Genomic DNA, 142,940 nt, shown 5'->3' on the forward strand with positions numbered 1-142,940 from the left:
ACTTAAAGTTAGTCGCAACTTAACAAGTATGATTCGATATTTATGAATCAATACAAAGACAGGTTCTTTTAAACAACTCAAGCTAATAAATTAACAACACACTGTGCTGTGTTAGCTGTTCTTGCTCATTGCCTGCTGTGTTTGACGTGACATAAAGGTACAGTCTGTTATGCTAAAGAAAACTGCATTGGGACTTTCAAATAATATACAATATAATGGAGGTTTGCATGAAACTGTATCTGACCTGGTCATGCTGGGTTTGGAAATATTTGGAAATTTAAGAGTGTTTCTGAATCAGTGTTATCATGAGTAAAAAAAAAAAAAAGGAAAGAAAAGAAAAAAGGAAGTTTAATGCTTCTCTTTCGTGAAAAAAGTGAACCGTGGCATTTCAGGACGAGACTTGGGGGAAATTCTTTAATTTTATTTCATGCTTGTAAGCTCACTTGAATTTGTGTCATCCATCAGTAAAACAAAACAGACTGGCTTCTCTTTCCTGAAAAAAGTGAGATTTGTGCCATCTCAGAGGCTCCTGGACACTTGGGAAAAATTTTTATGTTACAAAAACATGACATTTTAAAATATAGAAACCAGGTTGATTATTGCTACTCAACAGTAACCGGGGGTGGAGCTTAGCAAACCTGTCAGAGGCCTTTAGAATGTTTTTCTTTCAAATGAATGTTGTCATAGCATTAGTACAAGAAAACATTTTGCAGGGTGCAGGCAGAATTTACACACACTTGCAGTGGATTACAGTGGAGAAAAAGAGAAGACAGAAAAGGAAGAAAAGATTATTTTTTAAGGTAAGAACCGCCGGGCAAGTGACTGTTGCTAAAGTGGAAATTTAAAGGTGACATGCAGTGTCCACATTAATGTTATGTTTAACTTTTCTAAACACAGTGTGGACCTGTACATTTGTTGCTCTTCTAAGGTATCTTCTTGCTGCACAGTGTGAAATGCTTTTAAGAGTAGAATTGGATATTTTGTGCATGTAATTTTGCATGATGGTTACAAAAGAGAAGTTGAATTATATATATACACCACTTCAGTAAGTCTTTGCATTGCAATGGTGTATTATCTTACTGGATTATTAATAGTTTTTACTGAAGTAAATAAATTCTGCTTTGACTGCTTTCTTACAGCCCATTCTTACACCAACCATGTATGAAAATGTTCCAAGCTAACTACTAAAATCTAAGAAAGAGGAAAGAAAATGTTTGAATTTTAGGATCTGGTATCTTTTGTTGTTTAGCTAGGGAAACTATGCGTCTGTGTGTGTGTGTGTGTGTGTGTGTGTGTGTGTGTGTGTGTGTGTGTGTGTGTGTGTGTGTGTGTGTGTGTGTGTGTGTGTGTGTGTGTTTTAATTTTATTTCATGCTTAAAAGCACACTTAAATTTATGTTGTCCATCAGTTAGAAAAAAAGAATATTTGTTATCTTACAAAAACATGACATTTTAAAATATAGAAACCAGGTTGATTATTGCTGCTCAACAGTAACCGGGGTGGAGCTTAGCAAATGTGTCAGAGGCCTTTAGAATGTTTTTCGTTCAAATGAATGTTGTCATAGCATTAACAGGAAACATTTTGCAGGGTGCTGACAGATTTTACACACACTTGCAGTGGATTACAGTGGAGAAAAAGAGAAGACAGAAAAGGAAGAACAGATCATTTTCTAAGGTAAGCATCACTGGGCAAGTGACAGTCGCTAAAGTGGAAATTTTAAGGGTATATGTCCATGTTAATGTTTAACTTTTCTAAACACAGTGTGGACCTGTACATGTGTTGCTCTTCTAAGTTACTTGTTTGCTGAACAGTGTGAAATGTTATTAACATGTAAAAAAACAACAACAACAATCATTTATTATTGAAGCTGCACCCAGTAAATATAATATCACTCATCAATCTTCTCACTTACTGCTTTAGTTTGATAGTTAGTTGGACACAGTATTTCATTTTTCCCATTTGGACTTTATTTTGTTTTCTGAACTTTTTCCAAGTGTTTCAATAAACAGCTCACCTGTCACATCTACAGACCGTGACATTTGAGTACATTTCACGGCCTGTTAAGAAGTTTAATTAGGATCTGGACTTCTTCCGGGTTCTGATTTTGAGTGTCCAGCCTCACCTACACATATCAATACATAAAACACTGGTTAGACCTCATAGTCAAAGCCAATACAGACATTGGAAGAACTGATGCAATGCAGGCACCAAAAACAAAGTAACCTGGACAATATTGTGGAGAATGATGTACTTGAACCTTACCTAATACACAGTGTTGGGGAGTTACTGAATATATGTACCGGAATTACGTATTTAAAATACAAAATATGAGTATCTGTATTGCGTTACAGTTACCACATAAACATAGGTGATAATTAGAATACAGTTACTTTGCTGAAATAAATAAATTACACAGTGGTCTTTTCCTGTTTCATATGTTAGGCTATCTCCTCTCTAATTTTGGTAATTCCACACACTGCCGGAAACTCAAACAAAACATGCCTGCTGTTGTGTTCTCCATGCCTATCTCATTCTCTCATTCCCTTTTATTTTGTAATATGAATGGCCATGGCCCAAATCCTCATCAGTAGGAAAAGCTGTAAAACTTATGAACGTAAAATTAAAAGTTAATGTTTATTCCTATCTTCACATTTTCCAAACCTGTCCTGTGGTCTGGGTTGGAGTGTTTGCCAGGGGAATTTTGGCCCCAGGCCCTATGTTTGACACCCCTGCTCTACTCTAGCTGGTTTAGGCTCTGTCATGTGCCCATAACAGTCTTTACCCTATTACTACCACTGCTATTATTATTGTTGTTATCGATATTATCGTCATCATCATTGTTACTAACACCGAAACGGCTCAAACTTTAATTTTCCTGTAACAAAGTTTAGCACGACAGCCGGAAAATTACTGGTATATTCTGGTTACGTCACGGCAATGTCTTTTTTTTTTTTTACCGTAACTTGTCTTTTTTCCCCCTTTTGTTTCACTGTGTATCATGATTCCAGATATGGCTGATTACATTTTTGACAATAGAGAGATCATAACAGTGTTGGGTACGTTGTTGTCTGTATATGTTTTTTATTCATTCATATTGTTTAACAAATATATATAACTCAATAACGATAAAATATGAAGAATTCCTGTTAATTACGGTAATGAGCGGAAATGACGTCGGATTCGCAGCTGTATAAGGACGTGGTTAGTTCCGGTGAAAAGTGGTTTTCGCTGCTTTAAGGCAGTCGATTTTAGAGAAGGATAAATCATGTTTTAACTAACGGTTGTATAAATTTTAGGATTAGATGAATTCATTTATTGATACCATGAGAACTTTTCCCCTCTGGAGGTTCTGCGCTGTAAGGCCTTCTCCCGCGGTCGAGCTCACCATCGACTGAAGACACAATGCAGGCCTAGCTAGCATTTAAGGTTAACTAGCGGAAGCTAATCGGATTGGCAGCAGACTGCAGTGGGATTTAAACCTCGGACGAAGCCTGTGTTTCCAAGCTGTCCTAACATCAAATCCGGTATGTTCCAAGTCCCTCTAAATTCACCCTTTGTTCTGGGCACCTTGAGAATGATTTAACCCCGCTTGCTTGGTTAAGATGCTTTTAAAGCACCATATTGTAAAAAAGTGGCTGCGTTAGCATGTTAGCATTAGCGAGTTAAGTAACGTTGCCTTGTTGATTTGATCTTAAGTCTCTTACTTTAGCAGGAAAATTAACTACCAGAAATATGAGGGATTTTAGTTTTTTTTAGTAGCGGTATGGAGATGTGTCATCGGTGGCTTGAACACAGCAGTTGTCTATAAAGTTCAGTCATGAGTGGTAAACTGTAGCTAAAGAATTTGGTTGAGCCGATCCGTCGAAGATATCCACCCTCCACCCTTAGCAGGGCAGTTCGAGGGGTTTTTGTTGTAACAAAGGGTCGACTGAAAAACGAGTGAGGGGTCAGATTTTTTTTAGGAGGTAAATGCAGCATTGAAAACTAGCTTCAAAACACGGGGACGAGTCGTGCAGTTTATTAATCGAGATTGCAGTAGAAGTGGGTCTGTGTAAGAGCCTGACAATAGGTTTGTATTAAATACAGGTTTTCGTTTGCAAGACCAGTAGCTTAATTTAAGTGACAAAAACTTCCGATATCAAAGAACAGATCACTACTGCCGGGCGGTGTGTTTGTCATGTTCTCCGTGTTGTCGCTGCCTGTTAACGCTGTTATGAAACTTTTCCGTAAGCACGTCCTTCCTTTAATGTTGTCACTATGCTTGCTTGCTGTTTCGTTTCTTTTGTCAGTTTACCTAAACCAGCTTACTGACTGACACAGAAACACTCACAGCTCGCAGTTATTTACAGTGAAATTCACTCTCAAGTTCCAGGTAGCGTTACCTACAGTTAGATAAGCAACACCCATGACTATATAAACTTAAATTAACACAAGGGTATTCATTTTTTTCCCTCTCCACTAGGAAGATGATCTCGGACGTTATTTAAAAGCAGATCTGAAGCTATTATATCGGATAATTTAGGCTTAAATCTTTACAATAATGTTTCTTCTATAAAATAAAGGAATTTTTTGGAAAGTTTTTAATAGAACACAATAACTTGAATCAGAATACCGTATTAATCCCTGAGGAAATTATGTGGTTACCGTTGCTCCAAGAAAATAAGAACAGTAACAGACTGAACTAAATTATATAAGATACAACTTACTTTTTAATTTCCTGTATCTTTTATTTGTAATTTATTTTATTATGTGAAATAGCTCTAATGTATACAAATAGCTCAATTAATAAAATTGGGCAAGTCAGAATATAGATTTGGCCATTGCTACTGCTTTTACAGGTCCATCCATAAATTTAAAAAAAATGAAAAAAAATGATTTATTTATTTTTTTTAATTTTTGGCGTATTCCCTTAAAAGTAAATGAAAATCAGAATTTGCTAAATTTAACTAAAGGTTTCACCACTAGGGCGCAGTGTTTTACCAGAAAGTTTTAATGTAGTTGTCCCCATATTAATAACAGTATTTGCCCTAAGTGGTGAAGTAGATTTGTTATAGGGCTTTTTCTCTCTCTCCTTTTTTAAAATCACTGGTTTCTTGTTTTTTTTTTTTTTTTTTTTTTTTTTTTTTCACTTAAGATTTTTGTTTTATTTTTATTTCTGGTGAGTAGCAGCAGATTCCCCAATTTTAATTACTTTATCAGACAAGTCCCCACCCTCCCGCTTCAACATGACTTTTACCAGGTGAGTTTCACCACTCTGTTAGTGCGGGGTTTTTGTGCATCATATTTTAGCTTTTGGGAAGTCTTTCATCAGCTGATTGTGCTGACAGTTCTACTGGCAGAGGTGAGGCCTGTAATCCTGGAGGAGCTACTGAGGAAACAATGGGTGTTTCAGAGCTGTCGCTGTTCTAGCACTGATGTTGGGACAACATACTGTTGTCCCAACATCTCATCATAACTGATTAAGATAGTGATTGGAGCTTGGTGTGCTTCGCGGAGCATTGCAGCAACAAAGTGACACACTCATACTTCCTGGACCACTGTGAGACTGTATCTGACTTCAGGATGTTTCGAGTCGATGGTGACATTAACCTGAGAGGCAGGAAGAAATATAGAGGAATGGAAAAGTTGTATGATTCCGGACCCGTTACTCCAGGATATTATTTCTGTGGCCTGAATATTGAACTGGCAGCTGCAAAATCCATCTATATTACTTGCTGAAGGAATTCATCATTGCTGTTGCTGTCTGAATCCAGTTTCGGTCAACATACTTTTCGGATTCTTCTATCAGCTGGAACAGGTCACGTAAATGGCTGTGGTTACTGAATGGATCCTGACTACCTTCTTCACCTCTTACTGGACATGCAGCTGAGCACTTCTGGCTCCATTCCCAGAAGGACAGATACAGAAAACCACCTCATACAGTAATAGCTGCTTTCATTTTAGTGTTTTTTTTTTTTTTTTTTTTAACTTTTTGTTTTGTTTTGCTTTTGTTTTGTTTTGTGCAAAACAAATGACAAATGCAAAACAAGTGTCAGTTCTATATTTGTTCTCCCTTGAAAATTGTCTTTTTCCAGCCATAAAAGGATGATGGGGTATTGTCATAATGCTGCTAGACAGCATAGATACAAGTTTGTGAATGTGAAAACTCAAGAACATGGCAGTGTACGATTTTAAATTCATGCCATAGGTGAGTTTACTGAAAATCTCAGGCAAGTTCGAATCTCGGTGACATTGACTTCAAGGTTAAGGTCAGAGGTAAATTTTTTCCTGACTTGTGAATGTGGTAACTCAAGAAGTCGTATTGACAGACCAAAACAAAGGGCAGTTAAAATCCAAAGAACAACTTTGAATGACCTTCAAGAAGCCTGGAGAACTATTCCTGAAGGCTACTTAAAATCGCAAGAAGCTAGGCTAAGAGTTCTGGTTGTGCTGAGGAATAAATGTGGTCCTTCCAAATACTGACTGACTTATTTTTGTTTTATATGCTTTATTTCTATTTATGTTTGTATATGCTTCATTAAATTACTGCATCTATTTCCATTTTCCTACCAAAATATAAAGAAATGAGGTTTGGCTGTAGACGTTTACACAGTACAATAATGTATCACAGTAAGATACACAATTGTATTTGTTTGGGTTGGGGGTTTTTTTGTTTTGTTTTTTTATGCCATGGGGCTAACACTCTTCAATTTCTTTACAGCTATGAGTTCCCAGCTGCAGGTGTTCTCCCCTCCGTCAATCTCCTCCAGTGCCTTTTGCCGTGTCAAAAAGCTCAAGGTGGAAAGCAACGTTTGGGATGTGTCCACCACTGAGGCTTACGGCTCCATAGCGGGCCAATCCGCATACACATTCACCCCAGCCATGGCTGTGCCGCCATTTGCGCCATCTCTGGTCTTCCCCCCTGCAGCGCCCGGCTCCAGGGGTCAAGTGGTGGTGCGAGCAGCTGATAGCACCGGCAGTCTTCCTCGTGGATCCAGTCGACGCGTCACTGAGCAGGCTGCATCCTCTTCTTACGCTCACGAGACATCCTCTGAAACTAGGGGGCACAGGCACGGGCAGAAGAGAAAGATGGAGGCGGCCAGCGACGGTAGCGGAAGCGGATGTGGAAGCGTCCAGATATTAGAAGAGCTCTCAGCTCCTGCGGCAACTTACTCCACGCGTACAGGCGGCGGTGGAGGCGGGGGCACAGGCCAGTCCATACCTCACTCGGCTCCAACCACAAAGAGCAGCAGCTCCAATGGTGAAGGGGATTATCAGCTTGTGCAGCATGAGATCCTCTGCTCCGTGTCCACCAGCTATGAAGTGCTGGAGTTCCTGGGGAGGGGCACATTTGGACAAGTGGCTAAGTGCTGGAAGAGGGGAACCAATGAGATTGTAGCGATCAAGATTCTGAAAAACCACCCTTCATATGCTCGGCAGGGCCAAATTGAGGTAAGTAGACAGGATTTTGTTCGATGTACCAGTTTCTTCTAAAAGTTTACGCTATAAAAATGTGATCATGTAATGCTGTGTATGGCATCTTGCCTACAGAAGTGCACTGGTTGCTGTTCTTTACATTTAATTGAAATGTGGCTCATTTGTAGCTTTTTAAGAGCAAAATGAAACCTGTAACTACTGTTATATTTTTCCCATATACACAGTCAAATTGCTGTTCACTACACTTGCATTACCTTCATAGAGGTGTACTAGCATTTGTCTTTCTCATCATATTTGGTTATTTTTCTCCTTTGCTGATAGGTGGGCATTCTGAACCGACTGAGTGCAGAGAACGCAGATGAGTACAACTTTGTGCGTTCGTACGAATGCTTCCAACACAAGGGTCACACCTGCTTGGTTTTCGAGATGCTTGAACAGAACTTGTACGACTTTCTCAAGCAGAGCAAGTTCAGCCCGCTTCCCCTACGGCACATCCGCCCCATTCTGCAGCAGGTTGGCAAACAGTGAATGTAGTGCAGGGAAAAAAGTTTATTCTCATAGTTCACCTGGTCTAACTCTTATGTGTATATGTTTTTAGGTGGCTACAGCACTAATGAAACTGAAGAGCCTGGGTTTAATTCATGCAGACTTGAAGCCTGAAAACATTATGTTGGTGGACCCCATTAGACAGCCCTACAGGGTGAAGGTCATTGACTTCGGCTCTGCAAGTCATGTGTCCAAAGCAGTGTGCTCAACCTACTTACAGTCTCGTTACTACAGGTAAGTGGAGTGTTTAAGTGCCTCTTACTTTCCAGTGTTATGCATAAGAGTTGTGTTAATGTGACTAAGTTGTGTAGCCCAGTTCTGTCCCCACATTAATCATGTATAAATCTCGTCTTTGTTGTTTAGAGCTCCGGAGATCATTTTGGGGCTGCCCTTCTGTGAGGCCATTGACATGTGGTCTCTAGGGTGTGTGATTGCTGAGCTGTTTCTGGGTTGGCCTTTGTACCCTGGAGCCTCTGAGTACGACCAGGTCAGTCATGTTAATGGTCCCAAAGACTTACAAATGAGTAAAAACAGTGCTCAAAGAAAGACTAGGAAAGACTTGCCACATTTGATAAAGGTCGCATTTTGCTTTAAGCCAAGCAAGTAAGCAAGACTACATGATTGTGCCACCACCCTGCTTTGTAAGAGAAATGGCATTTAGTTTTTCTCACATCAGATTGAGTGCTTTATATGCTATTTGGCAAATTATAATTGGCCTTTTAACCAAGAGAGGCTTCTAAAATGCCATGCTGCTCTAAATCCAGGTATATGTATTTTTATAAATACTCTTAACTACACAGTACTTGAAACATCTCAGTTCTGCAGTGATTGTTTAATCTGAATATTTTCTTCTGTCTCCAGATCCGTTACATTTCCCAGACTCAAGGCCTACCTGCCGAGTATCTTCTGAGTGCCGGCACAAAGACTAGCCGCTTCTTCAATCGAGGCCCTGACTCCAGCTACCCACTCTGGAGGCTTAAGGTTAATATTACCTTTATCTTTTTGACTAAGCTGCAAAGAGACTTGCTCGTTTTGATTTGGTTCCCTCATTTTGGTTGTCCCCATTCAACTGATTTAATGTTTGTAAATGGACATGCATAAATGGATATTGTGCTTCCTTTTTTTTTTTTTTAGACCCCATCAGAACATGAAATGGAGATGGGCATCAAATCCAAGGAGGCTAGAAAGTACATCTTTAACTGTCTGGATGACATGATGCAGGTATATCGCAATAAGTGCATAATCCAGGAAATGGCATTAAATATGCCATGTAGTGATTGACTAAACAGGTTTTTCCTTTTTTTTTCCTTCCCTTCTTATCATGAACGTACCAGGTCAACCTTTCCTCTCACTTGGAGGGAACTGACATGTTGGCTGAGAAAGCTGACAGGAGAGAGTTTATAGACCTCCTAAAGCGAATGCTTCGTCTGGATGCTGACAAAAGGATCACACCTACAAAAACTCTGGGTCACCCCTTTGTCACGATGAGCCACCTCATGGATTATCCCCATAGCTCCCAGTAAGTGTGTGTAGTAAGATGGAAGAGTTATTTTTCTATTTACATGCATTTGCTGATGCAATGGTATTAATTCCTCTCCAGTGTGAAGTCGTGCTTCCAGAATATGGAGATCTGCAAGCGCCGGAGCTCCTATGAAAGCAGCAAATCCCTCTACTCAACCAATGCAGTCCCCAGTGCTGCAGCGGGCAACCTCACCGTGACCTTCAGTAGCCAACTAAACCAGCATAACCAGGTATGATGCTAAATTTTTACCCTTATATCAAGCTGTAGTCTTCACTGGTATTAATGGGCTTTGTTGTTTTAACAGGTGCCTTCGGCAGCGGGTGCGGTGCCTTTGCTGAACTACCAGCCAGCTTTGTACCAGCAGGCGACCATCAACATTCCCGGGCTGACTCAACAGAGTGTCCCGATCCCAACGCGTCCTGCTGGGCTGTGTAGCCAGACAGAACCCTTCCAGCAGACACTAATCGTCTGTCCACCCTCCACTATCCAAGGTAAGTCATAAAGTTGAATACAAGCATTCACTTTGATTTCAGTATTAAAGGTATGAATCCTCTGTGCTGGTTTGTGTCGGGCTCTGTACCAACACAGGCTCTGTTTTTTGTAATTTGTTGCCATCTACAACAATATTTGAAAAATCTAGCTGTACAAGTATTCCAACACTGGGGTATCCAGATTGAGGTGTTTCTGTGCTTCTACTTGTTTAAATGAAACTGTGATTTTCCTCCCCTTAATCCTTTATTGAGATGTTTGTGGTCGTTTGTTTTACAGGGCTACAGTCATCCAGTAAGAGTTCCAGTTTCCCTGTGAGGGTGGAGAACTCTGTACCCATAGTACCTCAGAACCAGTCTACGCAGTCCTTGCAGATACAGCCAAGTATGCTGACACAGGTAAGAGTTTGGAAGGTGCAGCGTTTGAGGGAATTTTTTTTTTTTTTTTTTTTTTTTTTTTTTTTTTTTTTAAATTTATGAATTTTCTGTTAAGAGACACAGCATCTTGTTTTTTGAACTATTTCTCTTCCCCAGTTATTTTGAGTGAGTTTGATTTGGCTTTACAGTGGTGATGTTATGACTGTTTGTTTGTGTTTTTTAAAAAGGGTTGTGTGTCACTGTTTGCAACTTTTACCTGGGCAGGCAGAAAGAAGTGCCGCTGCTTTGTGACTGATTCGCTCACTTTTCACTGTGTTTAATTTGTAATTCTATGCTTCTGTGCCGTGAATGGATTCAGTCTTTATTGTGACCATTCGAGTGACAGCTGTGCATTCTGAATGGGTCCAACACTGAACATAGATGGAGGTTAAATTCACATTTCCTGGAGGAAGAGATGAGGTTAAGTTGTAACTCTCTCTATTATCTGATACAACTTTAACGTTCATACATCTTTTTTTTTTTTTTTAAATGTATTAATGCTTTTGGAATAATCTGTCATTCAATAATTTCAGCTCAGGGGTTACTGAAAAAAATCTGGGAACATCCCTGTGTTACTAGCACCAGTTTGTGGAGCACTGATGCCTTGTTTTGCTCCTTTGTGGATATACTGAGTGCATCTAAAAATTCTCCCTGCTTTTGTTGGTCTTACTGCCAGGATTAAGGCAGATCAGGTTCTTCAAAGGAATTTAGGGCATAAGATGTTAGCTACTTACACATGAGTGTTGAAATAAGTCGAGGGCCTGGGCTTTACTGTATCTTCTGTTTGTTTTTCTTTTTCTGTTGACTGTGTGTCTCCACTTGAATTTGCTTTCAGAGCTGCCTGGATCACCACTCTTGGCCAGGCCTCTTATTCCCAGTCTTTTTATGTGGGAGAAAGGCCACATGTGTAGTGAGACTCATCTGGCTCCAAAAGCTGGTTAATTGCTGTTTGCTAAAATGAGGAATAATTGCTGCACTCTGCAGAGGCCAGGTCTCCAGATGGCCAGCGGTGCCAGTGTGCATCTCTTGTGCAGCTGGGTGTATCTGCTCTGCCTGTTTTTATTTTAAAAAGAAAAAATCTGTATCAGTCTTGAAGGGCGCTACTTTTCGTCATAACTTAACACTGCCCCTCCCTCCTCCAGGGTTCCTGCACACCCCTGATGGTGGCCACCCTGCACCCACCCCCAGCAGGCCTAGCCCCGCAGTATTCTCTGCCCCTTGGGCTGGGCACTGGGGTGGGTCGGCCTACCCTCCTGGAACACACAGCCACAGTGCTGGTAAAGCAACGATGACATTCCCGAAGAAAGACATGCACATGCACACTCCCTTTACCACTAACAATGCCATCTCTCTCCTGCCCCGCTCTCCCTTTTTTTTTCTTTTTTGTTTTGTTTGCAAGTGTTCCGCTCCCTCTCTGCCACACTCTGCCATCTTTGTTTTACACATCGTATTTCAGCATCGTTCCTCTTCACATGTGGATTTGTCACCTTTCATAATTATGGTTGTTTGATGCAAATTTTTGTAGGAAAATCAAACGGTTTTTGTGTGTGTGTTCTGGCATCACATTTTATATTACGTTATTTTATAAACCCCCCTCCACAGTGCAAAATTGACCAAATTTACACTGCGTTTTTACTCATAAGGACATGCTCGCCCCACACCATTCACACAGTTTCATTCCCCAGTCTTTCCCCATAGGTCTGCTGAGGGCATGGAGCGCATGTGTTGCTGAGTTGGTCTGCGCTTTGCTTGCAGCTTCTCTTGTCATGTCCTTCCTTGGTTTCAGCAGAGGGGGCTGCAGCAACAAAGTCTTCTAAACTGTCCTGACAGCCTGTCTGACTCTGACACACACTTTTTCTTTTTTTTTCTTTGTTTGTTTTTTGTTTCAGCCCCAGAACATGTGGCATGCCTTTTCCCAAGACATATCATCAGCAGACTGTTTAGCAGCAGGGAACTAAACTAATCTCTTAAGTGTTTCTTCTTTAACAGGCACCATGGTTCTGTCTACTTGTCTTTATACCTGATCTGACAGTTTACGGTGCTTCATTGTTTGTGCTTTGCATGATTATCATCTTGTGGATTTGTTGCAGGGCAATGTTATAATTAAGGAATGGCTTGGGAAAGGTTGCTCGCTTATCTAGCTTTGCGCTTTTGCCTGTAGAAGAGAGTGGCCATTGGCTTGCCTCTTTGTATTCAGTCTTTGGAATTTATATGTCCGCATGGCTCAGCTTGTCTGGCCCATTCCAGCAATCAGATAATTTGTTTTCATCCATACACAATTTGTCTTCCATATTACATGTACTCAAGTGTTGGCTGTTGTGTTTTTTGTTGTTTTTTGTTTTTTCTCAGCAGGCCTGGCCCACTGGTACCCAGCAGATCCTCATACCATCATCATGGCAGCAGGTCCCAGGCGTGGCCATCCACGGCTCTGCCCATCAGTCAAATGTCACCGAATCACCTGTGGAAACGATTCACTCAGATGCTGCCACGCAACAGGGACACAGCTGGCGGTGGGTCAACCAACAACTGTTAAAGATGCATGTAGACAGGCTGACTGATGGGTTTCTCAAATGTAAAGCTGAATCATTTTAAATGTTATTTCTTTCAGGTTAAATGAGCATAAAAATAATGAAATTGTTTAAATATTAAATAACTTTTTATAGCTTTTCATAACTAGTATCTGAAATGCTATGTTATTGTTATTTCATACACAAACACTTTGCCCTCCAATTAACTCATTTCAGATAAGTTAATAAGACACTGCAAATCTTTTTGGGGTTTAGTTTAGTTGAGTAGCAAGACTAGAACTGGTTAATTTCATACTACATGAGAAATACTGTTTTGAAAGGTAAAGTAAAATGGGAAATATGAAGGCTAAACTAGTCTGACCTTTGACCTTGTAGGAGCATTACCAAAACTCAGCAAGAGAGGAAGAAGGTGAAAGCCAGACGCGGAGAGAACAGAAACAGGTTGGTACAGCTCGGCTCTTTAAATCCAGTTTGATTTTGAGAGTCATGGTTGGGGTTTAAGCTACCATACCGAGGGAGAGATGGCTAAAGGGCCTGTTAGGGTTGCCACACTGGTTCTGTCACTTGCAATCAGTGACAGCACCCTTTAAACCTGCGCTGAGGGCACGGCATCCACTGCAGTATTCTGCTAAATGATACGTGTTGCCACTCGGACAAAAAGCATTCGTATGGGAGTAAAAACTAGTTGAAACTAGAAGCAAAGAAAATGGCTTTATTTTTACATTTTTATTTAAAAATTTCTTTGTTGTACCACAGCTGAAATCACTTCTGCATGATGGGTTGAACACACAGTCACTGGTTGGTGGTGGTGGTGTTTTTCTTTCCCGTAGGGGTGTATCTACTGCATCAGTGGTCAGTAGTGGCGTGACTCCACCCAGCTCCAGCGCAGCCTTGTCACAGCCGATCGTTATCTCGGACACGCCGAGCCCAGCGGTCAGCATCATTACGATTCACAGCGACACAGACACGGAGGATGAGCATAAGTTCCACCCTGCTAGGTGAGAATAAGATGCTCCTTCTCCACTGAACACAGTGGTGTGGTGTTTCTTTCTCAGATCACTTTCATTCCTAAGCTGAAATTTCAGAATGTCAAGGTAAATGAGAGAAATGCAAAGCAAGGCTTCTTTGAGCTCATAGACAGCACTGGGACCCAATTCATTTAGAATGAAAGCTGGTGACGTACTCGTTTGCCTGATATGACCCGGGAAATTATACTTACTTCCTCCACAGTGTTGGACTGAGCCAGCGCACCAACGTTATCAGCTGTGTGACCGTACACGACTCGGACTCCTCTACCGCCAGCCCCCTGACTCCCCTTCCACGCACTCTTAACCCAACAAGCACTATGTCATCTCGCCAGGCCAAGTCTCTGGCAGTAGTGGCACCTTCAGTCAAAACACAGGCATCTGAGAGAGGAGCAGAGTCCCGAGGACGCTTGGAGACTGGTGAGTCACCCGTGTGCTGCTGTAGTTTTAGCAGTGTATTTAAGCGAAGTGTGAAAGCTGCATAATTAAGTATGTCTTACTACTTTGAATCCTCAGTGAATTACATCAAGCCCAAGAGATCCTCTAACAGACAGCCGTGCAGTTCAGGGGAAAGCGTGGAGCGCCATGGACTGGTGCCAAGCCAGTCGCACCCTTTAAACCTCAGCCAGGTGAGGCTTGTTTTATCTTATTGGTTTCACATTAAGTAATTAATTTGTGTTAATGGGACATTCTTTTGTGAGAATTTGTGAAAAATGATTGAGTGAAAAGGTCAGGAGCTGTCATAAGTTATGACATTAGCACCTTTTACCAGCAAAGATGCATATTAAGAATCCTTTTCTTCCAAGGATTCTTAATATCCTGTTATTAAAGGCCCACGTGTATTTACTGCCCTCTGCTGGGGGAAACGTGTATTGAAACTTTTTGGGCAGAAGCCCTTGATAGGACCTTTTTCGGTGAGGTTTGCATTTGTACCATATGCAGCGATTGGACAGCTAATGTACTGAACATCTAAAATTATCAAATTTTAGCATTAGTTTTGCTTTATATGCACATTATGTCAAGCACCAGGAGTTTCCCCTTGGTTTTTTCCTTAAACTCCAGCTATTATTTTTATAACACAATTAGGGCTGCAACTGTTGATTATTTTAGTAATTGAATTATTCCATCAATTGAGTAATCAGAATTACTTTTGTAAATAAAAAAAATATTAAATTAACAATTCATTTTAGAAATTGTAACAATTAGACCCACCCACTCAGACTATGTTAACAGGTCATCTGCACACACATGCATTTATTTTAACTTCTGTAGCTGTTCAGATTTTTCACTGTGCAAAACAAAGTGCGGTAGATGGGAGCAACTCCAGTTTGCTTTTCTTCATGTTGGAGCAAGTTCAGTAGGTGGTTTGACAGGTGCTTTTTCCCATAAAGGTTTTGTGGCAGTTACAGCAACGTTTTTTATAATTGAGTTACTCGATGAATAATTGCAGCCCTTTTAATAAGCCCAAAGCTGTCTGTCAAATCCAAGGGGAGCGGTGTAGGTAACATTCAAGCGTGCATCTTCATCTGTTGTCTGGCAGTTGTATTAATTAAAAAAAAAAAGAAAAGAAAAAAGGGAGGGGTAAAACAAGTGTGTGTGTGTGTGTCCCATTTGGCACAAGAAACTGACAATAAACAAGATGTAGATGCAGACTATAATCTTCTTGCATGTTGTACCCAGCGTCTGATTGACTGTATGTATTTATTTTCAAAGGTTCAGACAGTAGTTTCTTCATCTCAGGAGCGTTCGGGACTCTCCCACAGCGACTCATTGTTACGTCGCCAGCAGACGTTCCCCCCGGCCGTCTCGGCCTCTCACTACAGCTTCCCCGAGGTGGCAGCCCTGGCGTCTGGCTCGGCTGCTGCTGCCGCCGCCCCCAGCCTATATACCTACCCGGCCTCCACTGCCCTCTCCTCAGCCTCTCAGGCCACGGAGCAGCTGCTGGGCCGTGGTCACGGCACCCACGGACACTCCCCCTCCGCTTATGCAGCAACGTACACCTCATCCTCCTCCAGGAGAGACTCGGCCAGTCGCAAGGATTCGGTGAGCAGCCTGCTGCACGGCCTCCCTGCAGCCTACCAGCATCAGTTCGCCACTGGTTCTCCTTATGTTAGTGTGACACCCCGAACAGAGGTTTACAGTGCCTACCAGCTAAGCCCTAGGCGCCTTGCGCAGTATCCATATTTGTAGGAAATCTCGCACAGAGAATTTGGGGGGGTCACTTCCCCATATGATATCACAAAGGGACATTTTAAACTGTAGAGTAACTGTTGGTCACTTATTGTTTGCTGCTTTGAACTACAAGACAGCATTTCACCTCTAGCACATTTATATGCTCTTACGGACTCGTAGTGTTATTGAAATGATCCTCTGTATTATTTATGTATCTTTTTTTTTTTTTTTTTTTCCTTTTAAATTGTTTATGGTCCACATTTTATCCCCATTGTATCCTGATGTATTAATATGGTGTTGTTGAAACATATTTTACAGCTGTTTTATCTCGAGGTTATCTGTGAAGAGAGATTTTACTCCTGTCACAAGCTGCAACGAAACTTGATGAGCTTCAAGACGCTGACTTGCCAGACTGGTGAAGCTGACAGTTTTTAGTTTTAATTGTTTTTTTTTTTCCTCTTGTTCCTTCCTGTGAGCCTTAATACAAAGTTTTCACACTAATCCACTGAGGCCCTGTGTTTTTAGTGACATAATAATGACTGTACCTTACTTATGTTTGTTTACTCATATATGTCTTCTGTTTATTAAATTAAGTTTTAATGTCTGTGCGAGGTAGGAAGAGCGAGGTCCACGAAGATGTGGATTAAAAGAAGAGATACGGTGAAAACTGATGGATACGTGTTAATTTAAGTGCACATGTGATAGTCTGTTAATGTAGTGACAGTGTTTTTTAGCCAGGATTGATTATCCTTATGCAATAGAATCTCTTTAAAAACAAAAACAAAACGACGACAACAAAAAAACTACAATAACTGAGTGCTGAATGTATTTATGAAATTCAGAGTGGGATGCCCAGTCTGAGAAATGATGTGAAAAACTGTTTTTAAGTTGTAAGAGTGGGGGAAATCAAATGTCCTTGAAATAAATATTTTTAAAAAAAACCTCACGAGGGGGGGGGGAGATGAAATGCAAATTTCACCCAAAATTCTCACGCCTCTCCATAACAGAGGAGATTTTTTTAAAGTCCTGTTTTGTCCCTGTGACACTCTGAAACTGCTTGCTAGGAAGTTGTAACAAACTTGCACACTGTGCTACATAAGGACTGACTGATTAAATGTATGCAAACTGTCTCGGTTTAGCATTCTCATGAATTATCCCGTGTCTCAAAGAGAGATCTTTATACTGCTATGTCTCGCCCCACAGTCAAGACGGAGGTGCTGCTCTCCTTTACATGTACAGCTTACTTCGGCTCAGAAAGGTTTTCTATACTAAAGTTTGGAGAAGAGCAGTCACTGTGTTTTTGAATTTTTAAAGGAGGTGAATCTTTGGTTTCTTTGGATTATCAGCTTTTTTAAGTAATTCCTTTCCCCTTGTTTGCATCGGTTTTGTGTTGTAATGTCTGTGTTTCATCCTAACATAGTATAGTAAAGAGGCTGTTTGTTAGATCTAATTCAGGGACAAAGGTTTCAGCTAAGTAATCCAATTTCATTGTTTTCCAATAAAATAACCTCAAATTCACAGCGACTTGTTTCCTCATTCAATTCCTTTTTTTTCCCCCTCCTACCTACGTGTATCTTAATTCCTCCGAAACTGAAACTACTGAGAAGAAATTCATATTAACTTGACAAACTGGTAAAATGATCAGTGAATTCTTTCCCCATGTGTAAGTCTTATAGGTCTGGATTGTTATTAGTAAGGAGCTGACATGAGTGGAGACAAAGGGGAGATGAGAGCTTTAATTTTAGCAGGAAGCTCACAAGTAGTGTGACCTGTACAGGTGTGAAAGAATGCAGTATAGAGGGGTGACACATTTTTACGATGGTTAATGGTTTAAAGTTTTTATACGATTTTGAAACATGGTAAAATATGTGCAGAGATAGCTGACTCTCGGCATCGATAAACACATCAGTTCAGAGTACAGTAGAGACGGGCTTGAATGTAAACATCTGTGTTAGCTTAAAACACTTAAGTGCACCCTCAGTCTACAGAGGCCATGTGCTGTAATGACAGGAAAAATTCCTTATCAAGTCTGTTTATTGTACACTAAACCATTTATTTAGGGTTTTTCTATCGACAGCAAGGCTTCAAAATCCTGCTGCTGGCAAAACTATTTTCATCATTCAAGTATTGGAAACAAACTCCTACAGGGATTCGCTCCAGCACTCAGCTTTTTCAAATAAAGACTTAAGATTTTTCTTTTTAAATCCACCTCTTAACCACTCAAACAAGTACTCATTACTTAATGTACACAAACTTTTATTTCTTTTTCAATTTTCTAATTGCTTGTTAGATTTTCTTAAGCCCGCTTTGTCCTAGTTCCATTTTACATTTTCTGTAAAGCACCTTGCCAGCAAAGCAGTTTAGCACTCTGTCCTTTAAAGTGCACCGACCACAATTTAAAGAAGTCAGCATTTCATCTGTAAAGTCTAATAATGCTCATATTTGATTTACAAATGTATAAATAAAAATTGTCAATGTAAAAGTTCCATAGTTATAATTTATAATCTTACAGAGAGTCAGGGAGTATTAGATTATATCCAGGGCTGCACATAAGTGGTCCGCAGGTGCGCATTCGCTGTCAAAATAAAAGACGCGCACCAGATAAGAAGTTGCACCGCGCGTTTGCGTACATAAGGTTTTCTGGAGCACAGACATTTGTTTAGAACTCTTAAAGATGTCGAAGAAGCAAGCTCCTTTAAGCAATTACTTTGGTGTTCCAGGAGTCCGAACCGCAAAAGAAGCGCGTATTCTCGGAAAAGTGGTTGCAGGAGGTGAGCTGACTTCAAACAAATGATGAACGCACAGAGATGTGGTGCAGAATATGCCGTGAAAATCCCACTCTAGCGGACAAATACAGTGCCTTTAATATGTACGCAAACCCGCGTTGCAACTTCTTATCTGGTGCGCGTCTTTTATTTTGACAGCGAATGCGCACCTGCGGACCACTTATGTGCACCCCTGATTATATCCTTTAAAAACTTTTGAAACATAGTAAAATATGTGCAGAGATAGCTGGCTCTCGGTGTCGATAACCACATCAGTTTAGAGTACAGTAGAGACGCAAAGAAAACAATGAGCGCTGGATACTTTTGAACATTTATTAAACGGTTCCCATAATTGAAAACTGAACATATTCTCCTTCAGTTCCAAACACTTTATTCACAGATGATGTTCATTAACATGTTTGTATCACAGGCGGCTATTTACATAGTAGACAGTTTGCACTTCACTGTATTTGTTACATAATTTATGTAAATACATCTTATTTCTAAGGTTAGAATCCTTCATTTTTGTGATTCTTAAAACAGGACAAAATTAACAAACATGACAAAGTTTTCTTAAAAATGTATAAAACAGGCTAAGTGATAAAAAAGTTTAAACACAACATACATAAATAATAAAATACTTTTCAATATAAAATAAACTGCATTATTAAATCGTACTTTAAATCATCTTCGTTGTTCAGATAAACACAGTGCTGATCTGATTTTTTTGTTGTTTTCTTATTTGTTGTTGCTGATATAAAATAACAAAAAGGTTCACAGTCACAACTTTAAATGGAGGCAGATTCAGTGCCTTCCAAATCACAGTCAAGTTCACACAAAGTCAAGTCGCACGGAAGACTTTCAGGCCTTCACTCTTCACAAGACGCAAACTCTCACTGAAGCCCTGTGTCCATTACGTGGAGCTCAGATCATGCAAACTTTACGGTCTTGCACACTTCAGTCCACGATTAAACAACATGTAAGAGGTTCAAGTCCTGCTGTTAATTTCTCAGCCGTCTGCTCTGCAGAGGCATGCAGCTGAAAACCCTCAGGAGTGTGGACTTCAAACTAGAGTGCCTCAAACCAGAGTGCTGTGAAACGGGTCTAAAAGGAAAGAGGAGAAATTTTATTTATTGAGATCTCCAAGTAAGATAGAGACTACAATTTCTCTAAAAATAAAAATTAAAAAAAAACAGAGGAACTGGACCGCAGTTCTGAAGCTTATACTTACAGCGAGTGCTCAATGAGTAGAGACTTTGGGTCTTTCAAATCCTCCATTGAATGGTTCTCATTCTGATTTTGCTCCTCAGAAATCTGGTCCCAGATTTCCGTGTTGACCCAAAGAGCCCCTGGCAAAGTCAGGCTGGCTCTGGTGCAGGTAATCCAACGGCAGAGAGGGCAGGAGACGGTGTAGATGACACCCTCCAGCTTGGACATTCTCTCCAGACAAGGGGCGCAGAAGGTGTGGTTGCAGTGGAGGACCCGCGGGATCCTGTTGCTGCGTGAATACTCGTAGCAGCACACGCAGCACTCGAGCTCCTCGGCGGTGACCATGTTCATATCAGATATGCAGAATAAGCAATGCGTCGAAGGGTGCTTTTCATTAACCAGAGGCCTGCGATACAGAAAAAACACATAATAGGTGAGTGGAGGGGAAGAAATAGACACAATATCAAATATTCACAAATGTAAAACTGAAATGTGAAGAAATTCTGTTTTTCTTTTAACAGGTGCTCAGTGACAAAATCATCTAAGAATCATTAGAAATACTTACTTGCTTGTTTGCTGCTGAGAGTTGCGTCTCTGAGTGCAGAACGAGGTGTACTATGCCCGTTTGGCTGGTTGAACGCTTTTTAAAGCCCTCCCTAATCACGAGGCCGTGTCATTTCCAAGGAAGTCTTGCCCTCAGGTAAATAATATTCTGTGGAACTTCACTCTATGGAAAGGGTGTGCGGGCAGGCAAATCCACGTATCTTTCATAGCTCGTTTTATTAACCATTTGTTGACTATTAAAACTTAACGAGGACCTAAATTTGACTTCTTTTTTTTTTAAACAGAAAATAAACTTGAGTTTTGTTGAACCTTTAAGCTATTTTTATCTGTGCAGCAGATAAAAACAGTGTATGATGTTGTCACAGAATGGACTTCCGCCTATGTATTATTTTTATAGGCTAAACCCTCAAAAAACTTTACATGGAAGTCATGTTTTTCACTCTACAAACTTTAAGCTCTTCATAAGCACTTACTTCCAATTTTTAAAAAAAAGAAAACCTGACACTCATGTTTGTTTATGGTGGCAGCAAAACCGAAGCACTCAGGGGAAAACACAACAGGCACGTCCCACAGAAAGACACCAGGTAGTTGCAAAAACCCAGAAGCTTCTGGCTGTGAGGCGACAGCGCTGACCACTGAACCACCGCGTAATCATTAAGCAAATAGAGATATTATTATTAAATGCCCCACTGAGCAGGGAAATTTATTTGCATTTACTATGAAAACAGAGACAATGCCACACAAGATTAATTGAAGCATGGTAATTTGGGCATTTGCTGTATAATCACACAAACGCACTCATCATAATCATCGTTATCATCATCATGTTGGTCTTATTTTGAGATGGCGCCAAGAAAAGAGCAACGGACAAGAGAATCTTCTGCTTTCAGAGTTTTCTTCCTGTGGAAGCATTAGATGCAGTACAGTAGAACCAGCTTTTACTAAATGCAATGCACAACAGTAAATCATCAGCAACTGCGTGAGCCAGCACCACTAACACGACCGCGTGTTTGACTGCACAGCCCTAAGAAAAAACACTAGGTGTTTTCCTCAGAACCACGACAGACAAGCTGGACACTTCTATAAATAAAAGAGAACAAAAACACAAAGAGGAAAAAATGATTAAAAAAAAAAAGAAATATAAGGAATATACAGAAACAAAAAAAATTGGTTCTCTGCATGGGTCTCCTCATTTAATCCTATGTAGATTGCTGCTATACTGATTGGCTAAGCCAAATTAAAAGAAGGTCCTTGTCTCCGTTTATTTTTGTGCAGACACCGCTTGGCTCATGGGTTGACTGGAGAGACCGTCTGCACTAGCATCTAACTCTGACCGCGTAGCTTTAGCTGCTTCACAGGATCAAAGGCCAACTTTTGTTTTCTTCATGCTCTCTGCCTGCATATATGAATAGAAATCAAGGCTGGAGTTATGTCTACTCTGTCAGTCAGTGACGCATCACCGGTGCTGAATCTCAGACAGTCAGATAAACTGATAAGTACTAACAAGCATGAGCTTTCTTTTATCACATCCATTTTCATATAAGTGCACATATAGTTTTGCGGCTATACGCTTGTTTATCATATAGTGTTTGATTATTAAAAGTTACTGATCTTACACTATCCACAGAATCTGCCTTTTATACTTCCCTGGATGGGAATTAATCGATTCATCATTATTCATTTTGGCCAGAGACTCATTTTGCAAGTCCTTATTATCATGTCCAACCTTTACTAAATTATACTGATGTATTCTCGGCATGTAACCCAGCACTGTAGCCTGGCAGGCTTTGACCAGTATACCAGGAATGCATTCAAACCCATTCATAGGAAACAGAAAGCAGAAGACGTAACACCCCTGACACACAAACTGGAAAGGATAACTATTACTTTGAGGTTTTTCCGAGGCAATGGATGATGCGAAACTTGACTTGTATTTATTTGGTCTCTTCATGTCACTCTAAAAAATAAAATAAAAAGTCTTGGAGCTGGATCAAATCATCTCTTCATCCCCTGAGGATTTTATTTCCTCTAATGAATTAGCAGGAAACAATGCAGATGGGAATGCTTTCTAAAGAAGTGATTGGCAGAGGCAAACAATTTAGAATTAACAAACAAGTTTTCCAGTTATGCAACGTTCATTTTCACAAAGGAAATCAATGTCTGCTGTGAAGTCTGCAACAAAATGACCCACAGAGCTACACTCTCCCACAACCCATGAGCCAAGTTTGTTTCTAGAAGTGATATAAACCACAGAAGCACAGAGTAGATCACAACCGTTTTAATAAACCCCTCCAGTCTCCCCGGCCCCGGCTCTACAGCCACTCCCGTCCATCCCCCACCTCCTCCTCCTCCCCTCAGTCCTTCCTGGCTAGGTGGGCTTTGAGTTTTTGTCTTCCAAAGTCCATGTTGGTAGTGGTAGTAGTGGTGGTGGTGGAGGTTGTGGTTGTGGAGGGGTTTGATCAGGAATGAACATCCCTCCCCACCCCACGTAGTGTGTTTGTAGAATGTCGAGTCCACTAGTTGGCTCACCTGCAGGGGGAGGGGAGCGCTGCCCTAAAACACCGGCTCCTCTCACTCCTGCGCTATGCTCCTCAGCACGTACTTCACTGTGTAGGCAAATGCTGCAAAGCCTACAATCACAAAGAGGTTGGCTAGAGCCCCACCTAGTAGTCCATGGTTACGATTGGCCTGCTGCTGGCCAGGAGCGGGGTTGGCACCCCCTAGTGGGGCAGGACCACCGTTGAGGGCTGGGAGGCCATAGTGGGCTTGCTGGGGGTCTCCATCAGGCACCACATCAGGTAAGGGGAGAGGCTGTGTACGGGCATTAAGCTCCTCCTGGGCCTTCTGTTTCTGCTTCATCTCCTGGCAGAAAGGAGGAGGAGAAGATTGGGATGGAATCAGTCGCTGATGAACGTCCCCCCTCCCCAAACCCCAAAAAAGCCCTTATACTTACATCAACTACATCAGGAAACAGCTCACAGAATACTTTGTCTTTGAGGTTGAAAGCCAGGCTTTGGGCTGATAGCTGTCTTTTCTGGGAAAAAAAAAAGAAAAAGGACATGAAATACCTGAGACATAACAGGTCATTTATGTCATTATGTTGCAAATAGGATAGTCTGTTTTAATTACTGTGTAATCAGAGGTCTCAATGCTGCCAAGAGTGGGTCCTTTTTCCACCATGAAGCTGAGCAAACCCGTGAGGATCGTCGAGACGGACCATGCTGGGTTCCACGTATCCGGGTGGAAGTCTGTGATGGACAAACATAACCTGTGGAGAAACCGGAACATTTATGACCAAGTTCTAAAAATGCAGCCTAAATCATTTTCAAAGCTGTAACGCTTAAATTAACTGAGCAATAAGAAGCTACAGTCCTACCTTGTGTTGCACTTAAATCTCCCGTTTGGCGTTATCATGTAGATACTTGGTGGTTTAAAAGGGAATTCTCTGGGAAATATAAGTTTTCCATGGTAATATCCACCTATAAATTAGACATGACATAAATAAATATATGTTATACAACACTGTGATACATCGAAAGCAAAAGCAAAAAAACCCAAAAGGGGTTTGTCATCCTGTATGAAGCTAACCTGAGAAAGACTCACCTGACTCACCATTGAGGTGATGTCATCAGTTATTAGCTCCTCTAAACTCACACATTAACACAAGTTTTTTTTCTAGTGTTTAGTATTTCTTACCTTCATATGGGGTTTTCTCAGGACCTCTGACTACATAGTGCCTGAAAAAGAGGAACAAAAAAAGTGAATCACTTATTTCAGATTTGACTAAACAAGTCATCTCTAGACTTGCTGGCATGGCCCAGAATCAAACTCTGTTTTTCCTCAAATATTTTTTAAAATTTAGATCTTTCACAGGTTCTCATCCTGTGATCTAAGATCTAAATTTAAATTTTTTTTAAAAAATCCAACATTCTCAGGACCTCCGTTTATATCCAGACCAGAGCGTGCACACTACCCAGTAAGTGTACAAACTCAAAACTTAAAATGTTGAATTTTCTGCTCTAGCTACACATGTTAAAGACAAGCAAAGTTGCTGGAGAACATCAAGATTGAGAAGAAAATCTGCCCTCTGTTTGTGTACATAAGTGATATATTAACCATTTTAAAAACATTTTGAGCTATTCCATCTAGGAACAGCATCAAATAACTGACCAGAAGAAAACTAAAATACTGTAGAAAGAAGTAGCTCACTGCTTCCATTTAATTATCAAAAAACAGATGTGCACAATTTACAATCTATATTTAAGATTCCTTTTGTTCCGCACGCTTTACCCTCCTTTAGTATCACCGGAATAAAGTCTGAGGTCATTTATTGTCTTTGGGCACATCCTGCATTTACTGCCTTACACAGGAAGCCAACTCGTTTCGGAGTAAGCATTAAAACAATGAATCATGAATCATTAACAACTTAAGACCCACCGACAGTACAAAGACACGCCTTTTCAGTTATAAATAATAACAGTATCATTAAAGCAATATGAACCGACGGTCGATGATGTACTACTATTAAAAAACATTAAAGTCCCACTGTTTCAGGTGTGCTATTACCTACTACAGAAATAAATTACACTACTGTATAACCCCTCATTTCTTTATATTTTTCAGATGCAGTGATTTATTGAAACATATGCAAATGTACATCCTTTCAGGATCGTTCCCCGTCTCCAAAGACATGATTTCCAGATACTTGCTTAACTGTGATTTTCAGGCCTGCTTCCTCATTTATCCTCCACTTGTCCATTTTTTCTCAAATATTTTTAACAACACACTGCACACTACGCTGAGATATGCCAATAGCTCTCTGGAAATCCTCATGTTGGTAATTAAAATAAAATACTACTTATTTTACAGATTCAAATAAAACAAATGACGTGTTTTTTTGTGACAGGCTGCTACTCACAAAGCACCTAAGATACGATTTAAAGTGCCTACTTTGCCAAGTTGTCTGTTCTGCAATGAATCTTTGTAGAGCTTTCAACATAACCTACACTAGTGGCCAACACCGCTGCCGGCATTCATGCTCGAATGCACACAGTGGCAGCTGCTGGCAATGGCAGCCACAAGGTAATTACGTGTTAATTAGTGTGCCTGTGTTTCATACATGATGCAAGATACAAAAGAAACAAACTGCTGGGACTTTTCCCCCTCCTAGGTCCCTTACTTGTTGTTGTCTTTTTTGTTTTATTTTTTGAGCCAAATTTATTTTTGCCTCACGTTTCTACCTCTCCGCACCTTCCCTCACATCAATTCCAACAGTTTTGTCTCCCACCTGGAATTTGCTGACGTTTGTGAATCCTTATATTGAGGCTACTCTTATTACTCCTTATATGAGGTGGTGATTTTTATTCTCTCACTGTTCCATTCAAAAAATACAGTGAAAAAATACACAGGAGGGCTCAACAATGCACATTAATTGCAAGCTGCATTAACTCCTTTTATGCTTGAATGAGTATAGATCAGTGGTAAGTGGTGTAACACAAAGGCAAACTGAAGAAAACAAAGAACAAGAACTGGACTGAAAATAAGTGAAAAAGCAACGAGTGTCCAAAGATTTTAAGATGTTCAAAAAGTCTTGAGAACTACTCCTCCAGACCACTTTAAAAATTATAATAAAGTCTGGCTCCTTGGAAGCAAAATATAAAAACTGAGAGGTGAATTAAGAGTTTTGCACAGTACTGCACTGTTCACTGAGGGCATGTTGAATCAACACACACGTGTCTAAATAATTACAATAAAAATATCACAAATTAGGAAGGTTAGTTGTACCACAAATGAAATCAGGAAGGTTCTATAATTTCTATAAGGTTTTTTTTTTTCTTTTAAGAGTTAAACACACTACTCAGGGCCATGTCATATTCCAGCGCGTATTATGACTTTATTTGAAACCATTAATTTCTTTAATAAACATCCATTCAAGAAATGCTAATCAAATTATATGGCTAATATTTAGCTAAGTGTTAAAAGTGCTCAATTACATATTTCTTTCATTATTTAAATGTCACGTATTCAGAACATTTTTGGTCAATCTTATTTTTTCTCCACTATCTATGTGTCTTTTTTGTACTGGTCTAGATTTTTAAGACATCTCCCAATACAAGGAAAACCTGTTTATTGTTTTACAGGAAACGATACCCGATCATCATTAGGATAGTGTGTGGGATATTCAACAAGCCATCCTGTAAGGTGTGTCATACAATTTGTACAGTGTCACGATTCATATGGGTTTCCTTCTACTGCAGAAATAGAGCTAACAATGTTATCATTCAAATCTAAGCCTGTATTTGCCACTATTGAGGTGCAGTAGTGTGTAGTCTTTACTCATCACTCATTTCTATACATTTTCCTTCTAAAAATATAAATATTTCCAAGGAACCAGTCTTTCTGACGTGACCAAAGTGGTCTTGACAGAATAGTTCTACAGGCGTGTTTTTAAATCTTTGAACATTGGTTGCTTTTTCACTCACTTTCACTTTTGCTTTCTTGTTTGTTAAGTTACTGAACACTGTCCTAGGATTCATTCCAGTAGAAAAAGGGATGACTCAGTATTGTGTACACACATAAGAGACAACGGTTCAAAGTGACTTTGTTATTAGCAGCCTGTTGGAAAAACACATATTCTGTTCCCGCTTCTTTAGTTGGCTCTGCCAAAAAATATTTTTTTTAAATCCCAAACTGGTAGTATTTTCTGTAGAAGCCTGTTGCAACAATGATGATTTCTTCCAATTTCTTAGGTCAAATACACAAAAAACAACAACAACATAATTTAAAAGTCATAAAAATAGTAGTTTTGCACCATGTCCTTCAAGAAGCACAGAGAACTATTCCTAAAGAAAAAGAAAACACACAAAAGCTTGCCTAAGAATTCAAGACATAATGACTTTCAGCATTTCAACTCAGAACTGTGCAAACTTTTGCCTTGTATACTGTATTTCCATTTATGTTTGCACATGTTTCAAAAATTGCTGCACCGGTGTCACTTTTTTAGCAAAATATAAAGAACTGAGGACGGGCTCCAGACTTTTACACAGCACTGTACATTTTTTTAAAGCTCTGAAAACAGAATTAAAACTGCATCCACTGCTAAATACAAGTGAATCTGTTCATCTTGGAAACTACGATTCAATTTTGTTGGTGTAAAACAGCAGCCTGATTTTACACATTAAATGTTTAGTTTATTATTTTTCTACAGAATATACACAGGTTTTAAACTTTGCCGATGGCCCTAAACACCCTTCCCTGGCCGGACATCAAGAGTCAAAAAGTCCCAATATTTCCTGACTGATGAGGAACTTACCATTCTAGGATGTTGGAGGGAAGGGGCTCTGCACAAATGTAAGGCACGGGGTCTTTCTTTATCCTGAGGTAATCCTGCTTAAGTCTCTGCGTGGCTGTAGTTGGAGCTCTTTTGTTCCCGTTGTTGTTCATCTGATGATTGAGAGAACATGAACAGTGAGAAAACAAAAACAGTGAATTGCATAAATCTGGTTTTACACTGACATCACTGTCCAGATGTATTCCTTTACATTAGGAAATCAAAGCATATCCTGTTTTACTATGGATCTGAACTTTGGACTGCATAGATTTGAATGATTGAATGAATGAAGGAAGAACTCTGAATGAATCATTCTGACTAGTGGAAAGCTTTAACCCTAATATGCCTGTGAAAGGTAACTGCAGCTTCAACTAGAGCAGATCAAAAAACTTTGCCTACAGTGCATCCAGCACTGTCAGCTGACCTATTAAATATTTAATAAACTCTTAAACATATCACTGCAAATATTATTTATATAGTACATTTCATTACACGTAGGTTAAATGTGCTTGCCACAAAGGATAAAAATATTTTTTAAAAACTATGTAGCTCTACAATCTCTTAAGGCAATAAAAACAACATAAGAGAGATAATGGTAAATGGCCTGTATTTGTATAGCGCTTTAGATAAGTTAACAGTCACACACACACACAAAGTTATAGAATAAAGCGGCTCCAAGTTTGGTTTTGAATGTAGACACAGTTGGACCTGACATCAGGTCAGTGGGAAGGTTGTTCCAAAGAAGAGAACCATTATAACAAAACGTACCCTCAGCAAACTTTCATCTCATTCTGGTAACAGTTTACAGACTTGCACCTGATGACCTGAGAGGTCTAGTTAGGTTATAGACCTAACTAGACCTCTCAGAGTCAGAGATGTACTGGGGGTCAAACCACTGAGTGCTTTAGGAACAAACAGAAGGATTTTAAAGGCATTTCTGTATTGCAGTGGCAGCCAATTAATTTCGAACAAGCTGAAGTTATCCAGCTGATGATTTGGATAATCTTGCAAATACACCATTAACCTGGCTGATATGAATGGATGGACCATTTCCCAGTTGAGATAAGAATTTTTTTTCATATGGTTATACTGTTAGAAAGTTGCATATGCAGTTGTGTTGGCCTTATTAGTATGATTATTAATGCTAAGACCACTGTTCAAAATAATGCCAAGGTTCCTAACATGTTCAATGTGTTTCAACTAGAGTGATATCGGGTTGAATAGTCTAACAGTGTGTTAATTTACAACAACAACAAAAGCAGAGAAGGGCAGTAAAATCTCACACTGAACAACACGTAACCAGTACAGGCTTCTGTTTATTTATTAGCAAATGCTAACGCTAACTGGAGAAACAGGCAGAAATAGCTCAATTTTGGCTGCAGAGTGAAGTTTAAATATCAAGTGATGACTTCCCCTCTGTTTTCCTAAAAGATGAAGTTGTCCAATTAGTACATCTTACAAAAAGCACCGAATTTTAAAAACAATTTATCCCATCTCTCATTGTTCTCTAATGGCGCTGTGACTGTTTGTTTTATAACTCATGCACAGCACTGCTGTGGTGCTTTAATGCTATATGCATACAACACTGCCTCGCCAAGTGAAAAAGTAAGCATTTAGCAGAAAGTGGAGTATAGTAAGTATTGCGTTCAAGTTAAAATACGCATTGTGCTCCAAATACTTACACAACGGATATAAATGTACTTTAAACTTTCTTCCCCTGTCAACCCATGTAATTGAAAATTACGACAATAACAGACACTGTCAACTGACCTGCTGTCACGGGGACAAGCGCTGACATGTAATAAGCAGTACGTGGACCGCAGCAGTGCTAGAATTATGTCATTATCGCTTCCTAATAAAGAGGAAGGCTTCTTAACGCAACTTATGTGGCTGAGGCTAATCCGCTACTTAGCGGCTAATGTTGCATTTCTGGCACATTCAGTGCCTGTCATAAAGCCTGATAATCAAATAATAAACAACTATTACGGACCAAGCTTCGGCTACAGAAGGACTGCATATGTGTCTGACCACTCTTTAATCACACCACATTTTAATCAGTAAAGCCAGTTCAGGAAGACTAGCTTGGCACGGTGGCTTTGCTAATGCTAGCCGGTGTCGGTTCCTGTTTGAGTGCATTTTAGAACAAGCGGCTAACGTTAGCCAACGTAGGCCACTGCTAACCGGCTAATGTTAGCACCTACTAGCACGAACAGTTGTATTGTATATTGTATAACGACAGCTGACCGCGACATCTCTCGCTTTTATTAGTAACTACGGGATGTGCAGTGCACACATACCTCTCCAGAAACCCCAACGAAAATATGTATTCGTGGCTGGACACGAAATAAGGTTGTTGTTTCTGTTGCCAACCCCAATCCGATAAGACGATGACACCAAAGTAGCTTACGCTATCGCCAGCAGGAGGAAAAATTACACTTCCGGTTTTCTTCTTCATCGCTGCTGTAGCAGTCGAAACATTACTTAGCAAGTGCTTTACTGTCGCTAGCTGCCCAATCTCGATCCTCCTGGAAGTCCAGTACCGTCTTACAAACACGGTCACCCTTCAGTAGCTGTCTTTTAGTCATAACATCCGTACTTACATTTGTAGTCAATCGCCAAGTAGCACTTGACACACTGCACAGCGGTCTGTCTGATGCGAGGGGCTCAGAGGGCCTCCCGGTACTTTATGCTGGTGCTTAAATTTGGATTTGAAACAAAACACGGACTAAACAACATAAAACATTCCACAAGACATTTAATAATTTCAGTAGATTTTTTTTTTATTTGACTTCTGCCATCAGCTACAAATACTTAAAATAATTTTGTCAGAAATTTCATCACAAATGCTGAACAAATAGGTATAAAAGGATTACTTCACTTAATTTAAAGGTCAAGTTTAATTTACTCATCATAGAGAGCGTCATTAAGCTTGTGGAAATATTTGCATAAGCATTAGCAAACACAGTCAAACCCGGATTATTTTATCTGTGTTATTTTTTTTATTTTGTTGGTGTGCCTTTGAGAACCAGGGTTTGGGGAGCTCGACTGCTTCCTGAGAGGATTTTTTTTTTTCAAAATTACAGTAAATAACAATCATCACCTCTTGCATTGCACTGTTCTCCAGGGAAAACTCGGGTCCTGAGAGTCATGAGGACTTCCTTGCACATATGACCATCTGTCCAAAAACTGTTGCACATAAAGAAATTGTACTTTCTGTTGGCAGAAATAGGAACACAAAAAAACAAGCCAAGGCACTGATCCAACCTCCAGGCTCCCCAGATTCCATTTTGATGATGCATCTACATGATGTCCTATCCAACTCAAGCTCCAGAGGTCCCATTGTTCATGTTCAGACAGGTCCAAGGTTGAGTTGACTTATTAGTTGGACAGGTTGAGAATTGTTTTGTTGTTATATCTCTAAAGGTCATCAAATGTTAATGTCAGCTCTGCTGGATGACTAACATTATCAAAACTGGAGTAAGTCAGCTAAAACATCAGGGCAATAGAAATGTTTGGCTTTGACCAAGTTTATTTACGAGAGAATATTACAACTATTACAAGTCTGCTGTAGTTTTAACTTGTCTCTGCTGGAATTTGACTTTTCTTTTTTTCATTCCCAGAGCATTCACTTGGCAGGACCAACATGTCTTCTAATCGAACGCAGCAGCCTCCTGCCTGATTCCAAAGTGACTGAAGAGAGGTCGGATGAAGTGAGGGGTCAGCAGTGATCACTTTGGCTTCTTACAGCTGCTGAACTGTAAGCTCCTTCTTCTCAACTTTTCGGGATGGAGAGACGCGAGGAGAGAAAACTCGCGAAAGACATCAGTGAAGGAGATGTCACCTGAAACAGTGGACACTAAAGTCAAGGATCTGTCCCGATGCAGGGCACCATGGAGAATTACCAACCTTCTTTTAGAATATGCGATACATTACCGTGAAAAAATCTTGAGACACCACTCATTTCTTTTTTCTTTTGGTAACACTAATCTATGCCTAATACTGTTTCATTGTGAGTTTTTCTATCTAGCAATGCTTTGCCAGTGTGGTTGAGATCATTGTAAGCATTAAAAATGAAGCTGTCATCATTACATGGTGGGTCAAAATCTGACAGTATTTTTCTGCGTTCATAATTCATTCAATTTTGACAAGATCCCCAACCTCACTGGCAGAAATGTCCAACCATGACAATGCTGTAGACACTCACTGACACCAACTAAAAATATAAAATTTGAATTCATCACTCCTTCAAAAATGTCGCCACTGATTTTTAGTCCAATTCTTGTATATTTGGCGTATGTCATTCTTCTTTACCTATTTTCCTTTCCTAAGAATCTAGCCACTCTTGCACTGAGACAATTTATGATGAGGCTTCATTCAACAGTAGAGGGATCAAATGAAGGGTCAGGTGCATATCTCAGAGCCTGGGCCGGGTCTATGCTGTATTTCTAACCTGTTTCTTAAGCACATGACTTTCAGATTCTGTTCATCTGTTTTTTTTTTTCTCAAATCCTTTCTTGTCCCGTTTCCTCAACATTTTAAGCGCATGCTGAAAGCCACGTGGACATATGTTAAGTTTCCAGCTAATATCTCTTCAGGAATCACCTCATTGGTGCAAAAATAATGTTTTATCTACAACAAATGATTTTAACCATTTGTCAGAAACACAGTGACTAAAAATAAAATTTAAAATTGGTTGTTTGGCAAGTTGTCTGTTAAGACAAGCCTGGCACATCCCTGAAGTCAGAAGCCTTGTTATACTTGAATGAATCATCAGTGTTGATTGGAAATTGTGAGGCACAACGACTGTAGTAAAGTTCAGCGAAAAAGCAGCTGACGAACTTTGAACTATTGACCACATTTTTGAAAATAACATAAAAGTCTGGTTTATTAGAAGCAAATTAAGAAACAAGTGGTGATTCAAGACTTTTGTACAGTACCGTATATAAGCAAGAATATAAGGAAGAAAGATCAGATTAATGCTTGCTTTGTATACCCACGAAAGAGAAAAGTGCCCACAGCCTCATATTTTTGGGTAGCTCCTAAGTGAATCATGGGATGTACAAGTAAAAAACCTTTATTTCCTCTTAAATGGGATTCCTGGATACTCAATAGCAAGTGTGGAATAGTAGTGGTGAGCATCCTGTTCACTCATGGCTCAGACATTCATTTTTTTAACTTACCAACTCGCATTGAATATGGTCAAAATTACAGTTTAACTATATAAATCCTATATTGTAGTTGTCTTGGCACATCCTCCTTAAGGCAATGTTCCTGTTCCTCATTTATAAGAAAGGGAAAAGACTGGCAGCATTATCACAGCAAATGTTTTCCAAGCTTATCCATAAAAATAGGAGGGGGGGGGGGCCACAGAGCAAGAACCTCAAGTTAAAGCGCAACCACCAGAGCAGGAAAAAATCATAGTATCACGCTAGTGTGCCACAGCAAGACAGCCCAGGATGCTTCACTCACTCTATCCCGAACATCCTTAGGTTTTACTCTCCTGCTGCTCGGGGTACGTCCTGTGGTAACAGAAGCAATGATATGTCAGTCAGTGGTTATTTCCTCAAGTGGACATGTGTCATTTGTCTTTAGTGTTAAATCGAAGGAATTAGAGAGGACATTTTATTCAGGGATGGTGTGACAACGCTTGTGAGAGCACATACATGTTTTACACACTGGAGACACTGAATTATTCAAGGCACAGTGTTGCTGCTGCAGGCAAGAAGATGAAGCACTGTTTTAATATCCATAAGACTCTGAATGCTTAAGTTATCCTTAAATAGCAGAGTCTGGAGGGATCCACGTGTACACCTCAGTGATATTTCACAACATGAGACTAATCGGTTTATTGCTTTGAATAAGCCAAGTGCTACCAAAAGTTTGTAAATCACCAAAGACACACCAGAGTATTCTGTAAAGTAGCACTCTCCCAGCATCTGGCTATATCTATGGATTACAACCACTGCCGTATTTATTATTATTCGATAAATTAGAGCAGCTATCATCTAGAAAAAGAATGCTGGGAGAATGTTACACAGAAAAGATGAGCGAGGGAACAGCAATGAGAATAAGAAGCAGGCAGCTGGGTTAACAGATCCATTTCAGTTTCTCAGTTTTATTGTATGTATTTTGTTTTTTTCCCCTTAGTGCTTCTAAAGACATGGAAGAGAGTATTCCAAAGATATCCAAATGCCAGTAAACAGAAGAACCCCCGCAAGTAATTCAGAACCGTGTCACAGTTCTACCCGACCGGCTGTTTTTCAAAGACAATGAAAAAACAAACATTAAACAGAATCTGTGACCGAATGCTGAGAGGCAGGAAGTTAGCATTAAGTTAAAATATGCAAGTGTACTATTTACAGCATGTTTGCGCCTTTAACCACTCTTAAGTCAATACTACACACAAATGGACACAACATTTAATACTTCCGCGAGGGCGACAGCTCTTAACAGTTTGGTCACAGTAGCTTCACATCACCCCCCGAGACTGGTTCTACTTGCAGTACATTGAACTATTGCATCTATCAGACAAGTCACATCTTCTGAACATGTGAGCACCAACAGTGTTTCTACCACTCTCACAACTCAGAAAGGATGGTAAGAGTATCCTGTATATACCCAAAACAATTCTTCTTTTTTTCCTTTTTTTTAACATGATGTTATACAACAGTGTCAGACACTTTCCCTTTAAAAAAAAGTCTTTGGCAGAGGAAAATAAAACCACAGTATTTAAAAAAATGAAAGAAATGAAAAGAAAAGAAGAAAAGTCACCACAGATTCGTGTGTGGATGAAACAATGGCACAGAGGTGCAAAAAGGAAGAAACTTCTGACACCAGAGAGGTCATATTGGTACATGCTTTTTTTGACAGGACTGCACTGCACAAAGTGATCAAATTATAGAAAAAATATTCATCATGCTCAAGATGCAAAGAAGGTCAAACTTCCAAAAATCTAGCAAAGCATACAGAGGATATTCTTGGCACTGACCTAGATATGCAAGTCCTGTCATGACACGAGTTTTTAAAAGATTAACTAGTCTCCATAATTTCACCATAACACGAATACTTTCCTGTAATATTACCATTGACAGGAAACTGGAGAGATTTTTATAGTTTCATGTTCCATAAATGGAAGTGAATTCCATGATGCAATTTTACGTTTCTGCATCTCTTCACTGCTCTGAACTATTTCCACGGTTATTGCTCAAATAATGAGTCACTGTCAATTCAGAATTTCCTCAGTGCAATCAGAAGTTCCATTGATATGCTTGCACAATCTAATGAGAAGGCGCATGTTTTACTGCCAAGACGAAAGTACTCTGTAATCTAAGGCCATTTGAAAGTTTTCTGACTGCTGTTAGTGTACAATATATCGAAAGACCTCCGTCATAAATTCTGAATAAGGATTTTAGATTGAAATGACAATCATTAACAGAAATGTTGATATAAAACTGCATTCAATAATGCATTGCACTGGTCCTCTGGAAAGATAAATAAAAAAGACATTAAAATAGACAATAAATTGACAACAACTTGACTAGACAAGAACAATGTAAAAGCTAAATGATAATTCTGTATATGGGAAAAGTGCACAGTCTTTTTTTTTTCCTTTACATATTATTTAACTGTCTCTCAGTATTCTTTAACACATGCACTCTCCTGTTCACTCACTCACTCATGACGACACAGAGTATCTTACAAAGCAGGCGAGGGTCTCTTCCTCACAAGCCCTTCAACATTTTTGTCACAGTTTCACTTATTCCTTCCTGACCCCCTTTTTATACACAGTAAAACTACCCTGCCCACCTCTACTGCAGCTTGTCAGTTACTCTTTTCTTTTTAGTTATTGGAACAAATACCATATTGTTTTACCTCATGCCACAGTACACAGTTTCTAAACTTCTAAATATGCATATTTACATCTCTGATGAAAGAGAGATGGGTACATTGGATGTAATACAGATGGTCTGGATAGATATAAAGTGTACAGGATTAATGCAGCGAGATTCTTCCGAGGTAAGAGCTGTTAGGCAACAAAAATAAAAACACCCACACCCTCATACAGGAGGTCACACCATGTAATGAAGTTAGAGCATAACCCTGTTAGCGAAACACCAAGAAAGCTGATGCCATTTTACTGGCTGTGTTGTGTAGCTAGCATTGGTAGTGCCAAACAATGGCAAGCAGAAACATAGTGGCGAAGCAGGAAGATGGTGAAGGTGACTGGATAGTCAGTAGAGTTAGAAAGGTCCATCATGGGGATGCTCCCTATGACTCGAAGCATCCAATAGTCACTCTGTATTCAGACACCCAGCTTATAAGAAGTTGCCTGCAGGCTTAGATTTAGGGGAAGTAACTGACTTGTGATCAGGGTGTGGGGGCAGCTTTTACACGAATATGTTATTTTCTCAGTCAGGAGGAAGATTTATAAATAGAGCACACGCTTTGCTCCACGGTACAGAAGTGACCACTAGCATTCGTCTATGTTGAGACAGATGAATTCCTGGATGCACTTCCTATACTGCTGCTCAGTGGGGCTGCTTGTGGGGTATTGACCTGGTTGACCCAGCGGAGCCGCCTCTGCCTCTCGCATCTCTTCATTCATCCGAGCTAGACGCAACCTGGAGGACAGGAGTGGGAAGTAGCGAGGCAGAACAAAGGGAGATGATAGAAGGTGAGAAAATGGGAGTGAAAGGATTCACATAAGGAAAGGGTGAGAGGAGGGAGGAAGGTAAGAAAAGAACTGTTATGACTTTGCCACCAATGATGGATACACAAGCTTTCATAGTAACATCAGAAAGATTTAAACTATTTTTTAACTGTTTATCCACAGTGCTTACAAGTGGAAAAACAGTCTGGTGCAAGCAGTTATTTTAGTCACATGGATTAAAGCATGGATCAATCATACGGTACACAGAGAGAAAAAATTCAGCTGACTGCATTTAAATTGTTGATGTTTTGCCAGGTTAGTTGCTTGTTCAGCAAAACCATGAAGTAATACATGTTCTTCCAGATCAGCTACTATTACATAGAGTGTCTTACAGGGTGACGATGTCGGCATTGGCAGCCTGGACAGCGATGCTTAAAGGATCATGACCCTGCTCATCCACCTCTGTTTGCGATGCTCCTCTTTTCAGGAACAGACACACCTGCCTGTACAAACAAAGATGGAAAGACAAACAAAGATCTTTAAAGCTACAGGGTCCCAGTTTTGCTCACTGGTTGACCATATGCTATAAGGCTGAAGTGTAGCAGCCTGGGTCCCAGTCTGACTCGTGGGCATTTGCTGCGCCCCATTCCCTCGTTTCCTGTCTGATTCTTATATTAGACATCACAAAAGGCTCTGAATGGTATCATAGAGTGGATATCTCCAATATGATCATGTCAAGCACATCATGTTAGGGATATTTCCACCTATTTGCTGTTCATAACATCTGTTTATTGAGGGTAGCCAATGACAAGAAGCTTGGCTTAAAAGAAGAGAAGCTAAAACAGCTTGTTTCAGACAGTAAGATAAAGAAGGATTATTTTAAATGCCACCCCAGCAGAGTCAAAAAATAAAATGGTCCACTTGAGCACTGCAATAGTGACATGGCAGATTTTGTGGCTTGCACATGTGATGACTTACTGATGTGGTATTCACTGATTCCATTCATCATTTGCTTATCTCTGTACTTCATACTTTAGTCTGAATGTATAGGTTCAGTTTAAGCAGTTTCAAATGTAAATACTTCAAATACTTTAAAGCGATGAGTTACTCGTGATGGCAAGTTTCACGTGGGATTGTCCTGCATAGCAGAGGAAGACGTTTTGTGTGTGTGTTTTTTTTAACAGTGACATTTCCTGTAGTTTTTCCTGGTTAAAACAATATGGTGTGTCAAAGAATAACAACATTATCAAAACTGGTTGGGCAGCTCAGTTTTGTTATAGGGAAAGATTACTTCATGCATTTCTTAACATTCAAAACAAAAGGTACTCACTGCTGTTGGTACATTAATATTAGGTGTACCAACAATGGCTTACAAATTCGCTTGGCAAGAGAAAAGGCTGCTGGTTCAGTTCTAGCTGGAGACATAAATCCCCTTTGGGACTAAAACTAACGTAAAACTCACACACGTGGAGCCACCTGCTGTGGTAACCACGTTGTGGGAAGGGAGCAGCTGAAAGTAGCTTTTACCTAATAATTTCACATTTCATGACATTAAACACAGGCTAGAACACAATGATTATCAGACACAGCTTATTACTTCTACGTCTCTCTTACCCAGTGTGCCCCAGGTAGGTTGCATGATGCAGTGGGCCTCTGCCTCTCATGTCCCTCTGGTTCACATCGGCCCCATTCTGTAGCAAGAACTCACAAGCTATCAAGGAGCCCTGACAAAGAGACAGATGGAGAGTTTTAAGTCTACGGTGTTTATAATGGCAGACGATACATTTACGTGGAGAGTCTTTCTTGTTTTTAATCGTTTATGACTGCAGATGTTTTTTTAATGTAGACAGTCCAGATAAAAAGATTTTTTTTATCCCACAAGAGAGATTATTGTGTTACAGCACCAGGATAAAGAATTACAATAAAACCACAATCTATAATAAACACACAACATAGTAAAAGTGCCACTGCTGCATAGTGAGGGCCTTATATTGTGAGATAGAAAGTTTGCACTAAATATGCACCCAACAGTGATTAAAAAAAACAAAACAAAACAAATTAAAAAAAGAAATAAAAATGAGGTTAATTTAAAGAAGAGTTTAAAAAAAAGGAGTGTATAAATTGCATTAATAAATAATATGGATATTTTAAACTCAAGAAACACCTTCAAGAAGGTATAATGCAGAAATATGTGTGGTAACTTATGCCTGACAAACATGTTCACCTGTCAAGAAGAGTTACAGTTTCATAGAGAACGGTAGGAATGATTTCCTGAAAAGGCGCATAGCGAGGGGTTGAATAAGTCTGAGGGAGAAGGAGCTATGCTGCTTCTGTAGTGTGGAGGAGAGCTGATGACTCAAATGCCTCCAGGTTCTGGCCAATGATGTGAATCAGTCTGTCTGTTGATCCTGATGGCATATCTGGCACTCCACCCATGATGTTAATGGGCCTAGTTACAATTTTTCTTTCCTCTGGAAGTCAAACACTTCTTTTGTCTCGCTACCATTGAAAAGGAGGAGGTGATTTCCAACTACTACAGTGTCAGAAAGCTTCTGCATGTGGCATGTGTCACTGTTGTACTAGAAACCTGCGGGGAACAAAGTAAACAGGAATGGAGATAGGACTGTCCCCTGTGATGCCTGAGTATTACTAACCACCACACCAGCTGTGCAAACTGAAGCCTCTCTGACAGAACAGTAGAAGTGGTGACACCCATTCTGAGCAGCTTCTCACTTAGAAGTGGTTGGATGGTATTAAAGATGTGGAGGGAAAAAAACAAAAAAACCCCCAAACCCCACAATTCTCTCACAATGCCAATAGTACCATCCATACCATCCAGGTGGGAGAGACATGCAGCAGCATGTACACATCCACCCTCAAAAGAAACTGGCTTAAAAGGGTGGAGAGCATGTGTCACCTGCAAGCAAAGCCGGCAAGAACCAGTTTCTCCAGCACCTTCATGACACTTGACGTCAAGGGCACTGGTCTGAAGTCACTTAACAATTAAACAGATAAACTTAATTTAATAAATGAAATTATTGATTTACATCCACATCACTTTATCCAAACCAAAACACCCACACCTTATTCACAGAGTGTCTCACCCCTATCACAGCCTGAATGAGTGGCGTTTTGCCCTCCTCTTCCTCGCAAGCAGCGTGTACGTCAGCACCGTGTGCCAAAGCCTCCGCCATGAGCGGCAAGTTGTGGAGTCGGGAGGATCGGTACAGGAGCGCGCCGGGGTGGAGTTCTCTTGGGTCTTCAGGGTCTGACGATACTTCCTGTTCAATTTCCACCTCACCACTGGAAGACTCCTCTGATTCCTCTTCTGTGTGTGAATAATTTAACATGAGAATGAGCGACAATATAAGTACATGTAACATGATTACACTACTTACACTGGTGGCACACAGCCCACAAGCACACGTACCTTCCTCTGTTACACTGTCCACCACTGAGCCAAAGGCCAGGACGTCTGTGCTCCCGTCAGTACTTCCTCCCAGACCGCTGTCGCTACTGAGACCTGCAGGGCCAAGCATTGCCAAGCCACGGACACGTTAATCATTACTTAGCACAAACTGAATTACATAAAGACAGATTATTGGTCGGATTGCACAGGAAATCACAAATATGTGGAAAACTGCTATAAGAACTTCAGTTTCTGAGTTTCACTGTGGAGCCTTTACCTAAATCTTCTCTAATGTTTAGAATAACAATGCACTGTACCTGTATCAACACATTGTGTAGTGGACTTACTGCGAGGACCAGAGCCAGTGTCAAAGTAGGAAAATAATGAGTCCAACTCATCTGGACAGAACAGTGAGTCCCGGCGAAACTTTGCCGCAGCTGCTGCAGGAGAACAAAAGATCAGAACAAGAGCTCAGTCTGGGCTTCGCAGTGTGTTTGGTTCTATCACCACATCACAAGTCCCCACGCTGACCTGCCGAGAGGTTTGCCGGCGAGGCGCTGCCAGGTTCATATCGGTGATATTTCCTACGAGCCTTGTTGGGTGCCCGAACAGAGCTGCTGTGTCGCTGGCATTTCTTCACTGTCCAAGGGCGGGACTTCCTTTCACCTTCCACCAGCGCTTCGCTGCCACTCATCTTCTTCAGGAAGCGTTTCTCCACATATTTAGATTTGATCCAGGCCTCTTTCTCCTGTCTGGAAGTAAATGACCGTAAGAAAGAAGGTAGAAGGTATCTTTAGAGTCTTGGAAAAATTACTGTGCTGGATGGAAACTGACCTTGAACTGGAGGGGCCTGGTTTTTTTGCTCCGAGTTCTTCACAGGCTCCCTCATAAATCTGGTTGATCACAGTATTCCCCAATTCACACATCAGCTAAATATAAGATAAGAGAACAAACATGAGAGAGATAACACAGAAAGTGAACATTTTTTTAAAAGGGCTAATTAAAATTGCATTAGCAATGAACTAAAGGAATAAGACGTGTAACTCTGCTGGGGGAAAAAACATGGCAGAGGATGAGCTGTAGGCAAAGCGTTCAGAAGGCTCACCTTAAGTAATTCTGGCTCCCAGGAGTCTAACGTCAGTGAACGCACTTTAGAGAAATGGACCCCTAAACTCCTGAAAGAAACAAGAAAAATAGTTTAAAAAGAGTTTTTATCCAACCGAAAGATCTTAGCACAATTTTACTTTTGCTACTTTTATTTAAACTGCCTGGGGCGGCAGATGTCTGAAGATATGCTCATAAGACCCTGGAGTAAAAACAGTATTGTCTTATTACTTAAAATATACACAAACGCGACAAATCCAGTATGAAAAGCCATAGATTTGTGCTTGTTTTTCTTATTAATATTTCATATGCATTTATTTAAATGTAATTCTAGTGCAGCCAGCCTTTTTATGGATACAGATTTGACTGATAAAGATACATGATGGAAAGTTTGACATATCAAAAAAGAACTTTTTTGATTGATTGATTGATTTTATTGATTAGCATTTAAATATCTCAGTGAATACAGAATACAAAATAAAGATTACCACAAAGCAAAAAATCATGAGACAAGGCTAATCAAAAGGTATTGGCTGAAGCATTTGCTTATTATGCCAACCCTTTTAACAAAAAATCTTTTGCATGCAGCTCCTGTACACAGGGCTCGAAGCAAAGAATAAAACAAAGCAAAAACAAACAAACAAACAAACAAAAAAAACTTTCCATCTTAGATAACTACATCAAAGCAAAACAATCAAGAGTTTCAGAATTATTATTTTTGCTCTTTTCATTCTTGATTAATATATTTTTCTAATACTCTATTTTTAAACATGTTTTTAAACAAGGAAAATGAACTACACCTTTTTAAATCACTTTCATAACTATTCCACAGGTTAACTCCTCTAACAGAAACACATCTCTGCTTTATGTTTGTCCTTATCTTGTTTTTTTTAAAGACATCTGTTCCCCTTAAGTCATATTGACTCTCTCTGACTTTAAACAGCTTCTGAGTACTGCGGCAAAGCAAGTTATTTTGTGCTTTATACATTATCTGTGCCATTTTATATTCGACTAAATCATAAAATTTTAGGGTATTCAGATTAATAAACAAAATGTTAGTTGGTTCTATATAGTTTGATTGATTTATAATTCTTATAGCTCTTTTTTGTAACTTGAAAATAGGAAGAGTATTTGTTTTATATGCATTACCCCATATCTCCAGACAATAAGTCATATATGGAAGCAACAGAGAACAATAAAGTGTGTATAATGATTTTTGTTCAGGACATGCTTTGTTTTGTAGAGAATAGCAATGGTTTTTGACATTTTGTTGTCACATGATTTATATGAGACTTCCAGCTCAGCTTATCATCAATTATCACTCCAAGAAATTTATTTTCATACACTCTTTCAATTTCAATTCCATTAACCCTGATTTTAGATACATTTTTCATTTGTCTAGTGCCAAAAATAATCAATTTTGTTTTCTTTATATTTAACGATAACTTATTTACATCAAACCAGTTTTTAATATATTTAACTCCTTTTCCGCTGTAGTCAGAAGCTGTTCTAGGTCTTTACCTGAGCAATACAGAGTGGTATCATCAGCAAACAATACACATTTTAACAGTTTGGAAACACTACATATGTCATTTATATATAATATGAATAATTTAGGGCCCAGCACAGAGCCCTGAGGAACACCACAAGTTACCTTCAACTGATTAGATTTTACATTATTGATTTCAACATATTGATATCTGTCATCCAGGTAACTTTTCATCCACTTATATGCTATCCCTCTTATGCCATATCTCTCTAGTTTATCCATTAATATAGAATGGTCAATTGTATCAAACGCCTTTTGTAAGTCTATAAAAACACTGATAAGTAAGTCTATAAAAACACTGGTAAGTAAGTCTATAAAAACACTGATAAGAACTGATACACTTCCGTGAATGTGAATGTAACGGGATGCGTGAATGCAGAACATTAAACAGGCATGTGTTAAAAACAAGCCGAAGCAGGTCAAATGTCAGTCACACAGACATGTGACGTGTTGTTCTCTTCTCTGAAAAGGAATTGCTTTTGTTTGTTTTTTTGTAAGTAGCCTTACTAAACTAGGACAGTTTTATTTTAAGGTTGGGCAATCTGGAAAAACTCACCAGAGACAACAGAGAAAACAAAGTGACAAAGCAGGTTTAAAGTCCAGTTTGTTTGCCTGGTTTGTTCACTGCAGGCATTCAGTTTGATTTGACCACGTATGCATGTGGCATGACTGTCATCCATGCCCAAAACGCTTTCTCCAACGCTTCCTCAATAACAAGTTAATTAATCAAATAAATATGTGAGCAGAAGTGTGTCACCACTTCTACAATGTAGTCACAAACTAGGAAAAAGTTATGAATTTAATTATTATTGAGGGCTGTGTGAGTGCAACCTAGCAGGGGAATGAGGATGGGGTCAATCGATCATGACTATCATGGGTTTTGGTCTTGTTTTCATGACTATCATTTAGATTGTGTTAGTATACTTCTGAGCTCCTAATTTCTTTTTAGACCTTCATTATATGTTTGAATTTCTCTTTACTTATAACCTTAGTCTCATCTATGTTCTTTGTCATGTCTGTGTATTCAGCCTGTTTGCTTGCGTGAGCTCCCCTTTGTGGCTTCACCTGTTGGAAGTCAGCCAAAATAAACGACTCACTTCTTGTGAATTTCGACTGCCTCCTACATCATGTATTTCAGGGTCTTTAAAACAGTCCACAGGGTCTGTGTGATTGTTGCACAATAACTTCAGCCCTTAGTGTACAGTCACCTGTGGATCCCTGAGCACTCAATGCAGAGCAGCACTCCCAGGTTGATAGAGGCCCAGCAGGGAGCCGTTTGGCCACAGTCACTGCACAGCTCATTGCCTGGCAGGCTCTGCACCCGCTGGAGGAGGCTCTCTCCTCCTCCCCGAACTCCCTTATCAGCCCTCTCTCCTCTCTCTCTGGGTTCACTGGCAGAGTCAATGCTGCTGGTGGAGGGTGAGGCAGTCCGGTCCAATCGCTGTGAAGATGGAGTTACAAGTTAGCGATGGAGACTCAGTAAGATCTAAGAAAAAATAAAGGCTTGCGTTACAGGATTGTGTAAGTGTTACTGTATGTGGTCATGTGTTTGTTTTCACCTCAATGTAATAGTTGTCGGTGATGTCCTTGTAAGCAGAAGCGATGCTTGCCTGGACGGCCTGGATCCATGCCTGCCTCAGCTTCTCAGACTCAGCCTGCAGCATACAGCTCCTAAAGGTTTATGGAAACTAGTTATAAACATCTTTATCTGTTTAATATTTTAGCTTAAGTCTGTCCCAATCTGAAAAAAATAAAGTTGAGCTTATTCTGGAGTGAAATACACACACTTACTTAGTGGGTGAAACCACCTCAAAGCAGAACCGCCTCTCATTATCTTCACATGGTTTGACTGAGCACAACCTCAAATCCTCAACAACCACTGTCAAAGAATCCTGCCATTGAAAAAGGGGAGTGCCAGAAAAACAAAGCTTAGTGACAGGATCGACAGGAAAGACAAGACATTGGTTGACCTGCTATTATACAAATGGTGGCAAATAGAATTAAGAACTCTAAACTGTGTAGGTTAGCTAGAGTGGTGACAAAATCCTAGCATAAGGACCCCAAAACGATAGATTTACATTTACAAAATTAGACTGTACCTTGAGTTTCTTTTGGTAGACCAGCTGGCTGTTTTGTATAGAAAACCACCGCCTGGAGGGGGTTGAAGGTATGAAATCAGACTGTTAGATTGACAGAGATAGGCTGACTCAAATGCTGAAGTCTACCCTCAGTACTGAACCAATGGAATGAAATCGGCTGACTTAGTAGAGCTCAACGAAGCACATTCCTTCTTCAGTTATTCTGCATAGAAATCTGAGAGCTCACAGGCAATCAAAGTTGGAAAGATGAGGTTTTTACCCCCATCTTGTCACATTAGTCTATTTTCCATATGAACAGGTTATGGCTGATTTGTAAGCTAACCTCAATTCTATTTTGTTATATATCGTAACTTTCTATTTTACCTATTCCAGGTCTTGAATGCATTGCTGGCCCTCTTAAAGAGGTAGCCCTCCATAACCACACCATTGGGTGCATCCACATTGAATTCCAGCTTAGGGTCATCATAGGAAAAATCCTGCAAAGAGAACATATGAAGTAATTGTTTGTGTGAAACAATCAGCGTAAAGTCCACAACAAATGTCTGCGTAACCTTATCGGGGGCTCATACAATAGCTGTGCCTCCTCAATAATCAGTGTCCTCTCCACAACACTATTAGTTTACATTTAAAGATCGTGTCAGGATTTTTCGACCATTCAGCTAAACCTTTTGTACCTATTTGTATATCTAAGATTAGCCAAGAAGGGTCTCTAAAGTCAGATGCCACCTGGTAAGCGAAGTGAAGGACAAAAGCACACAGATTGTGAAATAAGAGCTGAAGCTTAGGTTCGCTTATCTTAGGTGACACTTTGATCTGAGGGAGTATTGAAAGTATGGCAGACTAGTAGGCACACATACTTTCTACTCAGGGAAACCTCTGTAATTTTCCACTTTCCTTTAGCTTTGTTAAAAGCATAAAAGCATTTTCACTGATTCCTTGCAACAAAAATTCCCCTCCCATTCACTGGAACGAACGGATTCAGACATAAGATAAGTAGGTGAACTGCCATGAATTCTTCAGCAATGCCAGCAACAAAAACGTGATGGGATGTGGTACAACAGCTTGGTTCTCCACCGGCCAAACACCTGGAGGTGTTTCCAAATGATTCAAGAGCCACTTATGCGCACAGATGAAGACATATTTGCTGGAGTGCAGCAGGCTAGTTGTAGGCTCTCCAACTGAGCGTTTTTGCACCAACTTTACAGAATAAAAGACAGAAGAACATTTGGAGGAACACCCGTGTTGGCATTTCCCTTAACTCCAGTTTCCCCTCATGCAGCTAATTGTTGCATTTTAAACTTTTAAACCTGCTGTCTGTTCACCAATGGAAAAAAGGAACACAGCGTACAAGAGTCGAACAGAAGCTCTCATCAAAACTTCAGGCTAAATAAATGAATAAAGGCTCACCAGCGTGTAGTTCAGCATGCCAAGTATCTTCATCTTTATCACACTGACATCCAGCAGCATTACGATTTCGACAGGAAAACAATAGCTTAAATTCATAAATAAATGATGATAAAGGAGACAAATGTGCTCCTCACGCGAGTCCAGACACACACTGTCAAAGAGGAACAGCGACACGCTCGTGCCGCTCCTCCGGCCGCGTGGACCCGGCGCGGGCGCACATTAGCATACAGCTGTCCCCGTGTCCTCGCGCCCGGCGGGGGTGACCCCTGCAGTGGCTGCTGGAGATCAAACGTTTCATTTTCCTGCTGCATGTGAGGCCCTAAAAGTAGCCATACCTCATCCCCGCCCCACCCGCGATTTAAGGCTGCCCTTTCACCCCCGCCCGAGCTTCTTCTGTGGGAGTCAGCTTTCCATCTGTCTGCAGCTCTAAAAACTTTTCCTGCTTAATCAAGCTGACATTATTGCTCCCCAAACACCAGCCCGGAGCTCCCTCTTCCCACCTTAAATCAGCCGGGACCGCGCAAGAATGCAGCGACCAGCCCAAAGGCGCTGGAGGCTGCATAGCGCCACTGAGCCAAACTGGACGGGCCTCAGGGGTCCAGGCCTGCCCAATAACAATTCTACTGATACGCTTCAATTATAAGTTACACTAACTGATACGATTTTAGTAATGAAAAACTTAAACACACATAATAGGCTTATGCTGCTGGGGGCTTCCCATGATGCACTGGTCACTCTTTCTTTTCACTACTGCATTTAATCATTAGCAGTTCTTAAACTCTGACTCTCCAGTAGTTTGCCTTTTGTCCTGCCTCCCTCTGTGCTCTTCTCTTTCCTCTCACCCCCAACCAGTCCCTGCTCCTCCCTGAGTGTGGTTCCATCAGTGGTTTCTTCCTGTTAAAAGGGAGTTTTCCTTCCCAAGGTCGCCAAGTACTTGCTCATGGGGAATGTGTGATTGTTCTTTCTAATATTTTAGGGTTTTTACCTTACAGTATAAACTGAATTGAATCACTGATAAGTTATTGCAGTGCAAGCTCAGTTTTATTATTCAATTCACAGTAGTTTTATTATTCGATTCACAGTAGTGATTCTGTAGCAATTGTGGCATCCAGCATGACTGAGGAGGACACTGAGCCCATGGGCCTGTGCTGGTCAGACTTTGTACGTTACTCCACGTGTCTCTTTGAAAACTAAAAAGAGCTCTTTCATCAGCTTGTGCATTTAGTTTTAAATCATAAAACAACAGGAAATCTGCTGAGGATACTGGATGCTCACAGTCAACTGTCCTATTGTGTAATGAGTTCACTGATCTATATCTGAACAGCAAAGTGACTTGAGGTGAATGCCCCAAACACCAGCACGGAGCCCCCCTCTTCCCACCTTCAATTAGCCAGGGTAATGCAAGAACGTAGCGCACAAGTAGCCCAAAGACACAGCAAGCTGCATAATGGCACTGAGTCAAAAAAAGTATATTACAAATACACGTATTTGCATATAGTGAATAACATTCCAGGCAAAGCCCTTTATTAAGGCACACACTGAAGTGGAACGGCACCTGTCTAACAAAAGCTCCTATAAAGAAGTTTTTACAACAAAAGATTTTAAAGGCGCCAAGCCTGAGCAGTCGCTGAAGATGTGCAATAACAATAACAACACAGCTCTTTTTTTCCCCCAAAAGCACTTTCTGTTTGGAAGCGCTGCAGCTGTCACAAGTCTAAGCTGTTACAAGTCAAAAGGAAGCCCTTGATTCTAACACACAGAATAAAGTGTTGCTTCATACAAATATGTATGCCCCCTCCTGTCTTACAACCTTCAATTAGCCAGGACTGTTCAAGAATGCAGTGCACAAGTAGCCTAAAGGAACAGGAGGCTGCATAACAGAAGAGACCCTGAACAGGCAATTCTGGCAACATACCAGTAAGGCTGTGTAGGACATATTTAAACAGTTCCATACATTTGGAGGTATTGTGACCTGCTTATGATAATTTGCATATAGTGAATAACATTCCAGGCAATGTCTTCATGTTATATAATAATCCATCACACCACAGACACGCAACGGACACTGAGCTGAAACAACACCTGTGTAACGCAGCTCCTATAGAAAAGTACTGCTTTTACAGGTGCCCAGCCTGAGCAGTCACACGAAGTCTGAAGATGTTTTTTTTTAACTACCTTTTCTGTCAGGAAGTTTGTGAGCCTGTTTGGGACCATCAACCACAGGGACACCTCGGCAGTTGTCACCAGTCAACAGAAAATGATTAAGAAAAAATACCTCATCCTAATACTCTGCAAGCAAACATGCGTGTAATCAAAGCAATACAAATGGATATAGTTTGGGTAATTTATTGATAAAAGCGGTTAAGGAAATGTCAAGTATTAACACCCTAGTTTTTTTCTGTTATTTTTGCGTTTGCTTCTCGCTGATTTAAAAATCTTGTACAGTTAAAAGTGGTGATAATGAAGGAGGAGAGAGCTGAGGCCCTGGTTCCCCAGGGAGCCACAATGATGTTCTGCACTCACACAAAAAAGAGCTGCTGTGAAAGAAAAGCACGAGGGAGCGTGTGATCTGTGCAGGAGGACGGGCTGAGATGGGGAGGGAGCCGCCGTGGCAATCAAAGGAAGCGCGAGGTAAAGAAGAACCCACTTTGTAAGTATGCAATGGCTAAAATGGTTTCTCACTCATCACCTGATTACTGTTTCTGCTTCATCCAAATGTCAACAATGCCCCTTTCAGATAACCCCACGCTAATATATTTATCTGTGCTCATCCCTTATTAACTTCTCTGCAAATAAAGCAGGCAGGCTTAACTACTTCCATGAATCGGTCTTATTTTTACCCTGAGTGCTGAAGTTACTGTTAATAAAGAATGCATTGCATCTATAATTAACAGCTTCTGCCGTCTCATAGCGCTCCTTCCCACACTACTACATTTGCATATGGAAGGAATATCAGAAAAAACAGAGACGTCAGTGTTCAGTGAAAAAAATTGAAATGGCTCATGGCAGTGTTTTCTCTTTAATCTCTTGATGCAGTGATGCTTTTTCTGTCTTCATGTTACTTCAGGTTTTTTTTCTTGATAAAAGCACTTCCTGAGAAAGACCAGACATCTGATTTGAAAGAGCTTTGAGTTTTTCCCTCTTTGAGAGAGACGGCCTTCCGTCATCCGTCTCGCCCTACACCGTCATCAGTTGCTGTCTGGATCTTTCACTTTTTTTCTCTCTTCATATCTTTGCAATCTTTTTCTATTGCTCGCCCTCACATTCAAGACCCGGCTGTGCATCTTAATGCCATCTGTTGACTTTGGCTGTAAGCTGGCAGTTGTAACTTTTGGTTTTCTGACCTGTCAGAATGAGGATTGGTTCTGAAAAGGTACCAAAAATGCAGAGCTGACTCCAAAAAACAAAAAACAGTGCAGGCACTGGCACTGAGTTGGTGATAGACAGATGATTGATCATCAAATCATCACCACCCCTGCTTGGATATTTTTACACACGGACTGTAATGATTTATTTAACAATTGAATATAATAATAGTAAATATCTGTGTTGTTTTGGTGACTTATTTTAGGGTCTTAGACTCTTATAAAAGGTGTTTAAGAGGAAGTCTGAGCTTGAAATTTTGAGAAGGGCACATCGGTGTGATGCACCAGTGCTTTCAGACAAATACTGACGTTAACGTCTCTCCCACGCAAGCACAGTCTCGCTTTATGTTTACAAAAAGGCACACTGATTTATGCATCGGTCGAGCTGGTGAAACATCTCCTACCACGGCTACAAATACACAATGACTGGTAGACAAAGATCTCCTGGGGCAGGAAAAGGTTTTCATGTAAAGTGAGATTACTTTCCTTTTATTTTTAATTTCCAGAGAATGTGCCCTTGAGAGCTAGAGTACAAACCAAGGATCAGCTGAAAACCTACACCAGTCGACACAAGAAACCTGACACCTAGAGCCAAACAGGCCAGGTCAAAATACAGGCTAACAGTTGCAAAGCAGGTCTGTGTTTCTTGAACCGTCCATTACTGCAATGTTCCACACAGTTCTTCCTTTTAAAAACCTTTAATTAAAAAAAATGTAACATACATGTGGTTCATTTTAACCAGTAAGCCAAGGTTAAGGTACAGAGAGAGAGAAAAAAACAAAACAAACTCACCTGCATCAGAGTCTGTGAGGAACAGGCCAAGCAAGGACACAGTGAAGAGAGAGAGTGAGAGAGGGGGGAAGAAATGTATTAGAGGAGGAACGTGACTGAATTAATTTCACCAGAACAAACTAAATAAGAATAAATATGTGCAACTGATGGGTGTCCAGCACATCTTGATACACAAGCGAGCAACATCAGAGAGCTCCTGAAAAACACACACATAAAACAGCTGTTCTTGATCTCATTAAAAGAACTACAACATGTTACACGTGAAGAGTTATTTTTCTAACATAAGAAATGAAGCCAAGTTGTACAATTCAATGCACTTTTTATGGATTAAAAAGGACGAGTTGCTGAAAGGTCATTAATCCATGCACAAAGCTGTTTGTCGAGTCTGGCAGGATGCCTTCGCTTGGCAGCTGAATCGATCGGAGGGAAGGGCCTCTGGCAGAAAAACAGGCATGCTTTTGGCATTTCTTCCGGCAACAGATGGATGATTTTTTTATGCATCTGTGCATGTGTGTGGCTACTGGGGGGATGGGGATGGTTAAAGAGTTGCTTTTCTTCAAGCGGAGTGAGCCGTGCATGTTTAGGGGACTTGCTCTTACTGTAACCCTGAACGCAAAAAGCAGTATGCCGTCTATCAGTGTCTCGCAAACTTTAGACAGTAAACAGGACAGTGGCATTTACTAAGCAAACATAAATAGTTCAAGGCTTTGTTTTCCTCATGAAGGCATCTGTGGTCTCTGTAAGATCTGTTTCGCTTTGTTATTTTAATGCTGCCAGGTACATACCACTTTTAACTCTGGTGTTTTATTGAACTTCTACTGAATTAGGAGGCGCCTGTCATGCTAAGTGAGAGTGCAAAATGTAAATAGACAAAAAGAAATTCCTTTCATGAACCTTTAAGGAAACATATCTAACATTCTGGTCAGCGTAGACAATATCTGATGAGCATTTCAGATTTCATTATGAGTGCAAGTCCTCCTATGCTAAGACAGGAGAGTCCGCACAGAGCTGTGCAGTGGCTGCAAAAAGAGAAGCTGGAAATAGTCGTGAAAAGGCCTTTAAGAGACAGAGACTTTAAGATTACCACTTGTGCTGTAATCATCATTTCCCCTGAAAAGTCTATTAAGCGGGACACTAAGCTTTAGTATTTATGAAAATACAGATGATGTAGAGTCTCCACACCATCTGCTTATTTTGTATTCTGATCTTTTAGCATCATTACGAATGATCTCTCTCCAGTAGTTTGCCTTTTGTCCCGTCTCTCTCGGCTCTTTCCCCTCACCCTCAAGCAGTCTCAGTGGATGGCTGCTTCTCCCTGAGTCAGTGTATCTAATATCCCTGTGCTGGTGTTGCTCCTACTTCATCATAATGATGCTGGTCCAGGATCAACGTTGCAGCTGACCAATCATGTTTATGATGTCATAGCTTTGCAATGTGGAAACTTATATAAATTTGTTCATACAAAACTCTCTTCTGGAACGAGAAGCATTTCATGGTGAGTATTTCAGGCGTTTTCTTTATTAATTTATACAATAGAATAAATATATTATCAAGATATATTTGTTCTTAGCTGAATTTAGGTTATTCATGGTATTTTGATAGTGAGGTTTTTTGTAGCATTAGCTAGTTGATGGACCAACATTATTATGATGAAAGGGGGATATCAGATTGTGCTCCCTGAGCCTGCTTCTAGTTCCTATTTAAAGGAAGTTTTTCCCTCCCACTGCTGCCAAGTGTGTGCTCAAAGGGGGTTGTGTGATTGTTGGGGTTCTGTTTAATATTGTCTTTACTTTACAATATAAAGCATCTTGACGCTATAATGAATTGGCACTATATAATTTGAAATATAACTGAAATGAATTCTGATCTAATTTGGCAGCATATGACAGGCTGTAACATGTTTTTCAAATGGAGATGGCAACTGACGATAACTGGTGGAGGGAAAAGTAAGCATAAGTGGAAGGTAAGGTTGCCCTAGTTTTCCTTGGAAGAAAACGACACAGGGATGAACTGTTATGGCAATATGGGCTCAAAGATAAGAGCTGTCATGCTGTCTCACTCTCTGCTGGATGAGGGCGTGTTTGTGCTCCAGCTCCCTCTTCTCCACGGCCGAGTCAATGACCAGCTGATCTAGCTGCATAGAAGACAAGATCACACATGCAGCAGGAGCAGTGAGTGAAAAATAAAATATGTTTGCAAAATTAAAGGACAATGAAACTAGAAACCAGATGGTATGGTTTCTTTATTATGTTTTGCGTTTGCTTGTTTTGTTTACCTGTGCAGCCAGTTTTTTCATATAGGGGTCAATCTCATCCAAGATGTTAAAGCCTTGTTGGAACAAAGTATACTGGGCTCGCATGAATGACAGCATCTGTAGCAGGCAAAGGAAGTCAAATTGCAAGTTAACACACTGCACAGGTGTACATATATGCTGTATATGTATAATTATGTGACGATACAGATGGATCCGAGTCACTCACTGCATCCAGGATTTCAAACTTTTTCTTGGCTTGAAGCACATTAATCTGCCAGAAACGAAGAGAAAAAGAAAATTCTACATTTTAGACTTCATGTTTGAGATGTACAGGAGAGATGTGAGAGAAATGATCAAGAGTCCTGTGCATGTGTTCAACAGAAGTTGACTCACAGCGCCACCTATTGGAAAACACTAATAATAACAAGTAGAGTCTATGTTGTGTGCGTCTCACCTGTAGCACATAGTCCAGGGCCAGGTGCCGAAAAGCTTTGCGGCTGAGGATGAGAGCTTGCGTCGCCTCCTCCGCCTCGTGCACCTTGTTCCTGGGTGCCTGCGCGTTCTTCACCTGCGCCAGCTCCATGTCCTCACGCACCCGATCAAACTGCTTCTTGGTGTCCTTGAACTTCCGTATGTCCCTGGTGCAAGCACCATGAAGCACAAAGGTAAGAATTCACAAATTTTTTTGCCAAATCAGAAATGGTGAGATCAAAATTCTTAATTTCTGTTATTACTGGGAGATTTCTGCATGTGGATACAAAAATGCACACTTAACACAACAATTAGGGGACTAGATAGAAATCTTAAAACATAAAGGTTACTTATATTAACAGAAATTGTGCCATCTAGTCTTCATATAGCTGGTGGTTTAACATCACTTGTCCTCACCTCTCTTAAGTGCTTAAATCTACTTAAATGTGATGTGATACTCACTCTTTAATGAAGGTGTGAAGCTGCTGTTTGATGGACCTCTGAGCCTGGTCAAACAAAATCTGCGAGCAGATGGAAGGAAGAGATATCGTATGAGATACAGTGCACAGCAGTTAAAGAGCAAGCAGCGAATAAATCTGCAAATCTGTAGTTCTCCGATCTGGGCACAAGATGGCATTATGATCCCTTTCATGTGATTACTTTAACGGCTTCAGCCACAAGCAGAGAGGAGCTGAAGGAAAGACAGAAAAGCGAGCACATACGTGAACACACTCAGCTACCGCCTCAGTAGATTTTTAGCAATATTTGATCCCACATTTTACTTCCTGTTAAGTATGGGATTCCCTTTCCTGACCGTCTCATCCTCTCTTTCCTCCACTTCTCATGCATTGTAACCAACTCTTCTCTCCAATATAGGAAGTGAGTTTGTTTCCATTTTTATATTCCAGCCACTGCTGTTGATATTATCCTAGACTATATTAAGGAAAACCGTGTGCCTTGTTGATTTATCTTTGTGCAACACACATGCACACAAGCTCACGCAGACGCGGAGACTTACAGTAATAGTGATTGCTTTATAATCACACGCATGCGGACAGTGTACACAACAATCACTTTTGGTATCCTATGGATTAAACTTTCTATAGCAATCCCTAGTTTGCAAGCATACACATTGAGGATTATGGGCTTAGTGTACATGTAAGCCTCCGACCAGATGACATCTCTGCAGGGCCTGATAACACACGGCGGATGAGACTCAGATTTTTTGCTTGAGGTGGCTTGTCATACAGTATGTTTCTGCAAATGTAGAGCACACTCAGTGTGGAAATTTCAAGTGGACAACGTCGAGCGTTAGAATGATTTATTCCTCCATAAGCATGTGTGAACTTCCCACAGAGCCTGTCTTTTAAGTATTGTGCAATGGAATCTTAATATAAGGAGGAAAAACTTTGCAACTCCACCCTTTCATCAGTAGATATCTACTTTAAAAAAAATCTTTGACTTCCCATGTCTCCTTTGACTGGAAACACTTCAATCAATGTTTAATTAGTGCAACAATAAATAGCCACAATTAAATGACTACGTTATTTTAGTCAGCAGATAATGTATAAAAGTATTACATTTGTTATATATAATTAACATAACAAGCATAAAGAATGAGGAGATATTTCGAGAATATTTACCTTAAACTCAGCTTCCCCTCTGTGACTAATAAACAATTTAAAATAAATCATTAAGAAATTGTGAGGAAATAACCCATAATCCCAATAAAATGAAGTATAATCCTTTCACACTAATCTCACCATGGATTCATGATTAAGAAAGCTACTTTCACCTGCTCCCTTATTAACAAGAGGTCATCACTGCAGGGGGCGCATGTTTGATTTGGCAGATTCTTTACACTGAATGCCCTTTCTGAAGCAATCCCAAAGGGGATTTGTGTCTCCTGCCCTTGACAAACCCAGGGATTGTTTGGAGGTACTACCATGCATTCATCATTAAAATGCTGAAAATGGAAAACTACCTGAAAAAAATTTAAATAAATGATGTGTCATCAGATTGCACTGACACAACACTGAATTGCGTTGAGCAAAATAGTGACACTCTCCAAAACGGGGTGTAAGCTATCTGCAGTTTCATGGAAAAGAAACGAAACCCAAAACAATTTCTGATAGAAACTAATCTAAATGTTCCACTCAGGCCTGCACTTGATTATAATGCCTTGGGCTCGACCCAGCCCAACCTACATGATGTCAGCACTCAATTTCCTCATGCACTTCTCTTGAAATTCAAAGATCCTCCGTGTCTAGAAGCCCCATCGGCCATCCCTCTTGTACCTGGGATGGAAAGCCAAAGCTCTTGTTTGCTTGTGGCCAAATAAGAACAGTGATCATCAACAGAAATATATCACAGTATAGAAAATCGCACACTGCTGTCAAATCCTTAAATGACAATATCAGAAAAAAATCTGCTCATTTCCACTTTTTTAAGCTTCCTAACCTGTTGCTGAGACTGATCCATGTTTGAATGTAAACACATTTGCTTATATAATTTACTGAGAGATCAGTTTTTCTTTTGAATGCCCTCGTTTATGCTCGACAGCTGAAAAGCCTTAGGATCAGGCACTGATTGGTTAAGTAAAGAAACTACGGCTGCTTTTTATTAGGCTAACACATCTCCTTGATTCTCTTTCTCATATCTCTTCCTCACATCATCCTCATCATGATGGATATGTAAGAGAGATGGATGTTGGTCCTCTTCTCATATTTCAGGGAATTGAAGCTTCTCCGTGAGGGTGACGGCACAGCAAACCGTGGGACTATGTTAGTAGATAAGATGCAGGGAAGTGTAAGTTAGCATAATGGAATTCATCCCTTACTTTTTCCTTCCCTTGTTTATTCATAAAATCTGCTAAACAAACACTCTTGTAGAAGGGTGAATGAAGGGAAAGCAAGAAAAAAGGCTTCACAGAGGATGCATTGAGATGGCGTGAAAGGGCAGAGGAAAAGAAACAGCATTCTTAAAATTGGTGGTCTATGTAATATAAGCAAGGACTGCAGACATTACATAACATGTAATGGATAGAAAGGAAAAGAGTACACCGCGTCTATAAAAAAGAAAGAGGAAATTATTGGTCTGATGTGGCTAATGGATCCTATGTAATAAGCAGAGATTTGACTTTAAAAAGGTCAGGGCTATGGACCCTGAAGTTGAAGATCATAACAGAACCATGCAATTGAAGAAGATTTATCTAAGGGATAACTCACACTTACTGTGGGAAAAAAACAGAACGCTTCAGATCTTTTACATTTGTGTCTCTTTGTCACTTCCTTTTTTATTCTGTGTTTATTTTCTTCTCCCACTTCCCTTCATTGTCAATACTCTCCTTTGTTCCTGATTTTGTCATGCATATGTGCATTATGCATAAACATTGACTTGAGTGAACATCTCAGAATATCACACACTGTCTTATATTGTCATGTCCTAATGATTACTGCTGATTACTTTAAAGTGCTGTAATATCTCTTTCTGCCTTGGGCTTTTTAAACCTGTATCATCATCTCAGCAGTGTGAGAAACCTTTCATAGAGTGAGAAATTTCGTGATCACACTTAGTCATGAGGAGAAATCACTCTGGAGTCATGTGGGGAAAACCTGTGTGTGTGTGTGTGTGTGTGTGTGTGTGTGTGTGTGTGTGTGTGTGTGTGTGTGTGTGTGTGTGTGTGTGTGTGTGTGTGTGTGTGTGTGTGTGTGTGCGTTTATGCATTAACCTGCAATACACATCTGGTCCAGCATGTGGTTTGAATCAGACACGCACATGATCACTGGCCAGTGTGGACAGATTCAAAGTCACTGCGTGATGTCACAGTTGAAGTGTTTTGTGTGTGTGTGTGTGTGTGTGTGTGTGTGTGTGTGTGTGTGTGTAAGGGTTGTGCATGGACTGCCTGCCTGAAAGATGTTAATATGCCAGAAGACCTGGGCATTTCCAAACAGCACTATACCTCAACCTCTTGCCTGTGGCTACAACATACAGCGTGTTTGTGTGTGTGTACATCTGTCTTACCGTGTGGTAGTTGACCATCTCTTGGAGGCTTTCGCCACACTTTTCAAGGCATTCCTGTAATGTAGAGTGCACAGTGTAAGCATGGGTTTCCATATGAACGTCAAAATCTTTCTCACATAACAATATTGTCTGAACTTATCTATACTTGAGTACACATTCTGACAGGAAACAGACCAAATGTCTTCCTAAAAAAACTATAAAGTCGGTTTCAGGTCTAAATGCTTGCAGGCATGTAAAGTTTTAGTGTAAACATCTCCTGTTCAAATCAGGTCACCTCTTCCATGAACACAACAACTGGAGGACTGCAGGAATGTTCAAGTCAAAGACAGAGGATTGGTTAGTTCCTGAGAAGCTGACAATCAAATATTACTCAGTGGATCTGAACTCAGTGTTGAAGATATCTTTGCTTCTACTCACCGATATCATCTCCTCTTTCTTGCACTGCTGGGACAGGTCTCTGATGCCGTTAACAAAGAGCTTGTTAGCGCTGACGTAGGCCCTGCCGGCCTCGATCATCCCGCTGCATAGCTTCACCAACTAATGGGAGGTGTAAAAACATCTCTTTAATGCCCCAAAACAAGAACACCGTCTATTTAAAGACTTTTCACACAATGAGATCTTAGGATATTAATAGTCAAAGTGATGACGTAAATCAAACAAAGCCTATGAGAATCTTTTGCTCACATGCTGAATGTGAGAGGACGCTCAAATTTGGAATAATATTCATTTCGGAGGCCAGCGCAGGCCTTACTGAAGCTGCTGTGTCAGGAATCCAACCGAGAAGCATGTATTTATTAAGAAAGTAACTAAATGAGCAAATGAAAAGATGGAAATGAAGAAGCTGATCAAAGGCCACTGACTGCATTACCCAACTATGATTAAAGCTGCATCCCAAATCCCACACACCAACTTAGTCACAACTTGGTACATAATAAATAGAGGAAATTTCAAACACTTGCTAATTAGCTCTGTGTTGTGCAACTCTACTGACAGATGCAAGGTTGCGTAACTACAATATTTTCCAAAAGTAGAGTGCAAACACACTTGATGGCACTACACAGCATGAAGAGGTCATCATGGCATTCTGAGGTGCCTCAAGGAAAAAATTGTTAATGTTTATTTATGGCTGGATCACCTTTTTGCTAAGCGTTATAACAGAATTGGAGACAATTTAAATCTACTGCTGAAAGAAATTAGCAATAAACATTTTCTTGTGAAATATCTGAAATATGCACTGTTGCAAAAAAAGCTTAATGCAAGCAATATGAAGACAGATGCACTCAGCAAACGTACTGTTCATTAATGTTTTTACAGATGGTTTTACTAAAGTTTAAGTTGGCACTAGAAGGGGAATCTCCAAAGACAAATGCATTGAAGTACCAAATTTCATGGAAATTTGACTAACCTCAGTGCCAAGGCACTAGCGCTGATACAAGCTCGATAAGCAGACTTTAGGTATTAAAAAGCTTTGGGAATCAATACACAACATTGAGAATTAAATAATAAAGTATACTGTATAATATAGTATGCAGCCAAAGTCATGTGAGGGTAAACTGAAATTCTAAACATAAATGTATATTAACAAGCGCAGACAGTAAGAGCATGTATGCCTTTAAATGCCACATCATGACTTTTACTGTGACTGCTTTCCCGTTTTGCAAGTAATATGATAAGGTGCAGAAAGTTACACTGTCATTACCAATGCACTTATGCAGAAACACAACATGTGTGTGTGTGTGTCTGCTGGCAAGGGGTGGGGTTGGGGGTTGCTTAAGAGAGAGTGTAGTAAACCTTTAATTATCACATTTGGTGCAAGCGTTCCCAAGGTTGTCTGTATGTGAGTGTGGTTTACTGGGTGGCTGACAGTAAGGGCTGCAGCCGCGTGAACACTGCTAAAACGGGCTGCTGGGATCAAAAGCATCAGTTGCCAAATGTTCACACTCATGTTCACACAGTATGTTTTCTAAGATGCATAACGCAGTCCAAATTTTAACAGCATTTTTAGGAATCTGTAGAAAATCCAAAGAAGCACGATGCTGCTGCTCCCCCCAGGCTGGTCTGACAACATATATGTCAACAAATTGGTTGATGTAGGGAATGTGATCTCATTGAGTGCAGGCCTGAACCCCCCAGGGGTCTGAGGATGGCCATTAGAGGGACAAGCTGTGTGTCTGGATATAATAAATGGGTTGGAAAACCTACAGGGGTCCACCTGGAGCCAAAATGCCACATCTGGTACCACACGACAGACCTTGCTGTGTTAAATGACCGAAACAATTACAGTGTAATTGCAGCGTAGCTGCAGAATCGCTGGGCAATGAGGTGAAGAATTGGAATGTTAATATTTTAACTAATTAGAAATGTTTCTGAGTACTGTTAGTGTTCTCTCAATAACAGCAACATTTCAACATTTCAGTATTCCAGTTAGCCGACGGACAGCACTAAATGTTTTCACACTTGTCAGAGAGGTTCAGCTTTCATCAATCATGTCTGTGTCCTGTCCTGAAAGCCTTTGCTGTCACCACAGGCAGCTTCGGGGCAGGTGGAGGACTCCTGCTGAACAGAACAAACCTCTCTGGTGGAAATCTCTCTCCTCTGAGCCTTTTCAGTTTTCAGTGAGGCTGAACTGGAGTTCATAGTTCACAGTTCAAAGTTCATAAGGTCCTGCATTATCGGTTGGTGGCAGGAATGTTTATATGTGTAGAGAGTGAGGGGCTCTATTCACATGACTCCTTAATGAGGAACTTTAATTATAAGTAAGTCAAAACCATCTAAATAACCACTTCATTATTTAAACAAACTTAGGTGTTCACACTGAGGTGTGTTAATCCACATTTCATTATGTCTGCAGGCTGTTTGATGTTTGAAGAACTGTCTCAGATTCACCTTGAGAGAGAAGAAGAAAGAAGCCGCAGTAACACTATCTCCCTCTCTAATTCTCTTTGACTTCCACGTCTATTAGTTTATCTGAAGAAGCCTTTCAGCTCACTTCCTCAACACAGTCATCCGGTCCATCCAGAGTTATCTCTGTAGCTAATTAGGTTTGATACAGCTATAAAATTTATTCCAGTTGTTCCATTTGCCTTTAAACCTTTAACCTCCCACTAATACCATAGAGTACAGAGCCTGATCACAGTGATGCTGATGCGAATGCCTACACTTATGGAGTTAGCTTAAGCTTCTTTTTCTAAATTATTCTGTTACATACTGGATTAAAGTACTGGGGCACATACAGGAGCTGATACCGGTTTGGTATTAACATCAGTGTTTGTGCTGATATTGGTGCCAGAGGAGGTTTGAACTCTGCAGATCTTGAGTCAAAAGAGAGCTGGCAACTTTAATGCGTCAGCACTCGGTGGCCCCACCCTGTAAGTTGATGTGTTCTGCCACTTTTTTGAGTGTCTGTGATTCCTAAACACATCAACTTCGCAAGTAATACAACTTACAGCTGATTGTGGAATATCAAGGAGGGAAAATACTTTACAACCAGTGGTTGCCTCCTATTACAGTACCACACTCAAATACAGTGAACGTCCCATTCGTTCATTGGCTAGCTGATTGATTTTAGACATGTGGCAATAGAACTGAAAACATCTGAATTCAGAGATTAAGAGGTGCGGCCCAGTACTTTTGTCCAAATAGTGTATGTTTGCTGGGCTCATTCTGGCAAACAAATATAGCTGCCGGACTGATAGTACTATGAAATGCTGCATGAGTATGAACTGTAATATACGTATAAAATAAATATACCTCCTAATTTTGGTCCCTATGGCAGCTTTAAAATGAACACCTCCTGTGTTCAGGCAAATTGCACTTCAGGGCAGAGTGATCGATCCATCCATTTTCTTCTGCTTGACCAATTCAAAGTAACAGGGGGACTGGAGCCCACCTCTGTAGGCACCCTGTGACACCCTGGACACGTTCACGCTCACATTCACACCTACAGCTAATTTAGAATCTCCAGTTAACCTAATCCAAGCACGTCTTTGGACTGTGGGGAGAAGTCAGAGTACCCGGCGAGTACCCAGGCAGACATGGAGACAACATGCAAAATCCAAACATAAAGGCCCCAGCCAGCAGGAGGATTCAAACCCAGGACCTTCTTGTTGTGAGGCAACAGCAACGAATGAGATGGAATAAAGTAAAGTGCTTTAATTCATGTCTCATAAATTGTTGTATAAAAAGGGAAACTCAGCACACACTAATGTAATAAACTGCACTATGTGAGCCTTTTCTACTATTGCAACCTCGCTGGCATTAATCAGTCTTTTCTCTCTGTAAACGGGCAGCCTCTTGTTCGGTGCATGAACCTACTGCATTTAATTAACTGTCTGCAGCATTTTCATTATTTAAATAGCTCTGACATTTAAATAACAAGTGTGTGAACTGCAGACATGCAGAGCCAGAAAGACAGCGATACAGTAAACTGATTACAGCATAGACTCTAAAGGAAGTACTACTCATAGAAAACCTCCCCATCTGGTGGCATTTAGCATTCAAACAAAGCCAATGAATTCCACTAATGTCCTGTTTAAAGTGTTCTAACCACTGAAAGAAATGGACATGTGATTTTTTTCCCTTATGGATCAGCTGACTCTATCTTTTAATGAGAAGCACAGTCCAGATATTAGAAGGATTCATACCTTATCGAGCTTCGCTTCAATTTCTACCACATCTGTCTCCACATCATCAATTCCAGCCCTGTAGAGAGAACAGAAAGTCAGGCGGTTACTCAGAAATGCTTTTCAGTAATGCCATTTCTGAGAAAAGGAGCCACAGCTTAACCTAAAAACAAATATTACAGCCACAATCGGACGATTTAAACTCTTGTTTCAGAGAGATTCTTGGATTAGTGGTAAGCCACATTATCAGAGTGAATAATAAGAAAAAAAACAAAAAAACAGATATATCGGTGAAAGGTTTAAACTGGCTGTGGCTCTAAAAGAAAACACCTAAAAGTAACAGAACAGAGGAAGGTCAGATGTGAAGACATGGCTTAAAAATCACGGTGTAAAGCTGTATAACATAGGAGCATTTAGAGGATCTGTATTTTATCCCACAGCAAATTAAGCTGCAATCGGTTACCATATATCAGTCTCACACACTTAAACATTAATCCTGATAATCAGATTGACAAAGGCATCACTCTGGAAGATTAGTAACCACTGCTGAGCTGTAAAATCAATGAAAAAAACAAACTAAATCAATGTAAGATCACGTATCGGCCCGCACTTAAGTATCCAAGAGGTGAGGTGATAAAAGAGGCAGCAACAATACAGAGGAGCTTATATTTAGTACCGGCATTTTAGAATTACATAATATTGGCCCAGATTTATAGGATAATGTTTTTCAATTAATACTTTTAATCTCATTTTCCCATGTTCAGTCTTCAAAGATCAGCTGGAGCATTTGCGGAGCCTGATACATGCAGAAGCCAGCGTCCCACCCATCACGTGCTGAAACCATAAATCACAGGAGATGATGACCTCATCATATAATCTCAACCCCACCCGCTCCTTCAACCCTTTTACACCCTGCAGCTGGTTTTATACGTCACAGAAGAGGGAAAAAAAGCACCAGCAGCTGCCCAGCTAGTTAATGTGATTAAGGTTGTAGGCTTGCTCATGTGTGTTATACAAGGGATGAAACGCAGTGGGAGGGACAGGACGAGTCGGTTTAGTCAGTTAGCAGCTGATCCAGAAAAAAAGCATTCCCAGGATTACTTTCTGGGAACATGCTGCTATTGAAAGTTCCAAAAAATGCCACGAGCTGCCGATTCTTGACTTGCATCTGTCTTCCACTTGCCCATTTATTTTCTCTCACCCATGACACATTCTGTTTAGACAGACTGAATTTTTCTCTACCACAACATCACACTGACAGAGCATGTGTGCATGTGTGTGGTCTGCAAGATGGCAGGTATTTATTGTTTCACAGAGAGAGAGATGAAAAAAAGAGGTGTGAGCACAGACCGTTCATTAAGCTGACTTTGTAATTTGTTGCATGTGCTCAGGAACGGGTCAATTTCTGCTTTTTTGTCTTCCAAGCTGTGTGTCTATCCAACAGTATCATCTTCTCAATTAAGCCACTCTGTACTGAACACCACCAATGTCAAGCAGCTGTTCAGTTTAGAGGATAAGCTCATTACAAGGATGTTGTGTCTCTGGTGGCGTGCAGCCTAATAAACACTGACTGGCATTTGATTCAAGGGTGACACAGATGACATATGATACAGCAGCAGCAGTCGATATGCTATTGATCAAAGCTTTCGAGTTCAGCACAACATCACTTGTGTGTGGCGAGACCGTTGTTTTATGTTGCAGGTTTGATGCATGTAGAGGTTTTTTGCATCATGCATTTGGCATGCATGCTTTCTCTATCGATATACATGTCTGTAGGTTTATAATGGTGACGCGCTGAAAATCAGTTCACTGAGAAAGTTGTCAGCTCTGTGAAGGTTAAGTAAATAAACAGCACTAACAAGCCAATTATGTGTGTATGCAAGAGACAGAGAGCAAGCATGTGTGTGTGTCAATGTATGTTTGTCCTTATTTATCCCTTTACCACATGGGATTGTAGTGGAATCAAGTAAGACAGACTTCCATGGACGATTGTGGGTAATCCTGCAAAGGTGGATGCCTGCATGTTAATGACAGGAGGAGCAGACTGATGAAATGTAATGTATAATAATATATATACATATATGTATATATATATGTATATGTTTCCAATGTGCGTGTTCAGTTTGTGTAAACAGACAAAGTAGCAAAAACACCCCAAAGTAGCTCCAACAATAATGCAGGCCATTTAGAAGGGGGATGGGCTCATATGCACTGCCAGTTTTAGCATGGTGTACATGGGCTGACATCACTAGTGGGTGGGTGGGGGGGTCACGTGCACTACCACCATGTGCACACCCATCAGCCTCAACTACAACCTACGAGTGTGCTGAGTCTATTCTTGTTCCCCATGCTGTTGGTGTACTGTAGCATGCAGCCTGCACGCTACGTCGTCTAACATCTCTTCACATGCCACATACACACACACACACACACACACACACATACACACACACGCACGCACGCACGCACGCACGCACGCACACGCACGCACACACACACACACACACGCACTTCAAAGCCCTGAGCCTCCCCTCATGTCTTCCAGACTCAGCTTGTCACACAGCATCACATTCACATCAGCATCACTTCAAGGACCTGGAGGAATCACATCTGCTGATAGTAGGCAAGCCCAGACCTAAGAGCTAAAATACCTTAATTATATGCCTTAATTTAGTAGAAAATAGCATGAAAGCAACACTGTTTTAATGTTGAAACCAAGCAACCAATCTCATTTTGAATTTCAGTTAAATTAGCTTTACATCAGAACATGAACTTTACTGTGAGCAGGGTTGTAAATGCATGCATAGCGAGCATTTTTCTCACTGAATATGAGCCTGCTGTTCTTATAGCAGTTTGTTGTATCACATCTTTTATTGTTTACCAGATGACTCATCAAGCCAGGCTGCTGTGGGGACTGAATGGCATACTCCTGTTTTCACTACATATTCACTATTTCATGTGGAGAGTGCACTCCCACCCCTCACTCACACATACAGAAAAGTGTGACTCACCAAATGAATGAGGAGTTGATTACGCACCTGGACAGACACACAAAGACACATGCAAACAAAGATACAAAAACAGGAGACACACATGACCCAGAAACCCATTAACAACAGGGTTTCATCAGAAGGCTCAAATTAGGCATAAAACCTGCAATCTGCCAAATTTACTTCCATTCACATGCAGGTCGTTTCTGCCAACAATGAGGATGAATACATTATGGGGCTTTTGCTGCTGTGTGAAGAATAGCTTACTGATATCTGAAACAACAATCTAAAAGAACAATTTTTTGCCACACACAAAAAAATAAGGCCCGTGCCAACGTTTCTGATATGAAATTCTGAAATTTTAAAGCGTGGCTGTTTTTGTCCAGATTTATGTCTAGTGCATTAATGGATTTATTTGCATATAAATCTAACTCTGATAGAATCTGACCAGTCAGTTCTTCAAATATATATAATGCTGCAAGTAAGGGATTACTATTGCAAAAAAGTAATTAGATTACTGTTACTTTCCCATAAGCACGCTGCGTTACTGCGTTTCTAAACTGTGATTTTGTTTGTCAGTGTCTCATGGCAATGACATACGAGCGTGCGACGCTGTGGTAGCAACAGAAGTGTGTAGAACAACAATGGATAATATGGAGTGCGTGAGAGAGCACGACCATGCAGCGTTTAAAGCGTGGAAGTACTGAAATTACTTTGAGTTTGAGTCCGTAAAAACTGACAAAAACATTAGCGTCCGCTGTACACTCTGTGTGGGAAGAAAACTTCTTTCTACAGCAAAAAATTAAACTTCAAATCTGAGCAAGCACCTAGCACGCCTCCACGGGAATGTGAAATTCACAGAGAAACCCTCGGATCCCCCCACTGACATGACCGCTGCGGCACCAAGCTAACCTCCACCAGCCCCACTCCTGCTAAACAGATTTAAGAGCGACAGGACTTAGTGCAGCTGAGTCTTTGATTTTATTTATTTTCTGCCGTGTTTTACTTGCATCTATTTGAAAGAGTGAGTGTAAACACAACCAATTATTTTATTTTAGACACTGGAATACGCAGAAAATAGGTTTAAATTTTAAACAAATTTCTTCCAGTCAAAGAATGTTCCATATAATTTAATTTTTGCTTGATGCAAAGTGCATAAAGTTTAAAGATTAAAACTAATAAAACATCTTTTAGAAAGAGTCTTTTTCATTCGATTAAATTTTATCCGATGGATTATGCAGAAAAAATAGAATTGTCTATTGCTTTACAATGTATTCAGGTTGTGTAAGTAATCAGTAAAGTAATGGGATTACTTTCTTGGGAAGTAATCAGTAATTAGTAACGAATTACTATTTTCAAGTAAGTTGACCAACACTGGTCATAAATACCAAGTACATCCTTGAGTGAGGTCACAGTGACCTCTGACCTTTGATCACCAAATTCAAAGACATGAAGTCTCAAATATGCAGACCTTAGAGACTAAAATGTTTCATATCATCCTCACACAAAGTAATGACAGGTTACAGGCTGCACCGTTATCTTGATTTTCTTTCCTTATTTTGAATTTTGAGCAGCACTGCGCCTGCCTTACTGCAGCACACGTTACCACACTTGCTGTTATAAAGCTGCCCGTCTGTACACACAGACGCATGCTGCACATTCTCACTTATATTGAATAAACGTCTTCCCTCATCCACACGCACATGCCAAAATATCCCTTCCCAGAATTCCAAGTAGCGATCACCATGGCAACCAGTCATTGACCCACATCACCATGGCAACAGGCATCAGCATTACTCTCCCCCCCTTTTTTTTTCTGACCAATTTCCTCTTTGTCTGATTTGTCTGTCCCTGTGCGCCCCCCACCACCGCTCCTCCATCACTCCTTTCAGCTTCTTCCTTTTCTAAAAAGCACATTATTCATTGATGTGCGCTCTTACACCGACTCCTCTTCTCCTGATGAAACATATCAACCTGCTGATATGATCTTTGTCACTGACGAGGCGGTGCATTACAGCGGTGAGCTCGTGGCCGTAGTGTGGCTTGTGATGCATCTGCAGCGCCCGCTGTGACAGGCAAAGTGCCCTTGAGTAGCACGCTGGAGCTTTAAGCTGTGGTCAGTCCTGCTCAATACAAACACACCCATCACTGCGAACTGAGCTCTGTTATTCAACTCTTACGTGTTCGTGTTAGTAGAAAAAATAAATAATTTTTTTTTCTGCTGAATCACGGCTTTCAGGATCATTTCCCAGTTAAGGTTACATTTCTTTTATACTAATGAACTGCAAGGTATAGCTGTAAAAAAGCAAGGAAATATAAAACGAGGTCACTTTGTTGGAGGATGAAATGATGCAGGGTTGGGTTTTTTTAATCGTCCACACTAATGGAAATCATTGAGCTCAAGAGCAGGTGGTTTTTGGGTGGAGACAGCAACAGCAGCCCCAGCCCTCATCTCTTTGTTCTTCCATGCTAGACCACATTCAGCTAATTAAAAAATCAATTTCAATCCCATCACACAAACATCGTTATATTCACTGTTCAGTAACACTATTGTTTATAAATATTCCGAGATAATAATTATAATTTTTCCGATTACTGGTCCCCCAAATCACAGTCTCCTTACTCTCTTTGTTTCATTTGCGTACTCTTGCGTCTGTCCATCTGTCTGCTTCCTGTCTGTAACACTCCCGTGTTTGCTGATGGCACAAAGGCGAAGACAGTGTGTGTTTATTTTTTTGTGTGTGTGCATAAGTCTGTGTGAGCATACATAAAAAGATAAACCAGAAATGCATTTAGCAATCTGTGTAATTATATATGTATAAATCTCAAAATCTGCAGTTCCATGGCAGAAAGTGTTTAAAGATCCATACAGTCCAACATTCAACAAAATACAACGCGATTCAAGGCTCTGTGCCACTAAACGCTCAAACACGTGTTCAGAGTCCATTAAAAGAGCCTCCAGTCAGTGATCCTCACACATTTTCCTAAACAGGCTGTCTTTTCACACCAATAACCAGCCAAGCCAAACACTACTATCTTATGTGCAGAGAACAAAGATGCCTTCACTGCTTCCCAACCCCCCCCCCCTCACTCCCAACACACAACAAACAGTCAAATGTTTTTTCATTCCCTGAAAAAACATTTGACTGTTCCGATGGCTGTTCGGACAAAGAGACCAAACAGGATGCAGACAAAAAGGACAAGCCTCGCTTGTAGCTTTGAGCCTCAGTTTAACTGGATTACTAATTATTTCAAGCAACACTCATAAAACAGCGGTAGCAAACATTTGGATACATTTTGTTAATGTTAATTTTAAATTTTGGAAGAGTTCAACATTTGGGGATATGCTTTAGTGGTCTCTTGCTGAGAGGGAGATGAAAAGACTGATACCTCACTCATGTCTGTGCAGTGAACAAATCACCTTCTTAAATAATGATCATATCCTTAACTGCAGAAGATCTTTTACACTGCTAAAGACAACTAAAGGCACACTTTTAAAACGCATCAGATCTTAATGGCAAACAATCATTCTGGATATCTATACTGATGTGGACTGGGTTATGTGTTAGGAGTGAAAGGATGCCACGTCGTTTGATGGAAATGAAAATTATCAGTCCATAGTTGGCTGAATTCAGACACCCCAAAAATCAAAGTGAATAAATGATGCAGCAGGTTAATCCATTTTGTCGAAACTCAAAATAGTACTCAGTGTTTTTATAGCCACCACGTGCTTGTATGCATGCCTGAGAATGTCAGGGCATGCTCCTAATGAGACGTATGGTGTCCTGGGGGATCTCCTCCCACATCCGGACCAGGCCATCACTGACTCACAGAGACTCTGAGGTGGAACTTGATGGACCAACAAATAATGTCCCAGAGGTGTGCTATTGGATTTAGTTCAGGCAAGCATGGGGGCCAGTCAATGGTATCAATTTAGCTCATCCTCCAGGAACTGGATACTGATGCAACATTAGGCTGGGTATTGTTGTGCACCAGGAGGAACCCAGGATTTATTACATCAGCGAGGGAACTGACATGAGTCCAAAGAAAATAGCGGTCCTGCTGATGGGTTAAGGACCTTCTGTGGTCCTGTCCAGTAAATGCCTGTCTCCTGGAATCTCCTCCATGCTTAAATACAGCAAAACATCTGGCATCATACTGATGTGCTGTCCTGGAGGATTTGGACTACCTGTGCAACCTCTGTAGGGCCCAGTTACACTGACCCAAGCCAAATGCAAAACTAGTAAAAAAAAAAAAAAAAAAAAGTCAGAAAAGTTGAAGTGCGAAAAAATGGCTAACACAGAAAATAACCCACTGCACCTATGGTGTCACAGCCATAGCCGTCTAAATTACACGAGCAAATCACAAATTATAAACACACTGGAATAAACAAAGAGCAGGGTTATTAGGGCAGAACATGACATTACAGCTACAATACAATGTCAACACTGGATGATCAGCAAATTAAAAGCACTAGCGTTTCAGTGAACAGAAACCTGTCAACTTTTCACAATGCTTAGCTTCAAGCATTTGCAGCCATTCATTATGCAACAATATTTAAATGCAGTTAAATATAATTTAAGAAAGAACATTACAAACAGTAATAAGAGTTATGGTCATTTAAAGAGCACTCTTAAAACGGGCCCACCCCCAGGCTCATGGTAAAAAGGGTTAAGAGCCTGTGGCATAAGCAGTGTTTCAGAAAATGTCACACTTTCCTTTAAAACAGGAAAACCTAACATTGCGCCTTTTATTAATTCATTTAGTGTGATTTTCACCATCTGTCTCACCAGTATATCATTCATCTTTTGGATTATGCCTTTGAATTATTGGCAGGAATAGTTGTTGTAGCGCTTTGGGGTCCTTAGGGACTAGTAAAGCGCTATACAAATACAGGCCATTTTTTAATGGAGAAGAACAATGCTTCATGCAGTCATGCAGTAGCTGTATAATGCAACATAAAGACCTCCACAAATTCACTCAAGGAGAGAAGAGAAGTTTCCCTGTTTCCCACCAGCTGTCAGACCACCTCCGTGCTAACATCAATTAAAAAAAAATTCCCCAAAAGACATTCAACAAATATAATGTATCTCTGTTATGATTATTCATAAGCCGTCATTCTGTACACCTCACACTATAAACACACTGCATTTCTAAATGTTTCTGCCGAAGCAGTCTGGGATGTGGAAACGTCATTATCTCATTCCAGAGTACATTCCAGCTACAGGCCAGCAGGAAGTGAGCTGGAAAATCTCTTATACCGAGTGTGAAGCAGACAAAAATCATTTTTCTCTAATGTCTTGTATCAAGACTCGTGCCAGGTGGAACAGATTTTGCTTGGAAAGTGCAATTTTTTTTTTGTTGCTTTTCTTGCCAACAGAAGAGGAGAGCAAGTAAGAAACAGAAAACTGAGTTCCACAGGAAGCCATTCTGCTGAAAAATGCAGCCAGAATTACATCATCATCAAGTGACACTAATTGTTTCCACTGTTTCCAGAAAATCTTAAAGCCGAAAGCTAGAAAGAGTACACACCATGATCTGCTTTATGAAACAACATTTCATATTTAAAGAGATGCAGGAAAGAAAGTCTCCCTTGAGTCTGCTGATCATAATATGCATCCATACTGTGCATAAAAGTGGTGCCAAACCTTCTGCACATTCACTCTAACTCTTTCAGCAGGTTTCCCAAAGAGAGAGAACAAGGCTAGTCCTAGACTGAAAAAAAAGATGAATGAAAACCTCCACTTAAAAACGTTTATCATCCGTGACTAGGGTTAATCTATATCTGGGAGCCCGAGCCTTTATCAGTAAAAGTGGCCTAGATTTGGTCATCAGTTACTTCTGTATTGTTGGCAGACAGGAAGAAAAGAATAGGAAGAAACAATACAACACAAAGCTGATGACATGCAATCTAGGTATGATACATATATGGAAATGCATTTGCACGCAGCGAACACACGCGCAACCCAACCAAATTTAAATCCGACAAAAGGCAACACACTTCCCGGTCACACGCACACCCATGAGCCCTTTGTCCAAGTGGAGGAGAGGTGTGCCCTGGGTGGAGTGGGGCATTTTTAGGCCTGAAGAAAAAGTCTGATCATGCTTTGTTAACACCCAGAAGAATGTGAACTCACAGTTTCGCTTTCCAGTAACATCACATGACAGACTTTCTATCACGTTTGGATTCGTCCAATAATTTAAATTGGTCTTTACGTTCCATGTCCAGTCACTGGAAAAACGAAATAAACATTTATTTCCATGAACTTTTAGCCTTGTCCTCTACCTGCCCTATATTCTGTTACTGTGTCTTTTATCTTATGTGTACATCCCCTGCATGACAGGACATGTTAAACTACAGATTCTTCTCACATTATGGGGTTAGAGGAATACACGAGAGTCAGAGGAAGATTGCTTCCCAAGAAACTTAGATACAGCAAAGTCTAGGAAGTGCGGTATTTGAGTCGGAAAAACTATGATGCTACTGCTCTAAAAAAAAAAGTTAAAACATAAAAGAGATAGTAGCGCTCCCAACACAGTCTGAAATCAGCAGGAAGCCTAAAAGGACAGTATAATAGCAGGACTGCACATTTATCCAAATCTCTAAACTCTTTAACCTTCGCTGACCTCGCAGCGGGGTGTTAGCAGCGGGCGACACGCACACTGATGCAGCTTACATGAGAAATGCAGAGGAGGAAGAAGACCCCTGTGGTTTAAAAGCACTTTGTTCCCAGGGCTCTTTTGCTTCTGTGCTCTTTGCATCCATCCCACCCAGAGCCAGTTCACAGTGAGGGATGACAGAGGAGTAGCAGACAGCAGAAATGGAGTCACACTTGAAGATAATACAGGAGCAGACAGATATTGGCTATCCTCTTTAGAGAAGAATGTGCAACAGACAGCAGTGACCTGCAGAGCGTCTTTTGTTAAGGCCACAGCTAAATATTTACATCTGTGCATTTGTCCGGGAGGGAATGAATGCAAAGTGTGATAAATGTAAGGATGTCTTGGAAAGCCTCTTTTCTCAGACAGACACAAAAAACTGTATTCAGTGGATAACATGGCTCTCCATTAGTCACTGCAAAAAGACACACACAGTTCAGTTGGACTGCTATTCCTACAGAGGAACAGTGTTCGTATAGAGCTGTCTCTCTTTCAAATGTGCCTCTATACATTGAATGTCTTGTATATACCAGTCACAATATTTCTTTAGGACTTTTTTGGCCTTTATTTGACAGGATAGCACAGGGTGTAGTCATTATTGCTAATAGAGAGCAACTTGAGTGACACCCAGGAAATGGCCCGGGGAGGACTTGAAACCAGGCGCCTGCATTAGCCTTACTGCTCAGCTACAACATTAAACCTACCTGTCTAATATAGCTTTCTGTTGCCTAAACACACTAATGAATTCTGAAAGCACAGTTTTTCTACTGTAAAACATATTTTCACTGCACAGTTACAGCATCAACTGATATTATGCTGCTGTGATGACTAACCAGTGACTAACCAAGATATGTATCACATCCCCCACTTGCCTGGAGCTGAAGTCCAAAAAAAGAAACTAAATCAGAATGAAAGTGCACATTGTCATTTAGACCTTTACTGTAAATCAAAACAGATGGAGTACATTAAGATGGTGGAAAAAGCCTCCTGTAAATGCAAGTTAATGCAAATGCAAAAAATGCTTGATGTTTGTGTTATCAAATACAAGATGTAGAAACTATTATTCAAAAAAGAAAAAAGTCATCCCTAACTGTGCTCAACTGGGTTGTATAATATTTATATTCAACGGTAGAAGAAACAATACAGATATTAGCTGACGGATACAGAGAGGCTTACAGGTAAGCTAAGTGTGCATTCCTTCCTTGGGCTTTGTTAAACACAAAGCGTGTGTTTTTGTTACACAGGGCAACAGATAATTCCATTCTTAATGAATGTTTGGCATTGATAAGGCTTGCTTTTTGTTCCACCCCAGAAATGCACACACGCATGCTTATAGGTATATATAGATAAGCTGCGCATAGCACAAAAGGCCTGCTTAAGGTCATGCCAAGGATGCTGGATTGAATTCCAGTCCAGAATTTGACCTAGCCACTCCAAAACCTTTGGGGTTTTTGTTTCTTTGTTTTTTAAGCCATTTTTTAATGACTGTTGTCTTGCTGCATAAGCCAAGTGAGCTTTAGCATTAAGGAACAAACGGATGGTCAGACAGGATTTTCTGGCAGAGAACAGCTTTCACAGTTCCATCAATTATGGCAAGTTGTCCAGGTCCCGAAGTAGCACAGCAGCCCCAGACCGTCACACTACCACCACCATGTCTGACTATTGGTATGATGCTCTTTTTATGAAATACTGTGTTAGTTTTACACCAGATGTAACAGGACTCAACCCTTTCAAAAAGTTCAGCTTTTGTCTTGTCAGTTCACAGAATTTTTCTCCAAAAGTCTTTATCATCAAGATGGTTTTTGGCGAATGTGAGACGAAACTTTGTCCTGTTTTTGGTCAGCAGTGGTTTTCTCCTTGGAGCTCTCCCATGGATGCCATCTCTTTCTTATTGTTGAATCACGAGCTCTGACCTTAACTGAGACAAGTGAGGTCTGCAGCACTTTAGATCTTGTTTTGGGTTCTTTTGTGACCTCCTGGATGAGTTGTCAAAGTGCTCTTGGAGTAATTTTGGTAGACCGGTCACTCCAGGGAAGGTTCAATGCGGATCCATATTTTCTCAGTTTGTGGACAATGGCTCTCGCTGTGGTTCACTGAAGTCCCAAAGCCTTAGAAATGGCTTTATAACACTTTACAGGCTGTCAAAGGCTCATCAGTTGTTCAATTTATTTTGATCATGGCATGATCTGTTGCTTTTTAAGCTCTTTTAGCCAAGTCACTTTGTCAGACAGGTTCTGCTTGAGCAAGAGGTCTGGCAGTAATCAGACCTGGGTGTGGAAATTGAAACTGAACTCAGCGTTCAAGATATTTTGGTCTTAGCTGATATTTTTGTTTGCACTTATGCCCTCTGTATCTATTGGCTAGTTCCAAAGAAATTTAGAGAGACATCAACACAACATACAGTGAGACATACAGTATCAGTCTTGGGCCTGAATCAACCAGCTACAGCACACATTTGCCAGAAAAGCTCACTTGTACATGAATTCCTTCAAGCACAATGTTTAGGTTTTTCCCCACTTGATCACCAGGTAAGGCTTGGTAAAAGCACTGTCAGGTAAAGCAGTGTGATAACTCGTGGTAATATCTGATCACATCTTGCTTCCCACACTGACAGAAACACATTTATGCTCTAACCTAAGGTGTTTATTTATGGCTCTGCGTGCACGTGTGTGCATTTTATTGAGAACATGTGTGAGAGAGAGGAGATGCCTCTTTGAAACAGTTGTGCAAAAGAGGAAATAACTCAGCTCTGCACAAGAGACTGCTTTCCCGGTGTTATCTTTGGCAGCTCTGACTGAACATCAGTGGAATAAGGCTGCTGCTGACACATTAGTCAGATGTGCCAAAGAGGAAACAACCACAGATTTACACTTTTATCCATTTAAGAATGGTCTGTCACTGCCAAACACCCGGTCGGCAATGATCACTCACGCAAGTCGATTTTTTCCAAAAAATACCGCCAGGTCTGGTTTTAGTTTCCTTGCTTTGGCTGCAGCACATTGATGCGCTCTGACTGGATATACAGGACTCCTGTGGTAGGTTACTGTATCCTTGTGTCATGTGTAAAGATATTTTGGAAGACAAAACATTTTAAAATTATGCTGTTATCTTTGTATTGTTACTATCTGCCCACCTCTACTACACCTGCTTGCGTTTTTATTTATTCCTAAAAAACAAATTCATCCATTTTCTTCTGCTTATCCAGTTCTTATCCAGGGCTGGAGCCTATCCCAGTTGGCATAGGGCGAAAGGCGCGGTGCACTCTGGACAGGTCGCCAGTCAGTTGCAGGGCTAACACAGAGAGACAAACAACCATCCCTTAATTTGCTTAAGGGCAATTTAGAATCACCAATTAACGTAACCGCACTGCATGGCTTTGGACTGTGGGAGAAAGCTCGAGAACCAACAGAGAATAAGCAAACATGCAAACTGAAAGGCCTCGAACAGATGGTGGATTCAAACTCAGGACCTTCTTGGTCTGAGCCAACAGTGCTAAAAAAAACAAAACAAAAGCAGTTCAGTTAAATGGAAGGGTCACACTCAGGAGTCAGACTTCCCCTACATGAACTCTGTGACACATTGGCTACCAGTCCAGGAAATATTATGCTTTTAAACCAATTTGTGCTGGGATGTCTTTCAGCGTACTGTAATTATAAAGTGCGATTGGGCTCACAGAGCATGCACAGATTAGACGTTTATTTATGGCAAAAGTAACTGAATGACAGAGTTCTCATTCGTCTGCTGCAGTTTGAGTAGCTGCTGCTATTCCAAGCACATCAGCATTTATTAACGTTTGGCTATATCTGATTGACCGTCAGCTTTCAAGCTGAATTGACTGTGAAACGACTTGTCAGAGTTTTGTTTACCTACAGAGATTATTATTTCTTACATCACTGGAGCCTGTCAGCAAACACTGATGACCTCAGTCTTGACAAAGTCATCAGTTGGTTTCACACGCGCGCTGCAAGGAGCTGCATGTGAGACTGTAACTCTTAAGACTTAGTTAGATAAGGTTAACCTGCCCAAACCTTCACATGCAATGTCCAAATAAGCCCATATTACAATAGAGCAGGTACAGGGTATGTGTGGAAAATTTACCACTGGATGGTTGTCTTGTGTCTTGCCTCTTGCACCCTCACTTAAAACAAGCGGCAGAGGATCCGTTATCATGCACTAACATGTGAGAAAGCACCCACGGTTACCCACTCGGAAACTTGAATCAGTCATCCCCATATTCTTCAAATTCCAAATGACCAGTCAACAAGCAGTTAAATAACTCTCTCACATGCACACAAACAATCGCGCGTGTGTACGTGCGATGTAAAGATGGGAATGGAATCCGCTGAAGACGCAGCGTAGACAAAGTGAGCTCACAGTCCAGACAAATTTAGTTTGGGGTAAACATTTATGCATCTAATGAACACTGCTGAACAAATTCTGTCACTGTAATTCCAAATGGCCAGCGTTTTTCTTTCAGTCCAAATTATAGCCATTATCTCCGAATGAAGCAACAGCAAAACCACAAGGCCAGATTTTTTTTGTTGTTGTTGTTGTTGCTAATACCGGACTACCGAAGCATTGTCCTTATCCAACACTACGACGGCGGTCGAAAAAACAAGATTACAACACCTCACACGATTGCATTATTACATCGTTGATTGCTGTTGTTGTGGTGGAAAAGAAGTGTAGCAGGATGATGAAGTGGAGGGAAAGTCCACTGGGTGAGACAGAATGAAGAGACAGGTTTACATTAACGCTCGGGGTGGTCTTACGCAAGAGCCTCGCTCATTGAGACAGCAAGAGAAACAAATCTGGGACAGACAGCGTGAGTATGCAAGTGAAGTGTTGTGGTTTAACCTATAAAGCTCAGTGCTAGAAAGATTTATTAATTATATTTTACAAATCAAATGTTAACATGTTGGTAATGATGTAGTAAATACACATGGACTTCTGACACAGCTGATGCCTTCAGTTCAGAGCTTAACATTTTAGAATGAACAGGCCAGCTAAGATCATCGCTTATCTGCTCCCATGTAGCTGACTTGTTGTGATGCGAGCATTTTGACTGCAGTAGGGTGACATAACATTTATGAAATTTAATTATATGACTGGCCCGAGTTAGACCTCAAAAACTGTCAGCAGACTGTACAGTAATTATTGAACACTTTAAATTAACAAAGCTAGTTTTTATGTGATGTGGTTTCAGAAACTGTGGGAGAAAACTGTGCTTGGCTGCAGTCAAAGTGACGCCTTAACTCTAATCTGGTTTTCTACACTCTAGTACAAAGTAGACTACAAGTTGCAGTCACCATGAAACCTATTGTTTCATATAGAGCTGAACCTTAATCTTCCTGCTCTCCAGGCCAAATCTCTCTGACAGAACCACCCTGTTCAGCTAGCTACATCTGTCTATGTCACATACACACACACACACACACACACACACACACACACACACACACACACACACACACACACACACACACACGTACGCACCATGATACCCCCCATATCCCTACACCCTCATACCAAAGCAATATATGACACAGTCTGCCTTCCTCCCTTCCTGTTTTAAGATCAATTGCCGTTATAATCTGATGAATGTGGTTCAGCTGTTGTGATTTTTTTACTTGCCACTTGTACGCAGTGGGCAAACCACTGAACAAATGGAAAGATCCACTCTTTTCGTGAAAGAGTGCATGCTTATGTGACTTTGCAGGGGGGGGATTTATGAATCCAAGAAACTGTGGGACTGCTGACATGGCAGATGGGAATATTTTCATTTGGTTGCAAGGAATTCCTCAGGGATCTCAGGCACGGATGCAGGCTGAAGAATGTAAAGATGGGAAACATGACTAGGGAATCCATCAGTGTCCAAGAAAGGGCAAACAGTGTTCCGGTTTCTTTTCATGTCCCTCAAGACTGGCTTGTCAATCACACTTGTGGTTTCAGCACTGCAGGGGTGTACGGATTCAGCGAGGATCGGGGCTGGTGGGGCGCCAAACACACGGCAAGCCAGCATCAACAACCTGATGGAAACGGTCAGATATGCATGTCTCAACAGACTGTAGCTGAGATTGGAGAGAGTAAGAACAAGGAAAAATAAACAAATCTTAACTATGTGATTTGTGCTATTTACTAAAGGCACTGGAAGTTTGTATCGGTGGTCTAAAATTTTGACACATTTGGTGTGAGGGACAGCAGGATTGTGGGTGGAGGAAGAGCGTGAGGGCTGAGTAAGACATGAGAGTAAACAGGAAGAACAAACAGCCTATCAAAGTATAAACTAATAATCTGACACAAAAGAAAACTACTGTTCATAAAGCCAAGTGTGCACAATTAAAACCAAGGCAGAGAAAGTTGGGCCAAATCTGAACCAGCTGCTCAAGTGGACCCCAGATGTAAGAGCGAGACATGCAAACACAAACACCTTCTATTCTAGTTGAACAGGATGATTGTGAGACTGGGGAAGCTGTCCTCTGTGTTTTTAAGATACTTTTCTGGGAAATTTTACCACCGTGGGTTTTTATACACGGTTATGTGTCTGTATGTGCTGCCATTAATCTGTCTCCATTTTTTTTGTCTTTCTTCCTCTGGGTGCGCTGAGTCCACTCCATCCCTTTGGACCATCTTTCTTCCTCTATATTCGCCCTCCACTACAAACATCCGGCCATCAGTCATCGCCCCTGTATGTTTAGTCATCGATCATCCTTCCAGTCATGCTACATTCCCGTCTTTTAACTAGAACCAGTGCAAAAACAGACTCAGGCAGCATACTGAAACTCAGTCAGTCTTGCTGCTGCTGTGCTGTCACTGATTCATATCCACTCCGCACATTGCCAATACAGGAGGCTGGAGGACAGAGTACAGTGAGGAAAAAGAAGGATAAAGGTGAAGAAGAGGAGAGCAACCACAACAAGACGACTGATGGGCGTGCACACAAAGATTTCCCAACTTTTTTCTCTCCCTTCCTGTCTTTTGGATGCCACTTGGTTGAACCAGTTGGGCTGTTTATCGAAGGCACGGAGCCCCGCGACACCAGATAATTCCCACGTTGTGTGTAGACGACAAACACGCACTTGTAGCTTAAATTACTCTTTTTACATTAACACAAACATTAGTCTTGCCGACGTCAGAGCCGGCGATTTCTTTGGCTAGCTACGATCCAGAATTATAGACAGATAAACATCGGAAGACCGACTGCGTCGACAGTCTTGTGGAACAGCCTCTTAGGTTTCGATGCGAGTCCCCTCAACAGGATGTAAACAGTGAAGACTAGCCTTTAAATTTTATGGAAGTTGTTAAGTGGTTTATCCTGGCTTAAAAAAATGTTTTCAAGTTGAGGAAACAAAACAAAAACATGTACGGCTATTTCAACTGCAGCGTATAAAAAAAAAAATGCAAAACTGTGTATAAAACCCCCGGCACACAGAAAGCCACCACGAAGTCAAAAGTTTTATTTCTTTCTGTACAAAAAACACAATTTTAAGACCACTTTTTTATGTTTCAAGTAGCTTGGAGACAAAATGTTGATTTGAAGTGTGAGAAACCACTGACCCTTTAACCCTGCAGAAAATCACCTTGTCATGTCACATTGTGGTACCAGATTGTGTCTTTAATGTGCGTGTTTGTACAGCTACATGCTTCTGTCCATACATATACGGTGCCCCAAGGTTTCATGTGCAGCTTTCTGTACAAAAAGTCTGGAAAACACAAATGCATTCCAGAAACTACACATAAGTGGTGAAGCTGGTTTCCCCCTTATGTGATTTAATGACTTCCTGCATTGTGAACTCTCTTCAAACATGGCTTCCAGTTAAACCAAAAGTCAGTCTGCGTGTTTGGCTAACAACCCCCCCAAGTAACTACCATAACACATAAAACTAGCAAGCTGTGTTTTGAATCTGGAAGAGTCTAAAAAATACACCTCAAGTGAGGCAAAATATGTGTTTAAACTGCGGGGGATGTCGAAGGATAGACAAATGCTTCTTGCTGGGAAAACGACTTGTAATACCAACATGAAGAAAGAAACCCAGGAACAAGACGACGGCAATTTACTTAATAGTTTTGATTTGAGTTTCAACAGGCCTTGGCAGCATTTGCACAAACTCCCAGACCAAATGCTGATCTTAGAGGGACTGAATGATTACACAGAGAGGTTACTCACAATAAACCATGACACAGCATGAAAGCTGTGAGAAGGTCTGTTTTGTGCCATATTTTTCACTCTTCTTACTCACGACAGGAGTGACCCTCGACTCCGATGAGACCAGCACATCTGCCACAAATCAGACTTTGTCGAAATGATGTTTTCAGACGATTCGTGGTGTCCGTGCTGACGCTGTTGATCGTCACGTCTTTAAATCAACTGCCTATTAGACTTCGTCGCTCTATAAATGCAAAACTGAAACCTTAAAGTGGCGCTTTATAGTCATCCAGATTAAATGAGAATCTGCTAAAGCTCTACCATGAATCAGGACTTGCTCAATCACAGCTGCTCAGGCTCTGATCTGGGTAATTACTCTCTGGACCAAAATAAACTGCAAGTCGCAGTCATTAAGAAACTATGACTTTGATTGGCATTATTTTCCAAAGACAAAGAATTAATAATTACACTTTGGGATTCTGGGTTACAGAAAAGCCTGTTTGACTGTCACGTCCACTGAGCTGGAATTAAGATACAGCTTAATCAATGTGGGGGTTACAATAGTGCCTGTGTTTCTCTGCGTTTTATCAGGATTAGAGTTCAGTTTGTAACTCAGTCAAATTTGTGTTTGAGATGAGAGGCAGGAGGGCATTTAGAAAATGAAAGATGTCAGGCGAAGTAAGCTGGACCACGAAGAGATCTTAATGTGATCTTTTCTTTCTCCTGATATTTGTGCACAGTTGTACTGTATGTTAAATACAGTAATAAAGCACAGTATCATGATATTTCATGTGGCAATATTGTATCCGTACAGGGACACAAAATATGGATATTTTATTCAATAAATTAAAATACTCTGGGTATACTAAAAACACGAGGGCTCATCTCATGCACCACCATGCTACGTTAGCCACCATGCTACGTTAGCCACCATGCTACGTTAGCCGAGCAAACTTATGTTAACTCGCCTCAATCGAAAATCGATAACGTTATATTATGGGATAAAACACATAACTGACAAAGTTTATAATTGGGGACGTTGAGCTAAAATTAGCAGCCTTGCACCTGCTTGATTGCGAATATTCAGGACTGCACTGCGGTTAAAGCATCCTCCTGTACAACATCCATTATGACCTCGGCAACCATGGAGATGCCTCTTAAAATGTTTAAAATTAAAAAAGCCACTCCATTGTGAATTGGTTTAAAAAAACTGTTTTCAGTGGGACATAGAAGTACTCTGACCCAAGGCTTGTAAGTCCTTTAAACTGCAGTTTGTCAAAGGCACTCGTGTAATTCCTCATCCCTCACACTACAGAAGGGAAAATTGTATTGAGCTTCTCAGGGTATGAGGCTGATAGTGTGTGAGCTTTAACAGGGTCTGTAGGCTATCCAGTTGATTTAATCAGAGTGTGTTTACTGATAATCCTATTTCATATAGGTCCCCCAGCAGCACATGCACTCCGTGGATTCACTGCATGTGTACACGTGACGGGCCTATGTTCTCATGAACATGCCCAACTTCTGTGTGCTTGGCACGGTGGCAGAAAGAGGAATATGAGATGATGTGATTTGCCAACATGCTGGCCGGGAGGCAGACACACATGTGTGACACAAATGCAAATCCGATAAGAAGAATGAAAACCACACAGTACAGAAGCCATTCAAGTGCCTATCATTATCGCTACTGATTTCCATCCTTCTATGCTCCTCTGAAATAAAGAATCGGATCCTGCACGTTTGCAAACATCAAGTGTCGTGTAAGAGCAAAACAAAGCGGGAATACCAGATTTGTGAGCAGAGCAGCAGCTGCGATCTGTGCACAGTATGTTTCCAAGCAAACAAACAAATTGCTGCATGAGCAGAAACGCTGTTCGTAAGTCGATGGATGTCAACAACTCTTTTCCTAAAACAAAAACAGGAACAGTATTACTGGCTACAACATTTCTGAACACAGCAAACATGTGCAGGTGGCAAATGGGGCCGTCGCCTTTTTCGCGTCATATGCAATGTCATATTTCTTTAATTTATGAGAGCAGTGCGCTTTTTTAAAAATCTGGAGTCATCTAAGGGCATCTATTCAAGGCACACATGCAAAACAACTGAGGCGGGGCTGCCCTCTTTGTTCACCTGATGTCTTTCTATGCAGTAAAAAGAGCACTTCATATCACCCTGTCAGAGGGTTAGACAATACATCGAGACCACGCTGCCACAAAAACACACAACAACTGCACTCCTCTTAAGTTGTAACAACAGTTTGTGAAGCTTCTGACAAGACCGGCCTGCTTTCTGCAGTTCATTGCCGACGCTACCTTTACACACCCAGGGGGAACTAAAATATTTATGTAAACTCACAGAGGTTACGAGATATTTTTATGGCCAGTCTGCATGTTTTTTTCTGTTAACACTTGCAGGTTAAAATAGTTTAATAGGTCAATATATAGCTAAGTGATTTCTTTCCGGTGAGGGTTTCCTGATCTAATCACTAACATCATTAGGAGTTTATCGCATGGCACCGTCTGCTTCATCCTCAACCTGCTGTGGTCGAACCAGAGCAAAGACAGTATTAGCAAAGCTCACATTTATTGTTCTAAACAACACCGCATAACATCTCTAATTATATACACTCGCTATGTTAGTGACATCTGTCCAACTGCCAGTCAACACAAAAGTCTACTCCACCAATCACATTTCAGACAGTGCTGAGCTACTGGGATTTTCCCACTCATCTCTAGGGTTTACAGAGAATGGTCCAAAAAAGAAAACTATCCAGTGAGCGGCAGTTCTCTAGGCGAAAAGGCCTCGCTGAGGTCAGAGGTCAGAAGAGAGTCGAAGGAATGCTTCCAGCTGATAGGAAGGCAGAAATAACTCGAATAACCAGACGCAGAAGAACATCTCTGAATGCACAACATGTTTAACTTTGAAGCCGACAGCAGCAGAAGACCACGCTGGGTGCCACTCCTGTGAGTTTAGAACAGGAAACGGCAGATACAGCTGACACGGACTCACCAACTTGACATCAGAAGATTAAAAAACGCAGCCTGATGTGATGCTCAGGTCAGAACTGGGCTTGAATAATATGGATTCATTGTGGCTTTTATCGTATCAAAGGATCAAGGCGGGGTTGTGTAATAGATATTTTGTCAAACTTTGTACCCCTTAGTACCCACTGAACATCACTTAAACACTACAGCTTACCTGAATATTGTTGCTGACCATCCATTAATGACTGCAGTGTGCTCATCCTCTGGTGGCTGCCTAACTCTAGAGTAGATACATGTTCTTTACAAATGCTGATTTTTTGATGCAGTGTATTAATAAAGTATCACAAGAAGAAGGAATAGGATTTATCCCTGTCCTGATATGCCTTCACACCTTTATCACAGTGGCAAAGGTAACATAAACTGAAGCAGATTTAGCCGTTTTTAATATTATTTGCATTGACTCCATTGTCCAGTTTAAAAAGTGCTTTAGCTTTAATGTCTGCTCACAGATTAGTAACAGGGGATATTAAAAATACATAAATAATCAACACGTAGGACCAAGTCCAGCATTAGTAAGCTGCATGACCTTCCTATACCTTGTAAAAAAAAAAACCATCTTGGAGGGAAAATCCCTTTTATTATAGCTTAAATGCAAGAGATTTGGTTGCAAACACTGCTGGAAAAGAAAAACGACAGAATTAATGTTGAATTTATCTTGAAAAACAGCATTTATTTAGATTTTAATATGAATGGAGAGTATTTGTATAATAGAATAGTGATTCCAGGCCAGCCAGGCTGTTTCCTTTCTTCCTCTGCTCATCTCCCATGTACACGGATGCATTAGAGAAAGTGTTTGGGAACGAATGTCTAGACATCAGCTACTTAATGCAAGCAGTCTGGAGCCTTTTTAAACATTTTGCCAAAAACTGAAAGTTGTAAAGAAGCTTTATTTCTGATGGTTCAAACGGTCACGGTGACTCTCAAAGATGTTTTTCTCCAAAATAGGTTACAAGCAGTTAGACAGGGTCATTTTGGGCTTAGAACTAAAACCAGGTACAAGCCTGGGACATTTTCCAGACAACATCACATCTGCACATGTGCAGTTTATCAGTGAGAACCTACTTTGTCGACATGTAATCTTATTCAGCACTTTAATGCATTTTCTCATCCAGTCTGAAATCATCTGGGCTGTTAGTCACCATGTGATGTTCACCTCTGCAAATAATGCAACTGTGTGTTTTCTGCTGGCACACCTGCCCGCTGGCACACTCTTCAAACAACTACTGAGTATTTTCCCATTGATGGGGACAGATATGAATCTCTCCTGCCATCACACATGATACCAAGATGAGAAGGGTATTGTCCACACCTGCCAATGCCTACTGGTCACTCTTGGCAACAGCAGAGCTATTTTCCCGCCTGTGACTAGCAAAGACAGCATGACGCATATTTACACATTTCACAGGCTCTTAACAATAAGCACCCAGTATCTCAAACAGACAGCAAAGTCAAGATGTGTCGAAAAAAAAAAAAAAAAAAGCGAGAGAGAGAGGATTAGAGGTAATGGTGATGCAGGTAGGGAATAAAAATCCAGACAGTTAAAGAAACCAGGGCACCAGACAGACAACTAGAGCATCAAAAAGCACTTTAATCTGCCAATAAATGGAGACATGCTTTTAAAAAATTGTAGGAAATCACACATAAGAGCAGCTAAAAGCCTCTTTTTATACAGACACATCAAATCTTTTATCAAATCCACTTCACCATCAGGTTATATAAACCTGAGATATTTTTGAACTTCCATGATTTTACAATTTATTATCATGTGGACTCTCTCTATACAGATTTACAATAACATTCATTTCTGAATAAGAGTCCTCCAGCTCTAAACGGCCAGACATATAATAACGTAATGGCCATGGAGCTTAAAGCAAACATTCACACCCTTTTTCTCAGACTATGGGGTTTTCATGTTGTCTCAAAAACACACTTTTTTACTACCCATGTTAACTCTGAAACACTGAAAACTGTAGATACTGTAATATCAACTTAACCACCTACAGAGCAGAAATAACAATGTTTAAAGCTTTCACGTGTTCATAAAAAAAACAAGGGTATTTGTGTCTGACTTTGTGATTTTGGTGCCTTTTAGATCATTTTTTGTTGCAACTATCAGAAAAATAATATGACTCAGTGTGCAATTAATTTAAATAACAGATCCATAGAGTGTGTGCATGCACTTTGTTCACCAAGTCACAAAGAGTGCAAGTGTTAACTGATGAAACTCAACCCTCTCATCTCAATGTCGGCTCTTGTGGATCCAGAATACCAGGATGTCAGTGACTGTAACATGTAGACTCAAGGCTTTGAAAGGATACGCCACAAACCGATGGCCAGCCAAAGAACGACATGCAAGACCACGAGAAGCCATCACCAAAATTAAGTTCTGAACATGCAAAACTGCTGTTGAAATATGGTTAAGAATGTGTATAACAGCTGTTACACTGGGACATGACATGCAGCTACCTGAAACCTGAAGAGAGTATTTAAATATGAGGTAAACTGGCACGCAGGTTTGGCAACAGTCTGCACAGATACGCAGGTGTGGAGTGTAGCACAATCCCTCCAGTCTTATGGGAAAATTATTTTCATATACATGGACCCTGGATTTGTTCATACCGTTATAGACGGAGCAGTTTTGACAAGGTTTCAGTTTTTCCCTGTCCTAAAAATATTTTGCGTTTTGTGTAATAAAATATAAAGTTTCGGTCTGTGCGACACATTAGCAAAAAGAACATCTCGATCTGCTGTGTCCACTTTTCAAATGCCATTGACTCCCTCTCTCAACCTGTCTGGACAGCTTGATGCTGAGTATACGCTGTGCGTGGGATAAAAGTCAAACCGAGGGAGGCAGAGAGGTGCAGTCGCTTCTCAGTACACGATGGCCTAAAACGTCCATTGCTGGAGTCAACAAGCACTATTCCATATTCAGTATTCTCATTTTGATTTATAGTTTACAAATGACACAGACAGACCTCCTGTGAGCTTGATATTATTCCTAAGTGCGCTCTGACACTGGATTTAGGCATCCAACAACAATTCCACTGTAATAAACTCAATTACACCACTAATTTTGTTGTGTTTTTTTCAACTTTTACACACTTCTTTGACAGCAGAAATTCTCTGTCACTGAAAATCAAAATGATGATGATGTCTTTCACGGTGCCCACTCGCCTCGTCCATTGTTAAATTTTCCGTCCTCCTTTCTCCCAGATCTCAGTTGTCTGGCTTACAGCAGCTGTTGCTAGGCAACAGCTAACACCCACCCATTTGAATATTATCACTTATATCACAACAACACAGTCAGAACAGTAAAATAAAGGACTAAATGTATGTTATATAAGATGGAGTTATGCATCCTTTTTACCGAACATGTAAAACAAGCGCCCATTTACGGTCATTTTGGCTGTTTCGAAACATTTATGTTTATGTCACTTGGTTTTAGCAACTGAACATCTGAATCAAATGAAACCACAAGCACAATATGATGCTTATCAGCTGTAGCAGGTTCCAAACTGTCCACTCACCTGGAATTGTTCACCTCTAAGCTTATCAGCTTTTTTCTTTTTTTAACACCAGCATGTTTTTTCTGAAAGTTCTAACCTGCGATACAGTGACAACAAACACTTGGCAGTGGAGCTTTTGAACACCCGAGTCACATTTAGATCTTTTTCTATTCTTTTTCTGCGCTGTGTTCTCTGACTCACAGATAATAAATCTGTTGCAGTGACACTGAAAACCTGTGCAGGCCTACTTTTTTCTCCCCAATCAACCAATAAAAGAATCAGTAGTGGTGCTGGGATTAGAAACACTGAAGCGACGGCAAACAAACATGTAACAGGGCCGTGGCTCCAGGAAATCTGATTTAAATCAATCATTGCCACCAACTATAGGCAGATTTACAAGCCACACATGCTTTGTTGAAGAATGAATGAACAGAGCAGGTGAATAGGAGGCAGGGCACTGGTGATGAGTTCAGTATACAGACAGAGGCTGAAGAAAAATATGTGTGTTATAGATACACCGGCACGAATACCTTTCCAAATTCTTTCATGCTCACTCAGTGATGCTTACACAGAGACAGCGCTGGCACAAGTTAAGACCTGCAGCGAGAGGGTGTGTGTGAGCTTTTATAGGGCTGTGTGTGGGAAGATAGACAGGATTGCTCTGTTTCTACAGAATGACACAACAAGGAGGGGGAGAAAGACAGCTGGATCACAACACGCTTCAATATAATGGAAATTTCTGCAGTGATGATCTTTAATTGGATGGCTTAGTCATGTAACTTTGACCTGTCACTTTATTTTTCAAATAAATCAGTCTTTAGGATTAAGTTATGACACACTCAGTGAAACACCAGCACACATACATTGTTTTCATTCAAAACTTCTTACAGCAACACTGTATCACCCTTGATGATCAACAGTGTCCTCAAGATGAGTGTCTCTCCCTCTCACTGTCACTCGGGTCACCCTCACTTTCACTGTTAGTTTTGTCACATGAATTTGCCCTTTGGGCACTGCTGCCCTTATCCAGTAGTTCTTTTAGTATCTATATGTTGCATGATTGTTACATAAAACTGAGCTCCACATGTGACTTAACTAACCGTGCTGACTACAGCTGAAATAATCCTGATGAATGGAGAACAGGGACATGAAAGTGAAGGCATCCTATGGTCCAAACAGCACTGACAAAATAATGATCCCCATCTTCTTTATCACAATTACAGTAACACACATGACGTGTGTTCTACGATCTAAGGAAACAGCAGGTCTGGAACTCGTCCAGTGAACCGGGAGAGAGAAGGGGAAGTTTCTGAGTCTGTTCTGCTTCTCTTTCTCTTCCTGGCATTCTCTCTCAGCCATCTATCATCCATAAATCAGCATGAGATTTATGGAGCCAACTGGATGTCCGTCTCCTCTCGCCCTCTTTCTTACATTTCCCTGCCTGCCTTCTCATTTGATTTACTAACTGTTATTCTGAGGACATATACAACAGTGAACAAACCGGATGAGCTGACTGTGAGAGGGAGACACAGGGGAAGAGCAAGAGGGAAGTAACAAAATGACAAACATAGAGAACTGCAACTAAACACACAACCAATGCTGACATGGAAATATAGAGGGATGACTTAATAACCGATTCATTGTATTTTTTTATTTCTCTACAAACTAAATAATTCATAATTTGGTCCTTTAAGTTGAAAACCCTAAGTAGAAGGCATGCCCACATATCTGCAACGCCTCTAACTGGCATATTTAACAGGGGATTCCTGGCCTACATGTTGCTTGCTTTCTTTTATTCTTCCCCACTGGCCTGTACAGGAGTGCAGCCAGATTGGCACGTGGACCTAGTGAGGCTACAAACTTCCAGCGGAGAGGCACAGCTGGCTTTGTGCCCAGGATACAAACTCCCTTCTTGCAGAGAGCGTGTACTCCACTCCCTGCTGCTTCTTTGCAAGCCAGGGCCACTATTGTTGGTGCTGCTGCAGCTGCTGCAAGGGTCTCTCCTCTCCACTGTGCAAACTGACACACATTAGAGGACTGCATGCCCTTCTGTATGACTAAAGAAAAGACTGCACACAAACTGTACTTCAGTGATCCCCTTATACCCTCAAAATGTATGTGTGCCCCTTGTAAGAAGGTTAAGGGAATGATGTGATCACTAGAAAACCACTTGTAATTTTACATTTCGGCAATATGGATCCTCATTGTGCGTGGCAGTGGGTGTCCCTCCTCTCTTCATTTGCACTGGGCTGATTCACAGCCCACGTTAAAAAAAAATAAAAAATCACACCATTACACATCCAGCTGATGTATCACAAAGATGCCATATGAAAATTACAATCAGTGAATAAAAATGCAATAACGAAAATATGGATAGAGAATCGCCATCCGGCTCTTTCAACATCCTTTCATTTCACCCTGTTGATACCACCGTTACATTCCGCATGGGCGAAGCGTGCTATCCCCCCTTCAGAAAAAAGAAATCCCGTAGCCTAAAAGAAGGTGTGCCATTTTTTGCGCAAAGCTACTATGTGCCCGAGAGGAGCTCCTACCTGAATCGGGGCGAATCTTTTATACATTCTTCAAAGTCCACAGTCATTTTGCGTTTTCTCGTTAATTCCCACGTCAGGCTGCCAATGTCATTGCCCCCAGCGGGATGTAGCTTGAACCGTGTGGATGATGACTGGTATCCCCTTGACGCGCAGCAGTCTGTCGCCCCTCTTCTGGTGGCACGGTGACACAAAATGCGAGCCGAGTGCGCGGCACGCAGATTACTACTACACTACTGCCGCTGCTGCTCAGACAGGCGGGAGGCGTAGCTGCACCGTGAGCACCGGAGAAGGAGAGAAGAGCGCTGAGCAGACACAAGCTTCCGTAACAACCCAGGAGGAGCACAAGGAATCATGGGAGATAGATAGATAGATAGATAGATAGATAGATAGATAGATAGATAGATAGATAGATAGATAGATAGATAGATAGATAGATAGATAGATAGATAGATATTAAAGACCTCATACTACCACTTTATCCTAACAGAGCACTTTGCTTACAAACTGCATGCTTACGTGTGGTTGTAGCAGTTTTTTAAAGTAGAATGGGAGGTAGAGCCTTCAGCTTCCAGGCCTCTCTCACCTGTGGATTCTCCCAGTTGGGATTCAGGAGACAGGCAACCTCTGTGATATTAAGATTAGTCTTAAAACTTCCCTTTTTGTATTACGCTTTTAGCTTGGACTGTATCAGGTGAACCCTGAACCTTGCATATGTTGCAATAGACTGTAGCAGGCGGTGGGGGCTTCCCATGATGCTTAGAAAGTTTTTTCTTCACTCGCATCTTTTCATTCTCTGTATTTATATATCAGTTTGTGTTTGATCATTAAAGTGTCTCTCTCTCTCTTTCTCTGTGCTCTTAGGCTGGTTGTTGGTTCTCCAGGATGTTTCTTCCTGTTAAAAGTGAATTTTTCCTTTCCGTATGCCCATGATTGTTGGGATTTGTCTATATTATTGTAGAGTCTTTACCTTACAGCGCAAATCACCTTAAAGTAAATGCTGTTGTGAATTGACGCTATATAAATAAAACTGAATTGAACTGAATTAAAAGCTACTGTGGGTGTAATGTGTAGGTGGTCCTGTACTTTTGTCTATATAGTGTTTGTAAACACAAAAACTGGCTTATGTAAAGTGCTAACTTTTTTATTAAGCCTGTGATATTTCACTCATGATTAGCATTAGCTTAAACATCATCTATGTGGAAAACATGTAGGTATGTGTATCCTCTGGGGGGCACAGAGAATAGACTTAAAGAAAATAGCAACAGTGGTTTGTAAACATGTGAGCCTTTGAATGAGCTTAAATTTACTAACCTTATTAACCGTATCATAAATTAGACAAAAGTGGACTACTTCAAAAAATAATATTGTAGATTTAAGTTTAAGTTTAAACATTAAACTTTTTTCTTTTTTTGCTTGACTCGTCTGCTTGTCCCTCCGCCCTGAACCGCTTGCTCTTGTTAGCGGTACATTGACTACTTGTTGTCGACCAATCCTCAACGTGTGTACAGTATCTGGCTTTAATGACTGGGAGCAAAGAGGCTCTGCGGCTGGAGCGACGTAATCAAAATGCGACGTATTACAATGTGGAAGGAGTCAAACATCCAGAAATGTTGCTGTGTAGTAACGTGCACTGAACATAGGTGTCACAGCTTGGATAGCGTCATACAGTGCACGTGCCGTCTCACTGCTAGTTATCACGCGGCGGTTGTAACAGCTCTTTTATCGGGTCAGCACTGTACTACAGCCTCGTGACACAGTAACCCGCGCTCTCATATATCAACAGAAGAATTCTAACAGCTGTCTCCAGTGTACTTCCGGACTACAACTTCAGAGGGTTCTCGGTGGTACTTGGAGGTGAGGGGTCGTGTCTGGCTAGCACAGGAACGTTTCACCAGAGGTTCTCTAGTTCAGTCTGCAGGGACATCAGTCACAGCTGGACCCATGAAATGATTCTGCATAGCAGTTTTTCCACTCTTGTAAACGAGGAACATGCACAGTGACATTTCGAGTCAACATGCACAACCGGGCTCGTTACCTCATATTTTTTCAATACATTGGAACAAAATACCGGTAGGTAGGTTACAGGGCACACTGAGATGTTATAATTTATTATTATTATTTTTGAATATACCACTACTGTTATCATTATTGCAGTGGAGCAGTGAAAGTCCCTCCACATCAGCTGGGGAAGAAAGGGGTCCAGGACCACTTGGAGGTATGTTTTAACTCACTTAAAGCTAATCAGGTGACAAGTTCCCTTTGAGCTGCTAGTATTAAATGTAGTTAGGCTTAAAAAGTTGTGTCATGATTTTATGAGTCTGCTTAGCTTAGTAATTCATTATAGGCGTTAAATCCTCTAGGTCTCTGATCCACTCATCAAAAGCAGCGTCATATGGTGTAATGCATAAGCATTTCACTAATCTCTGACTTGGATCCTTTTTTTCCTGGGCTTGTTTGTCGTATATATAAAAAAAACTACAATCTCAACTTTATGCCCATGCCTTTTGAAAATCTAAAAAGTAAGAATGATCAGACTGCTGTCTGATGATTAAAGGCAGTTTCAATAAATGATTCAAAGGCAGCAAGGATCCACATGAGAAACTGGGACTAATGTTAAGGGCCAGTAAGCTTATAAAGAAATACAACTAACTCTCATGGACTGGTCCTTTCTTACTCTACCTGAGCAGTCAAAGCACTTTATACAACACGCCTCATTCTCCCTTTCACACCCTTTCTATGTAACATTCACACTCTGATGGATGCATCTAAGAGCAACTTAGGGTTAGTATCTTGCAAAAAGTAAGGCAACTGGTAGATTGGTAGATGATCCGCTCTACCTCCTGAGCTACATCCACCCCTAGTGCTCATAAGCGCAAACTCTAACCCAACCCACACTTTGGAAGAGCAGCACAAACCTTTGCAGTAAATGGTGCTTTGCAATATCAACTTAAAACAAATGCCTGAATCCCAAATATCTTTAGAGATGATCTAAAATATAACATTAAATGTGATTTAGAACATTTTTGCTTTTGCATGTATTATTTTTCAAAATGATCACATCATAAAATATCTAAATAGCTTCTGTGTTATTTACAGTAAGCTGTTTTCACAACAGAAACACTGTTAATTTGTTGGCTTCAATCTGTTTTTGTGGTGTAGGACTTGTATGCATCAAACTGTCAATAAAATCCACATAACTGCACTGTTAGGAATAAAAACTGGCATACAGTTTGAAGTCCGTACTTTCTGCTCTTTCCAAACATGGACTAAGCGAGGCTCCATCGTGCTTCTAATTTGTCAAAAGTCAGTCATTTGTTTTGGGTGTGCCGACACGTCCATTGACTCCAGAGGGTGAATAATGAAGTTCAGCTTATTGGTGTGGCTCTCCACGCCTGGGTTGAGCACTACAATTGCCAAACTTATGATCCTTATGATTCCTGCTTCACATCCAGCTGCTTCGTGGATTGTTGCATGTCTTTCTTGATCACTGTCTGCTCCTTGTTTTCCTATCAGCTCTCTACTGTCTACTGTTTCTAATAAAGGCATAAAAAGCCCAAAAATAAGCACAGAGAGAAGGAAACACAGATTACAGTGCAAAAAAAAGATCACAGTCTTTCTTGTCACATCATGCCTCTGTTCACAGCTCTGTTTGATAACTATTTGAGGCACACAAGGCTGTGAGTGGCTTCAGAAGTTTGAAAGTGAGCTTTAAAAAAAGTTATTTGTTTGCCAGGCTATCAACCTAAAACTATTTATATCTAAAAAGATCTTTTTGTCTTTGTGTAGGATGCAATCCAGCGACTGAGGCCAGTCAACCCTGTATCCCTGTCAGTGTCCAGCAGGACGGACACGGGTGTCCACGCCCTCTCTAACTCCGCACACTTTGACCTGCAACGCAAGAATGACAAGTTGCCGTTCACTGAAGATATTCTTGTTCAGGCGCTCAATTTCCATCTCGGGACAGAACAAATCAGGTGAGTAAAGGGTCATGAAAATCTTGGTGAGTGCATGAGTGCTTTTATGACTTTGTCAGTCTCCGAGTTATGTAATTAAGCCACTTAAGCAAAATAAAAACACATTTCTCTGTCTCAGATCAGTTTTCTCTGAACATATTATAGAAACAGGTATGTGAACATAACCTGGATAACCTAACATAACGTAACCTAAAGTAGGTTCCTTTAGCACTACTTGAACTTGCCCCCTCAAGAAATTGACCTAAATGTAACTTTTCTTTTTTTAATCCTCTTACAATGAGTATTCACTCATTGTTTAGTCAGCTGGTGAAGCAGCTGCCTTGTGTTTTCTCTGATAGGTGGTGTTGCCATCTTGTAACAACTGACCTGTCAAGCAGGTTGAAAAACAGTGTGCAAGTGCCAGTGTGCTCTCTGTTGTTGGCAATAGGTGGTCAAACCAAGCATGATTTTTATTCATTAACTGCACTGTACTTTTTAATAAATAGAAACCATTCCTGGCATTATTTTCGCCTGATCAAAATAGTTTTCAAAAGCTATTATGAATTTTTATAATTGGCACAATTTAACCTGATTGACTGCTCCATAAATAACACCAATGAGAAATAAAAATAGAAATGTTTACTATGGAGATACGCAAGATATGGCCAAACATATGCAGACGTACATTCGCTGGTTATTTCGTTAGGTACACCTTGCTAGTACCAGGTTAGAGTCCCTTTTGCGTTCAAAACTGCTTTAATTCTTCAAGCATACATTCAACAAGGTGCTGGAAACATTTTGGTCCATATTGATATGTAAACATCACACAGTTGTTGCAGAGTTTATCAGTTGCACATCCATGATGAGGGTTTCTCAGTCCATCATATCCCAAAGGTGCTTTTTTGGATTGAGATCTGGGGACTGTGGGGCCTATTTGAGTACAGTGAGCCCATTGTCATGTTAAAGAAACCAGTTTGTGATGGTTTGAGGTTTGTGCCATCAGAAGAAGAGTACACTGTGGTCATGAAAGCATAAAAGCAACAATACTCAGGTTGGCTGTGGTGTTTAAATGATGCCCAGATGGTATTAAAAGTCTGTCAAAAATATTCCCCACACCATTAAACCACCATAGAGGATCCACTCTTTCATGTTGTGTCTGGCTAATTCTGACCTTACCATCTGAATCAAAGCGGAAATCAGACCAAGCAATGTTCAGAGTAGTAAGACCTGGTGTGGTCTTCTGCTGCTGTAGGCCGTCTGCTGCAAGGTTCAAAGGGTTGTGCTCATCCATTCACTGCTTGTATCAAGTGTTTATATTGGTTACTGTTGCCTTCCTGTCAGTTTAAAGCAGTCTGGCAATGCTTTTCTGACATCACTGAGTCAATATTGCCCAAAGAACCTCTGCTTCCGGGATATTTGATCTTTTCTGAACCATTTACTGTAAACCCAAGAGATGGATGTGCAGGAAAATCTCAGCAGTTTCATAAATACTCAGACCAGCCTGTCTGGCACCAACAACCACACTACCTTCAAAGTCACATAAATCACTTACCCTCCCAATTATGATACTTGAACTTCAAAAGGTCATCTCAACCATGTCTGTATGCCTTTTGCTGCCATTTGATTGGCTGACAGATACGTATCCTAAGGGGCTTGCAGTGGTAAATAAATCCCAGAAAGAAGTATGACTGACTTAAACATCTGCCTCAACAGTTGGGATATACATAGCTGTGGTGAAATGCCATAAGTTCACCTGTTGAATATGTAATGGAAAAGGGCATCTTTAAATACTGCTGCAAACAAGTATCTGCCAACTCCTTTTTTTCCTGTGTTCTCTTCATCTCCTCCCCTTGTAATCCCTTCATTACATACATTTACATTATTCAAAGCCATAGTTTGCTTAAGGCTGGTTTGGTTTAGGCTGCTGTGGCATTCTGTTACTTAGTCAGGATCGGAGAAAAGAAGTACAGAACAAAGCAATAGATAGAAAGAGATGGTACTGGGTAAATGCATCAGTGCCAGTGAGAGAGGGCGTGGAAAGACGAGTCTGAATAAAGAGAGTGAGTTTGAACAGCACACGCTGGGAGAAAGAAAGAGAGGAGAGAGAAACTGCTAATCCCCAAACCTGCAGAGAGAAGGTTAGAAAGGATTATCCCTGCTCTGCTTTTTGGTGTATAGCATCCGTTTAGCACGCACATGCACACACATGGATACACACTGCATCATTCATACACTTTTTGTTTTCAGCTGACACTTAAAATGTGAAAGTGTTTCATACACAAACACACTTCATATGTTTTAGATAGAACTTTTTACTGTTGATGTGTAAGAAAAGCAGTTTGGGGTGTCAGATCTGACACCCCAAACTATCTTTTCCCATCTTGCACAGTGGGAAGTGGGAAGAGTTTTTGTTACAGCTACAATGACGATACGGCTCATCTGCTGCTTCCAGAGACAGAGAGCCAAGGCGAGATTCGAGCACAGCCTGCACACTGTAAAAAATCGCTCTTCTCCTTCAGCTTCATTTGTCTTCTGAGCTGCTGTGAAAATTGGCCTCAATTAGCCTAAAACGAACGGCTCTTTTCACATAAAAGGAAACTGCTGAATAGCAAAATAGTGCCATGCTAAACAATGCCCCAGTTCCCAAATGTGTGACGCCATGCTTTGTACACTGCTAATGAAAATTTTATGTGTGTGTATGTGTGTGTGTGTGTGTGTGTGGTTTGGAGGCCAGGCAAAGGCTGTCACTTCACATTGGAGTGGCCGCTGAAGGCAGATGCAAGGGTTTCCTCTGCCACGTGTCACACCCAATCTCCTCCCCTGGAATCATAACCTAGTTTCCCTGGTTGCGCACAAACACACGCTTACATAGACATATACATGTGCAGATACCGATTGCCGTCGCACACATTCTCAAGCACATGCGTGACTGAATGCGTACTCTGTGTGCTGGCACAAACATGTGATCAAACACTATAGGGTGCTAATGTGCTTTGTGCAGTCCTTTTAACACTGATGCAGGTGAATGCAGCTCTTTGTTCGTGAAGGTTACAGAGACAAGAATTAAGGAACCTCATCTGTCACAGTATTGTAATTATAAACTCAAGTGTTTTATTATTAAAAGGGGTCAAGGGGGTCACCACAGCAGGTAGCTCCACATATTTGATTTGGCAGGTTTGTTTGCCAGATGCCCTCCTTGATATAACCCCAGAGGGATCTGTGTCACCAGGATTGAGCCAGGCAAATGTGTAAACCTTGTACAATATGGAGCCACTTGTTTTATTGTCATTATTAGTGTAAATTATTACATCTTTGCCTTCTTATATGTTGTGGGACAGGATGAATTAACATGAATTAGAATACATTTGTTGTGCGGTGCTTTCGGTTCATGAACAAAAGCTTGCAAAACGAACATTGACATCAGCTTTAGGTGTTATTTGGTTTTACATCTAAACAGCAAATATTAGCATGCTGAACCGCTGTAACAGCTATATATACTCATTGGGCACTTTGTTAGCCACACCTGTTTAGCTGCTTGTTTAATCAGTAACTGGCATAAACTCTGTGCAGTTAAGCATATAAAGTGCTGTGAAAAAGTATTTGCCCCGGTATTTGCTAATTTTGCTTCAGATCATCAAATAAATTTAAATATTAGACAAAGATAACCGAGGAAACACAATATGCTGTTTTTAAATGATGACCCTCGTTTGTTAATTTAAAAAAATGGCCCTATGTGGGGAAAAAATTGGTTCCTAAACATAATAACTGGTTGGCTGAGAAGGTTCACCACTGTTCCAAGTTGTTCCCATTTGTGGATAATGGCTCTCGCCGTGGTTTGCTGGACTTGTTTCTGCATAGAGCCAGGTAGCTTTGGATAGCTTTTTCCCTCAATAAATGAAATCATCATTTAAAAACTGCATTTACTCGGGTTAGCTTTGTCAAATAATAAAAGCTGTTTGATGATCTGAAACTTGTAAGTGTGACAAATCAGGAAGCAAGAATGAACTCAGGAACAAGGAGAAGTCGTTTTTCACAGCGCTGCAGACATTGCGAAGTTCAAACAGCATCAGAATGAAGAAGCTAGAGACAAAAGTGGGTCCACCTCGGTGCTCGCAAGGTGCACTTAATAAAATGGCCAGTGATTGCTAGTTAAGTATTACGCCTCTTAAATGGCAAAACATGGCCTTTTGAGTATGTTAACTGTTGTCAGCACTGCTATACCTCAGTGCGGCCTAATGTGTGTCAGTGCAGATTATAAGCTTGGCTATTGATTAAATGTAATAGTATGCATAGCAGCTGTTGTTATAACTGACAGTAATACTGTGATGAGACAAAGGAGGAAAGATTTGCCCTGCATTGTATTAAATCGATAGTAATAGTGAATTTCTGTGCAATCTGACAATAAATTCTTGATCTTAATCAAAAAGATTCAGATATTTTCATTACTGCTGTAGCATCAATCAGGCACGAGGACAGCTTGAAACTATTAAAAGGGAAAAAAAATAAATCCCCTTTTTGTTCAAACTCTCTGTAAATCTCAGTTTGGTTCATTGTTTTAGCAACGACACTGCACGCAGCAGAATAATTAAATTGTACGTGCAGAACCTGTAGCCAGAAATGCCAGTGTCATTCTTCAGTCTACTTTAAGACGTCTCGCAGAATCAGGAATCGATCCAGTCTGTTACTTATTACATCAGTCCCTGCCTCTGCGCGCAAAAACACAGGAAGTGTCTCGTGTTATCCTGCTGGAATCGCATCAGAGAACCTCAGCCCGAGAGTCTGCTCGGATGTTAACTGTGTTAAAATAAGCTCTGGCTTTTCAGTGCTCTTGGCAGCCTTTTTAGGACTCTGTTTCTGTGTCTTTGTGTTAAAAGCTGCAATGCTGGCACTTTGGAGCATGACTTGTACACAGTTTTTCTAGCTGGGAGTACAAAAAGCAGCATTGACACCATCTTTGCTATGGGACTGCCTCTACAGAGAAAGAATCTGAGATTGTTTTGTTCTTACTGAACAGCCAGACTGAATGTTTAAAGATCACCTCCAGGCGTCAGTGCAGATATATAAGAATATTTATGAATGTTCAGGTTTCAAGTTTCTTCATCAGCTAGCTGTGAGGCTACAGATTCTGCATTGAAACTCAAAAAAATAAATACATTTCCACCTTCATCATCTTTTAACATCTGCACATGTGCAATTTTGTACAATGAAGCCCCGAGTAAAGAAGACACTGTTTAAAACTGGTTTTAGATGTAGAACAGTCGCTCAATGTTATATTAATGAGTACCAAGACTTGCAAATGAATACCTGTTATAGGTTCAGACATAATTTCAGCTTCTCGGGCCTGAGTAAATCCTAGGTTTCACTTCTCTTTGTCCATCTTATTTCAGGATCACCCGTGCCCACCGTGTTCCTTATGACTTCCATGCCCGTTTCCGTGCCCAGTCTCGGACCTACGTCTACCGAATAGCGTTAGGAATCTCCCACCACTCTCTCCTTCCCCTCACAGACTGGGATCTGTGCTGGAGCCTCCGCAACACGTGAGTTATCCCAGTTTATGCACCACCCCTCCCTTTTCTCAGTCATGTCCTTTTCTTTTTCATGTGTTAGTGTGCATGCGCATGATGACTGCCTTTAAAAAAATAAAATAAATAAGGGCTCAGTCTGAAGCTGAATCTGACTGTGTATATGTGTAAAAGCAGAGACACAAACTCTCTGTGTAAGGGAGACTCAGACCAGCAAAATGGCACATTGAACACATGAATAATCCACATGCACCATGCAGGAGGTGCACATTAGAGACAGCCAAACCAAGTGTTTTATCTGAGCTGATGCACAAAATACAAACAAAGGAGGAGGAAGGAGAGGAGAGAGGATGCATAGAGTATAAAAAGTAGGAAAGAGATTAAATGGCGTGGGTTTCGAAGCTTACACAAGGTTCTTGTAGCTGTGACTGGAAAAACTGGCCACAAAGAGAAACATTTTAGTTTGTGTTTGAGCATTTGTATCTTTTCTTCTCCTCACTTTTTTGGGGAAAAGTAGGGCAAGATAAGCTGCGGGCTTTTATACTTGCAGAACAACACCCACGCATTTCACCCTTTCTTTCCCTTCTTTTCTGCTTCTGTCCATTTTTTTCTCAATCTCTTTCTTTTTCTCCTTCCTTCCTTCACTAACTTCTCTCTCTGGATCTTCTGCTTTGTTATCGCTCTCTCATGTTCAGCATTCATGTTGCTCTTCACACCCCTGAGCGTCTCAGCCTCAGCAGCGTCTCTCCTTTCCTCTCTTTGATGCGCCTCTCCATCGTCATCACACTCGCTCCATTTCTCCCACTGCAATAAAAAAAGTTACTTTTTTAAAACATTTTTTTTAAGATCATTTGAATGTTGGAATTCAGTGACCAACTTATCATTAATGTCTGGCTCTCTTTCAAAGCGTGTCACAGCTGCCCCCCTCCCACCATAGTGAAAAGTTAGGACTTAACGGTCTAATTAACAAATCATTAAGATATTTTTTGCACATCTTCATTCATTCCTGATTCTTATGTTAAAAATTTTATTACTCAGCACACTCCTCCTTTTTCCCGCTCACTCTCTCTCCTCCCTCTCTCTTTGTCAGATCATATTTAAGCAGCAAATGAAGCGTGAGACTGGAGAGAATCTAATCACCGGCTCGCTCTGGTTCTCTGCCTTAAATGAGCTGGTCGTGGGCATGCTCTGCTCTCTCACGTGGCATTATCTTTCTGTTACATAAGTTTTCCACTAAATTATTCATGGAGTTCTGAAAAGATGTACTTCATATGTACATTTGTGGCTGACCTCGGTGTTCAGCCAGGTCACTCTTGACTGACGCTGATGACCTCAGAATCTTCACATTTTCCTGGTTTTCAAATGCAGTGTACTGCTGTAAACGGTCACTTGTATAAAAAGTGTGTTTTTCTTTATTCTGTCTTTCATCAGAGAGTTAAACGTGGACGCTATGCACGAGGCAGCTTCCCTACTGGTTGGGACTCACGATTTCAGCACCTTCAGGGCCGTCAACTCTGATCTGCCTTTCAAAAATCCTGTAAAGACGATGGATGTGATCACTATACAGCAGGGAAACTCCTTTGCATATGCTCACTTCCACAGGTAGACCACAGTATGTATTGAGATCACAATACCTACGACCAATTTGTACATCTACCAAATACCTAAATACATGTTGAATTACACTTTGAATTTGACAACTTGGGAGCAGCGCAATAAGCTCTAAACAAAGCATGGAGATGCACAAAGTTATTATGGAACTGGATACATTATTTAAGGCAAAAAACAGGGTTTGTACAATTTTAACCAGCTTTTTAGCCACAAAGTCAATATTTGGTACAAACACCTTTACCTCTCTCAGGCAAACGGCCCTGTAATTCCTTTAAGTAGTCTTCAGAAATAGTTCTCCTGGCATCTTGAAGGACATTCAAAGCGCTTCTTTGGATGCTGGTTGAATTTTGTTCTGTTCTCTGTCAAGATGATCCCACACTGCTTCAATAATGTTGAGGTCCAGGCTCTGGTCAGACTGTGTTTCATTGTGTATTTTTCTATTCAGGTACACTTTTATTGCATTGGCGGTGTGTTTGGGATAATTGTCATCCTGAGAAATGAAGCTGTCACCAGTCATTTGCTTTCAGATGCTATTACACGGTGGATCAAAGCCTGATGGCGCTTTTCTGCAGTCATGTTTCCATCAGTTCTGACAAATCTCCAACACTGCTGGCTGAAATGTTGACCCAAACCATGACAGAGCCTCCACTATATTTTGCAGATGGCTTTAGACACTCACTGTTGTACTTTACTTCTGACTTCCTCCTCCGTACATGTTGCCAACAATTTGAACAAGTAATGTCAAATTTCATCCCTCCATAAGACCTGTCACTGATTTTCAGTGACAGGTCTTATGGAGGGATGGAGGGTATTTCTTGAGGACATGACTTTCAGATTCTGTCGATACTTTTCTTTTTTGGCACGTCCTTTCTTCTTTTCTCCCCCACATGTCCAGTTTCACAAAGGACACACTGCCCACCATGCCAAGATGTGCCATGTTTTTGGCTAATTACTTTTAGGGAATCACCTGTTGGTGCAAAAATACATTACAAAGCTGATACTAGCTATTTGTTACAAACTAGTGTAAATAAGCAACTTAAAAAGCTAAAAATACTTACATAAAAAATAGATTTGAGAAACTTTATGTAAGATTTTACATTTGGAATACAGTTTCATGTGTTTTCTTGCACAGTGTTAGAAAAAACTAATGCAGTCCGGTTACGGTCACAGAAATGGAAAGGGGTGAAACAGCAAGCCAAAATGCACCTGTTAGCAGCTCTGCAGCTTTTGTAACTACTTCCAGACAAATTATGTGTAACACGTACAGTGGCTTGCAAAAGTATTCGGCCCCCTTTAACTTTTCCACATTTTGTCACATTACAGCCACAAACATGAATCAATTTTATTGGAATTCCACGTGAAAGACCAATACAAAGTGGTGTACACGTGAGAAGTGGAACGAAAATCATACATGATTCCAAACATTTTTTACAAATAAATAACTGAAAAGTGGGGCGTGCGTAATTATTCAGCCCCCTTTGGTCTGAGTGCAGTCAGTTGCCCATAGACATTGCCTGATGAGTGATAATGACTAAATAGAGTGCACCTGTGTGTAATCTAATGTCAGTACAAATACAGCTGCTCTGTGTGACCTCAGAGGTTGTCTAAGAGAATATTGGGAGCAACAACACCATGAAGTCCAAAGAACACACCAGACAGGTCAGGGATAAAGTTAATGAGAAATTTAAAGCAGGCTTAGGCTACAAAAAGATTTCCCAAGCCTTGACCATCCCACGGAGCACTGTTCAAGCCATCATTCAGAAATGGAAGGAGTATGGCACAACTGTAAACCTACCAAGACAAGGCTGTCCACCTAAACTCACAGGCCGAACAAGGAGAGCGCTGATCAGAAATGCAGCCAAGAGGCCCATGGTGACTCTGGACGAGCTGCAGAGATCTACAGCTCAGGTGGGGGAATCTGTCCATAGGACAACTATTAGTCGTGCACTGCACAAAGTTGGCCTTTATGGAAGAGTGGCAAGAAGAAAACCATTGTTAACAGAAAACCATAAGAAGTCCCGTTTGCAGTTTGCCACAAGCCATGTGGGGGACACAGCAAACATGTGGAAGAAGGTGCTCTGGTCAGATGAGACCAAAATGGAACTTTTTGGCCTAAATGCAAAACGCTATGTGTGGCGGAAAACTAACACTGCACATCACTCTGAACACACCATCCCCACTGTCAAATATGGTGGTGGCAGCATCATGCTCTGGGGGTGCTTCTCTTCAGCAAGGACAGGGAAGCTGGTCAGAGTTGATGGGAAGATGGATGGAGCCAAATACAGGGCAGTCTTGGAAGAAAACCTCTTGGAGTCTGCAAAAGAATTGAGACTGGGGCGGAGGTTCACCTTCCAGCAGGACAACAACCCTAAACATAAAGCCAGGGCAACAATGGAATGGTTTAAAACAAAACATATCCATGTGTTAGAATGGCCCAGTCAAAGTCCAGATCTAAATCCAATCGACAATCTGTGGCAAGATCTGAAAACTGCTGTTCACAAACGCTGTCCATCTAATCTGACTGAGCTGGAGCTGTTTTGCAAAGAAGAATGGGCAAGAATTTCAGTCTCTAGATGTGCAAAGCTGGTAGAGACATACCCTAAAAGACTGGCAGCTGTAATTGCAGCAAAAGGTGGTTCTACAAAGTATTGACTCAGGGGGCTGAATAATTACGCACACCCCACTTTGCAGTTATTTATTTGTAAAAAATGTTTGGAATCATGTATGATTTTCGTTCCACTTCTCACGTGTACACCACTTTGTATTGGTCTTTCACGTGGAATTCCAATAAAATTGATTCATGTTTGTGGCTGTAATGTGACAAAATGTGGAAAAGTTCAAAGGGGCCGAATACTTTTGCAAGCCACTGTAACTGTCAAATATTTGCTTCTTATTACCAAAGCTTGAGCATGAGATGTGCTTCAAACACAGAACATCTGTTAATGCCCTTTGACAAACCAATAGGTGTGGCTGTTAGATCATACAGGTAGAGTTTCTGTTAGCTAATGTGCTGTCTGTGCTTGTATGTTAAGCAGGTTTGTGTGCTTTAGACAATGAGGATCTTTCATAATCCATAGTGGATGTGGAGAAAGAGGGAGATAAAAATGAGTGGGGGCCATGTGGGCTTTGGGAGATTACACATCTATGGGGGTTACTCTGGCTGCCAAATTCCATTTTCATGGGCATTAATTATTTGCCTTGCAAATGTAGTACACAATATGGACCCTGATGGACTGCTTCAGAGTAATATCCCCAATGCACGAGGTGCACCAGGAGGCTGTGGGAACAAGGTTTCCACAGCTGTAATATATTTCACATTATATTTGCACGCAATTGTCTGCGGTTGCAGTTTTGCCAAACAAAACCGTTTTCCCTTCTTCTACCCTCTGCAGAATTCCCATGAATGATCCAATGTGGGCCCACATTGGTCTCTGTCGGGTTTTGAAAGCCTACAGCTGAGCTGTGTTTATTTTTTCATGAGGGTCACTATTCTAAGAAACGGTGATAAAATGAAAAGAAACTGACTGATGAATTATTGAGGAGTCTAAGGTTGAACTAAATTTTTGATCCTAAAACGGGGAGATGTGGTCTGTGAGGCTGACTACTTTGGTCTCCATTCAAAGTGGAAAAAAAGGGTTTTTTTCTAACCTCCCGAAATATTTGATCTTATTTTCATGCATAAGTGAACAGAGATTCATTTTAGGGGCTTGTGTAGCCTTGACTCTGTTTTCACGTTAACATGCTAACATTTGGTAGGTGCGGATTTTAGAATAAGTCTTCACATTTTGAAATTAATAAATGCATAATTCATCACCGTGCTGCAGCAGGAAGTGTGACATCCTTAATTTGTTTGTTTACCATTAGTTTAAGCCACACCAGCATCTAATCCAATCGAGAGACCGACGTGTTGCCACAATCCCATAAAATTTGGTAGGTCTACAGAAATTCATATGATTACATTAAGCACAGCTTAACAGAGCACCTAGCTGTTGTCTTGTTACAGTTGTAATCATTAGCATGCTAGCATTAAGGACAAAGCACCATTGTTCATAAAGGACGTCATAAAGCTGCTAGCATAACGCTTACTGCTTGATTAAATCAATTAATAAATAATAAAGTAGTTAACTGACTTATCATGTCAATGCTACCAGCTTGTCTGCCCATCTGACCAAAATTACCAAGTAAAATTCAGACTGAGCAGCAAACCGCAGCATCACACAGTCGCTGCAGATTTAATGGCTGCACATCCGTGATGTGGATCTCCATTTCCAGCGATTCTCAAAGGTGCTCTGTTGGGTTGAGATCTGGTGACTGCGGAGATCATTTGAGTACACTCAACTCATTGTCATGTTCAGTAAACAGGGTGAGATGATCTGAGCTTTGATGATCTAAGACGGGTACACTGTTCTGGTAGCTGCAATGCTGAGTTGGTACTAAGGGTCCCAAAGTGTACAAAGAAAATATCCCCCACACCATTACACCAGTTTTATGTGGTTTGCTCCAATACCTGATTGTTGGAGTAGAAATAAAGATTCATCAGACCAGACAACGTTTTTTTCCAATCTTTTCTTGTCCAGTTGTGGTTTAGCCTCTATTTACTCTTCTTAGCTCACAGGAATGGCACCTGGTGCGGTCTTCTGCTGCTGGAGCCCATCTGCTTCACTCTTCCACATGTTTTGTGCTCTTCTGCAAACTTTGGTTATAATGAATGTTTATTTGAGTTACTGTTGGCTTCCTACCAGCTTAAAGCAGTCTGGCTTTATAATAATAACACAGCGCTGCAAATGTGATTGTGCAACAAGAGGCCCAGCAGTGCTTTATTCTCATCTGAAGATGCTGCCCTCCGAGTCCACGGGCTAAAAGCCCTGCTCTATAAATCTGTCTCTACATTTCCTACATGTCGAATGTAATCAGACAGCAAGCACTGAGTCAAATTTGCATTTGACCCAATTCTTCCCATGTGCCTGTTTCCTTAGTTCACCCTGTCCTTCCCAAAATAAGAATCAGGGAGAGGTTTTTTTTCTTCCTTTCTTTTTTCCTTTTTGAGGGCAGGGGCAAAATAATAATAATAATAATATTTTATATGGCATCACACATAATCCTGTTGGGCCTAAGCTGCAGTGCCATATTTAGTGTGTGACATTTAAACAAATCTGTGCATGATGACAAACCCAGGCTTCATTTGATGCCTGGGATGAATGTCACATCAGTTATATTCACACAGACGGGAACAGCACTGCTGCACAAGAGTGACTTATCATGTAAAGATATGAGACTGGATTGTTTTCTATTTTGAAATAATGGTTAAAAAATGTATTTTTGATTTAATTCGTATTTTTTCACTCAGAGGAATAAATGAGTAGGTGTGCTTTGGATCCACACTCTTGCTTAGTTGTTTTTATCAGACCAAATAATATTACATTACATCTGACAACCATTCATGATATCCTGTAGGCAGCAGTGTGATGTTTCAACTCCTGTAGCAACATTTAACCTTTCTTTATCCTTACACATTTACTCAGTGATTCCATGTAGACTTCATGCCTGCTGGCCTTGGTCTCATTAATCTAACATTTCATGTGTAGTGCTTTAAATGTGGCTAAGACACTAATTTTATTTCCTTTTTCCAGAGAGATACCATTATGGGAGCTGACTTTCACAAGCAAATCTTTTCTCTATAAGCAGGTTTGTTAATAATCTTCTTCAGATTTTCTTTAAAGTTATATTTCTATTTCTGTGCGTGTGAGATTACGAGCTAGTAGTGACATCTGCTGGTGGTGACTGAAACTTTATTTAGAATAAAGTAAACATTAAATCTCTTAAAGCAAGCTGTGCATACTTCTGTGTAAAACCTGTTTATCTGGCCTTTTCCTCCAGGTGCGGAGGATGACGGGGGCACTGGTGGCAGTGGGCCAGGGGCTGCTCTCAGTACCCCAGCTGAAGAAAATACTGGAAGCAAGAGACTCTCTGGCCTACCCACAGGGTATGGCTGCTCCAGCCCACGGCCTTTTCCTCACCAGAGTGGACTACAGGGATACAGGTGAGAATAAAAACCAACTCCAACAGGGAGGTGTAAATCAGCAGCTTTCTATTGTCTACATTCTCTGTTAAAAATGAAAACATATTCTGAGAAAGCTATAAAATTTTACAGAACATATGATCGCTGCTTCAAATGATAAAACAATCTTCCATCCGTTCTCTTCCACTTATCCTTATCAGGATTTGGGGGGGGGGGGACTTGAAACTATTCCAGCATATAAAGCAACATTTTTTTCATTATGTGTACTCTATGGTACTAGGATACCCTCCAGCCTCCATGCGACGTAGGAATTGGATGAGCAGCAGAAAATTGATGGATGGGAAAAATATTTTTACTCATATTTTCATTTTTATGAATTCTTCCCATCTCAAGTTCTGTTTGTCTCCTCAGACCTGCAGCTTTCACCACAGCTGTCAGAGGAACTGCTCACCTCCACCAGGAACTCAAAGGATTGATGCTGCTTGAATATTCTATTTGTATGCATTTCCAAATTTCCTTATAAAACAAATATAATAAAGTTTGTGATTTAATGTATAACATGTTGTGTATTCACTCATGTACTAATAACAGTGATTGTACTCAAGTTGGACCTATATGAATAAGCATAAAGGGGACATACATATGAACAGCTAGATGTTCTTTTAATTCAACATATTAAGAGTACATAACTGTGTCCATGAACGCAGCTCAGCTACAGAAGACCACACACCTTGAACCTATCATTGTCTACATAGATCTTTAGGTTACAACAGGCTACTTGCCTTAAGCCCGATTAGGCAACGTGTACAATTATGAGTTTTGTAGGTTATTGAAAATTATCAAAGGTATACATGTGGGCAAAAGTGTGACGTTCTATAGCCAAAACTGCTTTGTGTCCATGGGTCTCATACAGTGGTGTTACATTATGGATCAACAAAGTGCACACACTCACTGATAACGTATACATCCGAATGTCCGAATAAAACTGCATACACTTATTCTTTATCCAAAAGTCTTCACAGACCACTCCTACGGATTCTCACACTTGAGGTCACTTCCTTCCAATTTGGCTGCATGTGTTCATTAAGTGATTTTTCAGCAAGTTGTCCATAAATAGTCCATAAAATCCGCACTACCACCGACAGTCTTCTCTGTGCCGCTGGGAGCTAGATGAGGTTTGTAGAAGGTTCAGATTGACCAGTCACCGGTCTTAATCTTCCAGTGCAGTGATCAAATACACCAGACATCACACATTTGTTTTTCTTGATTTTTGTACAGTCACCCAACTGTTGCAAGGTTAACTGATTTGAAGTGCTGCGTCTGTCAAAATCGAACCTCGTGAGGAATGTTTCTGCACTTCTTAGAAGTGACAATCTCAAAAATTCAGTAACACTATTTTTTTTTTTAAACAATTTTTCTGTAAATATGTACACAAGTACACATTTCCTATCCAGGCGACCATGTCAGAGCAACATAGTAAATCTGATTAGCATAGGTCCTCAAGTCAATTCAGCATTTGGTTTCAAGAAGATAATTCACACATCCTAAAGACGCCCATAATTCAATATATAATCAAAATTTCAAGTGTCAGTCAGAAATGTAAGCCCAATAGCTTAAATATTAATAACAAAATCATATGTATATATAATGCACTTGAGGAAGGCATTGCGTAATTTTTTTTTTTAACTCACAATCCTTAATAACAGCACAGTCTGGGTGAAGAAATGTAGCTGAGCTAAAGTCAAACTTGAAACCCTGATTGCAACGATTGAGTGGGGACAGCGATACACAAAGGAAACATCACCGTAATGGTCACATTTTCAGTTAAAAATCTGATTTTTATGAGTAATGAAGGAAGAAAGAAGACTAATGATTAATGCTCAGCAGTGACGCCAAGCTCGTCCTCACGTTTAAATTAAAAAAGAAAGAAAAAAAAAAGATAAATAGCATGCGTGTGAGATGTGTGGTTGGCCGATGACAGACTAAACACAGAAACATCTAAATGTCCATGACTTGGAGTTAGTAATGCGTTATCACTCTAGGCAGCCTTTTTTGGCATTTGACTACACACCCTGATGCTAAAGCTGAGGTTATTTCAGGATTAATTTGTGTCACGTGAATACAGGTTGATAGTGTTCGATAGTAGCTATCACAGGTTGATAAGTTTGCATAGACCCTTGAACCCCAACCATCACCATTTCATTGACACAATCAATTAAAACTACAACTCGGAGCAGCATACCCAACTTCACCCTTTGTACTGATTTTGGTAGTCATAACAAAGCACGATAAAAGCTGTAATAGTCCACATGATACGGTTACATTCAGTTATATTTTAAAACATTTGTGGCACATAAAATGAGTATTTTTGTTTTTCTCTTAGGGTTTTTGTGAATCTCTTTACAGAATAGCTTGTATCATGCCACCACTACAGCCACCAGTGGCTTAAAATTTAAAGAAAAAAAAAAAACGTCCCGCCCCTCTCCCCCATTTAAAAATAATAATAAATGAGTCGACTATGCCTGCTTTTACAGCATCACAATACACAGCATTAAACTCATACACTTTATTTAAAGGAGTACAAAGAGTGAAATAGGGTATGTATCAGAGACTTACAAAACACTTGTCTGAGAGGAGACATATCCACATGTAAACATATGCTGTGTGTGGTTTTGCTCTTTTCTCCGACAGCTAAAAAAAAAAAAAATAAAAGCAATAAAATTGTAGGAGCGTACAGTCCTTGGAGAGCGAAGACGTGGGGGAGGGAAGCGAGCGTCCATCGCGTGAACACACCTTTTTATTTAGCTGGCAATTTTCTCAATTTCATCCAGATCATCCGTGTCCAGTTTTTCAATTTTTTTATCTGGAGAGGAAGAGCACAAAGAAGAGAGGGGTTCAGAGAGGGGCTGACATTTGGCTGGAAGAAGGGGTAAGTACATGTTTTGTTTTTATTTTAAACAGCTGCTATGAGACTTACTGAAGTGCTCCTGGATCCTGTAGAGGATGTTCATGCTCATCTTGCTGTCCACCATATTAATGGCCAATCCCCTCTTCCCAAATCGACCTGTGCGGCCAATTCTGTGCAGGTATGTCTCGTTGTCGGGGTTACCATCCTTGTCAATTGGCAGGTCGAAGTTGATCACCACAGAAACCTGCTCTACATCAATACCTGTTTGTAAAGAAGATGGGAGGAATAAAGAGTTACTAGAAAACAATGTACATGTGCAGGACACCAATATTTTAATTTGACTGTAGAAATCCAATTAATTTCATACAGTCTGACATCAAACACATTCACACTTGCACTGATGTAAAAAGTGTCTTTGATTTTTATTTATTAGTATTGAGCACAGGATGAATGAGTACACGGCACACTCATGAAGCATAAACCTGTCAATTGCAAAAAAACACCTTAAATCAATCCGATAAAACTATCAGTTGAGACTATATCATAACAAGAGTCCCAGGGTCAGTAACTGACTTTTTTGTGCAGGTTTAAAGGCAGTAACACATCAACTCTGAAGGCTATTTCCATCTTTTACACACAGTGTATGATAATCTTTGGTGGTGGATTAAGGCTTCCTCTAAATTGCATGTTAGGCCGTACAGTGTAGAATTAATTCAGAAGAACTGCTGAAAACTGAAATAAGTATGAAAATAATTTCAGGATATTGTGGGCAGAAACTAACCCCAAGCCTTTATAATACCTAGGATAAATAAAATCTGCAATTCCTACAAAAATCCATTAAATGCCTCCCTCTGATACAATAGGTCAGAGTGAGTAGATGCAAGTATGGTATCCTGGTAACCTATAGTTATCCTAAGTGGAGAGCTAAATTCATTAAAGCTGATCTCTAGCAGCTTGCATTCAGGCCAAGACAGCTTTTTAAACTTTACACCTCAAATGTATTTTTTTGCAGCTTACTTTGTAAACCCACATATATATTGTGCTAATGTAACTGCAAAAGTACAGAAAAATGTGTTTTCAAATGTAAACAGATAAAACTCATATGACCAACATCTGAACATCATTACCTCGAGCACAAACATTTGTGGTGACCAGGACCTTCTCCTTTCCATCTCTGAAGCGTTCAATGACTGCAGCCCTCTGCTCCACTTGCATTTCTCCACTAAGTAGCGCTACCTGGTGGCCTTCTCTGGACAGCTCCCCTGCCAGCCAGCCTGCTGTCTTCCTTGTCTGGATTGAACAGAGGAAAGCGTGCGCTTCAGCCAGTTAACCAGCAAGCTAGGTGTGTATACAAAGAGTCCAAGTATAAAAGGATTCTGAGTTTGGCCCTTCCCTGGTTAAATAAAAGCCGGACTATTCTGTTTAAGTTAGCTCATGCTGCAGAGCTCTCTTTTCACTTCTGGATTAAAGAGGAACAGCTTGGCAACAAATGATGGCAAACAGAAAAAGAATGTGTAAGCTTATGTAAGAAGAAATAACATTCAGTCTTAGAGTCCCTGTATTTTTTATTAAAGATCAACTCACATGGCAGAAGATCATGGCCTGGGCGATGGTGATGGCGCCGTAGATGTTCGAGAGAGCCTGGAATTTTTCTTCTTTGCTGTTACACAACACATAGTACTGTTTAATGGTGTCCAGTGTTTCCTCCTCTCTCTTCAGCTTGATTATGTTGGGATCAGGCACAATGCGCTGAGCAAAGTTCCACACCGACTCTTCAAATGTGGCTGAGAACAGCAACATCTGGCAGTTTTTGGGCAGCATCCTGTGTGGCAAAGAAATGAGGCATAAAACATGCACAATTTTAGTATTTTTAAAAAGCCACATGGTTCTCAAGTCTTATTTTATTATTTTAACTTTATCTTATTTTAATTTGCTTCGGCTGACCTCTGGATGCGTATACTCTGGTCCTGGTGACCCTGCGTGGCGATCATAACATCAGCCTCGTCGAGCACAAACACCTTAATTTTCTTGGGATCAATAAACTTGAATTTACTGCACCAGTCCAACATGGTACCAGGTGTACCAATAACTATCTGTTCCTGCAGTTTCATGCCCCGCTGCACTGGAAAAAACAAAAAAGACAGACGTGCTTATACACGCACAAAAGGTTCTAACAACAATTCGGTACATAACAGTACACATGCAGCACAGCAGAAAGCACAAGCGCCTTACATTTATTTCCTCTAATGGCGTAGACTAGTTTGACTTCAGGGTAATATTTGCCCATCTGTTCAATCACTTTGCCAGTCTGAAGTGCCAGCTCATAGGTGGGTGACACGCACAAGCACTGATAACGAGAAAAGAGAGAAAACATTAAACATTAATACTGAGAGAGAACACATGTCTCTCACTGAGAGACATGAGGAATGTTTTTGTCCAAGACAAGTCATGCTTATCACTTGGATTTCAATGGTGACTTTATAGTTCAGTAAAGAAAGTTGACACCCACCTGGGGGTATTTGTTGTTGGGGTCGACATGGCTGAGCATAGCCAAAACAAAGGCAGCTGTTTTCCCTGTTCCTGACTGAGACTGAGCAATCAGATTCTGTGGACTACAGGAAACAGGAAATTAGATGTACGGGTGGTAATAAATATCATGGATATCAGAGTGTTATTCAGGGTTAAGTGATTCAGTAGGTCTAATGTCTTCATATCATTATTTAAAGGACACTCACGGTTCAGCCAGCATCATCGGTAAGGCAGTTTCCTGGATTTTTGATGGCCGATTAAAACCCATACCATACACTCCCTGAAGCAGCTGTGGTTTACTGTACAGAGAGGAAAAAAATAAAATAAATGCCAGGGTTGTGAAGCACCAGTCACAATCAGTCTGTGTAAACTCAGTGTGGTGAAGATGGGCATAAAAGAGACACCACAACAAGAGATGCACCGATTCACCAGCCAGGGACTGGAATCAGCCCGGACCAGTGACCGGCTGATCAACCTCCTGTTTGACTGATTACGAGCCAGTCTGTTTCATGCAAGTGCAAGTCACGCAGAGCAGTGCGGACAGTCGTGCATGACACTCACAACACATGCTACGGTGTTAGTTTGGAAGTGAGTGAAGACACAAAGTTCTCTGAAGTAAAGTGTGGGCAAAAACTTCCCTAAAAACAGGGCTAAAGCTGAAGCTATCCAGTTCTCAGAGCACCAGCAGCCTCGGTATGAGCAAAGGATCAATGTAGTTAAGAGGTGAATTATGAAGATGAGTGAAAAAACAAAAGGGTCTGTGTCACATTATCTGGCGACATTATAAACATAGGGGTAAATAACTGACAGTAGCTCTATTATATAAATCAGTTGCACCTGGTTTTGTTTGGTAAAAACCCCCCCAACTTATTTTCAGTTATTTTATCCTCTTTTCAGTATCAGAGGACTTTACTTTCAGTTATTTCAGATGAGAAGATCCTGAAACCTACCGCAATAGTATCTTTACTGTAACAAAAAAAATAAAATAAAAAATACTATTTTGAATTGATGAATACTTGTATGTGCTGTTAGTTTTAGCTCTCAGAAAGAAAACTGGAATCTGCAAAAACAGGCAAGTCACACTTAAAGAGAGAAGTGAGAAATCTGAATCAGCCAAAAAGACTGGTGCATCTTTAAACACATCTGGGAGAATGGTACAGGCACAGGTCCTTGCTGGGAACTCTCAACAGATACATGTGTCAATACTGTTAAACATGACATATTAAGTGATTAGGCTACCAAGACAGACAAACAGAGATCTCACTCACAGCCTTAATTCTTCAAAAGACTTGACGGAGTAAAGCGGAGAGTTCGGATCCTTCTGAAGAACTTCCACTTGATTTGTTGTATTGACCAGATTATTTCGAATCAGCTTGTTTAACAAAGACTGTGCCCCTACGTCCTCTGAAACAACAAGGTAGAGGAAATGTCTCTTTGAGAACAAGATCCAACCAAGCATCCAACTAAAAGACAATAATGAATGCACTCATATTTTCAACACATGTAGATAATTTACCGCATACCAATTTCGTCATCATCTGCCGCCTTCTCTCCTTCTGACTTTGCAGGTGCGGAGTCTTTTGCGTTTGCGGTCGTGCCTGCAATAAATAATGCCAATATGTACATGCTTGGGTTTCCTTGTTTTATGGATACTGGCTCTTACCCCAATTCAGCTTCACATGGATGCTTACCATTTTCTTCTGGCTTCTCTTTTAATTGAAGTTTTCCCATCTGCGAGGATGAAAAAAATAAACTGAGTTCGTCTGGGGCTAAATAATTAGTCTGACTTTTCCAAAGTCCCCCTCCTTCATATGCCGGTTAGCCAGTTAGCTGCTAAAGCTATCAAACCGCTGAGCACGCAGCAGCTCTTCACGAGCTAATTCAACTTAGCTCTGACGCCAAGCCGGTAGTTTCGTTTTCGACCAAATGAAACTCTACAGAGACGGGCGTCACCGGGAGCCACTTTATTCACCGATGGCGCTCTCACTGAATAATTTCAGCCGTCCACGTTAAAAACAGACTACTGAATTTCTTCAACAGTGTGCCAGACCAGGCCAAAGCATTTACCAAGCAGGCTAACAACAGGTTAGCCCGTGTTGCGTAAGTTAAGCCTTACCGAGTCCAACGCAGCTTCTTGCTTGTCCACTGCCTCAGCCCAGGAGTCCGTAGCCATTGTGGGACAGTTTCTTCTTCAGTTATTATACTCGGGGAAGTCAACTAGGAATTCTAGCTCAGACTTAAGAGTCAATAATGTGTAAGTAACTATTTTCCACAATGGCGTGCAGAACCTGAATCTGGACACATGCGCAACTGATTACGTCGCCGGGTACAACACAAGCTCCAAGAAATAATAGTTCCCAGCTTCCTGAAATTTCATACACACCTCACTAAAGCCTCAGCTATGACGGGCTTTCATAGTTAAAATGTGAGGAAAAAACATTAAATGTTGGGAATAAAAAAAAGTCATGAACTCTTGTTGAAAATCAGATGACTGGAGTCGGATTTGCTAAAAAAAAACAAACAAAAAAAGAAAATCACCATACTCTTCTTAGCCTCTAGAGGGTGCCACACTGCCCTCTATAGGCCCACAGCTACTATGTATTCACAGTAGGCCTTGTATGCAACATCCTTATCTGTGTGAAAAATGACATTCTCAGGTAAAATATTCTTTGGTTAGCTTTATAAAGGTTAGGTCGACGTTACGATGGGGTTAGATTAAGGTTAGACTCAGGGTGCGTGCTGTTCAATTAAATGTGTTATTAAGGAAAGTGGGTGTGTTTGTTTGTGAAGTTTACCAGACTTAAGATAGCCTCCTCTGTCCAAGTTGCTCTTGAGAGCCGTGCGCCTTCTTTTCTTTTAGACAGTTTTTAGCTTTCAATCACAGTTGGGTTCAGCTTAGGCAACACAAGTATTTGGTTAGGTGAAGGGAAAGATCATGGATCTTTCCCTTCACCTAAACAGCCTAAAAACTAAAACAGCCTTAAAAACTTACCCAAATCTTAGACAGCCTTACAGAAAATATGTAAAGCTAACTTTGTCCCATCTCCGTTCACTGGATTTCCGGTCTCATTGCATGTTGAATAATCCAAAATGAATGGGGCCTATAGACTGTATATAAAATATAGACATAGCTTCAAGACACTTTTCAAGGTCTGAAAGGTGAAAACTGTAGCCTGTCTGGAGGCCACCATAAGGCAAAAGCTGTGGCTGCACAAAGACTTCTGGATCTCCAGAAAGGTATGTGTGTGTGTTTTTCTGAGATGGTGACAGTGAAATGCTAATCTTCAATATGAGACTTCAGAAGCCAACGGAGGACATCATGGTAGCTACTTTGACTTTGCTTCCAGGTCTGAAAACTTCCATTCTTTTGAAAGCCTACATGGGGTGAAACGTCCAATATCTTGCAAAGACTTCCAGTTACACAGAGCTCTATGAGAAAATCTCAAATCACTACTTTCAAGTCATTTTGAATAACTTATGAAGTTAATTGTAGTTAGAATCACAAATGAGGTTTTGTCCTAAGTATGCTCATCTGCTAACAGATTGATAGTCACAAGTCATTGAGCCAATGAGCATTCAGTGTACCGATGGGAATAATAGAAAAACAGGCCAAGTGACCGACTGAGCACAGCTGGAAATTTTCTTTTTGTATGGTGGCTGGAAACCTCACTATTATTCAGAAGGAAACTGCTACTTGGCTATAAGTAAGATTAGTAACATTTATGAGCCTTAATTGTGATATTTTAACGACTAATGCTGGCTTGGGAAAAATAAATAAATAGAATTAAAAAAGACAAAGTGAAAACAGTAAAAATTAATAAACAGGCAAGCCCTGTATCTGTGTTTTTCAGTACCCTCATAATCATTGTGGCCACATCCTAAAGTACATCTTAAAACATTTTTAAACTGACAATTGAGATGAATAACCTTTTAGAAAGGTGTTTAAACTAAAGTGAGAGTTAACTTCTGTTCAAACTGACTTGTTTCTGCAGCCCAAAGTCTCCATGTAGTGGAGTTGCCCCTGCTAGTCAGTAGAGAAAATGCAGTTTTTAGACTTCAACTATCATTAGTTATATTAGTGATTTCAGTGCTGTAAATCATGCATGCATATGTCAATATACCTGCTGTGGTTTGCTAATAAATATAGACATTCTCTTCCAAATTAGTGTTCGAGTGATTTTAAAATTCTAAAATACCGCTCATCTCCACTGATTTCACTTTGGTGCATCAAAACCGAGTCCAGGGTCGTTATCGACAGCCTCACTGAAGTAATCAAGGAGAAAGCCCCAGATACCAAGACCACCAAATTAAGAACCTCAGAAGCATGAATGAGCTTCTGCCGTGATGCAGTGACTGTACCAGCATCATTAAAGAGGAAGAAGCAGTACTGAGTGAGTGAGAGAGACTGGATTCCAAGATTAAACAAAATCCCTTTGAAAGTGTAAATCACTGCATTTCATAAGTTTCTGTGCAATTCAAATTCCCAAAAAGTTGGCACACTGTGTAGAATATAAATAAAAACAGAAAGCGATGATTTGTAAAATCTCATAAGGCCAAATTCTATTCACAGTAGAACAAGAACACAAATAAAATGTTTTAACTGAGAAAATGTACAATCTTCTTTCTGTTTTTTTCCATTTTGGAAAAAAATTGGGACAGGGCAATGTTCACAACTTAGTAGCATCAACAACAGTCTGAAATGTCTACGAACTGAGGAGTCCATCTGCTGGACCTTTGAAAGATGAATTGACTGCAGGCCGGCCAGTTCAGCAAAACCTTCCTTAAAAAAATGTCGTCAGGATGGGACTAGATGTTGCTCTAAAATCTGGATATATCTTTTAGGAATGATGGTGCCTTTCCAGATGTGCCAGTTGCCAGTTCTATAGGCACTAATGTACCCCCATACAATCAGAGGTGCAGCTTTTGAACTTGGACTTATAATAAGCTGGATGTGGTCTCTCCCATTCAGTTCAGAAATCCAGCACGTAGGAGCTTTAACCTTCATTTGTGGATGGGATGGTGAACTGTGCTCACGACTAAGATTTCTGGAAGTGTTCCTGAGCCAGTGCAGTGATTTCCATGACCGATTCATGCCTGTTTTTAATGCAGTGCCACCCAAGGGCCTGTAGATCAGGCATCCAGTATTGATTTTCGACCTTGTCCCGTGCGCACAGAGATTTCTTTAGATTTTCTGGATCATTTGATGATGATATGAAATGAAAATGACGAGATATTCAAAGTCCTTGCAATTTTACATTGAATAGACATATTTATGAACTTTTTCCATAATTTCAATTTGCGTGTCTCCATAGTGTCGTGCTTTACACATTTACCTAACAAGCAAAAGATCCCTTAATCAGTCCCACGAGGAGACACAACTCCCTTTGGGAAGGACATCTAGCATAAAAATCTGCCAACTCAAACATATGGAGCTACCTGCTGCATAGACCCCTTGTGAATAAGAAAGCAGCCAAAAGTAGCTCTTCCATAATTTGTAGATGCAGATTGGTGAACCTCTGCAAATCTTTACTTCTGAAAGTAAAGATGTATACACCCAGTCACATTACAGACTTACCAGATAACCTAATTAGATGCCAAACCTTCCTCCAGTTGTTTATTTTTAGTACATCAACTTTTTTTGCACATATTCTGGTTTTTAATGTGTTGCTTCCATCAAATTTAAATTGAGATAATATTGTCTCAAAGTGTGCATTTTCACAGCTTGAACATTTGATATGTTTTCTATGCTCTTCTGTGAAGAAAATATGGGTTTGTGAGATTTTTCAAATCAACTGCGTCCCAAATTTTTTACCCCTCAGCCCTAAAGAGCTGGTGTGGTTGGTGTGGACACCTAAGTTTGTCAATGTGATAACTCAAGAAAAAAAGCAACGTAGGAGCTTCAAATTGAAAAAATCATGGATGAGTTTGAATCTCAGTGAAGTCGACCTCAAGGTTAGGGTCAAAGGTAAAGTTTTATGCAAACAACTCTAGAAGGAAGTCAACCAGGATTTTCAAATTGATACCATAGGCACATCTATTAAAAATCTCAGAGGAGTTTGGATATGAGTAACCTCAAAGTCAGAGTAATTACGTCTGAAAATCTTGTGATAACTTGAGATCAAGGTGACCTGGGACTAAGTGTCTCGACTAGGAGACTGAGTGGAAGCACTGGGGGTTGCCAGCATTTCTGGAACTGGCATTAACCAAAGCCTCTAAACTAGATTTGTCTAAAGTAGCAGGAACACAGTGAAGTGAAACTGAGTCACTCAGTAAATCTGAACCTGAAATGCAAGTAAAGGGCTCTATCTAATGAGTGCCAGTGATCATTTAGTAATCATTTATGCATTATTGTAGGGTTTGTTTTACCAAATAACATAAAGCACGATAGGAAGACTGTTGTTATAAAATAAAATAATAAGTGCTCAATAAGAAGGAGTATTTCTGCTTTTCTTCTGGTCCTGCAGAGCAGACTTTTTGTTGTTGCACAATTAGTGCTGTGGCAAAGTTATCCCAGTTTAGTGCTTTAGTGGAAACTAGGCTATTAACCAGAGTTGAACTCCACTAAGGATCATTCGGGAGCACTCGGGGTCACATCTGGAGCAGGAGTGCTGTGGCTGACTGCTCCTTAATTGATTGCAGAATGGATTTTGCACATTTTGTCTTCTCCGCTGGGATAGCTAGATGATGACTGTGGCTTTGGACTTTGCTGGAGCAGATTGCACTGATCTCTGTTCTGTTCTGACACCCAGCACTTAAATCCCCTGCATGTGCATCAGTTTGAGTTTATATGTATGTTAGTGGGTGTGTTAGCATGTGAGAAAGGATACAGGGAGACTCTCAGATCTTCAGTTTGGAGACAAATTTTTGTCGGGGGCTTGATAGAGTAGAGTTTATTGTTGCCTCCAATCAGCTGCCTTACCAGAGGTATCCATGGCAACTGAAAGAGTAAAAGTAAGGTTTGAGGTCTCCAGAGGATTTGGAAGAGACAGAGAGAAGGACTTTGTATTTCCATGTAAGCACTCATTTCAAGAGCTGCATATGACAGAAGGGATATGAAAGTAGAAAAGTAGAGTGGTCGCGGTGCGAGCGATCTGAGGAGAGATAAACACACAGCCCACAAATACATAATGTAAGATCACTCAAACACTCCTCCATGCTCCCACATTGACAATGTGTCAGTGTTTATGTAGGAAGTATAATATATATGCCCCTATACTCTCCATAAAATTACACTTCAACACTTCAGCAAGGCGCAAGCTGGAACTTGTCTTCTAGGGTTAAACAGGGATCTGCCTCCTCCTCCTCCTCCTTCGTTATTTAAAAATGCAAGTGATGCAAATGCAAAAGCATCGCCAGGCACCGGAAAATTCAAACCTCAGAGTTCCTTTTGCAAGAGGTGTTGTGTTTTACCACTTCATCTGCAAACTGAAAATTATAGCGATATTAAGATCGCTTTTTCTTTTTTCTCTTTTTCTTTTGTTTTTTTTTGTCAGGAGACTATATACTGCATGGGTGTAGTGCTGGTAAGGTTAACCAGTGTGAAGTGTTTGCATATGTTTCCTTCCTTTATTTTCTTTGCTTTTTTTGGAAAATGCAAAGTGAGCAGGAAGTATTTACTTTTTTTGGAACAAGCGTTGGCCACTGGGAGTTTTTTTTTTTTGTGAATCATGTATTTATATGTTGTGTTATGTAATGCCATATTGTATGATTGCTTTTAATAGTATGGCACAAAAGAAAATTTGTTCAAAAACCGCCTTGAGCTGGTCGTGGACTGTGAAATGATAAACAGGCGGCTCGCGGGTGATCAGGCACCACTTCAGCTTAGAAAGCAAATGCAAAAATTTGACCCTGTTGGATAAAATGGAGCAAATATAACCACCAAGACGCTATTAGTAAACAAATGAAACAAAATGACTGATCTGTTTTTACACTGTCTTGTGATTGGCTGACCACAGCGGATGGTAGAGATCCGTTATAACGTACAACACACGAATACAGTGTAAAGAAGCAGAAAACGTGCGATAATACTGGTATTTTTGGGGGGCTTTTGCTTCACGTGGTAATCTTACAGGCAGCAAAGACAAAGATATCCTTTTACTGAGGACTGCAGTGCAGACTGACAGTAGACAACAGGCTGCCCTCAAGCCGTAACAAGTACAGACAGGCAGAACTGAACAAGAGGTAACAGGCTTAGACGACTCGGCTGATGATCTGGGAGAAAATAAGTAATGGCTTTTCCTTGATACATAGTGGGGCTGAGGAGCTGCTGCAGTGACAGATGAAGGGATATGTGAGGTCAAGACTCTGTAGTGACAGCTGTTGGATGGGTACAGAATGAGAATGCTGTATACCTATAAACCCATAGGTATTAAGTGTGTGTGTATACAGTTTTTTAATGTACATTGGTTTATTGTCAAAAGGAGGAACCAATGGCAAAGGGAAGGCAGGACTGTATTATTACCACTTTATATGGTACACCTTGGTAGTACCGGGTTGGCCCTCCTTTTGCCTTCATATCTGCCTTAATACTTCATGTCATAGATTTAACAAGGTGCTGGAAACATTACTCAGAGACTTTTGTTTATATTGACATGATAGTGATGATAGTGCAGGTTTGGAGAGCCCAAGCGAACTGCAGTCTCAGTTTCCTGTTCCTAGCTGACAGGAATGGCACCCAGTGTGGCCTTCTGCTGCTGTAGCCCGTTTGCATCAAGGTTCTGCATTCCTTGTAATGAGTGGTTATTTGATTTACTGTTGCAGCTTCTGAAACACTTTGACCAGCCCGTCTGGAACCAACAGCAATGCCATGTTCAAAGTCACATGGTAACAGAGAGAGAGAGGGAAACAGTGGCGCGACTATAAGAATAATAAAATCAAGTCAGAAATAAAATAAAAAACATCACATCATAAAACTGAAACTTATCATCACACAGGACCCAGGAGCTCAATAATGAAGTCTGAGAAAGTCTGAGGAAGAGGCAGTAAAATCCTTTAATGGGAGCTGTTTGGTGTGCGGATCAATCTATTATCATATCATCAGGACTTTCTGGCCTTTATTTAATTTCATTGAGAGCAAAGATCTGTTTACGGTGTTTCTTTTTCACACCATTTTTCTTTATTTGGCTTTGTGCAGTTGAGTATTTTCACTTTGAAACAGGAATCAGTATCCCTGCACTGCTGTTCCAAGTAGACTGGTGTCTATAATATATTATATCTTAATACTAAAGTTACATCGTCAAATGGTACAGAGTGGTCTAGCATGAACTATGAATACTATGAATAGGCTTTCACATACTACCTAACATGAGGCAAAGAACAGAAGCAGTGGAGCTGAAGACTAAACTGCTACGCTGCTAATATAATTTCTTTCTTTACCTGAAAGAACCACCATATCACACTGTGCTCGTTCCTCAGAGAACTCGTAATAGTCGCACGCACATTGCCACCTTTAATTAATGCACAGTAATCATCCCACTCAATATGGTTACCAATATGTAAAAGAGCCAAATATGATTCTGCTGTGTAGTAAAGGCAAGGTCGTGTGTAAGACTGAGCAGCAGCAGGACTCTCTCTTCTCTGTTTCTGTTTGCTTTAACACGACAGAATTCAAATCTTTGGTTGTCCATTGACAACTAACTAATCAAAATCAAAGGGAGACAAATCCCATAAACACACACGAGCTGTGAGCGCGGGTCCATAGGTGAGAGAGAGACAAGCAGAGGGGGAGAAAGAAGATTAAGGAAGGATTCTCCCCAGACGTCTTCTTCCCACTTTCTTCTGGTAGAAGTCATTAAGATTCATACCCCTGATCCTTTACTCTGTGCGGCTCCTCCGCTGCTCGCTCCGTGCATCTCTAGCAAGCAAAAAAAAACTAGACAGAACCTGGACGCCCACGCCAGAATTAAAATGGTGATGCAGCACTTGTTTTCTGTCAACAAGAGTGAACATACTGAAAAAGAGAGAGAGAAAGAGAGAGTGAGGTAGCACAAGAAGAAGAGGGAGAGAGCGAGAGAGTTCGGGGCTGACTGCTGGTTGGTATTCCTGAGGCTTAGCCAGAGAGGCTGATGGTGCAGAGTGGACATCAACAAGGAATTTCAATGTGGATACAATGGCTTGCAGTTTTCAAGCCTTTTATAATAGTGTCTACAAATGACACACTGAAGTGGTTAACATTAAACAACATGAAATCTTCCCTCATTACCTCATCAGCATAAAATGTCATTTTAACACATGTTAATTGTACTTCACATTGTGTATTTTCCTATTATACGGTAAGTTTTATAAGACAACGAGGCAAATATGTTTTTGAGTCATTGCAGCTGTTTTGTTTTGTTTTTTTCAAATCTACTTTTTTGGGCACAGACGAGTAGCCCTGTAGTCAAGAAGAGGCAAGCATCTTCATTTTCCTGTGCAGTTAAGAAAGCGATTTGAAACCCGTCAGTGATCTGTATGAGTATTTCACCAATTTATGTACAAAAATCAGTTAGGTAGATGAACTTATGATTAGGATTTGCGAGAGTTAAGATGAAAGAATCAGTGTTTGGGGCTGAGCCTCCAGCACATGGCACCGTCTCAGCCCCAACGTCGGCCAGGCAGCCATAAGCATCTGGATCCAGCCTCCCTCCTTTCTCAAGGGGGAAACCTAGCTCTCCCTAAACCCAACCAATTCACTCAATAAACAGCTGGATTATTACATAAGACACAACGGGGGCTTAATAGCCCCAAGTTCTTTGAAAAACCTGAAAAAAAAGAGAGAAAAGATTAGGCAGACTTCTAATTTGCTCATGCAGTTTGGAGTTCAACAGTCATTGACAATCATGCGGCCATGTTCATTCATCTACCGGGGCCAAAGAGCTTCAAGGCTGTCAAGCCCCGGCTCAACAATTTTCAATTCCTTAATAATTTATTGATGGCGGGCAGTCAAATTGCATATCAATAATGTACAAGGGCTCAGTACAATGTTGATACGAAATACCCTTTCAGCTGGGCTCATTCATGCTCACAGACCTGCAGACATATGTACCGTGTTTAGTCCCACGTGGTCCGGCGCTGGCACGTTGCATGAATACAATCTGCTTCTGTGAGCTGTGTAAGTCTAGTTGATGATAGAGCATCTAAAAAAAAGGCCTCTCATGTTTTCATGTTTCAGGATAAAGCCTCAGAGGAGGAGGAGAAGAATTAAGCTTTTCATGTGGGGGCTGGGACAGAGCAGCAGATCAACTACAAAGACACCGATATGAAGAACAATGACAAAGCAATCGCTGTGTAAAGTGATACAAGCGTGATGCTGTAATAATATATGTTCTTTATATTGTTACACACTCTTTCTCTCCATACATGCAGAAAGAAAGTTTGCACGCGTGCGTTTCCCCGACACTTGTCTTGGTCTTCGATTGGGCAGCTATACTGTGGGTTTGGGCATGAGCCAATCACGCGTGTAGGACAAATTAAGTGACCAATGGCGGATTTCCATCTAGGTCAGCATCTTTTATTCAGGAGTCATGCGTACACAGTTACATGCCATCCCGCCCTGGGGGCCCTGCGGAGACCCACTCTGCCATAGAGAGATGGTCCACCATTTTGTTCTGTTTTGAAAATGATCTCCATGCATGAGATTAGCTGGGGGGCCCGCGAGCTCTTCCCTTTGTTGTGCATCCCAGTTTGGATTTTCCCGGTTGGTGTCTGTGCGAGTGTGCTGGGAGTGTGCACGTGCAGGGCGTGCATCCGTGGCGGCGAGCTGCATCTGTGCATGAGCGTGCATATTGCCTGTGTGTCTAAGAATGTGTTTAATGGGGGCTTTTGCTCTGAGCAGGGGAAAATGCAATCCTGATGGAGACATCCGATGCCCCACTCAGTGGTCTGCTGCTGAGCTTAAAGCACATCTCCGGCTTTGGCCTTAATAGCAATGCATACTTTTTCGTTCATACCTCTACATGTACAGCAGGTATCTATGCCTCTTTGCACGAGGAAGGGTCATGGACTAAACATTTATGAAGGTCATTTCTTAAACTGTGCCTGACACTGCACTGCTGTTCCCAGCATCTACGCTTTTGTAGGAGGCTTGTACCTTGGATGCATCGGTTGGTGTGTTGTTTTACATAGCTTAAAGAAAAAACACCTTTAACGTATGAAAAATAATGTATACAAGTGGCTACAAAAGTATGTAAAGTTGGTTTTAAAGCTGATGTTGCCACTGCACCAAAATGTAAAAAGCTGTCTCTCTCAGCCGTTGGTTTCCCTCCACAGACTTAAAGCAGCAACAAAGCAACTAGACAGAGAGACAGAGAGTGAGAGATAGAGAGGGAGAGAGACTGGGGTATGTGGTTGCTATAGTAACCATCTGGTGGGTCTGAACTGTTTCTCCCTGGCATTCATTTCATCATATCGAGCCCCTGTCTCTCTCTCTCCTCTCTCTCTCTCTGTACGTCTACTCTCACTTTTGTTTTTCCCTCTCTTTTTTCCCCTCCATCTCTCTTATCTCCTGATCCCCATCTCGTGCCGCTCTCCCACTCTTTCCAAGCCGCCTGCCTTCCTCCTTCTCTTCCTCCTCCTCCCCTTTTCTCCTCCGGTTCTCCTCACTTTTGTTGCAAAGCAGTCGGAGATGGAGATTGTTTAATGTTAAATGCGCAGTGGTCATTCCATCTCTGTCTTTTTGGCTGTCCGTCCATTTTTTAATCACCCTGCCCTGACAGACCCATCTGTTAATCCTGGACCTTTTCACAAAAAAAAGAGAGAAAAAAAGATGAACTCAATTCGTACAGCCAGAATTTTTGGGCAGGATTCAGGTTTTGGGAGATGAGCAGAAGCTGGACTGATATCTAAGCGCAAACTTGCTTGAACGATTGACGTCATCTGTAATCACGATTTGGATGCAACCAAAGCGGGTTTTTACCATCATATCATTGAGGAGAGTTGCTTTTTTGGATAGATCTCTCTTTAAAGATGTGACGTGTAACTCCACTCGGGAGCAAACAGAATATTCTGGAGTGGTCTAAAGGGATATTTATTTTATTTTTCCAACCAGAGCTGCCTGCATTTCCCCCCTTTTCCTTCTTATCAGCAGTTGCCCTTGTGATTTCCCAGCAGAGTCTCAATCAGCAAGAGAATACCTGATCCCAATGCCAAATAAGGTTGCCCGCCACGTAGATACACACTGATATTTTTGCGTACACACACACACAACAAAATAAAAAGAAACATCAACACATGCATGCATAACCGCACACACGCAGTGGAACCAAATGCAAATGTCGCCTCTGCCATTTGCATGCGCACACATTATATTGCTGAGCCATATAACACCCACTGATTCATGCCAAAACCAAGAGAGCGGGTGATTTTCCCAGGGAGTGGTTCAGCGTGTCAGGTCACAGTGGGTATTTCCCTTGCAGAAACAAAGGTCAGATTCAGGGGTGCAGTGGAGAGCAGCATAGTTTGGGATTTCCGAGGGGGACAGCCGTGTGAGAAACTGCCCGAGTGTGTGTGTGTGTGCCGCAGCTAGCAGGGTGTGGTTTCTTTTTTCCTCCACTTTCTGTCAGCGACCTGTAAATGCTCTCTCCCATTCTCTCTGGCTTGTCTCTTCCTGTCCTTCACAGTGCTCCTCTTCATCCTCTTTCTGCCTCGTCTTCTTCACCTGTCGGAGCTTATGTAACCTAACAGCTACGCAGAGCTTGACTTTCATCTGCCCCCCCCACTCCGTCACAGCACTGGTGATTACTTTCTCATGAGTGCTCACCACAAAAACTCAACTGCCACAATATTATCCAAGAAGCAACTAAGCATATTAAACTATTAATGACAATAATAAAGAATCTGTTGATTCGTACGTGTCATTTTTTGAGCATCTTTTAACAGTGATGGCCACACAGGAAAAGTCTGGGCAACATCTCCTGCGCCTCTCTGCATCAGGAGTTCTAGTTCTGCTGAACTACGACATAAGAGAGAGAGAGAGAGTCCTGAAGGGAAATCCATTGTGAAAGAAGGTGGTTGAAATGCAATTTCCTGAGGTAAAAAGATTTAAAAACCTTATTTTGCGAGCAAAGCCAGCAAACTTTATCAGGCTTGACCGGCTGATTCTATAAAGGCCGTTTTTTATATCACAGTGACCATTGACATTAAAGTTAATTTATATAATATTTTATAGTAACTGCCCAAATAACTGCACAGAGACATTTCAGCCCCGGCTAAAGATATATCCCCAGAGTGAGACAAAACTGCATGTTTATCTGTGAGCATGTATTAGCGGTGTAAGCTAGCAGTGATAAATTGTATAATATAAAATGGCTAAATGAATTCTATTGTGATGCACAATGACGCCCCCAGAGTTGTAAGTTGTGCTATTTATCCAGTGTTTTGATATACCTATGCTTTAAAATATTCCAGAATGACACGTGAGTAAGTTTATTATAGTCAACTAATATAATCTAAAAACCAAACCAGGTGAGAAAAGCTGAAATAAACGGTGAAAGACAGACATTTTACAGAAAATGTCTTCTTTTTTTTATACTGTGAAAAAAAAAAATTGTAGATTGCGAAAAAACTGGAATATAAGAATCTGTTTCTTGATTACTTTGGTGTGGTATGAATGCCAACGGGAGAGGAGGGCCTTAATCAATACAAAAAGCTGTAAAGCCTGTCAAACACAAACTTCAAAAACTTCAAAAGCCTGACCACCTTTTAGCGGCCAGGCCCCCCCTGATGTTTGACACCCCTGTTCAATGGGATGACTTCATGTTTACATGACTCTGAGTGAGCTGCCTTCACAGGTTGTGCTGTTTGTATTGTGGTACCTGTGTTGGGCTTTTTTAAAAAAAAAAATCTCCTAAATAATACAGTTAAATAATAATTTCTCACTATAAATACAAAATAAAACTAATATAAAAATGCTAAACTGTGACAGCTACGTCTCACCACTCTGCAGCCACTTTGGTAATGCCTCGGGGCAGTTATCTTTCACTCTGATCATGTATCTGCTTTTAGTCCAACACATATGTAACCTCACTTTCTATTTCCAACCTTGCACCATACATAATGAAGTTTATCCATAACATGTAATTTTAATTTTTCTTTTTTTTTTCTCTCATAAAGTTTAGAAACCTTTTTCAATACTGAAGTCTGCTGATCCATTTTTTCCAAGTCAAAGCTCCAAAAAAATCACTCAAAGGGGACTTCTGTCTCCAGCTGGAATCGACCTTCCACTCAACAAGTAAATGGGATAACCACAACGCTGTGGAGCCAGTACAGAGGTAAATAGGAGATGGGAACCAGTGATCTGTTCTTCGACCACTTTTCTTGCATTTATTCTCTTGGTCATTGTTTATATGGTGCAAAAAAAAGAAGCTATTTTTATGCACACAGATCTGTTATTTATTGTTCTGCACCCACGTGAATGTGGAATCTCCCAGAACTTCCTCTCAGCTTTGACACCGTTCACAAAGCTTTGCATGACTTGCAAAACTTTTTTTAATGCTGATGAAAGAACTTGCTCAACAATTTGGTCCAAATGAAGGAAAAACTCTCTTTTCAGTAATACTTCATAGATTCAGCTCATCTTTAAGCTTCACAACTTGTGGGAAACGAGAAGATAAAACTCGGCTTTCTTCTAATGCTAAAAGAGAGACATTTGTTGCAGCTATAACAGTTTTGTTTGCTTGGCTGTGTTCTGTAAATGCTTTTCTGGGATACTGTATATCTCTAATATACAATTAGTAAGGCTATGTTCCTTGTATACCTGGATTGGCTGGTTCCCTTTTAACCTCCTGCACATGGATTGTATTCATTTCCCCTTAACTTCACCAAGGCTGAAAATTTCCCTCCACATGCACAGCTGGATAGGGGTAAGACTACACACCTTTGGAGCAGGTTCACAAGTTCGATTGAGTGGGAACAGTTTGTGAGCCAAGACCAGGATACTGGCTGGACCCGCACCCATGCTAAAAACCAAACCCTTGAATGGCACGGCTACGTCTGCAGCCTGTCAGCAGCTCGGACACAAAACATTTGACTGCATGTTGTACTCTGTATGATTGTGTATGTGACAAATAAAGCTTGTTTGTTTCTTTGAAAGAAATACCTTGATCCAGGAGGATATTGGGACACAAAATGCCCAATTTTATCCAAAGTTTTAATCATAGAAATTCCAGCATAGAGATTCAGACCTGGTTAATCAAATTAAGATCAAGTTGAGCCAAGCTGACCCTACGTCTTGTTACATTTTTATGAAATCAATCAAGGTTGCTAATAAAAAAGAAAATTAATACTTACCCAATTCAGGGTTGCGGGACAGACTGGAGCCTATCCCAGCTGTTTGTTATGGATTCAAACCTAGGACCATGCTACTGTGAGGTAACACAGTTCACCACTGTGCCACCCCAAAACCATATCATCTAACCTAACTGGCAAATGTAAAAATTATCCACTTATCTATGAATGGCACTTTTTTATTCATCTACCATAACATCAATCTGTTTTATCGCCTTTGTGCAATTATAGGTTACTCAGACTCTAAAGGATTGGTTGTTTGAGAACAGTTTGTGAGTTTCACTTCAGATTGAGGAGACCCAAACTTCGTCCAACTAATTGAATCGAGCATTCGCTGCACAATTTTGTATAAAAGGATCCACCGCACAGGCAATCGTAAACCGCTACTCCCCAAATGTAACATCCTCTGATCTCGTGTGAGGGGATAGACTCTTACTGCAGTAGGCACCGCTGTCATGCTTTACTGCCATCTTGGAGGAAGGGACTATTTTGGCAGGATAATGTGGTCACGCCACAGAGTGAATAGGGGGTCTTGAGAGAAGAGGGCAGAGATAAGAGAATGGAGAGCATTCCATTAAAGCTTGCGATTGTATCAAGCTGAGGCTCAGGGAAGACTATTCTGCACCGAATACCCACCGCAACACCCATCGAGTGCAAGGTGCATCTGTTACCATGGTACCCGGCGCAGGCAGCCCCTTTCATGTCTGTCAAGATGGGGAGGGAGAGAGACTAGCAATATGTTAGTCTTGCCTGCAGTTGGAGCTGAAACAGACATGCGAGTGCCTACGTTTGTTGGTATGTATGCGTTTGTAGCACAGATCCAGGCGGCCCGGGGTTTAAGATGCCGTACGCTGACAGAGGCTCGTCACACAACATGAATCATTTAGTCGCCACAGCAGAGCTGGAAATGTCACGTCTCATCAGCGTTCCTCACGCCTTGATGCTCCTGCACCATTCACATCTCCGGCAGCGGAGTTGAGGGACGACTTGATTAAAGAGAGAAGCTGAGATTTTAAATGCAAACAGACATTTATTGCATTGGGAAGCAGTGGTGTACATTTTCCCCACAAATTAATTTGCAGTACTGTAGCACTTCATGAGATCAGAGTCTGTTGTGCAGTTGTCCAAGCAGTGTGTCAACTTTCCTTTTCGACAAATCGCTTCAAAGTTTAGATTCCAGGCTCTTTGATGGGATTACTCGCTCATCATGCCGTCTCCTTCCATATCTGCTCTTTCCAAGGAATAGGATGCTACTTTCTCACAGTGGAAAATGTTGACTTGCCAGATAGGCAATCCAATAACAACAGGAGAAACTGTACAAGGAACATATCCAAAATTTTAAGCCAAGCTATCTGCTAATGTCTTTATCTCTTATACAAAACTATATTTTTTGTGTTTTTGCTACAGATTTAAAACAGTTTTAACAAAAAAAAAAGCAACATCAAGTACATCATTCCTTATTGTAAACCACAATCAACACTAACAGTAAATAGTACTTTGTCATAATCTTTATTACAAGATATTAGGCCACTGTACAAATCAGTGTGAATCGTACAGTACAACGCAGAGTTAAGACTGTTTCTCGAGGTTTGTCATTCAAAGCTGTATACGAGGTGCTTCAAGAATACACAAGATTTTCAGAATTTTCTGCCATGCATGCATGATTTTATATTTGCCATGCATGAGTCGGTATTTCAGTGTTTTAAGAAAGAGCCCTAAAAAAATGGCAACCCAACAAAACAATTGAACTCAACGAGTAAATGTATAAAGCACGAAAAAGAACAAGTTGTCCGGTACAGTATATCCCTCATGAGATTTGGCACACACAATAATGCACAATGCAATATAAATAGTCTTTTTTTTGTTATCAATAAGGTGTGTACAGTCAAGTTACAGTATCAACCAATCCAGGTGAAAGCCTGGGAAGCTTACAAACAGGTGGGAGGTACACGGTATATAAATGACTCGTTAGCTGCAAAGTATGGTAACAAAAAACACTCAGGCAACATCAAGAATTGTTAAGTGAAAAAAATATCACTCTCGTTTGCTCACAGTTTTCTCAACATACAAAAAAACACTCCCTCAGGCTTTAAGTCACTGCAAAAGACATGTTCCCAAGGATCAATAATAAATAAAGTCTTCAACACCAAACAAACCAGTTTACCAACTCCCACTTTGTGCAAGAAAATATGGGCTACCCTTTCCATATTTACAAACTGCTATTCATTTGCCCTCGCTCAAAATGAAGAGCAGAACAAATGGTACCACAGGTTTGATTGATAAGATATAGGAGAATTGTGTGCTTTAGGTTTTATATTAGATTTATTTTTGTATCCTGTCCCTGATTTCTGCATTTCGACAGCATTGCCTCCTGCCTTTACCCCCCACCACTGCACCCCTTGCCCTCCCCCTTCCCCATTGCCTTCTCCTGCGTTTGTATTTATGGCAAAACCCTGTAGTTGAGGGTGTGTGTGTGTGCGTGTGTGTTTGTGTAAGTGTGTGTTGGGAGTGAGGGGGGAGGGTCCACCTGGGGGTCTCCTTTGCTGCCATCTCCCACCCCTGCCAGCATGTGTCATCCGGACAGTCATGACTGACTGGGAGAGGAGGGTGTGGAAGTGCTGCTTGCTGCCACATGAGAGAAAGTGCTTATATACAGTGTCTTTGGATTAAAACTGGTAAATATCGCCATAAAAAAATTTAAAGACTGTCTTTTGAGGGGGGGGGGGGTGTGCCGAGCACTCTAAGCCTCTGCCGGGGTCTTCTCTGTTCCATTTTTCTGCGCTTCGTCGTCGCCATTCTCATCCTCAATCACAACTGTGGATGACAGGGGAGAGAGTTAATGAGGGGAGGGGAGGGGAAAGGAAAGGGGGGACTCATCTTGGTGTGGCGTCTTGAAAATTTAACATCGACACAAGGGTGTCAAAGCCCTGAATCGTTAGTGCTGCAACTGTATGAGCATAAGTGATTTGTGCATGCATGAGAGCGTAAGGCCATGCAAAAAGAGAGCGATAACCACGAATGTGCATCGGTGCCTCTGATGCATATTTGGGAATGTGCAGGTGTGACTGTGTACGAGTGTCGGCTGTGCACCTACAGGTGCAAGTCTTATGTGTCTTTGTGTTTGCCCATGTCTCTGTGCACTACTGTATATAAAACTATCTCTGTCTAAATGTCTGTGCCACCACAACTGAGCCTCAGTTTTCAAGGACTATCTACCTGGGTATTTGCAGGAATGCAGGACACACAAAAGCACATACATGGCCAGCCTGACTTGATCATGCAAACACAAAAATCTCCATCACACTGCATATAAAACTCGTTCAGCCATTCATCTGGGAGGGGACAATCAGCACAACTCTGTTGAGCAAGATTCAGAAGGCATTTAGCAGCACGCACTGCGCATCCAACTTGTGTAGCAATGCGAACAGAATAATTAAAAAAAAAAAAAAAAGAAACCCACACAATGCACACGCATGCAAACATCAGACTGGTTCGCTGACCATACACTCTACTGAACATCACGTCAAGGCAACAGTGTTGCCGATCTGGTTTCACAGGCAAACATCCTTAAATATGGTGCACTGACAGCCGCTGTGCGCATTCACCACATCACCATACAGGCGAAAACGCCTTAATTATATAATTACCCCGTTTGCTCCTGCCTATTTGCCCGAGTTTCGGCGGACGTTTGTTCTGTGAGCCGCTGAAGAAGTTGTTGGTGTCTTGAAGACGACAGGTGAAGGAAAGGTGTCCCTCGTCGCCCTCATTTCCATAATGACTCATATTTTCTTCGTTGAAAGGCAACACTTCCGACATCTCCAAATGCGTCTTTATCACCAAGGCGCACAAACTGAAATGTATAGCTCGTCGCCAAGCTTGAACCGGCTCCTTCGTAACAAACAAAAGGGGAAAATAAACAATGAAATCTGCTGGCACGACCTAGCCCTTTCTGCGTACCCCGAAGACACGTGTCTGTCTCCGTAGGTGCGCGACAGAAATATCAGTAACTCAAAATGTCCTCAGTTTCCCTGCTTGTGGAGGTTCGGCAACATTATTCAAAGAAAAAAGAAAATGGGGGGAGAAAAAAATCCACAGGCTTTCTCTCTGTGCGTATTGCTTTGGAAATGGAGGCGCGCGTATAACCGAGCCGTGAAGCGCCCGCTGGTTTTGAGCGGCTGAACCCGTCGCACGGAAAATCTGAGGAAGAAATGCAAATTGAGGAGCGATGCAAAACACGGATCCCGGGGAGACCTGGCGAGGGAGCTGTTCGGGGGTTTTCTGGTGCAGCCCAGAGAAGCCAAGTCCAGCTGGAGTGGTGGTGTAGTACTACCAATGCTCCTCTCTCCGCGAATGTGGATGCAATAAAAACAAATGGCGATTTGAAATTCGAAGGTGGCACATAAATGGGAATCGATTCAGATCTTTATGTGTGGAGGGGGGAAACAATTCCGATTGCGCCACCAGTTGACGAGCACGAAATATTAAAACCTCGAGCCTCTTTTATTAATTTTCAGATTTTTTTATTAGGGTTCGTGGGGTTTAAGAGACCGTCAAACCTCACCAGATGATGGCAGTCTTTTCACAGGCTGGGATGTGACTTTTGGCCCCGTGGCGCACTTTAAGTTCCCAGCTGAGGCCCTGGTGCTGTTTTCACGTTATTGCCCACAGTATCTCGGGAAACTGCACATCAGCATTTTGGAGTGAAAAGAACGAGGGTTAGCATAACAAAGCAGTGACTGTGTTTGTTTAAAATATAACCCACGTTACAGAAACGATGGCTAAATATCAAGTAGACCGCCCAGAAAGAAGACAGTATGTATGAATTTTTTCTTCATAACATAAATACATATGCTGTAATAGTATAATAGGATCCACACTGAGAACATTTCGCCTCATGTTAGCACAGAAAAGTCTAACGCAGCCTGAAAAGGTGTTTGGTTAAACTGATTCCTCTGGAACTTTTTTTTACCACCCACTGCTGTCTACTGTTTGCATTAATCTCACTTCTATAGGTATGACAGTACAATGGACCGTCTTACAAAACAGATAGGGCATGGAGGAACGGACAGGTATTCAGTCTTGAGATAGACTATCCTTTCTCGGAGGAACTTCCCTAAATATCATTACACAGACAATGAAATGAAAAATGATATGGGAGCCTGCAGCAGAGCTAACTTTTATGTGCCGTCATGACACACCTCCTCCCTTCGGAGCTGAGGTGGCAATGATTTTATCAGAAGATCCTTCTTTCATATGAGAGCATCTCAAAGAACAATATTTTTCACAAAATGTGGTTACATTGCCATCAAGACTGGTTTTTGGTCTTAAAGCTCCCAAGCAATGAAGACAAGTAACCCAATAAAATAGTAGCAGTAAACTCTTGAGAGTGTTGGATTGTGAAAGAGTGCATTTTGTTTCTTGTAAATTCTTTTTTTTTTGTCTGCTAAATCAAGTATTTGTCATGTTTTCTTTCCTAAAGCTTCAGGGGAGCTGCTGAATAAGCTGGTTTGATGCTCACGTTATACTGAACTTGGCTCGAGTATGTCTTCGTGGAATTACAGCTTTATGACTAGTTAAATTAGATTTTTTTTAAATTTATTTAAAGAATAAACACTGCAGTAGTTAAAACTCAGATGAACTTCTCTTTCAGGCCTGTGTGGGTGTGGTTTGTTCAAATAAATGACTCCATATATTGTCATCAGATACTGACTCAAATGCTGCCTCAAATTCTTCATTGTTTTTGCTAGCTTGCATTTATCAGAGTCACAGTGAGACATAGACAGGAAGGCAGGGGGGAAGATTGAGGGAGATGCCACGCAGCAAGGTGTGGAACCAAAGGGTGCTACACGTGGCTCTGAAGTGCAAGTTGTGGGGGAAGACTTCAAAGTACAAACAGGCAAGTGGCTAGCCTGCTTTTAAACAGAACATGAAATAACCACTGGTTACAATCAAGGTACGCAGAAGAGCATTTCTGAACGTGCAACATATTACAGCGTAGCTGTATCGATGATTCAGCATGAGCATGATTAAACACCACGGCCTACCTGATTATTGTTGCAGACCACGTCCATCCCTTTATGATCACAATGTACTCATCTTCTGATAACTCGTTCCAGCAGGATAACTGGACATGTCACAAAACTCAGATCATCTCACTGTGGTTTCTCGAACATGATAATGAGTTCAGCGTGGTCAAATGGCCTCCACAGTCACCAGAACTCAGTCCAGTAGAGCACCTTTAAGATGTGCCACAAAAAAATGGGGTCCAAGCCAGTTTTAGCATTTAAATAATTACTAGTTGAGTGTATACCACATGAGAAACTGATTAGAAATAAGTGTTTTGGTTGTTGTTTTTTAGTTTAAGTGATAGAATGCACAATTTCAAGATAGAAAGTACATGATCAGATTTTTCTATTTATCTTTTTTGTGCAAAAGTCAAACTATGACCAAAACTGATTTTCGTCATTTAGCATTCAGACCTGACACAACTCCACACCAGCCCCAGAGTGTTTTATTGGAATCAAAAAAGTTTCACAAATCTGTGAGCTCTACTATAATTACATTTACAGTAGCTGTAAATGGTGCACATTCTAGTGAATCCTATAATCATAATAATTATTTGAGAATATCCAGCATTTAACTATATTCAAAAGGTGATCTGAATTATCACGGCAATGTTTTTCTCAAGAGCCACTGCAGCTTCCAACAGAACCACTTCCTATCCATGCTAACTTAAATGTGTTTATGGGAATGTTTCCTTTCAGGCACAAATGGCTGCTTTCACTATCTCCACGGTTTGAAGCAACGGAGGTATGACCCGTAGATGGTTTGATCTATCCACCGGCGGAATCTGGACACGGCCGTGTAGACTCCAGGAAACTTAGCATCACCACAACCATTGCCCCAGGATACAACTCCATAGACCCGTCTGTCACACACCAGCGGCCCACCGGAGTCTCCCTGTAATAAATAACAATAAAACCCTTCTATTAGTTCCCATTTCACAATGTGAGTCCTGGAAAAGTTTTTTGTTACCGTAGTATTGATGTAAAGCTGCTTTAATTTCCCTGATGTTACATGATACACAAAATAATACAAAGTGTCTGAACATGGGCGCCTCATAGGAGACTATTTCAAAAAGCATTTACCGCCCAGGTGGGTCAGATATCCCAGGCATCGAAGGTTACTTGTTTTTGGTCTGTTTTAGCTCAAAGAACAACATCAACTGATTCCCAAAATGCATAAATGTGGTGTTTAAAAACTTTCTTATAAAAAAAAGATACCTGAAATCGTGTAAAATGTGGCTATTACTTTAAAAGGGACATAAAATGATACACATATAACAGCTAATTTGCACCATTGAGCCCTGCTCTCTAAAACTGACATAGCTGTAACACTGTCTGTGAAGCTGGATTTAAGAAATGAGTGCTTAAAGTGAAACTTTTAAAAACATGTTTAGTGCCATCTTCTGTCAGTACGCAACGCGACGTCATGTGGTTGGTTGGTTGCGGCTAATAGACTTACATTAGTTTATGTTAGTTAACTAGCAACAGAATCAATAACTCACAGGAAAATAACACACTAAAACTAAAAATCAGTTTAAGGGGATCACTTTTGTGCTGCCCCTGGCTGCCCCTGTGTTTTATGTGAAGAAACCGAGGATACACTGTCTACTTTCACTCTGTCTCTTTAGCAGTAAGTGGCTGTTTGGCTAGCTGCACTCAAATGGGAAAATCCACCTGTTAGCCGTAATGTTCGGGTTTGTAGAGCACTTTATAAATAAGAACAGCGTGGAGGAGTGTGAAGTCCAGAAATAAATAATTAGAAAACATGTTTTTATCTTGTGACTTTGGCCTATTGTACCTATTGTTTCTTGGCTAATAACCCACATGATGTTATGTAGTTGTAGTTCCTGTAAAACACCATTAAGTGTAAGAAGGTGAATTTGTTGCCTCTTCTTACACTAAAATTTAGTTTACATGCTCCATTATTTAAATGTGCAGCATTGTGCAATAGTCTTGAGCCACCCATTGTATTGTCATGTTTTTCTTTCAAAATTTTTTTCCAAGTTTTTGTTTGGGCATTGGCTGCTTTTTCACTCATTTGGCATGTGTCATTGGTTTTCGTCCCTGGGTTTTCAGTTTTTGTGAGCTCATATTTCCTTTGGATTGTGAGAATGTTTTATGTTTAGGTTTCATGTCTCCTTGGTGACTTCTTCGTTTTTTATAATTACTTTTCCTGCACCCTGTTTGGATTTTTGCTTCTTTATTGGAAGAAGTCCTGCATTTAGGCTACCCTCTGGGCTGAGTTTCTGTATTCCTTGTTTAGCCAGTATTCAGTTTCCAGGCTATTCAGTTGTCGTGTTATTTTCAAGTTTTGTTTAGCTCATGTTTTGTATAGACTCTTATGGTGTACTTTATAGCCGTGTTATTTGGGTCTGATCTTTCCTTTTTTTCCACTGATTGTCGAGCCTTCAGTTCTTGTTAGTTTCAGTTTCTGCTGACGTTCCGATTTGCTTTGAGTTAGTTTCTCTTTGTGTTTTTTTGTGTTCCAGTCTCATCTATTTTTGTCCTTCGTCTTTCTGTGCTCCCCTGTGTTAAGTTAACCATTGTTTCCCATTCAGATGTGTCTTCCTGTTTTATTTTGGTAACTGTTCCTCTCTTTGTCTGGCGTTGTGTTTACTTCCCCCACCTCCTTATTCCTATAGCTTCCAGCTGTGCGTCCTACTTGTTGTGTATCCTCTTATTATCCTGTGAGTGTATATATTGTCTCTACCTCATTTCCTTGTCCCCCCTCATCCCTATGAGTGTGTTAATGCCAGATCTATGTTTTACAGAGAATCTTTTATTACTGAATGATTCAGTTCATGTTTGTGCCACAGTTTCATGAGGAAATGTTTTCTCTATGAATCATTCAAGCTTTAAAAGGGCACCTAAGTCAAGATGTGAATAAGGGTTGTTTCTAACAGACAACTTAGCAAACAACCAATTTATGTTTAGCCAGATTAATTGGTTTTATCTGGCTAAAATGTAAACTTTTTGCAAGAGCTTAATCAGAAAAGGTTTCAGTGGAAGGGTGGCTGTCAAAAAGGCATTTTTAAGGTAAGAGAAGAGGGAGAAAAGACTGAGGAATGCCAGATTATGCAAGAACTGGACTGAAAATCAGCGGTGACAGGCCTTATGGGCGATGAATCCAAATTTTGTCTACAGCCATCTTGGTGTCAACATGGTGGAAGCATTGCAGCCAGTGATCTTGTCAAAAGTGATGGAATTATGAACACAGAAGTATCATTGGATACCATGTAGACAGCATCTGAATGGCAACAACTGTGTTTTTAAGGGTGACAATGATCTCAAACACACTGCAAAACCATATCTGGATAGAAAGACTCACACCTGAACACCGTCAGTCATTGCATTGGCCTCCCCAGAGCCTGGACCTCAACATTACTGAAGCAGTGTGGGATCATCTCGACAGAGACAAAAGGCAGCCAACATCCAACAGGTGCAGTGTTTCAGTAATTCACTGCACCCGTTTCCCATTTTCTTAGCAAAATATAAAGAAATGATGGACGGCTTAAGACTTTTGCACAGTACCGTATCTCATGTATAACGCATTTGATGTGTGAAATACTCACATGTGGCTTTTAGGATATAGTGGTGAAGACAAATTACAACTGGCCAACAAGGTATGGATTTAAACTTGACTGAGTACAGCTGGTCTGCTTTTCCTTTAGAAAAGTTTTGGGTGTTTTTTGTTTTAATACTTGTCTTTAAATCATAATGTCTTCATTCATTATTATTGCTTAAAAAAACCCCAACACACAGGTTTTACATAGAGATTACTTTAAGGGTTGCTTTTCTATCTCTTATGCAATTATTACAACTGCAGTAATGTTTCAGGACAAACAGGCATGTCTCCTTAATAAAAGCCTGTAGCTCAAACCAACACCGACATGATCAACTGTATCCTTACACTGTCCGGGGAAAGAGGTCTCCAGAACTGTGTTATTGTTTTGCTCTTAAGTGAGATGATGAAAATAGGCTCAGCTTGTGCTGTGTGATAACCATGGATGGTACCTCTGAGAATCTATTACTTCAAAATGAGTTTCTCGCCTTTTCAAAACATCAAATGAACATGCTTGGCACAGAGGGCCGTGGCGGTGTCCAACACTCACTTACCTTGCAGCTGAAACTTTTAAAAACATGGGTTTTTTTTTCCTGATTAGTGAAAGGTGGTGTCTTTGTTCTTTGTACCTTGCATGCATCTTTGCCTCCAGTGCTGTAGCCAGCGCAGATCATGTTTGCTGTGATGTTTCCATTAAAGGAGTCACTGCTGTTACACCTTGCAGTTGAGACAATGGGCACTGTGACTGTCCTGAGTGTGACAGGCACCTGGCCTCCTTCCAGACTATTGTAGCCCCACCCAGACACCCGACACACGTGGCCTTCAGCTACACCTGTCCCCTGCCTGGGAAGAGGCGCCAGCGACACGTATTTGTTCAGAACCATGGGAGCCCGCAGCTGGACAGAAAATTGTACAGTTTCCATGTGAACATGTTTTTTTAAAAAAGAAAGATGTAACAGATTAAATTTTAACAAACCACCGGTAACTTTACTGCACCGTTTCTGCGGCACCTTAATGAGCATGATGTCTGCGTTGTTGGTGCTCCTGTTGTACAGCGGATGGATGACCAAGATGCGGGGCTTAGCGTATTGCTCAGTACCCTCAAAGATGTTTACCTTGTAGTCGCCTGCCACTATCATCATTTGCTCTGCCCTAAAACACAGAAATCCATGTTGCATAACATTTGTTAACAGAGCACTAAAAAGCCACGGAGATGTAATCGTGTAATCGTGATCTCTTTGAAAGAGGAAACAAAAGAAGCCTTTTGTTTAATCCCACAAATAATATGAGCTTAGTCAGCTATTTAGTTAGCTTTTTGTTTGTATTTTACTAAATGAATGAAAGACGAAGATGAAGTAAAACGACCTGAATACAAAGTCAAACTCAAAGTGTGCACAGGGCTTGATCGTGACCACCATGAACTGCTTGTCTGCCGGTGAACAATGGCTTACTGTGAGCAGGCGGGGATGGGGACAGTGTGACAGAAATATGGCCAATTTCCTACATCCAGACAAGATCACACTTCACTGTCTTTCTCAGTGATGTGCCAAGGTCGGCTGACTAAACCGCATCTGTGTGCTGTTTGACTTCCCACTGGCCCCCATAGAGGTTGAGTTTGTGTCCTGACGTTACCTACCCACAGCAGAATGAATGTTTGTGTTTAGGCATCTGTTGGGACCATCTGCTCGCAATAGAAAATCATGCCAAGTTAACTCTGAACCACAGTGTACTGAAAAAATGCCAGAGAAATGTTCCCATCCGTGAAAGTGTTTCAGATTTATGATGGAAGTGTACATATCCTCATCCTTGATTTGTGGCTGACAATCCATTCTTTTGATCGGCTACATCTGAGTTCACACAAATGAAGGCTGTGGAGTATAGCCAGCCCACATTTGGAAATGATGCACACAACTTGCAGTGCCTAGTGGGCATTCCAGGTTACATAGATAACCCTCTGATGTATTTACCACCTTCTCACAAGTCAAACAAACTCCACCCTTGGCTCCCATAATCTCTGAGCTTAAAGTTGACATACTTAGGTGCTGCTTACTTACTTCACTTGTTCTTGCTACAAGTTGCTGAATTTCTTAGATCGTTTGCAGTCCCTTGTTTGCTACCATGCTGTTACTCTCTTCCTGTGTGGATGCCCATAAATATTAAGTCTATGGCCATGCTGGTGGCTCTCTGAGACTTTCTTCTCTCACAGCGAGAAGGTCCTGGGTTCAGAATCCAAGCTGTGGCATTTCTGTTTGGAGTTTGCATCTTCTCCCTGTTTCAGGTTACTGTGGCTTCCTCCAACAGTCTAAGGTTACGTTCGCACTGCAGGTCTTAATGCTCAATTCCGATTTTTTTGATCAAATCCAATTTTTTTGTCTTGTTCACACTACAAATAAAATGTGACAGCAAACGCGCTCTAGTGTGAACCGTTCACAGCCCTCAAGAGAAGACGTCACACACAACGCGCTCTGTTTAGACCCAGACCAAACAGTATTGTTTGACTGATGGCCCTTAATATAAAGACTTGTTTTGGACTTTACTTTTCCCAATTTTGCTTTAAGTTATTTTGTTATTTACATATGGCCTAATAACTACTATACTACTATACTACTACTATCCTTATTGCTGTTTAAGGAACCTCCAAGGGTTAAGAGAGGAGCGGTGCTTCAAAGGATAGTTGCAGATTTCTGTCAGAATCTGCAGATTATACAGTACAAATAAAATGTTCACGTTTCTCCAACATTGTCTTCCCAACAGTTTCACTAACATCTACACTGGATGGCCAGGAAGCGTTCGCGATGTCTTCCCGGGCGCTTGGCGTCTGTCTTGTGTCAGTGACGTAAAAGACGGATTTAATGCAACATGACCGTTCAAACAGCAGTCGCGTTCTAAAACACCAGATATGTATTGGAATCAGTACCACATACAAAAGTGACCTAGATCGGATTTGAAAATACCGGATTTGTGCTGTTCACACTGTCATACCATGATCGGATATGGGTCGCATAGGGTCAGAAAAGTCAGATTTGATGCACTTTCGCCTGCAGTGTGAACGTAGCCTAAGACATCCATGGGCTTAAGGTTAAATGGTGTTAAACTGGCTTTAGGTGTGAATATGAGCCTGAATGGTTGTTTGTCTCTATGTGTTAGCTCAGGAAGATTGGCAACCTGCCTCTCATCCACCCCCCTTCGACCCTTAAGTAGATAAGTGGAAGAAAATCGATGGATGTTTACTATGATGTACTAAGATTCCCTTGTTAACATAGCACTATACCTGTTTAAAACGTCCAGCCACCAACCCTTATGAAATAATCAAACTGAGAGGAAGGCGGTGCTCAAGGATATTTGTTACTTTAACATAAGCTTTTTTTTTTCGAAGTTTAGAGGTATGCTACAGTATTTGAGTGCTAAAAGTTAAAATTTAGGTGATCAACCAAGTTATTGCAGTATATGCTGTAGTTTGTAGATTGCTCAACTAACTGACTGAAAAACCGTAGTTGGATTTTTTTTAGACACATGAAACTTTAGAAGTCACAGATTGTTGCTAATGGCAGATCTTGAACATTCTTACCCGATGTTGCAGTGCGCTGCAGTCAGGACCCAGTACCTGTGAACTAGTGATCCACCACAGAAGTGTTGGCCGCTGGTACTCTGCAGTGACACGAGGTATCTGATGGAATTTTTTGCAGCGGTGTGACCACCTACTATACGGCCCTGCATGAGCACACGGCCTGTATGGAAACATTAGCAAGCCAAGAAAGGAACATAAGTTGCGTGTGTTCTGTTTAGGATATGTAGAAGTGGACTTTGTGAAGATTAGACACAGACGAGACACGGCTGACAGTTGTTTCCAGTCGCTATTCATAAATCTAACCGCGAGCAGACTTTCAAACTGCTTCCCCCAAAACAAATTTCCATGTTCAGATTAAAAACGTATTTTTTTCATACTTTCATCAGACCTGCTTGTTGTTACCTATATGGATAGTAAAAAAACTACAGATTTAATCTATGATCTACTGAGTTTTTGCAGACACATGACCACTGCTGCAGTCATAATATGAATGGAAGTGACAGACTTGTGTACAAACAGTCGAGCTGCTCTCCGCGCTGCAGCAGGGACTATTTTTGCTCTTTTGAAACTTGTTGTCTGCAGTGATGAAGCACAACTTTTACTCTGAAGGCAAACCTTCTCTGGTTTGCATCGCACTTTATCAAATTGTACTATGGCTCAGCTAGTAGTTAGCGATTACAGACAAACGTGAAAATCTACAAACAATCTGCAGCAATCTGCTCACAGACAAAGCAATCACTGGGCGGTTTTTGGAGAAGAACCTTCCTTGAATTCAGTTTCACCTCCAGGAATCACAGATAACCAGTTGGGGAACACACATTTTCCCTTAGCAATGTTGTATCACGCCCAATATATATATTTTTATATCCAATATATATTTGCATTTTTTATTAAAACTGTTACTGTTAATCAGAAGAATGCCATGTAAAAGTATAGTTGGGATACGGGGGTGCTGCTGAGTGGATTTGGTTACCTAACTGTTGATGGTAGCCATATTTAAGTAGTCATATTTAAAGTTTTGAAAGTTCAACAATATTCGGACTAATTCTCAGTATCATCATGCTGAGACATAAACTGCCAACAGTTTTTTGTAAGTACTAAGATACGTTTCTCAAGACCTTTGATTCTTTTCCCAAAATATTAAACACACACAAAAAAATTCAAACAACATTTACAAGACTTCTGACTTTGGCTTAATTATAAAAGGAAATTGTACAATTTGCAAATTTTGAAAAAAGAGAAATGGACTCTCAGCCACCATCTCCCTCTCCAGTCTCTTTTTTGATAACAAGGTGAAACATCAGCGTACACACCCATCAGAGCCTCTGCACGGTGGCAACAGAGGATCTGATGACATTAGGTCTTTCACTTGTTACTGCTTCCCTCATTCACAAAAGAAAAAGAACAAATAGATTATATGTTATATATATTTTAGATTGCAGAAGACTTGTATAAGACTCATATTATATGTTCCTTCTATTTTTTTTTAATTTCATCCACAGTACACTCTGTCTCAGTCTAAAATTACTGAACTGAATTTGCTCTTCCTTGTCTCCCTCCTCTGCCTCCCAGATTGCTGCCATCCAATGTTGGTATCAACCTTCAGCGCACCCATGCGGGCTGTACACTCTACCTTTTATCAGTTTCCCCCCATCATTAGCAACAAACTATGCACCGTTTTGAGCTGAGTTGAGAGTTTTAGACGATTTCTGTGCTTTAGGTGTGTTTAACATCTGCCTCCTGAGAAAAAAAGTGCTTGCAGAAAGGTTAAATGATAATTTACCATTTAGGGTTTTGCCAAAAGAGCGATTGATTCAATAAATTAGCTTAAGCACACATCTGGGAGAATGGGAGGTAATGTTTTAGTAATGTGGAAAAACTCTGATTGGATATAATATTTTAAATCAAAGAAAGCTTGAATCTTTTGTTAGCAAAACTATAAAAACAAAACAGATTATATACTCACTGTGGACTGCCATAAGATCCAACAGCACACAACATAAACACATAAGCAGGCTCGTCATAGCAGAAGAGGTTTTTGAGCTGTTGCACCATACCAGCTGCTGGACCACTGCAGTGTCCTCTGCTCCTGTCTGCAGCCTGGTCATTCATTCCTCACAGGAAACAGTGGGTGTCAGCCCCGCCAACCTTTATCCTCGAGTTTCCTTAAGGAGTTTTTAATTTCATTGTTGATCGTGCAGCAGCGCGGACCAACACTGTAGCATTGATTGAGGAGGAAAAAGAGGCGAGAGAGCAACAAAGTTCACATTCAAAACGTATCTCCTATCACAACTCTTCCTTCTGACCCTCCTGACTTGTCG

At 40.8% G+C, this 142,940-nt stretch overlaps 8 protein-coding genes across 14 annotated transcripts; 2 read left to right on the forward strand and 6 right to left on the reverse strand.

The window, feature by feature from the left end:
• The first annotated feature begins 705 nt into the window (after nt 1-705).
• Nucleotides 706-17,632, forward strand: hipk1b (homeodomain interacting protein kinase 1b). 3 transcript variants are annotated; one of them, XM_039612182.1, is made up of 19 exons: nt 706-800; nt 1,588-1,674; nt 6,701-7,431; nt 7,738-7,929; nt 8,015-8,196; nt 8,326-8,449; nt 8,824-8,943; nt 9,097-9,183; nt 9,297-9,481; nt 9,563-9,713; nt 9,789-9,975; nt 10,253-10,371; nt 11,532-11,666; nt 12,739-12,899; nt 13,293-13,358; nt 13,748-13,915; nt 14,148-14,362; nt 14,459-14,571; nt 15,656-17,632. In XM_039612182.1, exons 3-19 carry the CDS (start codon nt 6,703-6,705, stop codon nt 16,130-16,132), a joined length of 3,411 nt encoding a protein of 1,136 aa, XP_039468116.1. In that variant the 5' UTR covers nt 706-800; nt 1,588-1,674; nt 6,701-6,702; the 3' UTR covers nt 16,133-17,632. The 3 variants fall into 3 exon arrangements, with proteins under 3 accessions (XP_039468116.1, XP_039468117.1, XP_039468118.1); XM_039612183.1 differs by lacking the exon at nt 11,532-11,666; XM_039612184.1 differs by lacking the exon at nt 11,532-11,666 and having other exon boundaries at nt 12,742-12,899.
• Nucleotides 17,633-19,198: 1,566 nt separating this feature from the next.
• LOC116326425 (RING finger protein 208-like) lies at nt 19,199-21,185 on the reverse strand. The gene is made up of 3 exons (XM_031747716.2): nt 20,654-21,185; nt 20,111-20,494; nt 19,199-19,983 (listed from the first exon to the last, which is right to left on the reverse strand). The coding sequence occupies exons 2-3, from the start codon at nt 20,437-20,439 to the stop codon at nt 19,881-19,883; spliced, it is 432 nt and encodes a 143-aa protein (XP_031603576.1). The 5' UTR covers nt 20,440-20,494; nt 20,654-21,185; the 3' UTR covers nt 19,199-19,880.
• A 1,377-nt stretch (nt 21,186-22,562) lies between these two features.
• On the reverse strand, nt 22,563-30,682 carry ube2j2 (ubiquitin-conjugating enzyme E2, J2 (UBC6 homolog, yeast)). Of its 2 annotated transcripts, none has more exons than XM_031747715.2 (7): nt 30,583-30,682; nt 27,965-28,095; nt 24,349-24,389; nt 24,029-24,131; nt 23,782-23,920; nt 23,606-23,686; nt 22,563-23,514 (listed from the first exon to the last, which is right to left on the reverse strand). In XM_031747715.2, exons 2-7 carry the CDS (start codon nt 28,093-28,095, stop codon nt 23,224-23,226), a joined length of 786 nt encoding a protein of 261 aa, XP_031603575.1. In that variant the 5' UTR covers nt 30,583-30,682; the 3' UTR covers nt 22,563-23,223. The 2 variants fall into 2 exon arrangements, with proteins under 2 accessions (XP_031603575.1, XP_031603574.1); XM_031747714.2 differs by lacking the exon at nt 30,583-30,682 and adding an exon at nt 30,280-30,509.
• A 59-nt stretch (nt 30,683-30,741) lies between these two features.
• On the reverse strand, nt 30,742-88,928 carry LOC116326427 (arf-GAP with coiled-coil, ANK repeat and PH domain-containing protein 3-like). 4 transcript variants are annotated; one of them, XM_039611827.1, is made up of 26 exons: nt 88,623-88,928; nt 61,749-61,806; nt 57,523-57,642; nt 57,106-57,159; nt 53,545-53,603; nt 53,066-53,249; nt 52,838-52,882; nt 52,633-52,728; nt 52,417-52,491; nt 50,358-50,369; nt 45,157-45,269; nt 44,794-44,845; nt 44,486-44,586; nt 44,254-44,365; nt 43,903-44,135; nt 41,147-41,216; nt 40,876-40,970; nt 40,573-40,793; nt 40,389-40,478; nt 40,063-40,155; nt 39,737-39,960; nt 38,247-38,356; nt 37,025-37,135; nt 36,539-36,603; nt 33,452-33,501; nt 30,742-31,823 (listed from the first exon to the last, which is right to left on the reverse strand). In XM_039611827.1, exons 1-26 carry the CDS (start codon nt 88,667-88,669, stop codon nt 31,755-31,757), a joined length of 2,559 nt encoding a protein of 852 aa, XP_039467761.1. In that variant the 5' UTR covers nt 88,670-88,928; the 3' UTR covers nt 30,742-31,754. The 4 variants fall into 4 exon arrangements, with proteins under 4 accessions (XP_039467761.1, XP_039467760.1, XP_031603578.1 ...); XM_039611826.1 differs by having other exon boundaries at nt 40,063-40,164; XM_031747718.2 differs by having other exon boundaries at nt 40,389-40,481.
• Nucleotides 88,929-90,203: 1,275 nt separating this feature from the next.
• On the forward strand, nt 90,204-106,282 carry pusl1 (pseudouridine synthase like 1). The gene is made up of 8 exons (XM_031747669.2): nt 90,204-90,692; nt 90,777-90,837; nt 92,409-92,596; nt 97,963-98,112; nt 99,529-99,699; nt 105,339-105,393; nt 105,586-105,748; nt 106,139-106,282. The coding sequence occupies exons 1-8, from the start codon at nt 90,637-90,639 to the stop codon at nt 106,201-106,203; spliced, it is 909 nt and encodes a 302-aa protein (XP_031603529.1). The 5' UTR covers nt 90,204-90,636; the 3' UTR covers nt 106,204-106,282.
• Nucleotides 106,283-107,968: 1,686 nt separating this feature from the next.
• Nucleotides 107,969-113,502, reverse strand: ddx19 (DEAD/H (Asp-Glu-Ala-Asp/His) box polypeptide 19 (DBP5 homolog, yeast)). The gene is made up of 12 exons (XM_031747667.2): nt 113,281-113,502; nt 112,856-112,895; nt 112,688-112,762; nt 112,433-112,568; nt 111,371-111,463; nt 111,145-111,247; nt 110,868-110,982; nt 110,580-110,757; nt 110,220-110,457; nt 109,763-109,925; nt 108,705-108,896; nt 107,969-108,590 (listed from the first exon to the last, which is right to left on the reverse strand). The coding sequence occupies exons 1-12, from the start codon at nt 113,335-113,337 to the stop codon at nt 108,529-108,531; spliced, it is 1,452 nt and encodes a 483-aa protein (XP_031603527.1). The 5' UTR covers nt 113,338-113,502; the 3' UTR covers nt 107,969-108,528.
• A 16,637-nt stretch (nt 113,503-130,139) lies between these two features.
• Nucleotides 130,140-131,587, reverse strand: camk2n1 (calcium/calmodulin dependent protein kinase II inhibitor 1). The gene is made up of 2 exons (XM_031747875.2): nt 131,072-131,587; nt 130,140-130,238 (listed from the first exon to the last, which is right to left on the reverse strand). The coding sequence occupies exons 1-2, from the start codon at nt 131,238-131,240 to the stop codon at nt 130,165-130,167; spliced, it is 243 nt and encodes an 80-aa protein (XP_031603735.1). The 5' UTR covers nt 131,241-131,587; the 3' UTR covers nt 130,140-130,164.
• Nucleotides 131,588-134,191: 2,604 nt separating this feature from the next.
• LOC116326470 (trypsin-like) lies at nt 134,192-140,768 on the reverse strand. The gene is made up of 4 exons (XM_031747791.2): nt 140,620-140,768; nt 138,062-138,203; nt 137,681-137,947; nt 134,192-134,384 (listed from the first exon to the last, which is right to left on the reverse strand). The coding sequence occupies exons 1-4, from the start codon at nt 140,766-140,768 to the stop codon at nt 134,208-134,210; spliced, it is 735 nt and encodes a 244-aa protein (XP_031603651.1). The 3' UTR covers nt 134,192-134,207.
• Between the last annotated feature and the right edge of the window lie 2,172 nt (nt 140,769-142,940).

This window comes from Oreochromis aureus, linkage group 5 (assembly GCF_013358895.1).
Source record: "Oreochromis aureus strain Israel breed Guangdong linkage group 5, ZZ_aureus, whole genome shotgun sequence".
Lineage (NCBI taxonomy): Eukaryota > Metazoa > Chordata > Actinopteri > Cichliformes > Cichlidae > Oreochromis > Oreochromis aureus.

Excerpts from the sequence above, each read along its gene's own strand:
- hipk1b (XM_039612182.1), top strand. The coding sequence starts at position 6,703 with ATGAGTTCCCAGCTGCAGGTGTTCTCCCCTCCGTCAATCTCCTCCAGT. Across the intron at positions 9,482-9,562 it reads GATTATCCCCATAGCTCCCA|TGTGAAGTCGTGCTTCCAGA; the intron begins GTAAGTGTGTGT and ends ATTCCTCTCCAG. Across the intron at positions 11,667-12,738 it reads AACACACAGCCACAGTGCTG|CAGGCCTGGCCCACTGGTAC; the intron begins GTAAAGCAACGA and ends GTTTTTTCTCAG.
- LOC116326425 (XM_031747716.2), bottom strand. The coding sequence starts at position 20,439 with ATGAACATGGTCACCGCCGAGGAGCTCGAGTGCTGCGTGTGCTGCTAC. Across the intron at positions 19,984-20,110 it reads CTACTCATTGAGCACTCGCT|ACCCGTTTCACAGCACTCTG; the intron begins GTAAGTATAAGC and ends CTTTCCTTTTAG.
- ube2j2 (XM_031747715.2), bottom strand. The coding sequence starts at position 28,095 with ATGAACAACAACGGGAACAAAAGAGCTCCAACTACAGCCACGCAGAGA. Across the intron at positions 23,687-23,781 it reads TTGAGACCTCTGATTACACA|AAAAGACAGCTATCAGCCCA; the intron begins GTAATTAAAACA and ends TTTTTTTCCCAG. Across the intron at positions 23,515-23,605 it reads TGTTTCCTGATGTAGTTGAT|GAGATGAAGCAGAAACAGAA; the intron begins GTAAGTATAAGG and ends CCTTTCTGCCAG.
- LOC116326427 (XM_039611825.1), bottom strand. The coding sequence starts at position 88,669 with ATGACTGTGGACTTTGAAGAATGTATAAAAGATTCGCCCCGATTCAG. Across the intron at positions 61,807-88,622 it reads AAAGATTCGCCCCGATTCAG|GGCTGGAATTGATGATGTGG; the intron begins GTAGGAGCTCCT and ends TTCTCTCTACAG. Across the intron at positions 41,217-43,902 it reads GAGTGCTCAGGGATCCACAG|GAGTTTAGGGGTCCATTTCT; the intron begins GTGACTGTACAC and ends TGTTTCTTTCAG.
- pusl1 (XM_031747669.2), top strand. The coding sequence starts at position 90,637 with ATGCACAACCGGGCTCGTTACCTCATATTTTTTCAATACATTGGAACA. Across the intron at positions 92,597-97,962 it reads CTCGGGACAGAACAAATCAG|GATCACCCGTGCCCACCGTG; the intron begins GTGAGTAAAGGG and ends ATCTTATTTCAG. Across the intron at positions 105,394-105,585 it reads AATCTTTTCTCTATAAGCAG|GTGCGGAGGATGACGGGGGC; the intron begins GTTTGTTAATAA and ends CTTTTCCTCCAG.
- ddx19 (XM_031747667.2), bottom strand. The coding sequence starts at position 113,337 with ATGGCTACGGACTCCTGGGCTGAGGCAGTGGACAAGCAAGAAGCTGCG. Across the intron at positions 112,896-113,280 it reads AAGAAGCTGCGTTGGACTCG|ATGGGAAAACTTCAATTAAA; the intron begins GTAAGGCTTAAC and ends TCATCCTCGCAG. Across the intron at positions 112,763-112,855 it reads AGAGAAGCCAGAAGAAAATG|GCACGACCGCAAACGCAAAA; the intron begins GTAAGCATCCAT and ends TATTTATTGCAG.
- camk2n1 (XM_031747875.2), bottom strand. The coding sequence starts at position 131,240 with ATGTCGGAAGTGTTGCCTTTCAACGAAGAAAATATGAGTCATTATGGA. Across the intron at positions 130,239-131,071 it reads AATAGGCAGGAGCAAACGGG|TTGTGATTGAGGATGAGAAT; the intron begins GTAATTATATAA and ends TGTCATCCACAG.
- LOC116326470 (XM_031747791.2), bottom strand. The coding sequence starts at position 140,768 with ATGCAGGGCCGTATAGTAGGTGGTCACACCGCTGCAAAAAATTCCATC. Across the intron at positions 138,204-140,619 it reads GCAGCGCACTGCAACATCGG|GGCAGAGCAAATGATGATAG; the intron begins GTAAGAATGTTC and ends TCTGTGTTTTAG. Across the intron at positions 134,385-137,680 it reads GAGGCAAAGATGCATGCAAG|GGAGACTCCGGTGGGCCGCT; the intron begins GTACAAAGAACA and ends TATTTATTACAG.